The 144,179-nt window shown below is 41.7% G+C and overlaps 1 protein-coding gene across 2 annotated transcripts; it reads left to right on the top strand.

Moving 5' to 3' along the window:
* The first annotated feature begins 27,700 nt into the window (after nt 1–27,700).
* LOC126353892 (GATOR complex protein WDR24) lies at nt 27,701–134,368 on the top strand. 2 transcript variants are annotated; one of them, XM_050003107.1, is made up of 14 exons: nt 27,701–28,201; nt 28,575–28,813; nt 31,904–31,987; nt 50,378–50,477; nt 50,572–50,688; nt 55,820–56,042; nt 71,654–71,867; nt 78,318–78,566; nt 87,471–87,625; nt 89,214–89,400; nt 101,818–102,038; nt 108,382–108,596; nt 112,012–112,251; nt 132,309–134,368. In XM_050003107.1, exons 3-14 carry the CDS (start codon nt 31,952–31,954, stop codon nt 132,653–132,655), a joined length of 2,304 nt encoding a protein of 767 aa, XP_049859064.1. In that variant the 5' UTR covers nt 27,701–28,201; nt 28,575–28,813; nt 31,904–31,951; the 3' UTR covers nt 132,656–134,368. The 2 variants fall into 2 exon arrangements, with proteins under 2 accessions (XP_049859064.1, XP_049859063.1); XM_050003106.1 differs by lacking the exon at nt 27,701–28,201 and adding an exon at nt 28,370–28,487.
* Nucleotides 134,369–144,179: the final 9,811 nt, after the last annotated feature.

Below are 144,179 nucleotides of genomic sequence, written 5' to 3'. Positions count from 1 at the left end.
AAGTGTTGGTAAGACATTTGTTATCAACATTACTCAGCATTATTACCACATGTTTCTGTAGAGTATTTTTTACCCTACTTGCAATTCCCCAGAAGGTTGTACCACAGTATAGAACTAAGTGAAAATATGCTAGCAATTCTGTCTGCAAGTCAACACAGTGAGAGAGATTTCTTAGTGCAAAGCAGGCAGAACTGGGCTGTTTGGTTAATTTGTCCACATGCTGGTGCCACTTCAGTTTATTTTCCATCTGGATGCTCATGCCCATGAACTTCACACACAGAGCCTCATTCAATGCATGATCATTCATCTCCTATTTCTGGTACCTTCAATTCATTTTTACATATTTGCCACTACATAACATGAATTATTGTAAGATAAAGCTTTAAACAGTTGGCTGTGAACAAGCTGTAATCCTGTTCCATTATTATCCTGGCTGTGTCTGCTATGGGTGTATTTGGGCCCTTTATCAATACATCAGCAAACATCACACTTTTGGAATAGTCATCCAATGTCCCAGATAAATAATTTATACAGGCCGAAAGACGAGAGGGGAAAGTATGAACCTTGAAGCACACAATATTTAATGTTTCCCCACTTAAAATATAATCTTATTCCTGTCCTATTATTTGCTAATGTGGCCCTTTGTTTTTTTCTGTTTAGATATGACTCCATCCATGCAAGGGGAAGATCTTTAATGTCATGCTATTTTAGTTTTCCAAGTTTCATGATGTACACAACTAAAGGCCATGGCAAGGTCATAGAAACTTGACTCATCAACCATTTACAGAGGTAACTGAAGGCTGATACTATCAGGTCAGAACAACATTTAGTACTTTGACTGCCATATCACCATAACCAGAATAATTTCTACTTTTTAGTGGCATAATAATACAGTGTATTTTTCTGCAAGCCAAGATGTGGGTAGAAATGGTATCACTGTACCGATTCATAAGAACTTTTACAACATCATCCATGACATCACTTCACATGGATTTCTCCTATGCATAGGGTTAGAAATCAGACTGATTTCATTTGGGGGAGGCAATGCTGGCATACTTCAGTCCTGGGCACAAGACTTATCCTGGTTGTTTTGTTTTAGGGCACAAAAATAACTAGGGTCATATGCACCCATGTCAAAACTATAGAACACAAAGACAGAGAGGAGTTAAAAAATGGCTACTTGTCAATCCTAATTGATGTAAGAAAAGACAGCTAAATACAGGGACATGGAGAAAGGTCTATAAAATAAGAAACAGAGTTCCAGAACTAAAATTTAAATTGCCTTCACCATATTGCTACAGTGCATAAAAACTAAAACATGGTTGACAGCCCAAGCATTATTTGCTAAAATAGCTGATAACTCAGACAGCAAAACAAAGCAGAAACATAAATGGTTAAAAAATGGGCATTCCATCAGGAAATGGTCGACAGTTAAAACTTGGGCACAATGTGTACAAAGTGGTGGAAGAGTGCCACTTAACTAATGATGATGGCTAAAAAGGCAGTGCCCAATATGCAATCTAGTTAAAATGACTTCCTCACAGCGGGAGGGCTGAGAGGAAGTTGACCAAGCCACTAGGAGAGGCTTAATAACTTGTAGATTATTTCCATAAAGAGAGGACCAGTGGCAATGCCAAAGTGAGACCACCTCCTGACAGACGGCAACACAGATCATCGGAGGGAATGTAAGAAGTAGGAGGCTGAGGTACGAGGGCTGCAGCCTTGGCAGAAGCGTCAGCAGCCTCATTTCCTGTCAGGCTGACATGACCAGGATCCCACATAAACAGCACAGTGGCTCCATCATGAGTAAGCAAGTGACAGTTTTCCTGGACCCTTTGCACTAAAGGATGGGCAGTGTACACTGCATAGAGAATTTGAAGGCCGCTGAGAGTGTTTGAGCAGATGACACAATTGAAAAGCCTGTGTACCCAGATGTACTCTGTGGCCTGATACAGGGTGAAGAGCCCTGCTGTAAATACTGAGCAGTGTGATGGAAGCCGATACTGAAAAATGTCGGCGCTAATGATGAAGGTTCACCTGACATAACAGTCTGTCTGAGAGCCATCAGCGCACACAAAGAGTACAGTAATGAAGTTTCATGGTGAAGGTCATGAAACTGAAGCCGATAGAGCAAGGCTGGAGTGGTGTCCTTAGGAAGTGAATGAAGGCCAAGATGAACGTGGGCCCCGGTATGAAGCTAAGGTGACGAAGGGTTCACACCCACCGGAAAAGTTGCAGGCAGCGAGAATTTAAGTAGCCGGAGCAAGAGCCAAATGCGAACACTGGGAGGTAATAGAGAAGAGGGATGCATGCCATACTGGCGATCGAATGTGTCATTGAAGAAGGAGGCATAGTAAGTGTGGCCATGCACGGCAGACAAACACCATGCATACCTGCTGAGGAGAAAGTCACGGTGGTAGGACTGCAGCGGTTCAGCAGCTTCCACATACAGACTCTCGACCGGGCTAGTGTAAAAGGCACCAGATGCCATGATGGCGGATAGTATTGAGATGGCATAAGAAGGAAGAACGTGCAGATGCATAAACAAAGCACCCATAGTCTAGTTTCGAGTGGACAATGGACCGAAAAAAACAGAGAAGGGTGGTACAATCTGGATCCTAGGAAGTACCACTGTGGACAGGTAGAACATTGAGGGACCATACACAGCGGGCTGCCAGGTAAGACAAGTGGGAGGATGGAGAGAGTTTCCTATCAAGCGTGAGCCCAAGGAACTTCATAGTTTCAATGAACAGAAGAGCAACAGGCCCAAGATGTAAAGATGGTGGGAGAAACCAATTACGCCGTCAAAAATTCATACAAACGTTTTTGTCAGTGGAAAAACGAAAGTCATTGTCAATGCTCCTTGAGAAAAGATGATCAAGACATCACTGAAGACACCACTCAATAAGACAGGTCTGTGGAGAACTGCAATAAATGGCAAAATCGTCAACAAAATGGGAGACAGAGATGCCTGACGGGAGGAAGGCCATTTTAGGGTAAATTGTTGATAGCAAAGAGGATGACACTCAGGATGTAACCCTGAGGGAGACTGTTTTCCTGGATAAAGGTGTCCGACAAGGCAGAACCCACATGGTATGTTAAAAATTCTTGAAGGTAAGGGGGCAGGCGGCCACGTAAGCCCCACATGTAGAGAGTACGGAGGATACCAGTCCTCCAACCAATGTACGCTTTCACCGAATTGAAAAACACAGCCACAGTCAGGGGTGTCTGCAGAAAACCATTCATCACATGGGTGGATAAAGTGATGAGATGGTCAACTGTGAAACGGCTTGCTCAAAATCCACACTGTGCAGTGGTTAGTAAATTGTGAGACTCAAGCCACCATACCAGCCGGACATGAATCATACATTCCATCATCTTGCAAATCAAAGCTTGTGAGAGAGATTGGGTGGTAGCTACAAGGAAGGTGTTTGACCTTACTAGGCTTAGGTATGGCTATGACAGAGGCTTGATGCCAGCATTTGAGAAATGTGCCCTCTGCCCAGATGCAGTTATACATATTAAGCAGAAAGTGCTCGCCCTCAAGAGAAAGGTACTGCAACATCTGAATGTGAACAGTGTCTGGCCCTGGAGCGGAGGATCAGGATGATGATCTAGCTCGCTCATAGTAAAGGCGGCATTGTAGCACTCACAATTCTGAGAAGAGAAGGATATCGCCTGAGGTTCCTCCAACCGTTTCTGATGGAGGAAGGCAATGTGATGGTGGGAAGAGCTCGAAATTTTCGCCAAATGGCGGCCCAAGGTGTTTGAGACAGCATTAGGGTCAACAACGACACTGTCTGCTACTGTTAGGCCAGAAATTGGGGAATGGATCTTGGTCCCTGAGAACTGTTTGAGGTTGGCCCACATGATGGAAGAGGGAGTGGAACTGTTAAAAGAACTAGTGAATGAAATCCAGCTGGCTTTTTTTCTATCCCAAATAATGTGACAACATTGTGCATGCAGCTGTTTATAATGCATGCTTTTCGCCATTGTAGGAAGACAGTTAAAAACACGGAGAGCATTTCCCCTTTTACAAAATGCGTCAAGGCATACCTCAGTCTGTCAAGGAACTGAGACACAGCATGGTAAAGAGGAAGTGTGAGGAATGGAATGTTCTGCAGTGGTAAGGATAACATTTGTAAGACAGTCCACCTGGTCATTGCAACAGAGGAAATCGTGTTTGTTTGGGTGCGCATGTAGGTGACGTAGGTGTCAGCAAATGAAAAGCACACGAGAAATGGCCACTTGAGTAGGTGTCAGAAAGAATGTGGCACTTGAGACAATGGGCAAGCTGGACAGTGCAGAAGGATAGGTCCAAATGGGAATAAGTGTGAGAGGAGTCGGAAAAGAGTGTAAGTGCTCCTGTGTTAAAGCAGAAGAGGTTAAGTTGATTAAGAAGGTCAGCCAAGTGGGCACCTCTCTGGCAGGTTCTGGGAGAACCCCGAAGGGGATGGTGTGCATTAAAGTCACCTAGCAGCAGAAATGGGTGAGACAGCTGCCCAACAAGCTGGACGAAGATTGCCCTGGTGATATTGAATGATGGAAGGATATAAATGGTACAAAGGGAAAACGTCAGGTGAGGAAGGTTGGTTGGTTGGTTGATTGGTTGGTTGGTTGGTTGGTTTAAAGGCGGGAGAAGGGACCAAACTACGAGGTCATCAGATCCTTGTTCCTAATAAAACAATGCCATGAGTGTGAGAACAAAACGGATGGAACATATAGCACAAAGTGGAAAGAAAGGAAAAGCCACAAGAATGAAGGGAAGGCAACGAACACTAAAAGGAACAAATGAGGACAAGAAAACAAGAGAGAGACGCTAGAAACAGAAGAGAGTAAAACATGAAAGCAGATTACAGTGTCTGGCCAACCGCGAGAATAAAAAGGGAAAGCCAGTCACTCTGCAACATATTAAAACCTTCACCCTAAAAGCACTAGGGTGGAGGACACAGAGGGACAAAGGACATGCGCTACAACCTACATAGAAGTATAAAACCCACTCTCATAGAAATAATGTAAAACTAAAGCTGCTGTGGTGGCATTGTCACCCAACACTGAAGGCAGGGTGCTGGGAAAGTTAAAAGTCTGCTTCAGAGCGGCTAAAAGTAGGCAGTCCAGCAAGAGGTGGACGACTGTCATTTGGGAGGCACAGAAACACTGAGGTGGGTCCTCACGACGAAGTACGTAACCATACATTAGCCATGTATGGCCAATGCAGAGCTGACAGAGGGCAACTGATTCCCAGTGAGAGGCCTGCATGGAAGACTTCCACACATTCATAGTTTCCTTAATGACACGCAGTTTGTTGTGTGTGCTGTATGCCATTCCGTTTCCCAAAGTCGGAAAACCCTGCGGTGTAAGACAGAACGCAGGTCAGCTTTGGCGATGCCTATCTCCATAAGAGGTCTCTGCATCGTCTGTTTGGCCAGCCCATCAGCAAGTTTGTTGCCGGGGTTTCCAACATGTCCTGGTGTCCACACAAACACCACAGAATGGCGGGACTGTTCCAGGACTCCTGAATGGACGCTATCAGAGGGTAGCAAGGGTAGCACTGGTCGATAGCTTGTAGGCCGCTCAATGAATCAGTACACAGGAGAAATGACTCACCAGAGCATGAGCGGGTGTACTCAAGAGCACGAGATCTGGCCGCCAGCTGCAGTGGAAACACTGCAGCCAACTGGTAAGGAGTGCTGCTCCATATGTCCTCCATGAACATATACAAAGCCACCGTGACTATCAGCCATTGAGCCATCGGTATAAACCTCTTCAGAGCCAAGAACACGTCAAGAAAAGAGAGGAAGTGACAGCGGAGAGTGGCGGGGTTAACGGAGTCCTTAGTGCCATGCAAAAGGTCCCGATGAAGCTGCGGCTGAAGCGTACACCATGGAGGTGAACAGACCGCAAGTAGAGGCGGTAAAGGGAAGGACTCCAGTTCGGAGAGAAGGGATCACATGCATACCGCAATTGTTAGCCCCGATCTGGGCCGCCAATGCAGGAGATGGACTGCCGTGGGTGGGAAAAGGAGACAGTAATTCGGATGCTCAGGGGAACTACACTCCTGGAAATTGAAATAAGAACACCTTGAATTCATTGTCCCAGGAAGGGGAAACTTTATTGACACATTCCTGGGGTCAGATACATCACATGATCACACTGACAAAACCACAGGCACATAGACACAGGCAACAGAGCATGCACAATGTCGGCACTAGTACAGTGTACATCCACATTTCACAGCAATGCAGACTGCTATTCTCCCATGGAGACGATCGTAGAGATGCTGGATGTAGTCCTGTGGAATGGCTTGCCATGCCATTTCCACCTGGTGCCTCAGTTGGACCAGCGTTCGTGCTGGACGTGCAGACCGCGTGAGACGACGCTTCATCCAGTCCCAAACATGCTCAATGGGGGACAGATCCGGAGATCTTGCTGGCCAGGGTAGTTGACTTACACCTTCTAGAGCACGTTGGGTGGCACGGGATACATGCGGACGTGCATTGTCCTGTTGGAACAGCAAGTTCCCTTGCCGGTCTAGGAATGGTAGAACGATGGGTTCGATGACGGTTTGGATGTACCGTGCACTATTCAGTGTCCCCTCAACGATCACCAGAGGTGTACGGCCAGTGTAGGAGATCGCTCCCCACACCATGATGCCGGATGTTGGCCCTGTGTGCCTCGGTCATATGCAGTCCTGATTGTGGCACTCACCTGCACGGCGCCAAACACACATACGACCATCATTGGCACCAAGGCAGAAGCGACTCTCATCGCTGAAGACGACACGTCTCCATTCGTCCCTCCATTCACGCCTGTCGCGACACCACTGGAGGCGGGCTGCACGATGTTGGGGCGTGAGCGGAAGACGGCCTAACGGTGTGCGGGACCGTAGCCCAGCTTCATGGAGACGGTTGCGAATGGTCCTCGCCGATACCCCAGGAGCAACAGTGTCCCTAATTTGCTGGGAAGTGGCGGTGCGGTCCTCTACGGCACTGGGTAGGATCCTACGGTCTTGGCGTGCATCCGTGCGTCACTGCGGTCTGGTCCCAGGTCGACGGGCACGTGCACCTTCCGCCGACCACTATACGCCCTCGCTCAAAGTCCGTCAACTGCACATACAATTCATGTCCATGCTGTCGCAGCATGCTACCAGCGTTAAAGACTGCGATGGAGCTCCGTATGCCACGGCAAAGTGGCTGACTCTGATGGCGGCGGTGCACAAATGCTGCGCAGCTAGCGCCATTCGACGGCCAACACTGCGGTTCCTGGTGTGTCCGCTGTGCCGTGCGTGTGATCATTGCATGTACAGCCCTCTCGCAGTGTCCGGAGCAAGTATGGTGGGTCTGACACACCGGTGTCAATGTGTTCTTTTTTCCATTTCCAGGAGTGTATGAATGTATGCTGCGTAACTGGCGAGCAGGTGCACACGTTTGATCTGCAATGGAGGACACCAGCCTCCACCAGTACGCTGGTCACGGGACTCGTCCTAAAAGCTCCTGTTGCTAATCAGACCCCACAGTGGTGCACAGGGTCGAGTAAATGCAATGTTCAAGGTGCTGCCGAACCATAAACCACACTCCCATGGCCAGTTCGGAATTGGACAAGGGCTCTGTAGAAATGCAGCAGCGTACAGCGATCTCCACCCCAACTGGTGTTGCTCGAGTATTTGGAGAGTATTGAGGTGCTCCCAGCACTTCTGCTTAAACTGACAAAAATGAAGAAGCCAAGTCAATCGAGTGTCGAAAACCAGTCTTAGGAATTGATATGTCTTCACTGCAGTGAATGGAATTAAGGTAAAGTGCGGGTTCCGGAAGAAGAGCATGACACACGACTTTGCAGCTGGAAACTGGATGCCATGGGCTAGAGCCCATGACTGCGCCTTGTGGATGGCTACCTGGAGGTGCCGTTCAGCAACAACAGTATTGGAGCAGCAATACGAAATGCAGAAGTCGTCTGCATACAGAGAAGGTGAGATGGACGGCTGGACAGCCGCTGCTAGACCGTTAATGCCCACTACAAATAGAGAGACACTCAATACAGAGCCCTACGGGACTCCATTCTCCTGGATATGGATGGAACTATGAAAGTCACCAACTTTGACATGGAAAGCATGGAGCGACAGGAAGTTTTGGATAAAAATCGGGAGTGGTCCACAGAGACCGCACTCATACAATGTGCCAAGGATATGATGTTGCCGATTCGTGTCATATGCTTTATGTAAGTCAAAAAAGACGGCAATCAGGTGTTGACGTCTGGAGAAGGCTGTTCGGATTGCAGACTCGAGGGACATAAGATTGTTAGTGGTACAGCGACACTGGCAGAAGCCACCCTGACATGGAGCTAGCAAGTCACGTGACTCCAGGACACAGCCCAACCGCTGACATACCATACATTCCAGCAGCTTACAAAGAATGTTGGTGAGCCTGATGGGCCGATAGCTATCCACATCTGGGTTTGAGCACCGGAATGATGGTGCTCTCCCGCCATTGTGATGGAAAGATGCCATAGGACCAGAGTCGGTTGAAGATGACGAGAACATGTCGCTTGTAGTCAGATGAGAGATGTTTAATCATCTGGCTGTGGATGCGATCAGGCCCAGGAGCTGTGTCAGGGCAATGTGCAAGGGCACTGAGGAGCTCCCACTCTGTAAATGGGGCATTATAGGATTCACTGCAGCGTGTAGTGAATGAGAGGACGTTCCATTCCAGTCGCCGTTTGAATGTGGAAAGGCTAGGGGGTAATTCTCCAACACAGAGGCTCGAGCAAAGTGCTCGGCAATCACGTTTGCGTTGGTACATAACTCAACATTTATGGTCACACCGGGGACAGCTGTTTGGGCCTGGTACCCGAAAAGATGTTTGATCTTTGCCCAGACTTGGGAAGGTGATGTGTGGCACCCAATGGTGGAGACGTATCTTTCCCAACACTCCTTCTTCCATTGTTTGATAAGGTAACAAACACGGGCACAAAGCCGTTTCAAGGATATGAGGTGCTCTAGGGAAGGGTGCCGCTTATGCCGCTGTAGAGCTCGCTGACGCTCCTTAATTGCTACAGTGATTTCTGGCGACCACGAAGGGACTGCCTCACGCCTTGGGCACCCTAAAGAGCGAGGGATGACGTTTCCTGCCGCAGAAACAATTGTGTCATTCACCTGCTCAACCATCACATGGATGTTACTGTATGGGGGACATTCAGCAGTGACAGCAGAGGTGAAATTCCCCCAGTCCGCCTTGTTCAAAGCCCATCTGGGCAAACGTCCATGTGCCTGACACTGGGGCAATGACAGGAAGATGGGGAAGGGGTCACTACCACTCAGGTTGTCATGCGCTCCCCAGTGGATAGATGGGAGAAGTCTTGGGCTGCAGATTGAAAACTCAATGGCCGAGTAACTACCATGAGCCACACTGAAATGTGTGGTGACCCCAGTGTTTAAGAGGCAGAGGTAGAATTTCGACAATAAAGTTTCGACATAGCTGCCTCTTCTCCCAGAAGTAGGAAAGGTTTAGGGGGTTGATCAATCAATGCAGCTAATACATTCAGGGGTACTGCTTCATCTGGGGGAAGATAAACATTGCAGACAGTTATTTCCTACATCGTCCTTTTTCTGACAGCTACAGCATCAAGAGGGGTTTCAAGGGGCACATGTTCACTACAGATCGAGTTTAGGACATACACGCAAACTCCGCCTGACACTCGATTATAGCCGCTACAGTTCCTGTAATATCCCTTACAGCTGCAGAGGGCGGGGGTCCTCATTGATGGGAACCAGGTTTCCTGGAGGGCAATGCAGATAGCAGGTGTAAAGCTTAACAGTTGCCGTAGCTCAGCCAGGCGGTGGAAAAAACCGCCGCAATTCCACTGGAGGATGACATCGTAAGACTGGGAAGGCATGGCACATTCAACGAGGAAGTTTACGCATCAGAGTCACCTGTTGCCACAGTTTTATTGCCTGAGCAGTTTATATCCATTGTGTCTGAGGGTCTGGCAAGATCTAGGTCTTCAGCAGACGCCAAAATCTCCACCCTATCCTCAGCCCTAGAGCTTGTAGGTAGTGGTGGTGTGGGTGCCACTGCACTTTCCTTGGTCTTAGGGGTTTTCTTTTTGGATTTCTCTCGCTGCTCCTTGGGTTTCCCTGGCTGGGAGGACTTCACTGGCTCAGTCTCCAGGACTGAGGATGAGCATGAAGCCCTATGACCAGCTGCTTTTGGGCTTTTTAGCCACTGGTGGGTGTTGTCTTTCCCACTAGAAGAAACCTGGGAAGGGAGTGACCCAAGGGACCCCTTCCTAGCGAGAGAAGCCAAAGAAGACTTACACTTCTTTGGCTTAGAAGTGGGGATGGACGTCCCCGATGGTTGGGGGGGGGGGGGGGGGTGTTGGTCCTGAAGTAGTTGGTGCAGGAGCAACAGAGAGGGAAATGCCTCCCACCATCAAGGGGGCAGGTGTAGTCTTCCACTCTGAGAGGTGACCTGCATTAGCGGAGCTGACGGTGCCAGAACTGTTGTAGTGGTGGTGTAAGACGATGTCATAGGCACAGGATGCAGGTGTTCAAATTTTCTCTTAGCCTCAGTGTAGGTCAGTCGGTCCAGGGTCTTGTACTCCATGATTTTCCTTTCTTTCTTGAGAAACCTGCAGTCAGGCAAGCAAGTCGAGTGGTGCTCTCTCATGTTGACACAGATGAGAGGTGGGGCACATGGAGAATTGAGATATGATGGGCGGCTGCAATCTCAGATGTGACGCTAGAAGTACAGTGGGAAGACATATGGCTGAACTTCCAGCACTTCAAGCACTGCATCGGGGGAGGGATATAGGGCCTTACATCACACCGGTAGACCATCACCTTGACCTTCTTGGGCAATGTATCACCCTCAAAGGCCAAGATGAACGCACCAGTGGCAACCTGATTATCCTTCGGACCCTGGTGGATATGCCAGATGAAATGCACACTTCACTGCTCTAAATTAGCATGCAACTCATCGTCGGACTGTAAAAGAAGGTCTCTGTGAAATATGATACCATGGACCATAGTTAAGCTCTTATGGGGCGTGATGGTTTTGGAAACATCCCCCAGCTTGTCACAAGCGAGTAACTACCATGACTGGGCAGAGGATGCTGCTTTGATCAAGACTGACCCACATCTCATTTTGGACAAACCCTCCACCTCCTCGAACTTGTTTTCTAAATGCTCCACAAAAAACTGAGGCTTTATCATCATGAAAGATTCCCCATCAGCTCTTGAACATTCAAGGTATGGGGTGAACAAGATCCGCTGCCATCCTTAGCCTGATGTTCCTCCCATGGTGTGTCCAGGGAGGGGAATGATTTGGGTTCGTACTTCTGTACGTTGAATTGAGCTCGTGATCACTTAGAGATTGACGGTGTTTCACCACCAGCAAGAGATGATGGACTACACTTCATCACATGTCATCCGCCTTGATGCCACCCACTCCAACTGGGAGCCCTCCCCATGGGCGCCACCCAGCCACAGCAAAGACCACCTGGCTGGATAACCATTGCCGGGAGTCCCAATGTCCCAGGGGGATGGGCATCTACCCCTTGGCATACACAGAGAGCTAATGGTGAAGGTATCAGCAGAGCAATCCCTGTGTGGTCAGGGGGCTACAACCAACAGGGTACATGGTGGCCCCACCACAACAGACTGGCTGTTGTGTTGGATATCAGGTGCAAACGAGTTCTTGGTCACTGTCGATGCAGAAATCAACACTGCAAAGTGCATGGTGGAAAACGCACCCAGGAAGGTGTCCTCACCCAAGAGATGGAGAATGTGCAGGACTGAAATGTGACAAAGCGAAAGTGGGCTAAAGATCTCAATGCATGATGGACACCATGCACCTTGTAAGGCACTCTTCCCCACTTGGCTCGCTCTTTGGCAAAATTTTGAAGAATGGAGGTCAAACCCTACAAGGGCCATCACATAAAGGCCAAAACATGTGAAACCTCTTTCAGACACCTCGTATGACAGGCAGGAATACCTCGGGCCTATTCTAACCCCCCGGACCCGGGGGGGAGGTGAGGAAGGAAAAGGTGAACTGTAACAGCTTGAAGATGGGTAGTCAGAGAGATGGATTGACTATGAACGTCATCCTGTATGAGCAGCATGACTCCCCCATGAAATGGAATGCCAACCTCAGGGGAAAGCTCAAAATGGACTGGGAAACCATGCAAAAGCTCAACGTGGGCATGACAGCACAATTTTGTTTCCTGAAGGCAGATTACAAGGAAACAATGCAATTCTCAAACCAGCTGTAATTCCTCTTTGTTGGATCAAAGGCCATGAACTTTCCATTGGTGGAGAGTCATAATGAGGAAAAAATGAAGGGGCATCAACTCGGTGGCTGCTGAGTGACAGCCTGCGAATACTTGCTGCTACAGGGCACAGAGGCAGGAGGATCTGCTCCAAGAGGTCCACAGAGGCATCAACTTATTTGTGTTGTTGGTCTGCAAAGTCCAATGTAGAAAAACGGTTGGTGGTGTGCGCTAGCAACACAGAGGCCAGCCGGGTGAAGATATCATGTGGTGACTCTGTCAAAGAGGATCTTCAAGAAAGCAAAGGAGAAGTCTTTGCTGGACTTCTTTGAGCCTTTCCTGTTAGCACAGGAAGGCTTAGGCATTGGTTGGCTGGAGGGACGGAGGAAGTCTTCATGGGAGTACTCCTTCTGTCCTTTCTGGCCTGCCAGTTGTGTAGCTGGTGACTTTGCCCCTTGAGGCGAGAGTTTGATGGCTTGTTGCACAGCTGGATGATGGGATGGCAATGCTACCTTGACACTGGGAGATTTCACAAACTCAGAGCTGAATTTGAGGTCACATATCTATGTGGCCATATCCTTCATGGAGCGAGACATAGGTAGAACAGTACTATAAGTGCCAGACAGTAGAACGGAGGGTTTGCGAATAACCAATTACTTATGAGAGACCATGTAAGGAACTTTTTCTTTTACTGGCTCTCCAGGACAGCCTACTCATTAAGATACACAGTACAACCTCGAGAGGAGGCGGCATGGTCGCCATTGCAGTTGGGACAGTGGGGAGAAGACATTCAAGTGTGGTTGAAATGATGACACTGGTAGCAGTGCATCAGCATCGGACTGTATGGTCGGACTGTGATAACTTCATAGTCTTCTTTATGGGAGCACCACTCTATCAAAGGTGAGAAAAAGGGTGCGTGTGGACACTCAGGAGGAATCTACCACTTTTTCATCACCCAATGGATGGCAATGACACCTTGATCAGAGAGGTATGTTTGGATTTCGGCCTTGGTCAGACTGCCAAGAAGCCTAGTGTAAGTCACACCATCAGAAGAATTCAGAATTCTATGGGCCTCGACATGTACAGGAAAGCTGTGGAGAAATGGAGTGGCAAGCAGTTGTGCTTGAAATCAGAGGTAGTCTCAAAAAGCAAAGTGCCATTCTGTAAATGAGAGCAGGATTTCACAGGGCCTGCAATTGCATCAACACCTTTATGAATCATAAATGGATTTACCATTGTGGAGGACCGACCATCTTCAGCACATGAAACCATCAGGAACCACTGTGCAGTTGGAAGGGTCTTTGAATCATTAGCATAATTACATTTATGTTTCATAGACACTATTTGTGAAGATGATTGGCTCATTGTGAGAAAATCCCCCATGATTGCCAGCATCTCCGATGGTTTGCTTCTTTGAACTGGGGTCCCCTTTCACAAGGGGGTGCACCCACCTTAGGTCACACCTCTCGAACACCTGACAGAGGGACCAACCGGCAATTTGGGAAGGTAACAGCTCAGGCAATCACCTCTCCCTGGGTCTCGCCTGTACCAGGTGGTACATGTGAACTCTACCTGTCAACCTAGGACTGAGAGTTAAGCTTTACCCAGTCACCTGTTACACATTAGATGTGTGGACCAGGCTTAAGGAACTCACAAGAAGTAAGAACAAAAAGAGGAACCTCAAATGCTGAAGCAGAGGAAGGATAGGGAAAGGTAAACAAAGAAAGGAAAAGGGAACGAAAAACAGTGGTGAGACTGTTCTTATGTCAGCGACAGACAATGTGGAACATTCCCAATAACACCCCAGACATGTTCCCTAAGGAAGGGGAAAAAGAATAACAGAAGGATACACATGCAGCATGGGAGGGAAAAGATGCTGCAAAGGCTGAGGCCCCATGACAGCCAAGCACGAACCCGCCAAAGAGTGGTGAGCCCCCTGGGGAGACCTATCCTGATACAGACTGTGGCAGTGACCATATTATGCTCTCAATGAAATGCAAATAAAACTGAAATTGATGACGAAATGGAGAATGAGACAGTTTATATTATAGACAAAAATAACCACAAAGAGCTTAGAGAAAGAATAAGACCCAAACTCCAGAAATCAACAGAGGAAGGAGTACACCCTCCACCCCCCTCTCCTCCTACACAGGATAAAACGAAGGACATAATTCATCTCTTACTGAACAGGTTATTAAGATCTCTGGAGCAAAGGATAGAGTTTGAACACTTACCCTACTACTGACTGAAGAGAGGATCGCACTGAAGGCATACAAACCACTCAAGATAAAGAGTCCAACTTTGCCACAAAATACAGCAAAACTAACAAACTGACAAAATACGGTATCTTGCCAGTATTTGTGATGAAAGAGACCAGCATCAAAGGCTAAATGAAATGCATGATTCTATGACTGTAGTCACCATGAGCTGTGCTGCACACAAATTTATTGTCTGAGTGGAAGAACTGAATCAAAGTCACCATGTTTATTATAGTTAAAGTAAATACAGTTCTAACCCTACTAAAAAGTATCACTGTGAAGCACCTAAGTCCAGAACTGACCATTTGGTCACAGTTTCATAAATGAAGTACTTTGCTCTATCAAGAGTCTAACTGCATTAGAGGGACGCTGGCTCGCAGGACATCATCCAGACAGAAGAGACTCACAGACCATTGCAGAGCTCTTGGTGACTCCCATATATAACTCAGAAACAATTCACTGTGTACTCAAAGAAAACTCACTTTGTGGTTGGGCCATCCACCCCCACATATACCCAATGAGCAGCTGTCTTGCTATAGTTCAGTGCATGTGACTGACATTGTAAAGTAATGCAGCAATGCTAGTTCCTTCTAGCAAAGTTGACACCATCCATGAGCTTGACAGGACATGCACTATGTGATCAAAAGTATATGGAGCCTCCCAGAAACATATGTTTTTCATGTTAGGTGCATTTTTCTGCCACCTACTGCCACGTACTCCATATCAGCAACTTCACTGCAGGTACTATGACAATTAGGTGGGAGGTGAGAAAACTTGAATTTCGTGGTTGAGCAACTACTCATAAGCCAAACATCATGACGCTAAATGCCAAATGATGCCTCACTTGGTGTAAGGAGTGTAAACATTGGACAATTGAACAGTGGCAAAAGTTGTGTGGAGTGATGAGTCACAGTACACAATGTGGCTATCTGATGGCAGGGCGTGGGTATGGTGAATGTCTGCTGAACGTCATCTGCCAGATTGTGTAGTGTAAACAGTAAAATTCAGATGTGATAGTGTTATGGTGTGGTCATGTTTTTCATAGAGGGGTCTTGCATCCCTTGTTGTTTTGTGTGGCACTATCATAGCACAGACCTACATCAATGTTTTAAGCACCTTCTTGCTTCTCACTGTTGAAGAGCAATTCGGGGATGGCGATGCATCTTTCAACATGATTGACTACCTGTTCATAATGCACAGCGGTGGAGTGATTACATGACAACAACAGTCCTGTAATGGACTGGCCTACACAGAGTCCTGACCTGAATCCGATAGAACACCTTTGGGATGTTTTGGAATGCCGACTTCGTGCCAGGCCTCACTGACCAACATTGATACCTCCCCTCAGTACAGCACTCTGTGAAGAATGGGCTGTCATTCCCCAAGAAACCTTCCAGCACCTGATTGAACATATGCCTGTGAGAGTGGAAGCTATCACCAAGGCTAAGTGTGGGCCCACACCATATTGAATTCCAGCTTACTGATGGAGGGTGCCACGAACTTGTTAGTCATTTTCAGCCAGGTATCCAGACACTTTTGATGACATAGTGTATGTTGTGGGTACACCGCTTTTGTCTGCTGAGCAGGCAACCCAGTAGACATGGCTGTACATGGGAGGTCACCAGTGCTCCTGGGATACAGCAGCGGCATGCCCCCCTCCTCCCCTCCCCAGTGTCCCCTTCCCCAAGGGTGAGATGGTGGAGTCATTCTGATGTCATGGAGATCACTCCTGGAAAGCATGTTGGCAGAATGATTTGCCTCAGAGGCTGATGATGTCAACCTCCATTGGAATGGTGTTAACAGCCTCAGTCATGTCTCCATCCATGGAAATGCAATACTGGCCTGCAGGAGACTGACTGTGGGTGCTGTGGCTGGCCAAACATGAGACCCAGATGGAGTTATCCCAAAAATGAGAGTGTGGTAGCATTTCCTTCATTTGACACAAATCCCTATCATGGACATAACTGATTTAAGTGCTTCCTGGCATGGGCCTTATCTGCCATTTGAATCTCAAATGTATGGGGAGTGACCTAATAACTTGGTGAGTCATGCCAATGCCAACAGTATCTTGCTTGTCGAAATATGGAGGCAAACATCTGGTCATGCTGCTTGATTTTGTGTGCCCACAAGACATCTGCTAGGGGAAAATGATCAATGGGTTTGACAACAGTCTGAAGGGTGCTCTGAAATTGCTGGGTATTGTCTATATCGATGCATGCTGTGATATGAGGCTGAAAACACAGTTAATGTATCATATCAGAAGTAATGACTAAGAATCTTGATCATTTCTGTCTTGATAGCCCTCATGAACCTCTACACCAGACCATTGGATTCTGGGTGAAATGGTACTCACTGAATATTTGTAATGCCACTTTTCTCACAATATGTCTGAAGTTCTTGAGAGGTGAAGTGGTTACAGTTTTCAGTAATCAGTGTGTTAGGTAAACTTTATATAGCAAAAATTCTGCATAATGGCTAAATCATCTTTGATGAGGTAATCAACTGCATTCTGGAGACATACAAAAAGTTACTAAAAGCATCCATCACACTGAGCCACTCAGCCCCCAGAACTGTTCCCACAAAATCAAGGTGAACCACTGTCCAAGGATGAGCATGTTATACCCATAGAATTTACTTCTCAGATAGTGCTTGTTGTTGACATTCACAGAGCATACAGTTTGTGAGGTTGAATTCAATAACTTTATCAATCTTTTTCCAAAAAATATATCTAAAAACAAAGATGATGTGACTTAGCAAACAAAAGCGCTGGCAGGTTGATAGACACACAAACAAACACAAACATACACACAAAATTCAAGCTTTCACAACCAATGGTTGCTTCATCAGAGAAGGAAACCATGCAGGATGTCAACATCATGGAAGGCAGTGACAGTGGCCACATGGAAGATGCCGATCTCAGTAACTCAGCTCCAAGCTACGCAGATGCTGTGAGAAGTTGCGACAACAGCAATCTGATTACCATGCTCACAAGAATGTCCGACTGAATGATGTGCATGCTCAAACAGATGACACAGCAGATGGCTGCTGTGATGACGATTGCTGCCAACATAGTCAAGCTGCCAGCTGCTCCGCAGTAGGCGGCTTCTCTCTGCCACTCTCTTCAACGACACACGTGAGCAGCTTGATAGTTGAGCCCACCTACCACCATCAGTGAAGCTGAAAAGACTGACATATGTAAAATTTGTATCCTGTACTTCATTTGAACTATACATAGGTCATTTGACCCATATAGGTCAGCTGAAGAATAAGATACTAACACTAGTGAAGATAAAAAAAATTATGTATGTAACATTGGCACCCTGAACTACACAACGAAAAAAAATTAATTTCAGTTTTTTTTTTATTTTTTTTTTTATTGAAGTAACTGGTACATATCCCCTGCATTCCTCAAAGTAGCATCCTTGTGCTTTGATACAATCCATATAACGCAATTCCCACAGCAAGTATGCCATCTGGAACTCGCTTTCCATGATCCTCTTTAGAGACACCGTCACAGCTTTTTGGAAGTCTTCTACAGATAACAAATCTGGACTGTAGGGAGGCTGAAGCAATGTGGAAACCCCGTGCTTTGCCAGGTGTTCCAACACCTGCAGTGTCCAATGGCACTGCGCGTTGTCATCATGCAGCTTCCAACAAGTGGTGATGTCTGGCCACACTCAGAGGACGCATTTGTGCAACCTTTCAAGCAGTTCCACGTAAAATTTAGCATTCACAGTTTGTCTGGGGGGGGGGGGGGGGCATTAACTCCCTGTGAACCATACTGCAGCAGTCAAAACAGGAGCTGAGCATGGTTTTGACACCTGACTTGCTCATTTTGGCATTTTTCGGATGAACTGAATTGGGGGTTTGCAACTCAGTGCTCTGGCATTTGGTCACCAGATCATACTCAAAACACCACAAGTCGTCACTGGTAGTGATATTGTGAAGAAAATTAGGGTTTTCTTGGACACAGTTCAGAATTTCCTGGGAAATTTTTACACGAGTCAGCTTTTGTTCGTCACTAAGGATTTTTGGCACAAACTTGGCACACACCTTTCGCATGGCCATATCCTTGGTAAAAAATTTTTGGGTGGTACCGTATGAACTTCCCAACACATCAAGTATCAGGCAAATGTTTAAGCACTGATATAATGAGGTGCAAAGTGCACAAGTTCAAGCTACTATTTTCACTGTGTCACTGTGGCATTCGGGTTCTCATCACCCAGTTGTTGTTTCAGACAACTTAACCCATTCCAAGGAAACTGTGATTGCATACATTAGCAAGGTACTGTCTACTATACCTGAAAATGTGAAGGTAGTCAGATGGGCCTGCTGCACAATTTAAAAACAAATATATTATTGCTGCCATACCTCAACTTCAATTTTCCACAATGTGGAAATCGCCTGGAAGTTTTTTGCTATATCCCATGGTAAAGGAGCTGTAAATGGAATTGGTGCAGTTGCGAAACATCAAGTGTGGAATGCAGTAAAGAGGTGAAAATTCTTAGCAGCTAATCCATCAACTTTTGCTCGAGCACCTGCAAGTACCACAATTATGCAAATTTTCATATCTCTCCTGATGAAATTGAAGGAATCAATCTGAAACCCAATTTGGCTCAAATATTTTCTTTGGCACTGTCAATACCAAACATAAAAAGCATTCACTGCTTTCACTACCAGGAAGGAGTACTACAAACATACCTGCTGTCTCCAAAGAATTTCCCTGCTGCAGATCTTCATACTGAAGAGACTATAAAAAGTGTAACAATTGGAGACATACAAAGTAGAGTATAATGATAAATTCTATGCTGGAGAGATATGTGTAATTTTTGGAAACTTATATAATCAGTGCAATGGAGCATGCTGGTCACTACTGGTTATGGCCTCCAAAATGAGATGAAATACTGTATAAACAGGGTAATATTATAAAGAAAATTAATCCACTTGATGTCAATGCAAGAGGGTATTATCAATTCTCTGAATTTTAAATGAGTTTGTAAACAGTTCATTTTCCCAAATGACATGCTCCTGTAATTTTTCATAGTGTTTATAAAAAATGAAATGTTAATGTTCAGTTTATCTTGTTTGGTAAATAATGTCATATTTTTATTTCTCTGCTTGCAGGAAAAATTTTTCCTAACAATAAGTAGCAAGTAACATGAGCCACGGAACATTAAGTCACATACACTTTTTTTCCATTATATTACAATATTTTATATAGTATAAATATTTTTAGAAATCTGTAACTGTGTCATTTGAATGCCAACCTAATTTGCATTTTATGTGATAAAAACCAGATACATACTCCTAATAGTTTGAGGACACTTCTGACCTAAATTGTACATTAGCAATAGGATGTCCTAAATTTGTAACACAAGTCACAATATAAATTACTTTCTTGTACTTTAATTTTGATGTTACTCACCGCTTAAATATTAATTCAAGATCTTTGCCTGAATAACACAATGTCTGATGATGACTTACGAAAGATAACACAGGTTTGTAGATTGATAAAAAGTCAACATAATTAACCACTGACTTTAAAATGTAATGTGAATCACCATGGAACCTCCCTATGGGAATTTTAGTCTTTTATTTTTATGTTATACTGCATTTGTCTATTTTGATATATTTCTTTGTCATATTATATTGTTATGCGTTAAGCATGACTTCGTCAGCTGCAGTATGGAATACAAATTTTGCAGTCGTTGCTCTTTTTCTCTAACCTAGTACTACAAGGATTACTCCAAAAGAAATGCACACTATTTTTTTTTAAATCCATCTTTTATTCTACATGTCTGAAAGTTTTACAGTGTGTAGATACATCCTTTAGGAACAATATTTTCATTTCTCCACTTAATTTCCATCCCTCTCAATTGCCATACGCCATCTTGGAACCAGCACCTGTTTACCTCCATGGTAAAATTCTGGACCAACCTGTTGGAGCCACTGTTTGGCAGCACACACAAGGGAGTCATCATCTTCAAACCTTGTTCCACGAAGAGAGTCTTTCTGTTTCCCAAAGAGATGATAGTCACACGGAGTCAGGTCAGGACTGTAAGGCAGGTGTTTCAGTGTTGTCCATCAGAGTTTTGTGATCACTTCCATGTTTTTTTGACTGACATGTGGCCATGGATTGTCGTGCAGCAGCAAAACATCCTGCTTTTGTTGATGTGGTTGAACACGGCACAGCTGAGATTTAAGTTCCTTCAGTATTGTCGCATATGGATCAGAATTTATGGTGTTTCCACTTGGCATGATGTGTACAAGCAAGAGTTCTTTGGAATCGAAAAGCACCGTAAACATAACTTTTCCAGCAGAAGGTGTGGTTTTGAATTTTTTTTTCTTGGGTGAATTTGCATGATGCCACTCCATTGATTGCCTCTTCGTCTCTGGTGAAAAATGATGGAGCCATGTTTCGTCAGCTGTCACAATTCTTCCAAGAAATTCATCTCCACCATTCTTGTACTGTTCCAAACATTCACTGTATACCATTTTTCTTGTTCCTTCGTGAGCCACTCCCAACATCCTGGGAACCCACATGGCACAAACCTTTTTTAATGCCAACACTTCCTTCCCCTATCCCAACGTAGCATGATAATTCGTTCACTGTGATGCGTCTGTCAGCAGTCACCAATTTGTTAACCCCCTGCAAATTGCCTGGAGTTTGTGCAGTACGAGGCCTACCACTGCGACAATCCTCAATTTTGCCGTGCTCACTTTCATCATGTAACCTGCTTGCCCACCGACTAACTGTACTGCAATTGACAGCAGCATCTCCATACACCTTTTTCAACCTCTCGTTGATGTTTCCTACTGTCTCATTTTCACAGCACAGGAATTCTATGACAGCACGTTGTTTCTGATGAATGTCAAGTGTAGCAGTCATCTTGAAGACATGCTGCGACGGTGCCACTCACGGGAACAAGTTGAACTAAGTTTGAAAACAAGTGGGAAGGATGTATCTGCACACTGCAAAACTTTCACACATGCAGAATGAAAACTGTATTTTTACAAAAATAGTGTGCATTTCTTTTGGAGTGACTCTCGTAGTATCGGATCTATACAAGGACTACTGAAGGTGAAAAGGCCGACATACATAACATTTGTATCCCATACTTCAGATGGCGTGTACTGGTGCTAGATAGACGAAAAACACGACATATGTCACACTGATGTCATTTATCTGCATAAGTCAACTGAACAGGATACAAATGTTAGGTACGTCACTATTTCTCACCTTTGCTAGCACTAGTATCATATTCTTCAGTTGACAAATATTATAGTTCAACTGAAGTACAGGATGCACATGTTATATATGTCATTATTTCCCATTTGCTAGTACCCTATGCTTCAGTAGACTTATATAGTTCAACTATAGAATGGGATACAAATTTTACTGTTGTCAGATTTTTTGTCAAATGAAGTGTATGCTGAAAATTTTGTGTGTGTCATTTCTTTCCACTTTCACGTAGTTGAACTGAGGTTCAGACTGCCAATGTCACGTATGTCAATTTCTTCGTTTTCGTATGCAATAGTATCCTATTCTTCATTTGACCTATATAGGTCAACTGAAGTACGGGATACAAATTTTTGCCTTCGCTAGTCATACTATCTACGTAAGAACAGAATGCTAGTAGTGGTGGAGGTGAAAGAAACAACACCTGCAAAATTTGTATCCCGTACTGCAAGACCTGGATACTAATGCCAACGAAAATGAAGAATTCGATGTACATGAAATTTGTATCCCATACTGCAGCTAAGCTGTACAGATCGACAGAGGTTTTTTTTTTTTTGGTATCTATACATAGGTAGCCTGGTAGCAGCATCCTACACTGCTCTTCAGCCTTCGAGTCAACAATGAGAAAAAAGTGAAGAAGATACATAATAGATATATTGACGGGCAAAAAACAGTAGACACAGAAATACAAAACATGGAACCATTCACACTCAATGAAAATTACACTGAAACATGTTGGCACAGCGCACAAACACTGATGATTCGATGGCACAGGTGAACGGTGGAGTGTGACGGTGAACACTAACCACAAACACAAAGGCACACACACGAGAAAATGGATGGCAATGATCTCCGGCGCGTGAATGTCCACGTAACGTGTGCGAGTCTTGGGACCTGCCAAGAGGGAAAAGGGGAGGGGGAGAGGGGAGAGCAAAGATGCCAAGGCAGAGGGATGGGAGGATGAATGGGGGTGGGGGAAGCCCAGGGGAGGAGCGGGAAGAAAGGGAGGAGGGAGGGAAGGGGGAGAGAAGGGAGTGAGGGTGCACAAAGGAAAAAACAGAGGAAGAGGGAGGGAGGATCAAAGTTGGTAGGAGGGGTTGATGGAGGGGAGGAGGGCATCATCAGGAAGGGGGAGCTGGCGGAAGCCACCTTGGCAGAGGGTATGGAGAGTGGAGAGATGGACAGCAGATGGGATGTGGAAATTACAGGCACAGCAGCGGACGGGGGCAGGAGAGGATGGAAGAGACCAGCAGGTGAGGAGGATCGAGTTCACGGGAGGTGTAGAGGATCCATATCTGTTCGAGGAAAAGGAGGAGGTGGGGGAAGGGAATTAGGTCATACAGGGTCCACTTGGGGGAGGGGAGACGGATGCGATAGGTGAGGCAAAGAGCATGGCATTCTAGGATCTGAAGGGATTTGTAAAAGATAGGGGGAGCGGAGATCCAGGCAGGGTGGGCGTATCAAAGGATAAGGTGAATGAGGGATTTATAGGTATGGAGGATGGTGGAGGGGTCCAGACCCCAAGTACGGCTGGAAAGAAGCTTGAGGAGACAGAGTCTGGAGGTGGGGCGGGGGGGGGGGGTCCAGGAGAGGCGACAGTCCACGATGACACCAAGGTACTTAACGGTGGGGGTGAGGGCGATAAGGACGGCCATAGATGGTGATGTAGAAATCGAAGAGACGGAAGGAAGGGGTGGTTTTGCCTACAATGATCACCTGGGTTTTTGAAGGATTGACCTTAAGCAACCACTGGTTTCACCAAGCGGTGAACCGGTCAAGATGGGATTGGAGAAGGTGTTGGGAGCGCTGCAGGGTGGGGGCAAGGGCAAGGAAGGCGGTGTCATCGGCGTACTGGAGCAGAAGAGGGGAGAGGACAGAACCCTGGGGCACACTGGCAGAGGGGAAAAAGGTGTAGGAATCCGTGTAGTGGATGGTGACGTAGGAAGAATGTTGGAAAAGAAAGGAGCCGATCAGACGGATGTAGTTAATAGGAAGGACGAAGGTTTGGAGTTTGAAGACGAGACTGGAATGCCACACGCGGTCATAGGCTCTTTCAAGGTCAAGGGAGAAGAAGATAGTGGAATGACGGGAACTAAGCTGTTCAGAGAGGAGATGAGTGAGGTGAAGGAGAAGGTCAGCGGATGAGAAGGATGGCCAAAAGCCACACTGGGTAACGGGAAAGCGGCGGTGCTGGTGGAGATGCTGGTGGATGCGTCGGGTGAGGATGGATTCCAGGACCTTAATGAAGACCAAGGTAAGGCTGAGGGGGACGGTAGGAGGAGACAGCGCATGGTGGTTTACCGGGTTTAAGGAACATCAGGATACAGAAGGTTTTCCACAGGTCAGGGTAGTAGCCGGTGGACAGGACTACATCTATCGTAGAGCCTGGCCAGGGTGGAGAGGAAAGAGGCAGGAGCTTCACGAAGGTGGCGATAGGTGACACGATCGTGACCAGAAGCGGTGTTGCATTTTGTGCGGAGTGTAGCGATGAGATTTTGTGTAGTGATTGGGGCATTGAGTTCTGTGTTGTCCAGGTACTGGAAACCAGGTGCAAGGTAGGAGGCAAAGTGATTGGCCTTACTAGTGTTGTCAGGGAAGGGTTGGTTGTCATGACGGAGAGGATAGTAGGGGGAGGGTTTAGATCTGGTAAGGCGGCGGAAGGCTGACCAGTACTTGGACGAGTTGATAGGAAGGGTAGTGTTTAAACGGGTGCATGTCTGTCACCAGTCCCGGCGTTTCTTAGCCACGAGCAAATTACGGATGTGTCTCTGGAGTTGCCGCTGGCATCTATAGTGTGTCCGGGTCACGTGTGCGGAGGAATGCATGGTAGAGATGGCGGGATTCACGGAGTAGGAGGATGGACTGTGGGGGTAAGGTAGAACGGTGGGGGTGGATGGCAACAGAAGGGACCTGGACCTCCACGGCCTCAGACAAGGTCTGCTGGAGGAAAGAGGCAGCATTGGTAATATCATCAGGGTGGTGGTAGGTGAAGGGGTGGCCATCGACCTGGGTGGTAGGGGATCCCAGTAGGCATTCCAGATGGCACGGGAATAATCATGGATGTACTTTGGGGGAGGGTCATGATGGGGGTCGGGGCGGGGGCGACGAATGTCTGAGACGATGGAAGGGGGGTGATGGTCACTGCTAGTGGTGTCCAGGACATCCACTGTTATGCGACCAAGGAAGTTAGGGGAGGAGAGGACGACATCAGGAGTGGAGTTGGATTCGGGGCGGGTGTGCTGGGGAATGGGGACGAGGTCGCCTTGAAGGGAGGAGAGGAACCAATGCCACCACTATAACTGGGTGGCAGAACGACTATGGATGTTGAGGTCGGTGACGATCATGTAGGAGGAGAAGGTACTATCAATGTGGGAGAGGAAGTAAAAAGGAATAAAGGCATTATGGCGGACATAGATGGTGATGCAGGTGATGGTAAGGCCAGGGAAGAAGAGACTAAGGATCAGGTGTTCTGTGGGGTCAGGAAGGAGAGGTTGGAGCCGAACTGGGATCTGGCGGTGGTGACCAATGGCAACTCCACCACACACTATTGGGAAGGGATTGTCGGAGCGGTGAAGGAGGTAGGCCGAGGTGTGAACAGTGTGGTGGGGCTGAAGAAAGGTTTCATTGAGGAGGAAGGCATCCACGCGTTGGGTGGTGAGGGTGTGCATGAAGAGGTTCTTGTTGGCGGGAAGGGAACGGATGTTGTTGAACAGGATACGGTGCTGTCGCACCATGACAGGGATTTAGATGAGGGTGCCAAGATGGGAGAAGGTAAAATGGGATTGGTTGTGGGAGTAGGTGGCATACATTTCAAGGTGGAAGATGGAACGGACGGCAAAAGATATCTGCTGGAGGGTGTGAGGGCGCTGGAAAGGGTGGACATTCGGTAGAACAATGGTGAATAACCTGATGATGTCCTCAGCGGTGGAGGGCTGGGGGGGGGGGGGGGACCAAGGGAATTGCCAGGAGGGGTGGGGGCATCCAGAGAGCGCACAGGGACGGTGAGTTCAGGAGTGGTCGCAGGGGGTCGGGCTTTACATTTTTGGGAGTAGGTGGGATGCAGGAGATTGCAGTTATTATAGGAGGGAGGGGACTGAAGGTTAGGGCACTGCCAGAGGAAGTGCACTTGCTTACAGTGCGGGCAGGTGGGGGCCTTGCAGCACTCAGCTGTTGTGTGTGCGTTGTAGTGCAGACACCTCTGGCAGTGGAGGGATTGAGGAGGGGTACGGGAGGGGTCAATCTTGTATCTCTGGTGGAAGAGGAGGGTACCCTCCTTCAGGAGGCGGTCAGTGGAGGGGGCGTCCTCTGAGAAAACCCGCATAAGGCGGGTGGGCCAACAGAGTTAAAAATGCGGCGGACCGCCCGCATCTCCAGTGAGGGATGCGCCTTGAGCTCTGCCAACACCTCCTCCGCCATGATCGTCGGACTGAGCCGAGTGATCATGGCAGTGAGGGTCGGTGGGCAATGAGGGGGTTGGGGTTGGTGGGTAGGAGACGGGTAAGGAGAGGGGTGATGGAGGCGTTGGGGCCAAACCGGGTGATGGGGATGCAGGAGAGGATGTAGTATGGAGGGTGGGGCTGGGGGAGGAGATGAGAACTGAGTCCCGTCTGGAAGTGAGGAGGGAGATGGGGGCTTCAGGGAAGTGTTTGCGGAGGAGGAGGGAGAGGTTCCAGGCCTCGAGGAGGGAAGGATCGGGATGAGAGAGGAGGTATTTGTAGGAAGAGGGGGAGGGAGAGGAGGAGGAGGCGGAGGGAGAAGGGCCAGGTGGGGAGACATCCATAGCATCCTGGGGGGGTGGAAAGGAGGACAGGGCGGGGCCTTTTTGGGAGTGCAGGAGGTGGTGGTGCCACTAGGGCGTGTAAGGGCGGCGGAATGGTGAGTGGTGACATGAGGGATGAGAGCTACAGGGAGGTGGCGGGAAGTGGCAGGTCCCGGCATGGACGCAGTAGTCGGCGCCAGAGATGGCAATAGTGAAGGTGACGCCGATGACGGTGATGGCGAAGGTAATGGGGAGAGCTGGGCATGGGTAGTGGCCCGTTGGGCCACCACCCTAGCTGGAGCTGCAGTGACAGGCTGGGGGAGTGGGGGGAAACGATGAGGGGTAGAGGAGTGGGAGGTAGAAGCTGGGGAGGGGGCGACAAAGAGCGAGGGCGAAGGGAGAGTTAGAAGAGGAGGGATGGAAAGAGGAGGAGGGGCGTCTGGGCACACCATGCAATGGTGGTGGTGGCGGCGGGGGGCGAAGTATAAATTATGGCAGTGATGGTAGTAGTGGCAGTGGTGGTGGGGGCTGACATGACGACAGATAGGAACTAAGACAGTACAGGACGAGAACGAGAGAGGTAAAACTGGGGACGGACGAATACGTACGTAGACGGACTAAGACGAGGACCAAAGTCCCACGCTGCTGGCGCTGGCGACTGCTGGCAGCAACGCCGCAGCTGCTGCTGCAGTGGACGGGGCCGGGGCTGCCGCCGCCGCTGCTGCTGGCTGGACCGCTGCTGAAACAAGCTATATCCTCAATATAACGTTCGAAATATTACTGGACGAGTGAACGTGGACGTGATATGTGCCTACCATCTGTTTTCTCTCTTGCATTCCTTTGTTTATGAACACTCGTCTTTGCTGTTAAATCTGCCTAATAAATCATCTTCGGCAAATTTTTACGTCATTGGTCAAAGCCAACGACTTGTCGCCCAAACGATTTAAATTAATACTAGCGACAAAAATCGTACAGAATGTCTAGCCCTCTCTTTCAAAAACACATGCAATTATTTAAATTTACGATGATAACGCCTCGCCACAGAAGATAACCGATTTGTTATCTATGGCTCGAAAATAAAGTCAGTAATATTTATGAGTAAACTATGACGTCACTAGCCAAAGCCGAGGGGTTGTATCCCATTTTCAGTTGACACATTGTCGGTGCGCAGCAACAGTGGTGACTTACCTGCTACTGACAATCGTTGTACCGTCGATGATATATGTATATATCTGCCAAGAACCCTACGATGGGTCCAGACTGCCCCAGACATTATTGACCCACAGCTTGTACTGACACTTTTCTCTCCGTCTGCCCTAAACCGTTACCCTTTCAAAGCTTTTGTGACATCCCAGATGGGATCAAATTAATGAGTGATCGCATGCAAACGTATGGACATTATCGTAGACCTGCAGCCTGCACTTTCCTTATAGAAATACTAATCCTTTCGCAGAGGTAACAACAGATGTTTTCAGATTGTCATTATGAAAGTGCCGGCGTGAAGGAGTTCATTTCTTCTCCCATCAGCAGTTATGCCTGTTGACAATGTCCAAGGGGTAACTGGTCGAAAACTCGTTGTCTTTTTGACCACTTGACGCGGTCGGAAAGATGAGAATATTTTATTTCATTCCAGCATAGGATTTCCAGTGTGCTCTGTGGTTTATGATACGCGTTTAACAATATGTAAGTACACAATGTCGATTAACTCTGCTATTCTACAATAAAAGAGTGTTGCGGAAGAGTGGAACGAATTATAGACCTTTCTAATTTTTTTATTATTTTGATAGCCAAATTCGATTTTCTGTAAGTCGCGGCGAAGTTTCATTTCTGACTTAGGGAAACTCGACAGTTGTTTGTTGTTTTCGTCGTGAATTATAGTATTTTTCCTTCAGATAGCGCTGCTGTTTGTTTTGATTTGGAAGCGTTCCAGGCTGCAGGGAATAGTATAAACATTACCATGAACGGCGGTGTACTGATGCAAATATTAACGAGTGGTATTGTCATGTAACGTGTTGATGGGCTGACGATTTACTAAATAAAAAAAATTGCATTACAGATGTTTAAAGGTGGTGTTATGATCATATTTACATCTCGAATGAAACACAAAAGTTATGTGACAGAATGCGGGATAAATCGAAACCGAAAACATACGTAAGAAAGAATGAATAGAGAGTCTCAGCTTATTACCGGGCACCGAAGCTGCTGTGTGACTGCCTGAACAAATGTGTAAGACTTTCTTGATGCCCAAGCAGTACTTTTATCGTAGATGTGCCGAATTATAAGCCTACGTTAATGGTGAGTATAATAATAATAATTTTTCCGTATTGTCGTTAAGAGAATATCAGTTTTCACGCTTCGAAAGATCTGATTTTAATATCTGTAATAACTTATGTTGGTGTGATTACTTTGCCTATAACATAGAAGTAGTGTATTATTGCATGACAGTATTTCATCTTTACTGTACGCACCGAAAAATAGTGGAATTGCCCACTATAGAGGTCAAGTGGCACATTAATTCATCGAGTGTAAACACATTAATTTCCGTTTGTGCTGCAAGACAGAATGAGTACTATCACATACTTCGTGTTGCCTATGCGGTATAGTACATCTACATCTATACTCTGCAAATCATTGTGAGGTACATGGAAGAGGGTATGTCCCATTGTACCAGTTGTTAGGGTTTGTTCCTATTCCATTCATGTATGGAATGTGGGAATCATTATAGTTGAAGTTTTCTGTGCATGTTGTAATTATTCTCCTCACGGTCCGTATGTGAGCGATAGGGGATTGTAGTATATTCTTAAAGTCAGCATTTAAAGTTGGTTCATGAAAATTTGCAAAGAGACTGTCTAGAGATAGTTTATGTCTATCTTCAAGAGTCTTCAGTTCAGTTCCTTCAGTATCTTTGAGAGAGACTTCCATGCATTAAACAACCTGTGACCATTTGTGCTGCCCTTCTCTGTACGCATTCCATATCCCCTGGTTGTCCTATTTGGTATCGGTTCCATACACTTGAGAAATACTCTAGGATGGGTCACATGAGTGATTTGTAAGCAATTGCCTATTTAGACTGATTGCACTTCCCCAGTATTTTACCAATAAACTGAAGTCTACCACCTGCTTTACCAATGATTGAGCCTGTGTGATCTTTCCCTTTCATATCCCTACAGATTGTTACACCCAGATATTTGAATGCGTTAGCAAATTCCAACAGTAAATGTCTTCAAATATGGGATCCATGTCTACTTCTAACACTGAGTGGTATAATGTACTTATTAAAACACTGAAAAGGTTTGTGTGGTATGTTCTTATTTAATTCTCACTGTATCATTCTGTTTTAGGTTAAATTGGTTTCTCCAAACCGGTTCCTAACTGTCAACATATATACTCAAACAATGATACTGCAGATTTTTCCCTTCATGCTTTATGAGTCCTGGAATGTCTCTAGTGATGTCACTGTTGAGATTAGAATAGATTATGTACACTGTTCATTCATTTACCCAGAGCAAGAGGATCTCCATAGATGTTGCTAATGTTAGTAAAACAAAAATACTATTCGTCTTGTGGTTCAGGGTCTCTTTTTGTCTGTATTTACTTTCAAATACATAGTTATGGAAATATGGTTTTGTGAGCAAACAAATTCTTTGTCTGTAGCACTGATACATAATTTTCTGAAGTTTTGCTATTGTCAGTGGGCTCATTTATTTCTCAGTATCACATACTGATACTTGTGTGACTGTCTTTCATTCACATAAATGTCATTAAGTGATACTAATGAAAGAAAGGAACCCCCTGACAGTGGAGAAACTTTAACGAAACATGTTTGCCCAAGGCAGAATCATAGTTCTGTAATTATTGATTGCTTATTATTCTTTCCACAGCTGTCAGCAGAAAAGTATTAACAGATGTTCAGTAAGACCATTTAAGTTTTTGTCTGTGTTTTTATTGCGTTATTATTATCAGTCATATTGTAAAGTTTCAAATGCTTATATGGGTGTCACTGCTCATTTTGGCATGCCACTTACATGGAAAGTACACCAGACTATTAGAAAAAGTTTAAACCAATTACAAACATTGAACTATTACCCACTAGTATCAGAGGTTTGCATTTCCTAAGACATTTTTCTGGGATTAGCAAAGATTGCAGTACCATCCGCCGGCTTTGATTCATCATATCATTAAGATGGCGGACACTCTTATTTCAAGCTTACACGATATGTTGAGAATAATGTGACACTTTATACACATGGGCAAAAATAAAATGAAACACATTTGATTGCAGAAGTAACATGAAACTAACAGCACGGAATGTAGAGGGCTTGTGGATGAGGACGTATAACAGTCTTAATAGTGAAGACATACCAAACACATCCCTCAACCAAATAGAAGCCAACATAACTCAAACCTGAAAAAATCTTGTATCTGAAATACTTAAGTATATAGCAGAAACAGAATAAACGATACCATGAAACTGCACACAGCGCAACAAATCTGGTATTGAATACTTCCCAATTCAACATAATTACCTACAAATAACTATGCAACCCAAAAATCATATCCCCACCCCATCACCAATGAACACAAGCATGTGCATCCCAGTCATGGTCAGTATGTCACTCTCCTTTGTAGCATGCAGCGACCTACTCGTGAACTTCATTATCATGTCCATGACTAAAAAAAAATGAAATATAAAATTAAATCTCCAACCATAATATACTACGCTCATAATTTCACATCACATCAAATCTATTGCACATACTTGCCAACATGACAATAACTCACTAACAAACCACCACAGATCAAACACTTCAAATATTATTCTTACAAACAGCAATAAAAAGTCAATTGAGTCACTAATAACACTCGCAAACGATTTAGAAACATAATCGTCCCACAGTAGAGAGTGCTATCACATATTCCAACACACCCTGTGCAAATGCAATCAGCTACAAATATGCAGCACCCTCTCTCTCTCTCTCTCTCTCTCTCTCTCTCTCTCTCTCTCTCTCTCTCTCTCTCTCTCTCTCTCTGTGATAATGCAACCCTATAAGCTTGCACAGCGCACTTCTAAATGAACTTATATCACATTACTAACAATGCACGTATATTACATGCTGTCTAATGTCAAGTGTATGTTGATCACAAAATACAAAATATAATCTTTACTTTTAATTCCTAAAACTGAGTGATATTTGCTGTAAGAATAGTTATGGTGTGCATTGTTTTTCTCCCACTTGTAAACATGTGTTTGTCACTGAAATATTGCATAGCATTATTGATACTCATAGATAATTGTCTTCAATTACTGCCACTGTGTTCTGCTATCTTAAGACATTAATATAAAAAAGTATGTTATATTTATTTCATGTGAGTTTTCCAATTTAGGAAATGTGTGGCTTTCATTAACTGAATGATCAAAACAGAAAAAGGAACATGATGGAAAAACACGAGACAGGTGGACCAGACATGGTGAGTAGCTATTGAAATAGCTGATTTTTGAGTAATGATGAAAATAATTATGGCAATAAATTTATGATAAATTTTTATTTTCATAAAAGTTGTGGCTGATGTGCAATGCCACCTCTCTATCCATCTCTTCTACATGTAACTGAGGAACTCTGTAAAGAATATTTAAAAGATAAAATAGTTAGAGGAGATGTTGATCCATTGGGGGTGGGGACCATTTGCTCAGGATGATGATTTATGTTACTAGGCTTACATAGATGTGAAATATTATTTTAATTTTTTATCCACTTATGTCATACAAGTTTTTGACTTATTCTTGTGTGTCCTTATTGAGTTTTCTTTTTTATCTTTGTTCAAAAAAATATCTGGATGTGATTGGAACTTCTTAACACTAAGACTTTCTTGAAAACTAGTCTCGTTTATTCATGAGTTGGTAGTGTTAAGCAATCTTACTGGACCAAAATCCTGAACAAATATAACCATCTCAAAATATTTCTTTTTTTTAAACTAAGTACGGTTTTCATGGAATAATAAACATTAGTGGGGTGCCTTTGAATCTCTGAGATGAGTCGGCTAGAGTGCTAGACATTCCATGGCAGGTACGCACTGTGCAGATTTGAGAGACATGCTGCCACATTACATGGCCACACGTGTCTCTTTTGTTTTTTTTGTTTTTTAAACTCTGCAGCACAAATTAACACAAAAAATGAAGCATTTAATCTTTTTCATAACAACAAATAAGAAAAATTGTTTTTAAAATTGGCTTACTTAACACACTTTAATTTACTAATGCCATAATGGAATTATTTTCTGGGACAATTTCATACATAAACACAGAAGTTCTCTTCGGGCAGAAAAGGGCTTTGAGCATATCATCTGGTGTCCATGCTTTAACATAATGTAGTCAATTATTTTGTAACAAATGTAGGCATACTAACAATGGCTTCACAATACGTATACTCCCATATGAAATATGTTGTGAAGAATCAGGCGTAATTTGGAAATAATAGTAACATACATGAAAATAACACTACAAATAAAAATAGCCTCCACTTGCACAACTTAACCATACTCTTGAACAAAAGACAGGAAAGTAAGCAACCATAAAAACATGTGACTATCTCTCTAATGATTAAATCTGCTGGCAGGTAATGAAAGTTTTAAAAACAATTTTATATCAAGAAAAACACCTAGTTACATAAAAAGCAGAATGTAGCATATTGTCAGTGAGAAATTATAAACCTATTGGCACATTCCATGGCATAGTGCGTTGCAAACATAATCTATGGGATATGCCCAAAACTAAACCAAACTAACTCACAGTGCATTATGGATCCATGAGGGATAAATGAAAACAGGTCTGCTCTACATTATGTTTTCCATGAACTGCTGATGGAACAAATAAATGTTGGTGTGTTGGCTTGGGATAATGGCTGGAAATGAGGTGACTGCAAAGAGTTGAAGATGGACGTGAAATTTTATTCAAAAAGGCTATAATCCTCATTCAGTTCATTTCTTCTTTGGTCTGTTTTATAAACCAAAGAAAAAGTTCAAATATGCTTCAAAATGCTGACAGGGATTGTGAGAGTGCTTACAGAGTGTGGTTGTAAAATTCGCAGTTGAAAGAAAAGTGAGTGCGATGGTGAAGAGTGATGTCTATATCTTCATTTCTGAGAATTGGCGACTCATTGTGGTTCTTTTCTGTCAGTATGAGCTCTGCTTTCAGTGTCTTCTTCCACTGGTTCTTTAATGTCCCCATATCCTCCAGTAAACCATATTATTCCTACATCTGTTGTTGGGATTCGGCATTGCTATGTGGCCAGTCCTGTGCCATTACAACAACGTAATTCTCTCGAGGATGCCTATTACCAGTGTTGTTCTTCTGATGGCAATGCTCTTGGTCTTGTTTCTTAGGTTGATACCCTGCTTCTGCTTGTGAAAGTTTATGTTGGTCTGACCACACACTAAGCTCGAAGTATATTTTTGTAACACGTGTCACGAGTGGTCAGAACATATAGTGGTAGAACAGCTGATTTGTAAAGCCAAAATCATAATGTTCTTTTTAATGTTTTGTAGTATGAATGAATCCTTCAATTGTAATTGAAAAGGTTGTTTTGTATGCCACTGATTTCAGTGGCACAGTGCACTGTCTTCAGATCTCTCTGTTATAAACCTGATAATCTTATGGATATATGGTTTTTAATACCAAAAACAGGAGGGAAGGAATTATTCTTTGTGGGCATCGATCTGATTGTGCCCCTATGAAGACGTACACTCCTGGAAATTAAAATAAGAACACCGTGAATTCATTGTCCCAGGAAGGGGAAACTTTATTGACACATTCCTGGGGTCAGATACATCACATGATCACACTGACAGAACCACAGGCACATAGACACAGGCAGCAGAGCATGCACAATGTCGGCACTAGTACAGTGTATATCCACTTTTCGCAGCAATGCAGGCTGCTATTCTCCCATGGAGACGATCGTAGAGATGCTGGATGTAGTCCTGTGGAACGGCTTGCCATGCTATTTCCACCTGGCGCCTCAGTTGGACCAGCGTTCATGCTGGACGTGCAGACCACGTGAGATGACGCTTCACCCAGTCCCAAACATGCTCAATGGGGGACAGATCCGGAGATCTTGCTGGCCAGGGTAGTTGACTTACACCTTCTAGAGCATGTTGGGTGGTACGGGATACATGCGGACATGCATTGTAGGAGTGGTAGAACGATGGGTTCGATGACGGTTTGGATGTACCGTGCACTATTCAGTGTCCCCTCGGCGATCACCAGAGGTGTACGGCCAGTGTAGGAGATCGCTCCCCACACCATGATGCCGGGTGTTGGCCCTGTGTGCCTCGGTCGTATGCAGTCCTGATTGTGGCGCTCACCTGCACGGCGCCAAACAAGCATACGACCATCATTGGCACCAAGGCAGAAGCGACTCTCATCGCTGAAGACGACACGTCTCCATTCGTCCCTCCATTCACGCCTGTCGCGACACCACTGGAGGCGCGCTGCACGATGTTGGGGCGTCAGCGGAAGATGGCCTAACGGTGTGCGGGACCGTAGCCCAGCTTCATGGAGACGGTTGCGAATGGTCCTCGCCGATACCCCAGGAGCAACAGTGTCCCTAATTTGCTGGGAAGTGGCGGTGCGGTCCCCTACGACACTGCGTAGGATCCTACGGTCTTGGCGTGCATCCGTGCGTCGCTGCGGTCCGGTCCCAGGTCGACGGGCACGTGCACCTTCCGCCGACCACTGGCAACAACATCGATGTACTGTGGAGACCTCACGCCCCACGTGTTGAGCAATTCGGTGGTACGTCCACCCGGCCTCCCGCATGCCTACTATATGCCCTCGCTCAAAGTCCGTCAACTGCAGATACGGTTCACGTCCACGCTGTCGCGGCATGCTACCAGTGTTAAAGACTGTGATGGAGCTCCGTATGCCATGGCAAACTGGCTGACACTAACGGCGGCGGTGCAGAAATGCTGCGCAGCTAGCGCCATTCGACGGCCAACACCGCGGTTCCTGGTGTGTCTGCTGTGCCGTGCGTGTGATCATTGCTTGTACAGCCCTCTCGCAGTGTCCGGAGCAAGTATGGTGGGTCTGACACACCAGTGTCAATGTGTTCTTTTTTCCATTTCCAGGAGTAGATTCTTCCTTTGAGCCAAAATCATTAATATTTCAACATACATAGTAAAAAAATGCTGTATATGTCAATAAGAGAAACACCTGTACGCAGCTAAAGCAGAAAATGAAGAAAGGGCCAGCCAAATAACATGAGTAATTTGTATAGTTTTGTCACTGTAACTGAGATTCATATTTCAATCGAAATTATAAACAACATTTCAACATAAAAAATGCAAGACACGCACATGCTTCCTGACAAGAAAAAAGTGAAACTCACAGAAGGGGAGGAGAAACTAAAATTAAACTTCAAGAGTTGAGAAAGGTATGTGATGTTATTTCATTGATTACAAAATCAGTTCAAATTTCTTAAGAACTTGGTAGAGTGAGCACAATTAACAGTATGTTCTTGTACCACCTCCAGCTCCGTGCGTGCACTGATTGGTTGGGAAAGGTGCCATGAAGCTGTTGTATCCTCTCTTGAGGTAAAGTGGCCCACAACTAGTAACCCATCATTGATGTGCTGGCACTGGTGATGTAATTGATGTCCGAGCTGGTCTGGAACAGACCAGGGAATCTTGTTCGCCACCGAAGTATCACAGACAGCTTAAAGACGTGTGTGTCGTGTGTATGAGCATTTTCTTGCTGAAAAATGGCACCAAGAGATAACACATGAGGATGTAGGATATCTTTGACCTTCCATTTTGCCATCAGAGTTCCCTCAGTCACTACTAGCAGTGACTGGAAGTCTTACCGAGTAGCTCCATGTTGCTGCCATACTTGCCAGTGATGGTCGTCTGGAACACTGCAGCGGTCCATGCTTCCCGGTCACAGAAGCACTCCAAACACAGCTGTTTGTTTTGTGATGTAAATGTTAGTCCACACATGGGACAATAATTTGTAATCCAGCTGCTGCGAGTTTCTGAGCAATGATGCAAATGACATAAAATGTGTCTGTTATTTGTTGTTGGATGGCAGGTACGATATGAAGGAGTTATAATGGCTTCATGCTCACTATTGTGATCTTTCCTTATAGTGGTCAGAGGTGACAGACTGGAACCTTGATAGTGAATATTCCTGCACTCACATTCCCATTCAATCAAACATCAGGCCACTTTCACGTCCTAATGCTCCATAAATCTGTATATTGCACAATTGACCAGAGACCCACACTGAAGCCCTCTTTCAATTCTGTGCTGCTGATAATATGGTCTCACAAGTACGGGATATCTCTCTGTTCATCACAGTGATCACTCAAAATTCATGCCCCTTTTATAGCTTGCCTGGTGTTGTAGCAACACCAAATATGAACAACACTAGTGCACTCTGGTGACAATTCTAGCTGTCACAGAGAATTTGCAACTCTAACCATGTACATGCCCATTATATTGATGGTGTGTATGTGTATGAAGTTATGTAGAACTCTAACCATGTCATCAAGCAGAATGTGAAGGAAAGGCTGTCAACAAAATGCTGTTAACTAGTATGTTAGTTAGTGGCATAAAGACATATCTAATCAATGGCTGTGAATGAGCATTGCTACCTGATTTCGTAGACTTTCCCGGCGTAATAACTGCTGATATTCTTCACGGGTTTGCAGCCGGATCATTTCGTCCTCCAGACACAATATTTCGGCGGACCAGCTGGCCGCCATCCTCAGGTGAGTTAATGCTGGTGCACTGCCTCGCCGGAACTGAGTTCCAGCCACAACGACGGAAACCTTTATACACCACAAACCGTTCACCGCGCATGCGCGAGAAGATAGCGCCTCCTGGCGGTAAGAAGACACGCAGCGCGCCGGTGGAGAAAGACGGCGGAAACGATAAATCGCATCAGGAAGGATCCAAAGATCGAAAAGAAGAACGTTTTTGTTTAATGTCCGACAACATCGGATTCCATATTTTGCTTAGAGGAAAACCTCTATCCCTGTTAATAATATTGCTTGCTAATCTGATTTCAATAGATTCTTTAAGAATACATTCCCAATAGCGAGAAGCAGGAGAGATCAATTGTGTCCTGTCGTACATCATTCTGTGTCCCTCGTTAAGGCAATGTTCCGCCACTGCAGATTTCTCGGGCTGGAGCAACCGAGTGTGCCGATGATGTTCCACACACCGGTCCTTAATCGTTCGAATAGTCTGACCAATGTACTTCTTTCCACAGTGACACGGGATTTCATATACACCGGGTTTCCTCAAACCCAAATTATCCTTAACTGAGCCGAGAAGGGCTCTAGTCTTGGCCACCGGCGTAAAAACACTTTTAATATCATATCTCCTTAGAATTCTTGAAATTTTAGATGATATACTTCCCGCAAAGGGTAAATAAGCAACAGCTACAAAAGTATCCTCTATAGGCTCGCGTGACGGACCAAACTGAAGAGCACGGCATATTTGTTGTTCCGTATATCCATTCTGTTTGAAAACAGTTTTTAAATGGTCAAGTTCTTCTTTCAAATGTTCCTCGTCAGAAATGGCATAAGCTCTTTTTACCAAAGTCCGCAAAACTCCACTACGTTGGTGTGGTGGATGACAGCTGGTCGCATGAAGATAACGGTCAGTATGAGTAGGTTTCCGATACACACTGTGTCCGAAAGTCCCATCGTCCTTTCTTTCAACCAAAACATCAAGAAATGGAAGTTTGCCATCACTTTCAATTTCCATGGTAAACTGAATGCTCGGATGTAGACAATTAAAGTGATCCAAAAAACGATTCAAGGCATCAATTCCATGCGGCCAAACCATAAAAATGTCATCAACATATCTGAAAAAACACTTAGGTTTAAGAAACGAAGTTTTGAGTGCCATGTCCTCAAAGTCTTCCATAAAAAGGTTAGCGACTATGGGGGAGAGGGGACTCCCCATAGCCACTCCGTCAGTTTGCTCAAAATATACATCATTAAAAAGGAAATACGTCGAAGTCAACACATGACGACATAACTTGGTGGTTTCTTCATCTAATTTCTCACTGATTAGTGACAGGAACTCTTCAAGAGGAACCCGAGTAAAAAGAGAAATAACATCAAAGCTGACAAGCAAGTCAGAAGGACCAGAGTATAATGATTTTAATCGTCGAATGAAGTCAGACGAATTAGATATGTGATGTTCACATTTTCCCACATATGGCCTGAGGACCGAAGCTAAATATTTGGCCAAATTATAGGTAGGGGCGCCCAAGTTGCTGACAATGGGACGCAGAGGAATACCACTCTTATGTATTTTGGGTAAACCATACAATCTCGGAGGAACCGCCGCACCAGGATGAAGTTTCTTGATGACATCACTAGGTAAAGAGCTCTTCTTTAAAAGTGAGAGAGTCTTTCGTTTTATACAATCCGTGGGATCATTTTTGATTTTCCGATAGGCCGATTCCTGTAGCAAAAGATCCATTTTGGCAACATAATCCTCACGTGCGAGAATAACCGTGGCATTGCCTTTATCAGCCGGAAGAATGATTAGATCCCGATTTTCTCTCAGAGACCGAATAGCAGCCCTTTCACAAGATGGAATATTATTCCTTGGAGGTGGAGTTCGACGAAGTTTATAGGCAACCTCCTGCCTGATCTCTTCTGCCCTGTCCTCAGGAAGGCGGGCCACAGCTTGTTCTACAGCACAAATAAAATCCGTAATAGGAGTCCTCTTGGGAGTAGGTGCGAAATTTAACCCTTTTTTCAAAACAGATAATGTAGCATCATCAAATTCCTGAGTCGTAAGATTAATAACCACCCGTTGACGGGTGTCGTCACCAGACATAATAGGAGAAACAGAGAGACGTTGGAACTTAGATGACTGTTTACCAGCAGCAATTTTCTGCACCGAGTCCGAAAAAGCCCATGAAGCGCTATCCACCCATTCCCACGATGTGGCAGACAGTCTCGAAGATATTTCCAGATGCAAATAAAATAAATCTTTGGATATAAAATCCAATCGTCGACGCGTAAAGCGAATACGTTCCCGTACCAATGCACGACTGGCCCGCTTCTTGATTTTGTTGGCCGCTTTTGTGTCAATATAATGATTAATTCTGGCGAATTTAGGGATAATACCCTCGTCCCGACATCTCAATAAAAACACAAGTGCACTCAGTAACTTCCCTTTCTTCTTGCGAAAATTATCCAACTTTCTAACAAGACTCACCATCTCCTCCCCGTAGAGGTTTTGGATGTGATTTCGTAGACTTTCCCGGCGTAATAACTGCTGATATTCTTCACGGGTTTGCAGCCGGATCATTTCGTCCTCCAGACACAATATTTCGGCGGACCAGCTGGCCGCCATCCTCAGGTGAGTTAATGCTGGTGCACTGCCTCGCCGGAACTGAGTTCCAGCCACAACGACGGAAACCTTTATACACCACAAACCGTTCACCGCGCATGCGCGAGAAGATAGCGCCTCCTGGCGGTAAGAAGACACGCAGCGCGCCGGTGGAGAAAGACGGCGGAAACGATAAATCGCATCAGGAAGGATCCAAAGATCGAAAAGAAGAACGTTTTTGTTTAATGTCCGACAACATCGGATTCCATATTTTGCTTAGAGGAAAACCTCTATCCCTGTTAATAATATTGCTTGCTAATCTGATTTCAATAGATTCTTTAAGAATACATTCCCAATAGCGAGAAGCAGGAGAGATCAATTGTGTCCTGTCGTACATCATTCTGTGTCCCTCGTTAAGGCAATGTCCCGCCACTGCAGATTTCTCGGGCTGGAGCAACCGAGTGTGCCGATGATGTTCCACACACCGGTCCTTAATCGTTCGAATAGTCTGACCAATGTACTTCTTTCCACAGTGACACGGGATTTCATATACACCGGGTTTCCTCAAACCCAAATTATCCTTAACTGAGCCGAGAAGGGCTCTAGTCTTGGCCACCGGCGTAAAAACACTTTTAATATCATATCTCCTTAGAATATTGACACAAAAGCGGCCAACAAAATCAAGAAGCGGGCCAGTCGTGCATTGGTACGGGAACGTATTCGCTTTACGCGTCGACGATTGGATTTTATATCCAAAGATTTATTTTATTTGCATCTGGAAATATCTTCGAGACTGTCTGCCACATCGTGGGAATGGGTGGATAGCGCTTCATGGGCTTTTTCGGACTCGGTGCAGAAAATTGCTGCTGGTAAACAGTCATCTAAGTTCCAACGTCTCTCTGTTTCTCCTATTATGTCTGGTGACGACACCCGTCAACGGGTGGTTATTAATCTTACGACTCAGGAATTTGATGATGCTACATTATCTGTTTTGAAAAAAGGGTTAAATTTCGCACCTACTCCCAAGAGGACTCCTATTACGGATTTTATTTGTGCTGTAGAACAAGCTGTGGCCCGCCTTCCTGAGGACAGGGCAGAAGAGATCAGGCAGGAGGTTGCCTATAAACTTCGTCGAACTCCACCTCCAAGGAATAATATTCCATCTTGTGAAAGGGCTGCTATTCGGTCTCTGAGAGAAAATCGGGATCTAATCATTCTTCCGGCTGATAAAGGCAATGCCACGGTTATTCTCGCACGTGAGGATTATGTTGCCAAAATGGATCTTTTGCTACAGGAATCGGCCTATCGGAAAATCAAAAATGATCCCACGGATTGTATAAAACGAAAGACTCTCTCACTTTTAAAGAAGAGCTCTTTACCTAGTGATGTCATCAAGAAACTTCATCCTGGTGCGGCGGTTCCTCCGAGATTGTATGGTTTACCCAAAATACATAAGAGTGGTATTCCTCTGCGTCCCATTGTCAGCAACTTGGGCGCCCCTACCTATAATTTGGCCAAATATTTAGCTTCGGTCCTCAGGCCATATGTGGGAAAATGTGAACATCACATATCTAATTCGTCTGACTTCATTCGACGATTAAAATCATTATACTCTGGTCCTTCTGACTTGCTTGTCAGCTTTGATGTTATTTCTCTTTTTACTCGGGTTCCTCTTGAAGAGTCCCTGTCACTAATCAGTGAGAAATTAGATGAAGAAACCACCAAGTTATGTCGTCATGTGTTGACTTCGACGTATTTCCTTTTTAATGATGTATATTTTGAGCAAACTGACGGAGTGGCTATGGGGAGTCCCCTCTCCCCCATAGTCGCTAACCTTTTTATGGAAGACTTTGAGGACATGGCACTCAAAACTTCGTTTCTTAAACCTAAGTGTTTTTTCAGATATGTTGATGACATTTTTATGGTTTGGCCGCATGGAATTGATGCCTTGAATCGTTTTTTGGATCACTTTAATTGTCTACATCCGAGCATTCAGTTTACCATGGAAATTGAAAGTGATGGCAAACTTCCATTTCTTGATGTTTTGGTTGAAAGAAAGGACGATGGGACTTTCGGACACAGTGTGTATCGGAAACCTACTCATACTGACCGTTATCTTCATGCGACCAGCTGTCATCCACCACACCAACGTAGTGGAGTTTTGCGGACTTTGGTAAAAAGAGCTTATGCCATTTCTGACGAGGAACATTTGAAAGAAGAACTTGACCATTTAAAAACTGTTTTCAAACAGAATGGATATACGGAACAACAAATATGCCGTGCTCTTCAGTTTGGTCCGTCACGCGAGCCTATAGAGGATACTTTTGTAGCTGTTGCTTATTTACCCTTTGCGGGAAGTATATCATCTAAAATTTCAAGAATTCTAAGGAGATATGATATTAAAAGTGTTTTTACGCCGGTGGCCAAGACTAGAGCCCTTCTCGGCTCAGTTAAGGATAATTTGGGTTTGAGGAAACCCGGTGTATATGAAATCCCGTGTCACTGTGGAAAGAAGTACATTGGTCAGACTATTCGAACGATTAAGGACCGGTGTGTGGAACATCATCGGCACACTCGGTTGCTCCAGCCCGAGAAATCTGCAGTGGCGGAACATTGCCTTAACGAGGGACACAGAATGATGTACGACAGGACACAATTGATCTCTCCTGCTTCTCGCTATTGGGAATGTATTCTTAAAGAATCTATTGAAATCAGATTAGCAAGCAATATTATTAACAGGGATAGAGGTTTTCCTCTAAGCAAAATATGGAATCCGATGTTGTCGGACATTAAACAAAAACGTTCTTCTTTTCGATCTTTGGATCCTTCCTGATGCGATTTATCGTTTCCGCCGTCTTTCTCCACCGGCGCGCTGCGTGTCTTCTTACCGCCAGGAGGCGCTATCTTCTCGCGCATGCGCGGTGAACGGTTTGTGGTGTATAAAGGTTTCCGTCGTTGTGGCTGGAACTCAGTTCCGGCGAGGCAGTGCACCAGCATTAACTCACCTGAGGATGGCGGCCAGCTGGTCCGCCAAAATATTGTGTCTGGAGGACGAAATGATCCGGCTGCAAACCCGTGAAGAATATCAGCAGTTATTACGCCGGGAAAGTCTACGAAATCACATCCAAAACCTCTACGGGGAGGAGATGGTGAGTCTTGTTAGAAAGTTGGATAATTTTCGCAAGAAGAAAGGGAAGTTACTGAGTGCACTTGTGTTTTTATTGAGATGTCGGGACGAGGGTATTATCCCTAAATTCGCCAGAATTAATCATTATATTGACACAAAAGCGGCCAACAAAATCAAGAAGCGGGCCAGTCGTGCATCGGTACGGGAACGTATTCGCTTTACGCGTCGACGATTGGATTTTATATCCAAAGATTTATTTTATTTGCATCTGGAAATATCTTCGAGACTGTCTGCCACATCGTGGGAATGGGTGGATAGCGCTTCATGGGCTTTTTCGGACTCGGTGCAGAAAATTGCTGCTGGTAAACAGTCATCTAAGTTCCAACGTCTCTCTGTTTCTCCTATTATGTCTGGTGACGACACCCGTCAACGGGTGGTTATTAATCTTACGACTCAGGAATTTGATGATGCTACATTATCTGTTTTGAAAAAAGGGTTAAATTTCGCACCTACTCCCAAGAGGACTCCTATTACGGATTTTATTTGTGCTGTAGAACAAGCTGTGGCCCGCCTTCCTGAGGACAGGGCAGAAGAGATCAGGCAGGAGGTTGCCTATAAACTTCGTCGAACTCCACCTCCAAGGAATAATATTCCATCTTGTGAAAGGGCTGCTATTCGGTCTCTGAGAGAAAATCGGGATCTAATCATTCTTCCGGCTGATAAAGGCAATGCCACGGTTATTCTCGCACGTGAGGATTATGTTGCCAAAATGGATCTTTTGCTACAGGAATCGGCCTATCGGAAAATCAAAAATGATCCCACGGATTGTATAAAACGAAAGACTCTCTCACTTTTAAAGAAGAGCTCTTTACCTAGTGATGTCATCAAGAAACTTCATCCTGGTGCGGCGGTTCCTCCGAGATTGTATGGTTTACCCAAAATACATAAGAGTGGTATTCCTCTGCGTCCCATTGTCAGCAACTTGGGCGCCCCTACCTATAATTTGGCCAAATATTTAGCTTCGGTCCTCAGGCCATATGTGGGAAAATGTGAACATCACATATCTAATTCGTCTGACTTCATTCGACGATTAAAATCATTATACTCTGGTCCTTCTGACTTGCTTGTCAGCTTTGATGTTATTTCTCTTTTTACTCGGGTTCCTCTTGAAGAGTCCCTGTCACTAATCAGTGAGAAATTAGATGAAGAAACCACCAAGTTATGTCGTCATGTGTTGACTTCGACGTATTTCCTTTTTAATGATGTATATTTTGAGCAAACTGACGGAGTGGCTATGGGGAGTCCCCTCTCCCCCATAGTCGCTAACCTTTTTATGGAAGACTTTGAGGACATGGCACTCAAAACTTCGTTTCTTAAACCTAAGTGTTTTTTCAGATATGTTGATGACATTTTTATGGTTTGGCCGCATGGAATTGATGCCTTGAATCGTTTTTTGGATCACTTTAATTGTCTACATCCGAGCATTCAGTTTACCATGGAAATTGAAAGTGATGGCAAACTTCCATTTCTTGATGTTTTGGTTGAAAGAAAGGACGATGGGACTTTCGGACACAGTGTGTATCGGAAACCTACTCATACTGACCGTTATCTTCATGCGACCAGCTGTCATCCACCACACCAACGTAGTGGAGTTTTGCGGACTTTGGTAAAAAGAGCTTATGCCATTTCTGACGAGGAACATTTGAAAGAAGAACTTGACCATTTAAAAACTGTTTTCAAACAGAATGGATATACGGAACAACAAATATGCCGTGCTCTTCAGTTTGGTCCGTCACGCGAGCCTATAGAGGATACTTTTGTAGCTGTTGCTTATTTACCCTTTGCGGGAAGTATATCATCTAAAATTTCAAGAATTCTAAGGAGATATGATATTAAAAGTGTTTTTACGCCGGTGGCCAAGACTAGAGCCCTTCTCGGCTCAGTTAAGGATAATTTGGGTTTGAGGAAACCCGGTGTATATGAAATCCCGTGTCACTGTGGAAAGAAGTACATTGGTCAGACTATTCGAACGATTAAGGACCGGTGTGTGGAACATCATCGGCACACTCGGTTGCTCCAGCCCGAGAAATCTGCAGTGGCGGAACATTGCCTTAACGAGGGACACAGAATGATGTACGACAGGACACAATTGATCTCTCCTGCTTCTCGCTATTGGGAATGTATTCTTAAAGAATCTATTGAAATCAGATTAGCAAGCAATATTATTAACAGGGATAGAGGTTTTCCTCTAAGCAAAATATGGAATCCGATGTTGTCGGACATTAAACAAAAACGTTCTTCTTTTCGATCTTTGGATCCTTCCTGATGCGATTTATCGTTTCCGCCGTCTTTCTCCACCGGCGCGCTGCGTGTCTTCTTACCGCCAGGAGGCGCTATCTTCTCGCGCATGCGCGGTGAACGGTTTGTGGTGTATAAAGGTTTCCGTCGTTGTGGCTGGAACTCAGTTCCGGCGAGGCAGTGCACCAGCATTAACTCACCTGAGGATGGCGTCCAGCTGGTCCGCCGAAATATTGTGTCTGGAGGACGAAATGATCCGGCTGCAAACCCGTGAAGAATATCAGCAGTTATTACGCCGGGAAAGTCTACGAAATCACATCCAAAACCTCTACGGGGAGGAGATGGTGAGTCTTGTTAGAAAGTTGGATAATTTTCGCAAGAAGAAAGGGAAGTTACTGAGTGCACTTGTGTTTTTATTGAGATGTCGGGACGAGGGTATTATCCCTAAATTCGCCAGAATTAATCATTATATTGACACAAAAGCGGCCAACAAAATCAAGAAGCGGGCCAGTCGTGCATTGGTACGGGAACGTATTCGCTTTACGCGTCGACGATTGGATTTTATATCCAAAGATTTATTTTATTTGCATCTGGAAATATCTTCGAGACTGTCTGCCACATCGTGGGAATGGGTGGATAGCGCTTCATGGGCTTTTTCGGACTCGGTGCAGAAAATTGCTGCTGGTAAACAGTCATCTAAGTTCCAACGTCTCTCTGTTTCTCCTATTATGTCTGGTGACGACACCCGTCAACGGGTGGTTATTAATCTTACGACTCAGGAATTTGATGATGCTACATTATCTGTTTTGAAAAAAGGGTTAAATTTCGCACCTACTCCCAAGAGGACTCCTATTACGGATTTTATTTGTGCTGTAGAACAAGCTGTGGCCCGCCTTCCTGAGGACAGGGCAGAAGAGATCAGGCAGGAGGTTGCCTATAAACTTCGTCGAACTCCACCTCCAAGGAATAATATTCCATCTTGTGAAAGGGCTGCTATTCGGTCTCTGAGAGAAAATCGGGATCTAATCATTCTTCCGGCTGATAAAGGCAATGCCACGGTTATTCTCGCACGTGAGGATTATGTTGCCAAAATGGATCTTTTGCTACAGGAATCGGCCTATCGGAAAATCAAAAATGATCCCACGGATTGTATAAAACGAAAGACTCTCTCACTTTTAAAGAAGAGCTCTTTACCTAGTGATGTCATCAAGAAACTTCATCCTGGTGCGGCGGTTCCTCCGAGATTGTATGGTTTACCCAAAATACATAAGAGTGGTATTCCTCTGCGTCCCATTGTCAGCAACTTGGGCGCCCCTACCTATAATTTGGCCAAATATTTAGCTTCGGTCCTCAGGCCATATGTGGGAAAATGTGAACATCACATATCTAATTTGTCTGACTTCATTCGACGATTAAAATCATTATACTCTGGTCCTTCTGACTTGCTTGTCAGCTTTGATGTTATTTCTCTTTTTACTCGGGTTCCTCTTGAAGAGTCCCTGTCACTAATCAGTGAGAAATTAGATGAAGAAACCACCAAGTTATGTCGTCATGTGTTGACTTCGACGTATTTCCTTTTTAATGATGTATATTTTGAGCAAACTGACGGAGTGGCTATGGGGAGTCCCCTCTCCCCCATAGTCGCTAACCTTTTTATGGAAGACTTTGAGGACATGGCACTCAAAACTTCGTTTCTTAAACCTAAGTGTTTTTTCAGATATGTTGATGACATTTTTATGGTTTGGCCGCATGGAATTGATGCCTTGAATCGTTTTTTGGATCACTTTAATTGTCTACATCCGAGCATTCAGTTTACCATGGAAATTGAAAGTGATGGCAAACTTCCATTTCTTGATGTTTTGGTTGAAAGAAAGGACGATGGGACTTTCGGACACAGTGTGTATCGGAAACCTACTCATACTGACCGTTATCTTCATGCGACCAGCTGTCATCCACCACACCAACGTAGTGGAGTTTTGCGGACTTTGGTAAAAAGAGCTTATGCCATTTCTGACGAGGAACATTTGAAAGAAGAACTTGACCATTTAAAAACTGTTTTCAAACAGAATGGATATACGGAACAACAAATATGCCGTGCTCTTCAGTTTGGTCCGTCACGCGAGCCTATAGAGGATACTTTTGTAGCTGTTGCTTATTTACCCTTTGCGGGAAGTATATCATCTAAAATTTCAAGAATTCTAAGGAGATATGATATTAAAAGTGTTTTTACGCCGGTGGCCAAGACTAGAGCGCCGGTGGCCAAGACTAGAGCCCTTCTCGGCTCAGTTAAGGATAATTTGGGTTTGAGGAAACCCGGTGTATATGAAATCCCGTGTCACTGTGGAAAGAAGTACATTGGTCAGACTATTCGAACGATTAAGGACCGGTGTGTGGAACATCATCGGCACACTCGGTTGCTCCAGCCCGAGAAATCTGCAGTGGCGGAACATTGCCTTAACGAGGGACACAGAATGATGTACGACAGGACACAATTGATCTCTCCTGCTTCTCGCTATTGGGAATGTATTCTTAAAGAATCTATTGAAATCAGATTAGCAAGCAATATTATTAACAGGGATAGAGGTTTTCCTCTAAGCAAAATATGGAATCCGATGTTGTCGGACATTAAACAAAAACGTTCTTCTTTTCGATCTTTGGATCCTTCCTGATGCGATTTATCGTTTCCGCCGTCTTTCTCCACCGGCGCGCTGCGTGTCTTCTTACCGCCAGGAGGCGCTATCTTCTCGCGCATGCGCGGTGAACGGTTTGTGGTGTATAAAGGTTTCCGTCGTTGTGGCTGGAACTCAGTTCCGGCGAGGCAGTGCACCAGCATTAACTCACCTGAGGATGGCGGCCAGCTGGTCCGCCGAAATATTGTGTCTGGAGGACGAAATGATCCGGCTGCAAACCCGTGAAGAATATCAGCATTGCTACCTGCTGTACATTGCGAATGACAGCAGCACAAGCACTGCCCTTTGTAAAACAAAGCATGTCTACCTCCTTTGCTCTTTGTGCGCACTGTAATCTATAAGTACTCATGTATATCATGACAATTTTTGATTTTAGTTTCATTGGAACGCCATTGTTGGTCAGGATGAACTGATGCTGTTTAAATGCTGTGCAGCTTGACAATGTCTTTGTGGATTTCTGCTGCTTAGTTGGCGCTCCCTATCTGAATTGTATGGCCAGTATTTGGAAACACACAGTTAGTTCTCAGTAGTGGATTTCTGACAGTTTTCCCCATATTCACACCAAAACCATCTGCTGTATAGATAACTCTCTTTAGGTGAAGAGCACAGTGTGAGGAAAATTAATGATTGTCTGTCAGATAAAGGTGCGTAAGTTTCATGTAGAAACAAAATCCTATTTTCGCTAGGTGATCAAATGGCCACTGAAGTTAAATATTTCAAATTCTTAGGACTAAAGATACAGGAAAATTCACTTGGAAGTATAAATATTGGAATATGTAACTGTCTAGTTGTAATGTTAAGAGGTTGGTAGGATATGAAGAAGACTGAAAATGTTTCTAACCTTCTGAATGGCATTGCACTGATGCAGTAGTTCCTCTATCCATGTATGGAAACATGCAAACTTTTTACTTTATGTACTTTTACTATATTACATCCAATGGTGTCAAGCTCTCATGTTTTAGGACAACTCATTGAATTCACAGATAATATTCTTACTTCAGAAAAGAGCATACAGAATGATCTGTAGTGTCAGTTTGCAGACTTGAGCTGACAATTGTTCATGTATCGCGGAACTTTAACTGTGCCATTTTTGTACATATATTCCCTCATGAGATTCCTTCTTATTAACAGATACTCATTGAAAAAGAACTGGCAGTTCACAGTTTAATCATTGTATAGAAAGGTAAAAAAGTGATAATTTTGAAAGCTTGTGGCATACTCCTTTTATTCTGTGAAAAAGTTTCTTGCAGTAGTTTAGAGCCTTGTACTATAACAAATTATTTACTAAATATACTATTGTAAATATTTTTGAATTTTTATGGTTTTCTTATTCTGTTTTCAAATTTTCTTATCAGCTTTCTGTGAATTAATGGCCAAGTAACTGTGGCTTACATTGTTCCATAGAACCTAATGAAATACGTCAAGTAGTTCTTATTTCTCACTAGTTTTAAATAGACATAATGTCATAAACAAATCCAGGGTGGTTCTGGCACTAGCCATCTCCTGTTTCAGTCCATGTATTTGTATACATCTTCCACAGATAAGGAAAAAAAACTTTGGAGATACCATATCCCCCTAACAAATATTTTTGGCCACCATGATCCTTTTGGTTATGAGGGGTTTATCTACTCTTATCATTATCACTGTTTGTTTATAAAAATGATCCAAGAACCTCTCCAATTTCTGATTGGCTCACATTGTGACTGTAGCAAACCCTTTTAAGTCATTCAATAAATGCCGATTGTATTTTGATGTTACATTCTATGGTCTTTTGAAAGTGGGCTTTAATGGACTGGAATGGTCAAAAGTTGAAAAACCTTTGCAAAATACTGCTTATTCTAAGGGGTTGTAGAAGTCTAATTGTTCAGTGAGTCAGTTGCTTATAAATGAAGTTATAAGTTTGTGCATATGTGCTAGAAGCTTACAGATCTTCTCTGTCACCCTTCTTGAGCAATATTACCTTTTGCTACACATATTTACTGGTCCCTCCACTACAGTGTAGAAACTTTGTGGTTATTAACTAAGGTCACTTTAATAATTCTTACTACTGATAATGACAGCACTGTAAAGTATAGAAAATACAGTTTTCCACATCTAAATCAAGAAAACTAACTCATAAAAACACCTTTTTAATACGCATTCCAAGTGTTAGTTACTGAGTAAGTGGCACATTGATAAGGCATTTGCTTCATTGGTTTGTGTGAGTAACATTTAATTTTTTACAATACCATCAGGGGGGCAGGGGGAGGGGGGGGATGCTCTAACTGAGTACATTTCTAGTGTCATAACATTTCTGTTGAGTGAACTTTCAATTATCACTGCTATTCCGACACCAGAGAAACTAATTCTTTAGTTTCCCCTTGTATTAAAATATGCTTATCCTTTTTACAGAAGATGTCGTCTCGTACGATGTTTATCAGTCAGGAGGCACCTGCAAATGCCCTTGCGCTCAATAAAGACAATACTCAAGTTGTAATTGCTGGGAGAAATGGTATGTGCTTTTATCTAATGTATGTTTTTTATGCTACTCATATTGGAGCATAAGGTAAAGATAATTATTTACTCTTTCTTCTTTTTAATTTCAGTTTTCAAGATATTCACCATAAAGGAAGAAGAATTTGAAGAGACATGCAATTTAAGAGTTGGCAAGAATCTTAACCTAAATTTCTCTTGTAATGATGTTGCATGGAATGCAGCTGAAGGTAAACTTTTAATTCCAGTTCTGCTCTCCTTGCCCCCCCCCCCCCCCCTCTCACACACACACAGTGAGAGAGAGAATAGAATAGAATAAGAAATCAGCCCTGTTCACCAATATGAACCTGTTTGAGATAACAAATAAAACATGCAGCATACCATATTATGCATATATGTCTTATCAGTGTTGATGAAACATTGCTATATGGACCACCCTCTGTTTAAAAGAACTCTCATTATTGTATTTTAGGCTGCTGCTGTTTAAATGTATGTTTGCTACACAGAAAGAAAAATATTTTTTACATTACAAAATTGTTGAGTCTTTTATTGCCGCTTGTTGACATATCGCCTATTGACTTCTTGGGTTCTTTGTTATCAGTTGATTAATGATTTTTCTGACATCTCATCAGTATGAGTGACTTGCATTATCTAACGTTCATCCTTTGTTGCTGGTGCTAGACTGGAGTCGAGCTCATAGCCACAGATTAATTGTACGTCTTGGCGATGTCTGAGGGTTTTTCTGTGGTCATTATGGCTGTGCTGCTCTGATTCCTACCTGCAGCGGTCATTAGCTGCAGCACAAGAATCCAGGATCTCTTTATCTTGAGGGTTTGTTATTTCTTGTTTATGCTATTGTCGTGTCTGTGGATTTCTATTGCTTTCCTGAACAAGAGGATGCATTAGTTCTTCTCCAAAGTGAGAACCTCTGTGTCTGTGATTTTTATTGCATAGTCCATCTCGTGCAGCATGTGCTCCAACAAAGACAATATCTCCACATGTCCCAACTGCAATGCCATTTATCTTCAGTGGTCTTGGTATTGGTGAATTGCCCATTCTTCCCAACATAGACATAGACTAAGCTGGCAGGAACTGGCCATGGGAGAGCACATGCTGTGTGAGACTGATCATGTAATAAAATTCTCCAACACATAGATTCTTGTTGTTGCTGTACCATGACACCTAGGAATTTAGGGGCACAGTGTTCCAATTATGATTCCAAGGTCTGCTGTTGATGGCACAGCCAACCTGCAAAGTGATAACACTTTACATCAGTGTGTATGGAGATGTTTGTAACTGTGGAACATACCTTCACCACCGGACAGCCACCGGGACATTAATTTTATGCTTCAGTCGAGTCACTGTGCAGGTTCAAGACAGTGATCGTAATCAGATGGCCATTGTGCTACTAGGCCCTCCAGCATTCGCTGGAGAGCTGTCATTATCATCAGTCTGGTGTTTGGGACACTGCACCATGCTACACCACCTCCGTGCTGCTGCCTAGCACTGCAGATGAATCCAGTCAGTACCAGCCGAATGATAGGTGCCTTGACTACTAGCCACTGTCTCAGCACCCAGTGCATCAGCTCCACCAGGCAACCAGTGTTGCTCAGTGGCACGTGTCGTCTTCAGGTGCATGTCCCATCACTACACCGACGCGAAGACAGTGTGGATCGACGCCAGACTGCACCCGCCGTGATAGTGTGTGCATTTGTATCTGATAAGCTGGATAAATCACAAAGACTTTCCTTGAGTGCAGTCACTCGTGCTGTTGCTGTCTTCACCTCCAATGCTGTTGCTGTCTTCACCTCCAATGGATTTCTGTATTCCCAATGCGCATGTTGAACCAACAACATCAAGGTGGGAGAGCAGAATGCCATCCTGAAAACAAGAAGAATGTCTCCACCACCCACCATAAATGTCAACTCACCTTGTGCCTCTACAAGTTGTGTCAGAAACAGAATTGGAAGAGGTACCTACTATTATCGTCAAGGGTGTCAAGATTTAGTAGTACCATGTGTGTTCTGTAACTGCTCATGGATTTCTCGTGTTTATTGTTCATGAGGTTGTGTCCACTCTCTTCCTACTGTCTAAATGATTTATCATAGTTATGCCAGAAATAGATTTGGTTGTAGTACCATGGAAGAGTCCAAGTGATGAATCTATCAAATGAGTTGTTTGCTCATAGTGTAAACTGCCAGCTCATGTGGCTCCATGACAGAGTGGCATGAGATAGTGTGTTGGGTTGCTGGCCTTCTTGAAAGGGAGCACTACAGCAAGCAATGTAGGGAAAGTGTATGGTGAAGATGCAACAGGGAGACTTGGATGAGCATAAATAACAGATGAGTAATTTATCAAAAGTATTTTTTCATGTGAGTTCTGTCTTTAAGAGCATGGAGCTATTCTATTGGATAATTATATCTGAGTATCTGTCCCAGCTAGCCTTCATCGGCACAACACCTAGCTAAATTTGTGGACTGAATTTCTCCAAAGAGGGGAGGTATGTTGCAGTACAGACAGAGTACTATCATGCTAAGGAAATTCAGGTGTATCCCAATTACCATTCTGAAGGCACATGGCTGATGACACAACCAAACCACAGGTGTCCCACAAATTACTTCAGTGTGTATCAAGACACTCACAAAGACTCGTCAATGCAGCATTGCATCAAGTGGTGGTGTATGCCTTCGCTGCCAGACAGCCAGTCGCTGGTGTGTTATTATGTGCTCTGATCGAGACAGCAGGCAAGTTTGAGCTGGAGATGTAACCGGACAGCTGCTGTGCTACTGAAGCCTCCAGAACCCACTGGGTAGCCATCATAACCAGCCTGCCACACATATACCAAGGTTCAAAGTTTGAGGTGCTCTGCTGCCCCGAATCCCCTGCTACTTGTATGCCGCGGTCTGGAATTCCGGGCACCTTGCCACCTTGGTGCCCTGGTGCTGCTCAACACTGCAGATGACACCAGCTAGCAGCAGCAGCAGCAGCAGAGCTGTTCCGGCCTTGGCTGTGAGCCATTGTCTCATCAAGATGCTGCCTCTCAGCATAGGTCATGTCATGCAATATGCATGTCATTAAAGTTTAGGATGCATACATCTCCACTCTGGGATACTTCCTATTTCAAATGCACGCGGATTATCTGGTACTTCCTACATTAGATGTATCCTACTTCTAGAAGCACAAAATTTTTGCTTATTTGTTCTTACACCCCTCACTAGAAACGTATCAGAGGATGGGTTGGAGGGAGAAATGGTCACCTTTTGGGGGAAAAAAAATCAATCCCCTAACCAGATATCAAGAAACTGTTTCAGTGTCCTCTCCCCTTCTCTCCCCCCCCCCCCCCTCCCCACCCTCCCACCGCCCTTGGGAGAAATCCATCCCCAGAAATTTTATCTCCCTAGAAAAACATTTTTAGCTATTACATGTATGCTATTCTGCCATATGATATTGATAGTGTTTACTGTTGGTAGTGAATGTTATGAATTTTGGACACAGGATCAGGGACTTCAGCCTCTCAATTTCAAGATGCAGGGATGCCAACGCCTTGCAAGTAGGGGAGATCACTGTACTGGGTACGTAGGGTTAACTCACAGAAAGTGCAATGACTTTGAAGCTGCCAAATAAGTTGAGAAGCTAGTTACCTTCTTTTACATCCCTAACTTTGCCCAAGATGTATTCATCTTTTTTGTGCTACAGTAGGGGCATTTTTCATTCTAGTTCCCAACTTTTACTCTATCATAACTTTGCCATTGGGCCAGCATAAATTGGCAACCAATGTAGGTTTTTGTTGACTCAGATGACAACTAAACTGGTATAGGTATTTATTATTGTCTTTCAAACCATGTTGCTTATAACATGACAACGGATAAAGCTTTCAAAACACAGTAGGAAAACCAATAATTACACAAATTTGTCTACCATCTTGCAAAATTTGAATTGATTTGCACACGTTTGAAACATGGAAGTGGTAATCGGAAGAAAAAAAAAAAAAAGTCACACACACACACACACACACACACACACACACACACACATATATATATATATATATATATTTGCACGTTATATTCGAACGAAGCTAGATTTTTGAAAGTGAGTCTTCAGTTTTTCTTATAAGAATTCACTTGTTATTTATTTGATTCACTTTAACCACTTTTGTGCATTCAATTCATGCAAGAATGTATTTTATGAGCTACATTGAAATCAACTTTAAAACCACCATATCTCCACAATGGCTGGAAATTATTGGACAAACAAAATTTCTTTTTGACTTCATCCAATTTAACTACCTTCATGCAGAGTTTTAACCGATTCATTCAAGTTTAAACTACAGAAGTGGCACACTTCAAAAACCTCCCAGAAAAATGTGGTTTACGCACATTTTTGCATGTAAAATCTGAATGTGCACATAAAAATTGTGGCATTAACTGAACATTAATTAATTGAAATCTTTTGCAGAAGGAATTAATTGATATGTACAATTTGCCTGGGCACCAGCCCTGGTTAATCATTCAAACTTTGCTCAATATACCGTAACTTAGCTGCACAGGCTGCTGGTCCGGGCTAAACCAAAAAAATTTTACCTCTTGTTCCTAGCTCAAATAGGAACCTAGCACCAAGACACCTAAAACTGCAATTCTATGCATGGCCTTTTCAGACATAATTGTTGTAGTGCTTACACACTGTAATGATATGTGTGAGCGTAGCAGTTTATTTGGGGGGGGGGGGGGGGGGAGAAAAGAAAAAGAAAAAAAAAGAAAATTACTATGTATTAATGTGACCAGTAAGTATATACATAAAATTTATACAGTATATAAAGGTAATATAAACTTAACGGGAGACAGAATGAGTGGCTAATATTAACCTTCTGAAGGCAAAATTGTAAGTACTGTTCATAGAAACTCTTAAAATAGAAAACACTTAAAGTAAATGTTTGAATCATCAGTACTAAAAATTTGATCTCTTGAAGGTAAATGATGGCCAGCCATTTTGTTTTCATGTAATTTTATTAGTTTTCTCAATTGAATTTTGCATCTGACACAATAAATGTAATTTAAATGTACATAGATGTCAGCATCTCCAGTGCTTGAACACACATCATGAAGGCTGTTGGTAAAATCAAAATGTTACAATTGTCTCAATACGTCAGCCCACAAATCATACATTCATTAAATAACTCTGCCCAATGATATACCTCATAATATTATGTGAAATAATTTTTAGTGGTTATTCTTTAATGGTATGTTTAACTTTGTAAGCCATAAGCCTAACATAGAAAGTTAAGAAATAACCATATGTATAGAAATAACAGCAACATTTATAATGGCAGCATTAGTATAAAAGTGTATGACTTGTTCACAGACCATATTTTAGCAACTGCTGCAACAAATGGGGCAGTAGTTGTATGGAATTTGAACCGTCCTTCAAGATCAAAACAAGACCATGTGTTTATTGATCACAAACGTACAGTAAACAAAGTTAGTTTCCATCCGGCTGAGTCAACCTGGCTTATATCTGGGTCACAAGATGGAACAATGAAGTGTTTTGATCTGAGAACACGAGAAACTGCCAGAACATACCACAGGTGTGTAACTGATTCATTCATAATCATATTCATTCATATTATGATTACAAGTTTGCAACAGCACCACTGCTCTAGAAAACTGGCCCCCAACAGCACCCAGTAAACAATTTCTAGCATAATATAATGACACTCTTATCGAAGGTGTAGATAGATTACTACTCAGCATACAGAGGAGACATTGAGTTGTAGACAGGCACAGCAAAAACAGACTGATATACTTTTAAGCTTTCAGCCACAATACCTTTTTTTGAAGCAGAAAACACACACATGCGCACAGACACACACACACACACACACACACACACACACACACACACACACACACACACACACACACACACACACAGAGCCGGCCAGTGTGGCCACGCAGTTCTAGGCGCGTCAGTCTGGAACCGCGAGACCGCTACGGTCGCAAGTTCGAATCCTGCCTCGGGCGGGTGTGTGATGTCCTTAGGTTAGGTATGTTTAAGTAGTTCTAAGTTCTAGGGGACTGATGACCTCAGTGTTAAGTCCAATAGTGCTCAGAGCCATTTGAGCCCCCCCCCACACACACACACGAATTTGACACAAACCATACATGCTCTTCAAGTATGTGAAGAGAAATAGTAACAAGAGGCCAAATTTGTAGAACAGTGTGTATGAGATTGCAGTTCGTGGTGTAACTTGGTACATTTGGCCATGGCTATTCCAGATGTGTATGTCCTATGTCATTAAATGGATGATTTTTCTTGTTGTTTTGATTTATTCTGTGTGGAATTTATCCAGTTAAAAATATAACACACATAATTATCTCTTCCATTTCATGAGAAGTAATAATTATATGCAAATCCTGAGCTAGGTGATACAGTGATTAAAACACTGTACTTATATAAATAGGGACTAGCTGCAAATGTCCTTACAACAATCTTAATTTAGTTTCTCACCTTCCCCCGTCCCCTGCTATAAACCACATCAGGTGAAGGCTGGGATGCGTCAGAGACTGATCCTTTCCCAGCTGACAAAGTTTTCTTCTTAGTATTCATCTTGGTAGAACCAATACAAAGAAACATAACCACTGTTTCAGTTAACATTTGTTCTTGAATTCTGTGTGCTGTAACATACTTCTTGAAGATGCACGAGTACAGCTAGTAAATGGACACGCAATTCTACATTTCATCATCAGAGTGCATTTGGTGTGCCCATTTTCATGACATCTTACTAAAATCAAAATATACAATAAGGCCATCGAGTGCTTGTTCAGTACAGGATCTTCATTCAGCAGTCACCCAACACAAAAGTATGGATGCTATTGACAATTTCTTTATGTATGATCTCCAGAGCACATTAGACCCACAGTATTGACAAAACAAATTGTGTGAAGAAGCAGATGTACCATAGTACATTCGTATTTTTTCCACCTTTTCGTGTGTTAGAACTTGTGAAGTTGAGCTCCCAGAAAATTGACAGAAATTGTGACACTTTCAAATCATTACTCACAGATTGAATAATTCCTGTGTTGCAGTGGCTGCAAGCACTGCATTAGATTTATTTCTGTAGACACCACATACGCCACCATTACACATTAGCTTAAAAAATACAACCACTGCTTATGGTGATGTTTCTTGGAGAATATTAAAACTTGCGCTAACGTGATAGGGCTGGATCTTAAGCTGTCTTTGTAATAAGTCAATGACTTGGGGCCTATTTTGTGAAAGTTTCAAATGTGCATCTACATTTGTACTCTGCAAACCACTATAAAGTGCGTGGTAGACAGTACATCCCATTGTACTACTTATTAGTGTTTCTTCCTGTTCCATTTGCATAATGTGCATGGGAGAATGATTGTTTATCGCCTCCTTGCTTGCTGTAATTAATCTAATCTTATGCTCTCTATCCTCATGGGAGCAATATATAGGGGGCTGCAGTAGTAGGAACCATCTACAAAACTGGAGGTGAGCAAACCATTTCTTAAAATGTATTTTAGAAAGTGGCCTTTGATAGATTACTGACTCATTTACCTGAGCAAAACTGTTAACTGCCTCTCAATTTGGCTTTTGTGAAGAATTCTCCACCCACAAAGAAATACAAGGTGAAGTTCTAGCAGACCTGAGCAAGAAAAATTATCCTGTTTCACAGATAGGCACAACAAAAAGACTGTCAAATAAGTAAAATTTGGCCATGAGCGTGCGCGTGCCCATGTGCATGCTTACACACACGCGCGGGCACACACACACACACACACACACACACACACACACACACACACACAAAAACCATTCTCTGGCTGCCGAAGCCAGAGTCTGGCCTTGATAACCAGAGACTGTGGTCGTGTGTGTGAGTTGCATTTGTGAGTGTGAATGAATGAGTGTGCGTGTGGCATGAAAATAAGTTCAGAACAGGGCAACATATTATGTGGGGTGCCACAAGGATCAGTGCTGGTTCTTTCTAACCTATATAAATAATTTTTCTATGACTGTAAAGGGCAGGTCAAAGACTGTAATGTTTGCTGATGTTACAACCATACTAGTCAAGGTCCAAACCCAACCCTAGCAGACACTGTTCGGATGATAGCAGGAGATGCATACAAGTTGTTCACTTAAGTCATACTCTCACAAAGACACTTTTAGCACCAGAAGACATTAGTGATCATACTCTTAATGAAAAACACTGCGTAAAATTCCTGTGTGCAGCTGGATAACAAGTTAAAATGTAACCAACACATGGGTAAACTAATAAAGAAGCTCAGTAGATGATTTACATCATAGAACAATTTCCAGTTGTGCTGACATAGAGACAGGGGTGTTGGCTTATTTTTAGTCTGACCAGATTTCAAAGAGAAAATGCCAAGACACATGTGTTTATACTTTATCCGTAAGTTCATTACTACACTTACATGTACCTTTCTTGTCAGTTATCGCGATTTTCAAATTTATAATAGGTCTATGATCATGCAGCAACTGAAAAACCCATAGCAAGAATTTATCTTCGATTTGTGAATTGGAAATGAACATGTAGGTAATTATAAATAAATAAAATTCTTTTCTTTTAGAAATGAGAGAAACTGACATATACTTTTTTATTGTAATAACCTGCTGTTTTTAGTCACTTACTAGCTATTTAGGTACAATTTGTTCATCCTAAAAACTATGTAATGTTACTAATCAATAATCAGATAAAAATTATACATTTCCCATTAAAATTTAAGTTTTCATTTGACCATAGACTGGTAGGGTACGTCAAACAATATTCAGTAAGCACTGCTAACATATGCTGCATAGCTCACATTCTTCACAAAAATTATCTTCCATATGGCTGCAGTACCAATAGGAGAAATGGTTTCAGCACTGCTCATGCATACCTCCTTTGGTTTTGGTTTTGCTTGTCTTGAGGGCCACAAAATGGAATCTGTCAAGTCAGAGGCAAGGATAGGTGATACCTGCTTTTCTTTTCGATATATATGTTAGTCTTTTTTTTTTTTTTTGGGCATAAGATCAGTTAAACCAAATGCAGTAGTGATCTATTTGGGGGTATTGTGAAAATATATATTTGTATAATGCTCTACTTTTAGGAAACCTTGTTTTTCATAAATATTTAATTAAATGAGAAATATTATTGCACGTATTTTGTTTCTTGATTGAAAACTGGGACAACTATGTGTCCTGGATGATATGTGAAAACCAGGACTGTCCCAGCAAAACTGGGATGTCTGGTCAGCCTACTTATTTTGCATATTTTCACTAACTGTTCTGTTATGGAATTATCTTCTGGGGCAGTACACCTAAAGTGTATAAAGTGTTTGTTAAGTAAAAGTGAGCAGTAAGAATATTACGTAAAGTGAACAATCATATATCTAGCAGAAGCCTTTTTAAGGATTTTGGAATTCCCATATTTACTTTCCCTTTCTTTTAATCCTTAATTTTGTTGTTGTTGCTGATACTAAAAATTAGTTTCAACTGAACTGTGATTTACATAGGGACAATGCAAGCCACAAAAATAATTTCCATGCAGACTTTCTCTCTTTGAACAATGTTCAGAATGGAGTTATGTACTCTGGTAGTAAAATACTCAACAAGCTGCTGTCTAACATAAAACAAGAAATAGGGAATTCCTACCAATTCAAAAGCCAGTTAAAACCAAACCTCATTAGCCACTCTTTCTAAATATTACCTGAACATCAAGATTCAAGTTCTGTTGACGAGCTGACATCTAGCTGTGAAAATATAATGTAAATCGATAGATAAAAAATATGCTCACCAAACAAAGGCAGGAGAAAACACGCATAAAGTTTATATATGTTTGACATTGCATCAGGTGTGGGGTGATGGAGGAGGCTGTTATCTGAACGTTATATTATTCTTGAAGGATCAAATTTGCCAAGATCATTAGTAGTCTTTTTTATTACAATTACCAGTTTTGACAAATCTACGCTGACTTTTTTTCTATCAGGACTTTTAGTACAGCTCTGTGTTGACGAATAATCTGAATTACATTTATTGTAAACTTACTGTAAAAAATGACATTGAACTACAGTTATTAGAAGTTTACATGTAAAGGATGACAATGTATATTTCATTGCAAATTTTAATTTAAAAAAAAAAATGGCACTGTATGTTTTCAAAACATAGTGAATCTGTGAATTAAAATTTTATGTAAATTGCCCTAAAATAATTTTAATGAGACAGTGTGGCACATGTATAATAATTTATCAGTTATCAGACACAAATATGTATATAACTGTGTACTTACATTAAAAACAAAGATTCCAAGACTTACCATGCAGGAAAGCACGGGTAGACAGGCACAATAAAATAACACACAAACACATACACAAAATTACGAGCTTTCGCAACTGGCGGTTGCTTCGTCAGGAAAGAGGGAAGGAGAAGGAAAGATGAAAGGATGTGGGTTTTAAGGGAGAGGGTAAGGAGTCATTCCAATCCCGGGAGCGGAAAACTGACCTTAGGGGAAAAAAGGACAGATGTACACTCGCACACACACACACACACACACACACACACACACACACACACACATATCCATCCGCACATACACAGACACAAGCAGACATATCATATGTCTGCTTGTGTCTGTAAATGGATGGATGGATGTGTGTGTGTGTGTGTGTGTGTGTGTGTGTGTGTGTGTGTGTGTGTGTGCGCGCGCGCGCGCGCTTATTTCTGAAAATGTTATATTAGCTATGTCACTATTGTGGTGCAAGTGATTATTGTGTGCTGGGACATCAGTACAACATTTTTATGTTTAATCATGTGGTATTTCATTTGTGTCATACTGGTGTCCCACGTCACTTTTTATTACAGTTTGGCGCATCACTATGTGACTTTCAGTGTTGTAAAATGTTTGTATGCCTAATACAACATTCTAAAGTTGCAGTGATGTACACAGTTATTATGTGAAATCATATGTTTTTGAGCCATCTTCACTGGGGATGTTTGTTTGTGTAATTTTCAGACCCAATGATGACAGTATAGATCTGTTGAAACTGGTAATTGTAATAAAAAGAATTACTAGTGCTCTTGGCAAACTTGGTTTTTCAACAGTAATACATATAAAGGTATTCAAGTTTTCAAGCTTTTGGATCCAGTGGCTCTTTCTTCCAGCAAAAAAATTTTAAGGAGAAGGAAGGGTGCTGAAAGAAAAGGACTGCTGAGGTATAGGAAATGTTATAGGAGGTTATAGAAGTCACCGAGAACAGTAGATAAGGGGGTACATACTGGAGGGATGAGAAGGAAAGGCAGATTGCAGGGGAAGCCACCACACAAGATTTGAAAGCCTGAGAGCTTATAGGTGGAAGATAGGGTCAAGAGCAAGACAGGGATCAACGTCAAAACACCATGTGAGAGTTAATGAAAGTGGAAAGCTAAGTGCATTGTTTGTGATAGAGGTGTGTATGGGGGGGGGGGGGGAGGTAGGGGGCAGTTCCTTGGAATCTCCCAATTAAATTTCAGATGGTGCTCTCCATGGAAAGTGGCATGTAGTATTATGCCACTTTCCTTGATGTTGACGTCATCCTCACCGAGGGTTAGCTACACACTTCTGTTCACATCAAACATACCAACAAACATCAGTACTTACATTTTCAAACAATGGAACCTCTAGGTAAGAATATCAACACTTTAGGAAAAGACACATTGCCGCTTACCATAAAGAAGACATGTTAAGTGGCAGACAGGCACAATTAAAAGACACTTACATAAAGCTTTCGGCCACAGCCTTCATCAGCAAAAGAAAAATACACACAATTCAAACACACCTCATGCACACGACTGCCAACTCCTGCCTCACAGGCCGAAATGCCAGGATGCCATACCGGCCCAAGATGCTGGAGTTGGTGGTCATGAGTACTTACATTTTGACAGTTGCCATCATTTCCATGTCAAACAGCCATAGCATTCAAGGCAAACGTATTTGTTTCGATGCAGGCTCTTTACAGCATTACACCAACATTCTCACCTCAGCCTTCACAGGATGTAATTACCCTAGTTCAAAAGCGCAATTCCCAGGCCAATTCCAAAACTGGTACTGCCAATCCTTCCAAAAAACAACTGAGGAATGCACATCTTGTCACTCAGTATTATCCTGGTCTTTACTGTATTAATCAACTACTTCGATAAGGCTATGAATTTCTAAAATCATGCGCTGAAATGAAGTGCATTGTGTCCAACGTTTTGTCCGACACACTTAGCATAGATTTTCGTCTATCTCCCAGTCTCCACAATATTCTTGCCAAATCCTATGCTGCTCCTGTATTCATATCCCTACCCTATGGTTCCTACCCCTGTGACCATCCCCATTTTAAGACTTTCCCTATGCACCCTCCTACCACCTCCTATTCCAGCCCTATAAATGTCAAAACATACACCATCAAAGAGAAAGCTGCCTTGACACGACATGTCACATACCAGCTATTATGGAAACATTGCTTAGCCTTTTATGTTGGCATGACTACCAACTAGTTATCAGTTAGGATGAGTGGACATGGGCAGACGGTGTATACTGGCAACATATAATATCCTGCTGGAGAGCCCGCTCTACAGTGTGACAGTCGTGACCACAGTGCCTGTTTCACCATATGTCCCATGTGGATTCTTCTCGCAGATAGCAGTTTCTTACATCTCCACAGGTGGGAACCGGCTTTACAACATGTCTATGGTTCTCACCACCCACCTGGCCTTAATTTACATTGGTTTCTTCTGTCTCAGCATTTCTTCTCAGTAACTACTCCTTTCTCCACTTCCTCTTAGTCTGCTATATCCTTCATTTTTTGACCTTTCTATTTTGCCCCACACTCCACCTCTACCACATACAGTGCAATTAGCTTTCTGCTCTTATTTATTCATGCACAATGTTTTGTCAGTAATCTCTGTCTAGATTATGACCCTGTCTTCCATCTTTAATCTCTCATATTTTCAAATGTTGTGTGGTGCAGTCCTCAACAATCTTGTCTTTCCTTCTCATGCCATTCGGTAAGCCTCCCTGATGCGAGGTTTTGAGCAACTTTTCTGAACTCTCGACATTTCCTGAACCTGACCTGCCTTTTTTTTTTTTTTTGCAGATTTTAATACCTTTGCATGTGTTTTCACCTGCTGCCACTTGGTAGCTTGATTTTTTATCTATACAATTACATTATATTTTCAATAATTGATTACTTTTAATGATGTTTCTTACCAAGGAGATCAAATAGACTATTCTTCAGTCACATGCAAGGACAATGTCTAGCACCATGTATGAAACAAAACATTTTAGTATGATCAAATGTCAAAACGCTCACTTGTTTCTCTTAGTGGTAAGTGCTGTATCTGTCAGCCAGAGTGATAGTGGCTTGGATGACAAGGTTTTTCAGACTATACCACTGATGATGCACTGCTCCATTGACTTACACAGAGAGTGACACTCCAAACAGTGGGCTTGCCCCTTGTCTCCACATCAACTGACATGCTGCAACCAATGCTCTATGGGGTGGCATAAGTAGGCACTCCTTTGCACAGGTAGCCTCAAGTGTTTGCTTGATTTATGTTACTATGCTACATTCCAGCCACTTCCCCAGTGATAACTCTTGGCTATTCCATGGATTTGCTACAGTTTAATGTGTTGGCTGGGTTCTCACTTGCTGTTTACCAACAAATAAACTTGCACTTGGTTATGTGCATCAGACTTGTGTTTTTTATAAACAACTCGCAGCTCTTGAGGTACAGGACAAGCAATGGATGGCCATACTACTGTAATACTGTAATAATAATAATACTGTGTGGTCAGCTACATCCTCAAAGACACCTATGGTTCTATTGTTCCTGTCACTGCAGGATAGCACTAATGACTAGTAAACATACTTGCATCAATGACATTATTATTTCAACACTTTCAATACTGTTCTTCAAAAACTGTTCCTTTTGTCTTGGTCATCACAGGAAGATGATCATGATAGATTGTTGTTATCCAAGATCTGGATGTACTTTCAGAGTACTATAGTTACAAAATGCATACAATGTTTTCCAGATTAGATGTCTACCACTGTCAAAAATTGCAATCTGAATTGTACCATGACTGGGTATCAGATCTTAAAGGATTGAGTCTCTGTCGTCATTGCAATTATTAGTGTGTATATTAACAATGCAAACAATCGTGCTGTTTCCATAACTGGGGACTGCGTGACACACTTGCCAAAGATGTTAATACCCAGGTATATACAGTCTTCAGATCCATGAAGTTCTCAGAATTGTGCAAAATTTCAAATTCTCACAAATGACTGAAAAGTTGCCTGATCAGAAGGGATAAACAATCACCTCAGTTGACAGGGAAGTAGGCTATGGTTGGATAGAAATAATAAACAACAGAGATCATGGAATCATGCATTCATGTTTTTGAGGTTCGGAATCTTCCTCCAGTTATCCTAATCACAGTTCAGAATCGCTTACTGCCCAAATCTGCACTGACTTTATGTCCAGAGTGTTTTGTGCACCACCCACTCCATCAGCATCAAAAGTAGTACAAAATTTTCTTTTGTTGTGAGAAACATGGTCATGTTAGCAGTGTTTGTAATTCTCGTGTTCTTGTAAGAACACAAAGCTGCATAGTAGTGATTCAGTGCATAAAACTGGAACTTTAATAAACCCAAAAATGGGGAGTCCAAAAAAAAACTTTTTAATAGATCAACTAATCTTTGATAAAGCAGTATTAACTCAGGTGGACACAGGGGCTTCTACATTGGTTGTTAATTGGAATATTTATGTAGGTGTTGGATCAACTCCATTACAACCACTTGACAAAAAATTTACAACGTAAAGTGATAAAAGCAGCAATTCAAATTGAAGAAGCATCAGATAATCGTGTAGCTAGACAGATTTCCCTTTTAGTCATTAGTTGATTGAATACAGATAATATTTTTAGTCTAGGTGCTTCCAGTTAGTAACAAGAAAATTAAGATTCCATTCCAAGCAGTTATGAATTATATACAAAGATCTCAGACCTCTTTTCTCCTGGGATAGGCTGCATAAAATACATACAAACCCAGATTCATGTAAGGCAACCCTCAGTTTCCCATTTTCTCTGAGCTCGACCCATATCCCACACCTATCACAACAAACCTACAGTGAACATGACCACTTACAGAAACAAAATGTCGTTATGCCCATCTCATCTAGTTTCTGGTTATCTCTGGTAGTATGTCAGGAATCAAACAGCTCCCTTAGACTGTGTGGGGACATCAAGGCAGTAAATTATCAAATTTTTGCAGAAATATTTCCAATCCCTCATCATGAAGAGTTTCTAAACAGAAACAAGATGAATGCCACACCAAGGTCAACCTAACTGATGTCTATTTACAACTTCCATTGCATTCAGACCTGCAACAGATATTTCAGTTTTGAACACACCATTTGGATGATATTATTATCAAAGGCTTCCATTTGAAGTTTCCAATGTCCCCACTATCTTTCAGCACTGTCCAGAACAGTTGTTCCATAATGTTCCTATGTGTTGCAATTATCTTGCTGACATAATTGCCATGGATGCTAATACATATAAGCACCTGCACAACTTTTTTATGGTATTCACTAATTTGCGGAATGTAGTTCTGAAATGCTATCTAATGAAATATTACTTTAAAACAACAATCTAGGTTTCATAATTGTCAAAAAGAGTAAATTTCCTACTTGACAGCATGTGCAAGCCTTTGACAATGTGACATGTCCAAAGGTGTATGGTGATCAAGAGTGTGACAAAGCATTTCACATCCTCAGACACGCATCAGAGTCTGTGCCTTGTCTATATCCATACCCTGCAGGGAAATCACTGATAATAGCAACTAATGTATCTCGATACAGCATTGGGGCAGTCTTGTCACATCGTGAATGAGATGGTTCTGAGCACTTCATTGCATTCATCATGTGATGGACTACAAACTTTTATTGGCATTCTTTGGGCCTTGATATTCTTTACTGTCTTTTATATTGGCCGAAACCCCCGACGGGTAATGATGTGCACTTGGTATTCAGTAGAAGGTTGGGAAGACTTATCCAAATAGCACTTGATACCCGTGTCCCACAGTGCCTAATACAGAGGCAAAAGGTTGTGAAAATGGTCTTTACTGGTGGGACCAGCTATGACAATGTCGTCAAGGTAGTAGGTACAACAAGGGATTAAGTATGTGCACTGCTCCAAGTAATGTTCAAAGAAAGGCCAGAGCGCTGACGACTCCAAAAACCAAGTGGCTGTACTGGTAGAGAACTATATGGCATATTGATGACAAGAATTGGATGAAACTCTTCATCAGGTGGTAGCTGTAAATATGCTTCTTACAAATCCAGTTTTGAAAAATAATGTCCCCTCTCCAGTTTTTTTACGTGTTCTTCCGGGCAGGAAATGGTATATGTATTGGGCACAGACAGCGAATTGATTTTCACCTTGAAATTACTGCAAAGGTGGAGCTTACCGTTGGTTTTTTAATAATCACTAATGAAGTAACTCATTGACTGGATGATATGGGTTCCATGGCACCTAAAGCTACCTGCCTAACTAGTTCTTCTTTTACTTGATCACAAAGTGCCAGTGGCATAGGCTTGGTATAAAAGATATGAGGTCACGCTGTGAATTTCAGGGTGATACGTGATGTGTAATCTGTGGCGTTGCAAATAAAGGATGGAATATTCATTGCACAAATCATCCAATTCGTAGTTGGGAATGAGGTCAGACATTAAATGTCTCAAATTGGCAACTGTGAATCCAGACTCCGTGAAAGCATTCAAGCGAAACAAATTTTTCTTAAACGCACTGCCCACTACGAGGAGCATCAGTGAGCCCACCACTGCCGTGTATGCCATTTCTGCAATAAGCTATCAAATAATAGGACTTTGTTGTCAGTAGACAGTGGAGGGGAATCAAGGTGCAAGGAAGTGTTAGAGTTAAGAAGTGATGCTGCCGTGCTCGTATGCACTTGCAGTCGAAGGGGGCACGCTGTCGATATGCACATTGTTGAACATTTTGTTAGAAGCAGTTGCAAGATTGTCATACGCATGGTCAACAATGTCAATGCCTGTAGCTTGAGAGTTCAAAGTCACAGCTGGAGCTGACCTGTAGCTACACTCAAGTACTACGTGTCCTTTTTTTTTTCACAGTGATGGCAAGTAGCTCAACACTGAGGGCAGGCCAGCTGGTCATATTGAATGAAACAAGCTGGACTGGAAGGCAAGGGCTTGTGGCTGAGCATGTTGCATTGCCACAAAGTTAGTCTCCAAAAGGGGTGCTGGAATGTGTGTGCCTTCTGTCATCTAAGACCAGGGATATAACCGATGGGCTGCAGCCCAGGAAATTTGAAAAGCTTGTGCTGCCTTAACTGCTTCTTTTATCTTCTTAACTACTTGAACTGCAATTCCCTGTCAGCAGATGTCTTTATCAGAGGCGGATCTAATAATAACATCCCAAACTATTGTGTCCACATAAGATTCCTCCCAAAGAAAACAGGTGCTGACAGATGTGAAAATAACCGAACTATCAGTTTAATAGGCCACGGCTGCAAAATACTAACGCGAATTCTTTACAGACGAATGGAAAAACTGGTAGATGCAGACCTCGGGGAGGATCAGTTTGGATTCCGTCGAAATGTTGGAACACGTGAGGCAATACTGACCTTACGACTTATCTTAGAAGAAAGATTAAGAAAAGGCAAACCTACGTTTCTAGCATTTGTAGACTTAGAGAAAGCTTTTGACAATGTTGACTGGAATACTCTCTTTCAAATTCTAAAGGTGGCAGGGGTAAAATACAGGGAGCGAAAGGCTATTTATAATTTGTACAGAAACCAGATGGCAGTAATAAGAGTCGAGGGGCATGAAAGGGAAGCAGTGGTTGGGAAAGGAGTGAGACAGGGTTGTAGCCTCTCCCCGATGTTATTCAATCTGTATATTGAGCAAGCAGTAAAGGAAACAAAAGAAAAATTTGGAGTAGGTATTAAAATTCATGGAGACGAAGTAAAAACTTTGAGGTTCGCCGATGACATTGTAATTCTATCAGAGACGGCAAAGGACTTGGAAGAGCAGTTGAACGGAATGGACAGTGTCTTGAAAGGAGGATATAAGATGAACATTAACAAAAGCAAAACGAGGATAATGGAATGTAGTCAAATTAAATCGGGTGATGCTGAGGGAATTAGATTAGGAAATGAGACACTTAAAGTAGTAAAGGAGTTTTGCTATTTAGGAAGTAAAATAACTGATGATGGTCGAAGTAGAGAGGATATAAAATGTAGACTGGCAATGGCAAGGAAAGCGTTTCTGAAGAAGAGAAATTTGTTAACATCGAATATAGATTTATGTATCAGGAAGTCGTTTCTGAAAGTATTTGTTTGGAGTGTAGCCATGTATGGAAGTGAAACATGGACAATAACTAGTTTGGACAAGAAGAGAATAGAAACTTTCGAAATGTGGTGCTACAGAAGAATACTGAAGATAAGGTGGATAGATCACGTAACTAATGAGGAGGTATTGAATAGGATTGGGGAGAAGAGAAGTTTGTGGCACAACTTGACTAGAAGAAGGGATCGGTTGGTAGGACATGTTTTGAGGCATCAAGGGATCACAAATTTAGCATTGGAGGGCAGCGTGGAGGGTAAAAATCGTAGAGGGAGACCGAGAGATGAGTACACTAAGCAGATTCAGAAGGATGTAGGTTGCAGTAGGTACTGGGAGATGAAGCAGCTTGCACAGGATAGAGTAACATGGAGAGCTGCATCAAACCAGTCTCAGGACTGAAGACAACAACAACAAGATTCCTTAGATTGTGCAGTAACAAAATGACACTTTTGACTTAAACCTTGAAACTCCACAGCCCTTCTGCTAAGATTTATGGGATTGTTTCCTGCATTGGCAAAACACCACTCTCTTGGAAATCATATGGGTAATCTTGAAGTCAAAAAATGAAACATTTCCTTGAATGACAGAGATGTAGGATCCTGAAGGAGGCTAACTTTCCTAACAAGTGGTACATGTGGAGAAATATCAACGACAGAAAGAGAGCTTTGAGGGAGTCGGTGTACATTACCTTGAAGGCTGTGAAATGTTGCTGTAGGTGTTCCTCATAGGATTCTCAGTCTTCTTAGTAGGTGCGGGGAAAGGTGGCAGAAAGAGTGGGAAATTTTGAGGCTATATTAACAGGCCTGTCAGCACTCTTTCAAACATTGCCATGTGTTCCTATTGCTGCATTTCCAACCAGCTCTGGCTCTCCAGCAGCTGCCGTGAACTCTGAAGAAAAACCTCCAAGACATGCCTGTCGACATTGCAACTTCGTTAAAAAACACACGTGAATAGTGATCCCATTCACTGCCATTTGTGTAGCTACCCACACAAATAAGTACACATAGAATAAATCACTTTAATGACAAGGGTGATCATTAGTTCCATCCAAGGTCTGTGTACATAGTTAGGTTGAGTCCCAACAATTAACAAACGTCTTAGGAGCGGAGTCAAGTGAGCATATGAATGAACCGTAACAGAAACAAGCAGAGAGCCCTCTGATCCAGGATTTTAGTACACAGGTTACTAGTCAGATTCACAAGGTGGCACTGCACACGCTGTCCTTGGTGTGATACTGATGTCGCTGTTTGATCATGCCATCGCTTGGTGGCTGGACCCATGCCTCCAGGTGCTGGCAAGTAGAATCGTAATGAGATGAGTGAGTGCCCCACTTCTTGTTATGTTTATGGCCAGTAAGGTTCTGGTGTGATACATGTGGTAACATAAGCTTACCAGAGAATTAACCATAGCCAAGTCTGTCACTTCTATCCGACACCATCTCCTGCTAGCTGATGGCTCCATGCTGCACTCTAATGTCTCTGTTTTTACTGAACAGGTCTACAGTCACCATTCCACAACACTCGCCAAGAGAAACAGAAAAATGCCTAAGCAGAATTTTGCACTTCAACCGGGAATGCACTTCCGATTCTCTCCTTGTTCTGTACTGCATTAAATAACTTCGTGGATCATGAAGAATCACATAATCCTGACTTCAGAAATATGCAAATGAACCAGCTGACTCCCCCATTTCTCAGGCTCCAAACTTTGTCACAAAATTATATAACATGTAGGTTGTCCAGCCAATCGACACAATTGCGGAATGTAGACATTCTCATTGACCATATCCTGCTATTACTTACAGTGCTCCTGTAAGGTGCTGCCTTCTGGCAGGACCTTAAGAACTTTCTCTGCAGTGGACGATGGAAAACACCAGCCATTATGAGGAAATTACTCTCCTTGCAAGCTATTTAGGCTCTTGCCACAACCCAATTAGGAGGAGTGAGGAAAGACCAGCCTATCACCTCAAGGCTCAAGAAAGGCTCATTCCCCAACCAGAAACTGGCTAAGGTGACTACAATAGGGCTAGCATATATGGTTGGCCAGGAAGTGGTATATTACAGTATGAAATAAATAAAGAACTGTATATTTTGAAATCAGCTGTAGTAGCCAATATATGCGCTACAAATGATAGTCTGAATTCTTGCAATAAAAGAAATAAAAAGGAGGAAGCAAGACAGAAGAACGTAGACAGTCAGTTCGAAAACAACAGGAAAATGAAATATACTGCTGTGTAAATATTCAGATAAAGTTGTACATTATTTTAAAAAATCTATCATGAGGATAGGATTCCAGACTAATAACATATTAAGACTGTGCTTATGATGTGGATTTAGTCATAGTTATAACAAGTTTCTGAGCTTATATGTGTACAAGATTAATTCTGATGATTGTGCAAGTATTATGTAGGCTAGATTGAAAGAAAACGTACTCACAAAAGAGATTTCATTTGGGGTGCATGTCTCACTCAAACACAAGCATGTAAGCTACCATACCGTTTCTTATTTGTGCTATCAGTTATTCAATACTTTACAGTTTTTTGTTGAATCTCTCCTGTTTCTGATTGGTTTTCTATGTCCCCGTATTTTCACTGCTCTTTATTTTCTAGTTTCACTTCTTGTATTTTGTTGTGTTTTATATGAACTTATGTGACATTTGCAAAAGGTAAACATAAGTTGAATTAATTGCCACTGAATAGTGAGGCAGTCATTGTGTACAAAGATAAATATGTTGTTAATAAATTTTTTAATATTTGCTCTTGTTTATGTGCAGCAATACTGAAAGTGTAAGGGATGTGCAATTCAGCCCACACATTCACCACATGTTTGCTGCTGTGTCTGAGAATGGCAATGTGCAGCTCTGGGATATCAGACGTCCTGACCGTTGCTGCCATCAGTTTACAGCACATAGTGGTCCTGTCTTTGCTTGTGATTGGCATCCAGAAGTGACATGGCTAGCTACTGCGAGCAGAGATAAAACTATAAAGGTATGAATCAGTACTATACATTTGTGATTATAACAAAATAGCAATGTATGATCATCCTCAATCATTGTGAAGATGTTAGCAGGTGACAATTCATCTCTCAGAGAAAGTAGTGAATATCAGTTAGGCATACAAAACATAGCCTTGCTGGTCATTCTTTAAATGCAGATAAGTATAATCAAACATATGTATTCAACACTGTTGCTGCAGAGTGTGTGTGTGTGTGTGTGTGTGTGTGTGTGTGTGTGTGTGTGTGTGTGTGTGTGTGTTTTGAAACTCATTCATATTAAGATGAAAAATGTAAAAGACTAACAAGCAATCGTCTTCACTTTGCTATGTCTGGCCACCATTTATGATGTTGATTTAGTGGTCTGCCCTCTGTTAATAATTATATTCCAGTCAAGATTTTCTACTGTTGCAATCTACTACAATTTATTGCTTTGTCTGTATGAAAAGAAATTTTATTTCTCTTTGAGTGATTTTAGCTTTCAGTTCAGACATTTCTACAAATTAGAAATGCCTTTCTTGGTCTTGCAGTGCTGTTGTGCACAAAAAATTATTTTCTGTTAAAAATTTCGCCATCTCATGAAATAAAGTAGTTCATATTTAGTATATTAAACTGTTGGGTCAATATATTTAGCATGCTTGACAACAGTATCATGAAAAAGAAAGATTGTTAGCCACTATATAGGGGAGCTGGTGAGTGGTAGGCAGGCACAACTTAAAGACTGTGGTGCCTTTCTGCAACTCAGCATCTCCTCTGTATGGCAAGTAGCATTCTATCCTTTTCATGATATTGCCGTTTTTCTATCCTGGATTTTTTGTTGTTTTATTGGCATGCTTGCTTTATTTGTACACATAACATATTAAAAGATCATTAATGATGCATGTATTGATTATAATCAAACTGTAATTTGGTGTTATATTATGGACTCTTACTGCAGTTCTTGATCATGACTGCCTTTCATCCAAACCTATAACATTGTCACAGAAGAGGCTGAGTAGCACAGTCACCATGGTGTAGTGGTTATGATACTAGACTTGCTTGGAAGGTCATGAGTTCAAAACTCACCTGAACTGTAAAATTTTAATTTCTACATTTGGTTCGAGTACAGTCTGTAAGTATCCACAAATGTCAAGAATCATTGTACTGGAATGTTCTGTAACTGTATATATATACCGTACATGTTCCTGCTGGAGGCAGTTCGTTCCCCGCCCTTGTATGTGCAACTGTTGAATAAACGTTCATTAAGTGAAGTTAATGTTCATCATTCATCTAATTACACCTTCTTCTGTGTGACATTATTCTGGTGGAGACACTGGGTATTGAAATTTGTGATAGTGCACATTTTCAACGGCACAGTGGCTCCCATCAGGCCATGACAGAGCTTCTGTTTATGTGACGAGAAACCAGAGTTTGAGTCATATGCAACAGATCGCAATCTGTCAGAGACAGAAGAAGAAGAGGACGTTATGATGACAGCAGCTGTGTGCCACCAAATTGAGACGTCCTTCCAGGTTATCTGGTGACAATGGCCAAGATCCAAACAAGTGGCTGAAGGTTTAGGGGCGTATAGCCAAATTTAACTAATGGGATGACTCCGTGTGTTTGGCTAACGTATTTTTCTGCTTGGAGGGCACTGACAAGCAATGGAATGAGAACAACGAGGAGAAGTTCACAAGCTGGGAAGTATTCCAGGTGGAACTGCACAAGTATTTCGGCAACACACATTGACAATAGTGCAAGGCTGAAGATAAATTAAAGTGCAGGGCACAGCGTCCAGGAGAAACTACGGCATCCTACATTCAAGATGTCTTGGAGCTGTGTAAAATAGTGGATCCTAGAATGAAGGAGAAAGATAAGGTTGCACATCTCTTGAAGGGTGTTGCTGAGGGCAAGTATCAAACCCTACTCCTGAATGAGGTTTCTACAGCAGACAACTTCATAAAATGGTGCCAGTATATCAAGACAATGCATCAAAAAATAATTGCATTCAAGAAGTTTGAACATCTTCCAAACATTGTATCGATGTCTGTGATGGAGGAAGGAACTGATTTCTCAAGTGTTCTTCGTCAGATAGTGAGAGAGTAAGTTCAGAAAGCACTTGGATTGCACAACGAGCAAAAAACCAAGACACTACAAGAGGTCATAAGGGAGGAAGTGGAACAGACATTGAACCCAATCTCTCATCCTTCATTTCCCTTTAAATAGTAAAAAAGTTTAGACCCAGGTGAAGTCACGTTCCTACAATGCTGCATGAGGAACCCGTTTGGGCACCAAGGAAGACTGACATCTGGAGGACCCAGGATAACCAACCAGTATGTTTCCACTGTGGACAACCAGGACATGTAGTGCACTGTTGTCAAGAAAGGCAGCAGATATTTCATGATGCCCATGCCTGAAGACAGCAGACTGATCTTAGTCGACGCCGACTCTGGGATGAGGAAGATGAACGAGAAGGTGTGGGTGCGGGACGACGTAGGTCACCATCGCTGCAAGCCAGCTGCTGGAGAGGATGTTCCGCAACATGCCGATCAAGGTCCCCATCGCCGTTTAGAAGCTCCAGCTGATCACCTAGCTGCTGCAACCTGGAAAACTAAAGGGTGCAACCTTCCTTGGAGGTGAGGCCACCAAAGAAAAAAATCCTGTGCCATCGATCACTACAAAAATGACAGGAAACTATGTCGATATCCTTATGAATGGCTGACCAGCCCAAGCTCTTGTGGGCTGTGGAGGATCATATTCAGTCATTTTGGAGAAGTATTGTCTCCAGTTGCAGAAAACCATATTCGTCAACAACAAAACATCTCTGCTGAAGGTGGTTAATGGGAAATATGTAAAACCTACAGGAAGATGTGTCATTCGTGTGGGTATAAGTGGCCATACACAGCCCTTATATTACAACGTCTTACAAGAATGTAGTCATGACGTCATTCTTGGATGGGACTTTAGGAAAGCTTCTCAGGCAATTATAGATTGTGGTTGCTCGAAGATTATGCTAGACAAGATGATATACTGTGGACAGGAAGATGCGCATCCGAGTGTGTGGAGAATATGTGTGCTGAATCAAGTGATCATTCCTGCAGTCAGTGCTAGAAAGGTAACTGTCATGGGTCATGCATGCAGTGCATCAACCCTTGGATCTTGTAGTGGCATGTAAGAGAAGCATACCACTGAAGAATAACTTGATCATCCCCACCTCTGGCATCTCGTTTAAGAATGAATTCAGTAAATTGTCGATAGTTAACTGTTGCCGAGAACCACAGATCCTTCCAAGACACAGGTGCATAGCAAATGCTGATCCGTTAATTGCCGAACAGCTGAGCATCATAGAAACCTCCCATGCTGAGTCTGTTGGCGAAATTTGCGCTACCACTATGAGACAAGATCTTCTAGCTTGACTATCACCAGATCTCTCTAAGGAACCACAGAAGAAGCTACTTGCCAATCTTCAAGAGTTCTCTGAATGCTTCATAATGTGCATCAGCAACGTAACATCAAATAATTCGCGACGAGCTAGAGAAAATGATGAAGAATGACATCATCCAGCATTCGTAGAGCCCATGGTCATCACCAGTGGTTCTCGTCATGAAGAAGGATGGCAGTTGACGCTTTTGTGTTGATTACAGGAAGCTTAACTAAAAAGGACTTTTACCCCTTTCCAGGAATTGACAATACACTAGACTGTCTGAAGGGAGCTAAGTTTTTCTCAACCATGGATATGTACTCGCGATACTGGCAAATTGAAGTAGATGAGGTTGATTGTGAGAGAACTGCATTCACCACCCATGAGGGCCTGTATGAGCTTAAGGTAATGCCGTTTGTCATTTTGAAAGGATGATGGATAATCTTCCAAGTCACCTGAAGTGGACGGTGTGTCTTTGTTATTTAGATGGCATTATAGTGTTATCAGAGACATTTGATGAACACGTAAAAAGACTGAGGGCCATTCTTAAGTGTCTCTAACAAGGCGGACTGAACTTAATCCAAGAAAGTGTCTCTTTGGAGCAAAAGAAATAAAATACCAAACGAAGGTGTGTGGCCAGACCCAGAAAAGATGAGATCTATAATGGAATTTCCTATTCTTAAAAGTATTAGAGATGTAAGAAGCTTCCTTGGATTATGTTCTTATTACCGTCTTTTTATCAAAGGCTTTTGTATCAAAGCCAGACCACTCAAAGAGTTGTTAAAAGTTAATGTTAAATTTATCTGGGATGGTGCTCAACAAGATTCTTTCGATGTTCTATGAAAAGCTCTTACGACTGACCCTGTACTTGGTTTCTATGATGAGAGAGCACCTACAGAACTACACACAGATGCCAGTGGGTATGGGATCAGTGCTGTTCTGGTGCAAATTTCGGATGGAGAAGAGACACGTACAAAAGCCAAGAGGAACTACTCAACTACAGAAAGAGAATGTCTTACTATGATCTGGGCCACGTGCAGATTTCAACAGTATCTCTATGGAAAGCCATTCACTTTGTTGGTTGACAGGTCGTAAAGGATCCGACAGGATGACTCGCCAGGTGGGCACTACATCTTCAAGAGTATGACATTACCATAGTGTACAAGAGTAGAAGAAAATACCAAGATGCCGACTGTCTCTCAAGAAACCCTGTGCAAGACCATCAAGACTTCGATGAAGGTAGTGCCTGTCTCGCTGCACTCCAGGATCTCTCTGCTGAGAAGAAGGACGACGCCAAGATATCTCAAATTATGCTTGCCTTAAATCGGTCAGAGGATGTGAAAGGACAATTTAAGATTACTTTGCAAGAAATAGTTTGATCCATTTGGAAAGAGGTGGCTACCAGTGATTCCTAAACACATGTACTTAGATGTTCTACAGGATTTCCATGACACACCTGAGGCCGGACATTTAGGATTTATTAAGACGTACGATAGGATGCATAAGAGATTTTTCTGGCCAGGTTTATTTAGGAGTGTCTGTCACTATGTGTCGCACTGTCCTCATAAACCACTTGGCCAACTCGTACCAGTTCCAACACCCAAAACAGCTTTCCAGCTTGTTGGGATTGACCTCCTCGGACAATTTCCAACGTCTGCTAGTGGCAATAGATGGATTATTGTTTGCACTGATTATCTGACATGCTATGCCATTACAAAAGCAGTGAAAACAGACGAAGCATTTGAGGTAGCCAAATTCATTGTGGAAGACATTGTATTTAAAACACGGTGCATTGTATTAAAACACAGTGCCCCAAGGTTGTTAGTTACGGATCGAGGGGAAGTTTTTCAATCGAATCTCATGACAGAGATAAACCGTTAGTGCAACATTACTCATCACATGACAACTGCCTACCGTCCGCAAACTAACATGCTTACTGAACTCCTTAATAAGACCTTGATCGACATGCTATCAATGTTCGTCAGTGTTCAGCAGAGCAACTGGGATGAGGTGCTACCTTTCATGACATTTGCCTACAACACCACCAAACAAGACACCACAGGATTTATGCCATTTTTCGTGGTACATGGGTGTGAGGTGATTATGGTGATGGACACTGTGTTTCCAGTACATTGTAATGGCGTGGACGATGACTACAACAGTCAGGTGTTAGCCAGAGCTGAGGAACCTCAGCAGTTAGATCGACTCCACACGCTGCAGGCTCAAGAAAATGATCACTGAAGGTATGACACGAGCCACCGTTCTGTTGTGTAACAGCCTGGTAGGTCTGGATCTTCACTCCTGTTTGGAAGGTTGGTCTCTCTGAGAAGCTCCTCAGGCACTACTTTGGACCTTATAAGGTCATAAAACAGTTGTCTGATGTTACTTATGAAGTTGAAGATTTTGACCCCAACACAAGACAACAAAAGATCAGAGATACGGTCCATGTCCTTCGAATGAAGTCCTATAAGGATCCTGCAACCCAGGGTAAATTTGAAACTACAGCGACAGGCAACAAGCGGAAAGGCGATGAAGAGCGTAGCAGCAAAGGAAGTTCTAAGATGCTCACCGCCAGGGTGAGAATCGATCATCAGGAGTCTGAGTATGCAGGACCGATGACTCGTTCCCGGACTAGGAGGACCTAACACTGAGACCCTGCTCTCTAAAGGAGGGAGCAATGTCGCAGAAGAAGCTGAGTAGCACAGTCACTGTGGTGTAGTGGTTATGATACTAGACTGTTGCATGGAGGGTCGTGAGTCCAAACCTCACCTGAACTGTAAAATTTTAATTTCTGTATTTGGTTCGAGTACAGTCTAGAAGTATCCACAAATGTCAAGAATCATTGTACTGGAATGTTTTGTAACTGTATATGTACCTTAAGTGTTCTTGCCAGAGGCAGTTCACTCCACACTCTTGGGTGTGAAAGTGCTGAATAAACCTTTGTTAAGTGAAGTTAGTGTTTGTCTTCTTCTACGTGACAATATGATCAGCATTCCAACAATTACCATGTTTCATTCTTTTTTTTCCTTTTGGTCTCTTCTTTTAGGTCTGGAATCTGAATGCCAAACCAACACTTGAGTACACAGTTCCTACAATAGCATCTGTGGGTCATATAAAGTGGCGCCCACAGCGAAAATTTCACATTGCCAGTTGTGCACTTGTTGTTGATTGTAGCATAAATGTTTGGGATGTTCGTAGGCCTTACATACCTTATGCTGCATTCAATGAACATAAAGATGTTGCAACAGATGTTGCATGGTGCGGTAATCCACACACATTTGTCTCCACCAGCAGGGTAAGTTTTATTGTAAGATTTTTAAAAAAAAATGTTCTCTTCAGGTGCACAAAGTAGTGGCATAAAATGACTAAACATAACCCTCAGTTTTCAATGCAGGTGATTTTTTTCTTATAGAATCCAAATACCAAAGTTGCTAACTGTGTTGACTACTGTTTTATGGACAGACCTCTTAATGGGTAATTTCCTCCAGTACAGGATGAGGTGTTCACGCCACATGTTTTGCTCACACTCTGCAGGTTTTAATCTCTAAATTGAAATTAAAATATATTAAAAATAGATGTAATACATTAAAGAAGCAGTCATTTTATTTTCACATAATTACTGACTGTTTTCTGTGGAAATAGTTTGAAAACATAGTGCTCACATCTTCCTTTTTCCCTGTAGCCACATATATGCAACACTGAGGTGGATGTAGTACAAATGGAATTTTAAAGTTGTGTCGCATGTCCAGCGTCCAGAATTGTGTGGTTAGGTAGAGACTTTTAATATGTTTCAGTGCAGATAGACTGGCTACTACCAGTTTGAAGTATTGTATCCCTCTATGTGATTGCAAATGAGAAAGGTTAAATGAGATTTTAGTGGAAGGCTTATTTCTTTAAATGAATTTTTAATGGTATAATCAGGCAGCGGAAAGACCATGATGGAATAACAACATAATGGAAGTTGGGGGAAGAGGCACTTAGTTAAAGAAAGGCACGATTCTTTTTCATTGTGCCTGTCTGCAACTCAACATCTCTGTATGTGTAGAGTAGCAATATTCTTTCGATGTTGTTGTTTTTAATGGTATAGTCAGATTTGTCTGAAACTGTTTTAGCAAATGCACTGATGACTATGCTATTGAATGCCCCAAATGCAGACATTGTTGTTGTAGTAGCCGGTTTCCCTTTCTTTGCATCATTGTTTTTTAAGTATGTCATTTAATATTAATGATGATGTAAATAAAACAGAAAGAAACCTCCACATGGGAAAAATATATTAAAAACAAAGATTCCAAGACTTACCAAGCGGGAAAGCGCCGGCAGACAGGCACATGAACAAAACACACAAACACACACACAGAATTACGAGCTTTCGCAACTGGCAGTTGCTTCGTCAGGAAGGAAGGAAGGAGAGGGAAAAATGAAAGGATGTGGGTTTTAAGGGAGAGGGTAAGGAGTCATTCCAATCCCGGGAGCGGAAAGACTTCCCTTAGGGGAAAAAAAGGACAGATGTACACTCGCACACACACACACACACACACACACACACACACACACACACACACACACACACATATCCATCCGCACATACACAGACACAAGCAGACATATATGTCTGCTTGTGTCTGTGTATGTGCGGATGGATATGTGTGTGTGTGTGTGTGTGCGAGTGTACATCTGTCCTTTTTTTCCCCTAAGGGAAGTCTTTCCGCTCCCGGGATTGGAATGACTCCTTACCATCTCCCTTAAAACCCACATCCTTTCATTTTTCCCTCTCCTTCCTTCCTTCCTGACGAAGCAACTGCCAGTTGCGAAAGCTCGTAATTCTGTGTGTGTGTGTTTGTGTGTTTTGTTCATGTGCCTGTCTGCCGGCGCTTTCCCGCTTGGTAAGTCTTGGAATCTTTGTTTTTAATATCATTTAATATTAAAATTTTTAGCAGAGTATGAGTGTTGGTTAAAATAGCAGAGTACTATTTTTACATATAGTTTTGTTTAAAAGAAGTATGTTTTTCTCCTGATAAGCAACTTGTTGATCCCTTCACCAAAAAATGGAGGGGCACTCCAACAGCTACAGGTCAGCCTCTGCATCATTGCCGAATTTTTATCCCAATTCCTCCTTCAGGGGTTCAAAGAAGTTAAAGTCCCATTGTTTTCATTCTGTCAAGAACTATATTTCAATCTTCCACAGTGAAAAAATTTTGGAAAACTCAGTTCAGTATTTCAACCTCCCAGCTTCCATTTCAATATCAGAATGGTTGTTGAGTGACTGAAAAGGAGAGTTCCCCAGCAAAGGGATCGACTTTTTGAAAATATCTATACTTAAGATCCCAGGTATCAAACACTGCAGCCATTCACCATGGTGGGCCCGTTCTTTGCAAGTAATTGACAAAAATAATTTTTGGAATTTAGCGTGATGCTCAATAGCATTAAAAAAGTTCACTTGCATACATTGCTTGCATGGTATGGTATATAGGATAATAGCTTCACGAGCAGGGGATTGTGAATTTGAATCTTGTCAGGTGCAATAAATTCTTTATTTTTAAATCTTCTTCAGAATGAGTTTGATCATCATTTTTATTTCATTAATGATTTAAATGTAAATTTTTACTTCCATTCCTGTGTTGTATAATTTTAATCATAATAGAAGTTTCTTCATTTGCTCTTATTTTCCTTCCAATCATTCTTTTTCCACATGAAATCTTTGTCAATGTGTTTTTAAATAATTTTATGTATTTCAGTTTAATTTCTTTTGCTTCGTCACCATGTTTTTTCGTCCACATTATTGTGTTCATTATATCTATTTCTGGTTTTGTGTGAATTTCATTTTGCTTATAAACCCTTCTTTCATGGATATCTTCATCTGCGTTATTTCATCCATAGTGCAATAGGATTTCACATTTGTCGCTGAAACTAGTTTGGGGAATAAATAAGTAAATAAATAACCAAAGTGTTTTGCACCAAGGCGGACTCACAATTCCTGTATTGTGTACCCGTATATTCTATTTAGGTTGTTCTTTAAATGTTTGTATTACGAGTACCACGCAAAAAAATCACACATCTGCCAATGAGAAATACATTTCTCCTACCATTGTACAGTCAGTATAAATAGATTATTTTATCTATTGTCTTTTAACTGTTGTTGTTGTCTTCAGTCCTGAGACTGGTTTGATGCAGCTCTCCATGGTACTCTATCCTGTGCAAGCTTCTTCATCTCCCAGTACCTACTGCAACCTACGTCCTTCTGAATCTGCTTAGTGTATTCATCTCTTGGTCTCCCTCTACGATTTTTACCCTCCACGCTGCCCTCCAATACGAAATTGGTGATCCCTTGATGCCTCAGAACATGTCCTACCAACCGATCCCCGGTCAAGTTGTGCCACAAATTTCTCTTCTCCCCAATCCTATTCAATACTTCCTCATTAGTTACGAGATCTACCCACCTAATCTTCAACATTCTTCTGTAGCGCCACATTTTGAAAGCTTCTATTCTCTTCTTGTCCAAACTATTTATCGTCCATGTTTCACTTCCATACATGGCTACACTCCATACAAATACTTTCAGAAATGACTTCCTAACACTTAAACCTATACTCAATGTTAACAAATTTATCTTCTTCATAAATGCTTTCCATACCATTGTCAGTCTACATTTTATATCCTCTCTACTTCGACCATCATCAGTTATTTTGCTCCCCAATTAGCAAAACTCCTTTACTACTTTAAGTGTCTCATTTCTTAATCTGATTCACGCAGCATCACCAGACTTAATTCGACTACAGTCCAATATCTTCGTTTTGCTTTTGTTGATGTTCATCATATATACTCCTTTCAAGACACTGTCCATTCCCTTCAACTGCTCTTCCAAGTCCTTTGCTGTCTCTAACAGAATTACAATGTCATCGGTGAACCTCAAAGTTTTTATTTCTTCTCCATGGATTTTAATACCTACTCCGAATTTTTCTTTTGATGCCTTTACTGCTTGCTCAATATACAGATTGAATAACATCGGGGAGAGGCTGCAACCCTGTCTTACTCCCTTCCCAACAACTGCTTCCCTTTCATGCCCCTCGACTCTTATAACTGCCATCTGGTTTCTGTACAAATTGTAAATAGCCTTTTGCTCCCTGTATTTTACCCCTGCCACCTACAGAATTTGAAAAAGAATATTCCAGTCAACATTGTCAAAAGCTTTCTCTAAGTCTACAAATGCTAGAAATGTAGGTTTGCCTTTCCTTAATTTTTCTTTTAAGATAAGTCGTAAGGTCAGTATTGCCTCACGTGTTCTAGTATTTCCATGGAATCCAAACTGATCTTCCCCGAGGTCGGCTTCTACTAGTTTTTCCATTTGTCTGTAAAGAATTCGTGTTAGTATTTTGCAGCTGTGGCTTATTAAACTGATTGTTCGGTAATTTTCACATCTGTCAACACCTGTTTTCTTTGGGATTGGAATTATTATATTCTTCTTGAAGTCTGAGGGTATTTCGCCTGTTTCATACATCTTGCTCAGCAGATGGTAGAGTTTGGTCAGGACTGGCTCTCCCAAGGCCGTCAGTAGTTCCAATGGAATGTTGTCTACTCCGGGGGCCTTGTTTCGACTCAGGTCTTTCAGTGCTCTGTCAAACTCTTCACGCAGTATCGTATCTCCCATTTCATCTTCATCTACATCCTCTTCCATTTCCATAATATTGTCCTCAAGTACATTGCCCTTGTATAGACCCACTATATACTCCTTCCACCATTCTGCTTTCCCTTCTTTGCTTAGAACTTGGTTTCCGTATCAGCTCTTGATAATCATACAAGTGGTTCTCTTTTCTCCAAAGGTCTCTTTAATTTTCCTGTGGGCAGTATCTATCTTACCCCTAGTGAGATAAGCCTCTACATCCTTACATTTGTCCTCTAGCCATCCCTGCTTAGCCATTTTGCACTTCCTCACAATTTGTATTCCTTTTTGCCTGCTTCATTTACTGCATTTTTATATTTTCTCCTTTCTTCAATTAAATTCAATATTTCTTCTGTTACCCAAGGATTTCTACTAGCCCTCGTCTTTTTACCTACTTGATCCTCTGCTGCCTTCACTACTTCATCCCTCAAAGCTACCCATTCTTCTTCTACTGTATTTCTTTCCCCCATCCCTGTCAATTGCTCCCTTAAGCTGTCCCTGAAACTCTGTACAACCTCTGGTTCTTTCAGTTTATCCAGGTCCCATCTCCTTAAATTCCCACCTTTTTGCAGTTTCTTCAGTTTTAATCTACAGTTCATAACCAATAGATTGTGGTCAGAGTCCACATCTGTCCCTGGAAATGTCTTACAATTTAAAACCTGGTTCCTAAATCTCTGTCTTACCATTATATAATCTATCTGATATCTTTTAGTATCTCCAGGGTTCTTCCATGTATGCAACCTCCTTTCAAGATTCTGAAACCAAGTGTTAGCTATGATTAAGTTTTGCTCTGTGCATAATTCTACCAGGCGGCTTCCTCTTTCATTTCTTAGCCCCAATCCATATTCACCTACTACGTTTCCTTCTCTCCCTTTTCCTACACTCGAATTCCAGTCACCCATGACTATTAAATTTTCGTCTCCCATCACTATCTGAATAATTTCTTTTATTTCATCATACATTTCTTCAATTTCTTCATCATCCGCAGAGCTAGTTGGCATATAAACTTATACTACTGTAGTAGGTGTTAGTAGATGTGGGCTTCGTATCTATCTTGGCCACAATAATGCGTTCACTATGCTGTTTGTAGTAGCTTACCCGCATTCCTATATTCCTATTCATTATTAAACCTACTCCTGCATTACCCCTATTTGATTTTGTGTTATAACCCTGTAGTCACCTGACCAGAAGTCTTGTTCCTCCTGCCACCGAACTTCACTAATTCCCACTATATCTAACTTTAACCTATCCATTTCCCTTTTTAAATTTTCTAACCTACCTGCCCGATTAAGGGATCTGACATTCTACGCTCCGATCTGTAGAACGCCAGTTTTCTTTCTCCTGATAACGGCATCCTCTTGAGTAGTCCCCGCCCGGAGACCCGAATGGGGGACTATTTTACATCCGGAATATTTTACCCAAGAGGACGCAATCATCATTTAATCATACAGTAAAGCTGCATGCCCTCGGGAAAAATTACGGCCGTAGTTTCCTTTTGCTTTCAGCCGTTCGCAGTACCAGCACAGCAAGGCCATTTTGGTTATTGTTACAAGGCCAGATCAGTCAATCATCCAGACTGTTGCCCTTGCAACTACTGAAAAGGCTGCTGCCCCTCTTCAGGAACCACATGTTTGTCTGGCCTCTCAACAGATACCCCTCCGTTGTGGTTGTACCTACGGTACGGCTATCTGTATCGCTGAGGCACGCAAGCCTCCCCACCAACGACAACGTCCATGGTTCATGGGGGGGGGGGGGGGTCTTTTAACTGATAGATTGTAATTTCCAAGTAACTGTATATTATAATAGATAAATATAGTTGAGGTTATATTCACAAAAATCTGTTTGGGAAAAGAATGATATGAACAAAAAATGAAACAAGTGAAAAAGTGCATCAGGTGATTAACATGATGTGACAAAGGAATAGAAATAAAAAATTACATTTAATCCAATAAATTTGATTACAATAATATTGATCAAAGTCATTTCAATAAAGATTTAAGAATAAAAAATTTACTGCACCTGATGATATTCAAACCCACAACCTCCTGCATGTGAAGTTATTAGCCTATCCACTACACCACGCAACCTGGTTATGTAATACAACTTTTTTAACATTATTCAGCGTCACGCAAAATTCAGAATTTTTTTTTCCTTCAGTTACTCAAAAATGTGGGCCCACCAGGATGAATGGCTGCAAGATGTGATATCTGGGATCTTAACGTACATCACTGATATTTGGTTTTAAAAAGTCGATCCCACCACTAGGACCTCTCCCTATGAACAGATAATTTCAATCTGCTTACTGGCTTCATGTGTAATCGAAACTTCTTACAATTTTTAGTCAGTTTAGCTGGCAAAATTTTCATTGAATGCCTTTCCCATTGCTCTACTTATGCCCATTTTATTTTTGTTCAGCTTTCATTTGTCGACTAGGTTTCATCTTCACTTAAATCTGCAATGAAGCGTGCTTTGTTTTCGTGGCAATTTTGTAATGTGACTATTGAATCATGATGGGTCTTTTCCACCCATTACTGCCTTGCTCTGCACATTCTGATCTGAGTTTTATTGTACAATTATTTCAAGTATTATTGATTTTTGCTCTACATTTTGTTCTCTTAGCTGAATATTCAATGCTGACAACTCAGATACTCAATAGATTGTTTCCAGTCATTCTTGCTAAGAATAAATACCTTCCTACCTTTCTTCACATTCCTTGTAATGCATCTAGTCGTAGATGGTGCAAGAGCTTTATGATCAAGGACATCCCTCTCTATATTTGCCCTCATTATTTTTTTGATGGAAGACATTTAACTTATTTTCTTTAATATCTATGGCTTTGTCCACATTGCAGTTTTTGCTAGAAGCTGTTTCAACTGTTATTACTGTGTGTTAACTGAAAGTCGGGCAGTCAAGTCCACAGAGTATAACGCATACATATTTGTTGCAATTAAGATCTTTAAAAATACACAAGATGATTTAATTTTTTTTTTTTTTTTTTTTTTTTTTACGGTTAACACACTGTACATTTATTCTGCAGCTCTGTCCTTCAGATGAATTTACCCTAATAACGGCATAGGCAACACAAAAATTACTAGGATAAGGTGAATACTGCTTTGATCAAACTGGATGCATCTGGCAATTTGTTGTGTAACTACTCTTGCACCAGAAGCATTCAGACACAAGCCATGCCATTCATCATGTGACCCAAGTGAGAGGTGATGGACTAGTCACACCCATGTATAAATGTCTTTTCCCCTGAGTGATTTACCAAGCTCTCCACTCACTGTAAAGAGTGCTTCATCGAGGATTTATCATACCGCTCAAAGTGTGACTCAATCTTGTCGCTAATGTGAAGAGCATTCTTAGCAATGTACCTGATGTCATAAGGTTATGGTTTAAACTGTTACTTACTTACAACCTCTACTATTATTAAATGATTTTTTTTAAGAACCATTCCCAAAGGCCTAAATCAGGAGTGGAATCACTGAGTGGTGCTCTTGGCTTGAGAACACCCGTTACCTGGTAGTCATTTCCCAAAGAGTTCCATACCAGTTCTGATAGTCCCCCATCCTTGACTACAACGCAGCAGTAAGACTTTGGTCTTCTTAAAACTTTTATTCTTTCACTTAACTCGCACCTTATACCCAGTAATTCCAGACTGCTTCTGGATTTCTTGGGTTGTCTGAAAGCTTTTGACCTCAGTCTCCAAATCAGTGAAAGTATTGGAGACTGCTAGACTGAAGCTGTCAACATCTTATGGAACTTTCAACTTATTTGGAATGCTTGACTGTAAACCAGTCTTCTAATGTAGCCATAACATTACTATTGCAGACTATAGTTCGCAGAAGTGCTAACTCCCATTGTGATAGTACCAAATCAGCTTCAAGTTTGAAAATAATTTTCTCTTTATCAGGTTTTATGTAGTGGTAGTTTCAGTTATTAATGCATCTCCAGAGGTGACGAGCATCATTACTTATAGATTGTATTACAACATCCCACATAAAAGTAACACTGAAATTCCTCGCACTGACACAATTCTTGAAAACTATGCAGAAATTTGCACACTTTTCCATTGTGACAGTCCGTATGTTTGATTAAAAACTTCGTTCAGGGAAAGGTAACAACTGCAGTATTGCTAAATCTGACTTTTTGATCAGACTGCTTGAAAATAAGAATTGTGTGACAATAACTGTACTACATAATTTAAATGTAGATTTTAAGCACAAGTACAGTCTCCAACTGTACATTTACCTAGTAATGTTGTCAACTAACGTACTTTCCTTTTAATTGCACTTTTATGCTTCATTTAATGCTCAGTGTATGTCTTTTATCTAGTTGTGTAGATGCAAGATTTGACTTTGGGTTCTGTTGTAGATTTTGCATCTTCTTTGTAACTTGTGCTTGCTGTGACATCTGAAATCTTTTTTTATATTGCTTCCTAAATACAGTATTAGTTGTATCTTTTACTTGTTGTTTAAAACTCCTTTTTTCATTGTATTTGTAACTAAAATAAAATCATTATAATATACTTCCTTTGCACAGGATTGCACATTGTACCACCATATATTTCAAGATGCTACACGACCTGCAAATAGAGCTAATCCTCAGTGTATAGCTTTCAACAAATGCGGAGATGTTTCATATGCTTGCAAAGTGAATGTTAATCAAAACTATGGTGGGAAGCAAGGTGGTGTAAGGTAAATCACCAGTGCCCACAATGCATTGGCAAGTCTAAATAAAATGTTGTTATTTTTTGTTATTCTGTCCATCTTCTCCCTTTTTACCTCTTCTTGTTTTCATTCATTGTCCCTGTATACGACATATGGCTAAAGTTTCCTCCAAATTTTTATCCAAACCATATAGTTATCTGTGACTGAATTTGTGAGTGCAACGGGTTGTCATATTATTCATTCTCTGTTTCTTTAGTAAAATAGGTAAATTACTATGAAACTTTACAGCATTTCACAGTCATCCTTAGGGATACATATTAATTTATTTCATTAGTTTACTTGACAGAAGTTCTTACATCACTTGTGGTGATTAGCTCATATTGTGAAATTTTCCTGTATTATGTAATGAGCAATTAAATGGAAACAAGACAGATGAAATAAAAGTAAATGAACTGTTAATTATTTCAAAGGTAATTGCCATAACTGTTAAAATCATTACCGCATTATGAGACAAGACAGTCAGTGCCTTTGTGGAAACATGTTTGTGATTGCCTGCAAAGCCACAATTGTGTTGAGGCATGCACCTCTTCATCTGAATGAAATTGACGACATTAATTGTCTATCTTCAGTGCTCAAAAATATGGAAATTGCATGGGCGGAGATTGGGATTGTATGGAGGGTGTGTAAGGGCTTTACAGCAAAATTTGTGCAGCATAGTCGAAAACACAGGCACGTTAACTCTGGAAAAGACATTTGCCTGGTAGGGCCCACTGCTCGTAGATGTTCTGGAACATGGCATCGCAATTAAAGCACTGCAGTACATAGACACTTTGTAAAAATTTGAACGTGCCATCAAGTCCAAATGCCCTGCGATATTGACGGGTGGCAACATTCTGTTGCAGTGTAATGCCAGCCCACATGTTATCAAGGTTGTTTCAACTATGCTGCACAAGTTTTTCTGGAAAGCCCTTATATGTCCTCCGCACAGTCCCAATCCTTCCCCATGTGATTTCCATATTTTTGGAGCCCTGAAGAAGCCATTTGTGTCCACCTGTTTGCTTCGGACGAATCAGAGTACAATCATGATTCTGTAGGCAACTCGTAGTTTTTTCCCATATGTCTTTTTGATTAAATAAATAAAGAAAGAGCACTTAATATGGAGTATAGTGTGTGAATGTTGGTCACTATCTTCTGTTACAATTATCTATTCCTTTTGGCTCATTGAATAGAAATAGATAATTAATGTTGCATACATATTTACATTTTAGTGCAAAAAATGTTAGTATTCATTCTCTGTGAATTTTCATGTGATGCTCATTGCTCAGTTTTATGTAATTTTTTGAAAACCCTTCAGTTTGATCTTGTGTGGTTATATATGATGAGTGAGCTATAGGAGTTGGTTGGAGAACTATGACTATGACATAAGCATTTGCAGCTTAAGATATACATTTGAGGTGAGAAACTGTACATTGGAATTGGTTTTCCTTAGCTCTAGAAATTAAGATGAGAAGACATAATCCTAAGTTTTAGTGTAGTGTACATTCTTCAGATTTGCATGTTTTAAGTGGTTTTATTATTGTTTTCATGTTTCTGGCAATGTTACCACTATTTTCAGGAAAGTTGTGCCACATAGTGAACAATTTTACCAAGCTTCGAGCAATATGTTCATGTTTAATAACAGTTCCATCCGTGAAACACACTGGTTTTGTGAGTCAGCTCGTCGATACATTCTTACAGGACGTACCCTAGTGGAAATGTGCGAACATAATGCTGCTGTAGCAAAAAGTCTAGGTAGAACTAATGTAAGTTGTTTTGAAATATGATATATTTAACTGAATAATGTTTTTTTTTTTTTTTTTTTCATATTTGCTCAGATACTTGCCAGTATCCGACTTAGTGTGTCAAGTGAGATAGCATATTGGTTAAGACACTGGTGTCTCATTCATGGGAAACAGGTTTCAGATTTTTGTTTTTTGTAGTTTCACTAAATGACTAAACACAAATGTGAGCTGGTTCTTTCAAAAAGACAATGCCTAATTTCCTTCCTCATTCTCTAATATCCTCACCACCTGTGAGACATTGAGCTTATTCCCTCCCATTTGTTATAATTTCATCTTCCCTTCTATATGGAGCTGATTGTATTTCTTCATTTGCTATTTCAGTTAAGATATAATATGTTAAGTTTAGATCAGGGTCACTCCACTGAAAACAGAAATGCGATTTGTTATAGAAAATCGCCATGAAGAAGTTACATTGATGGCAGTAATGATGATCTCTTAATTCAGTATTATGCTGAGCTTTTATAAACTTCACTCTTTATAGTTGTTTTAAAACTTGATTCTTGTCTATAGCTTACATGCCCTTACAGCAGCTTGTTTCCTTTGCTCTGAGGTCAGTACAACACTCCTGTATCTATTTGTACCATAAAGTACCAGTACTTCTCCGTTGAATGCTTATTAATTCCCTTTTCCTTACAAGTCTTACAGTCTGTTATAGTGGTCCTATGGATTATAGTGAGCAGTTAGATATCTTGTTCAGTAGCAATTAGGTTAACATTGATTTTGTACTGCACAATATTAATAGTAACCTCAAATGCATAGCCATAATTTTTTCTACAGTAAAATGGAGTCAACTTTCATTTGTTTGTATTCACTGCATTCATAACTTCTTTTTTAATTATGTATCTCTGTGTTCAGTTAAACTGCAATTAAATTTCAGTATTTAATTTTTATCAGTATAAAAGGATTTCCAATGCTGATTTCTGTTAAAGTGAATTCGATAGATATTTTATTCCATTATTTATGTGTAACTAATTGTGATCTGTTATTTCTCACCATTGTTTTACACATTTACGATTTATTCACATTAGAAATGTCTCTTATTGTAGGCCTTCACTACAATGAATATTGTGGCCTCATTCCGATTACCATATAGTAACATACTATCCACATGTTTTGTGCCTTGTAAACACCATGTAAACATATTTCAGAACCTTTTTTTTATGATAACTTTTGCCCATGCCCCTTCCCACACACACACACACACACACACACACACACACACACACACACACACACAACCTCACATTTGTTCTGCAATGAGAATTTTCTTTCACTGTAGCACGAACTAAAATTTTGTCAAGCTGATAATAAATTAATGATATGGATATAATAGAGGGAAACATTCCACGTGGGAAAAATATATCTGAAAACAAAGATGATGTGACTTACCAAACGAAAGCGCTGGCAGGTTGATAGACACACAAACATACACACAAAATTCAAGCTTTCGCAACCAACGGTTGCTTCATAAGGAAAGATGGAAGGACGAAAGGATGTGGGTTTTAAGGGAGAGGGTAAGGAGTCATTCCAATCCCGGGAGCGGAAAGACTTACCTTAGGGAGAAAAAGGAGGTATACACTCGCACACACACCCATATCCATCCGTACATACACAGACAAAAGGAGACATTTGTAAAGGCAAAGAGTTTGGGCAGAGATGTCAGTCGAGGCGGAAGTACAGAAGCAAAGAAGTTGTTGAAAGACAGGTGAGGTATGAGCGGTGGCAACTTGAAATTAGAAATTAGTGGCGGTTGAGGCCTGGCAGATAACAAGAAGAGAGGATATACTGAAGGGCAAGTTCCCATCTCCGGAATTCAGTTGAGTTGGTGTTGGTGGGAAGTATCCAGATAACCCGGACAGTGTAACACTGTGCCAAGATGTGCTGGCCGTGCACCAAGGCATGTTTAGCCGCAGGGTGATCCTCATTATCAACAAACACTGTCTGCCTGTGTCCATTCATGCGAATGGACAGTTTGTTGCTGGTCATTCCCACATAGAAAGCTTCACAGTGTAGGCAGGTCAGTTGGTAAATCACGTGGGTGCTTTCACATGTGGCTCTGCCTTTGATCATGTACACCTTCTGGGTTACAGGACTGGAGAAGGTGGTGGTGGGAGGGTGCATGCGACATGTTTTACACCAGGGGCGTTTACAAGGGTAGGAGCCAGAAGGTAGGGAAGGTGGTTTGGGGATTTCATAGGGATGAACTAAGAGGTTACGAAGGTTAGGTAGACGGCGGAAAGACACTCTTGGTGGAGTGGGGAGGATTTCATGAAGTCTTAAGACTTCCTCAAATCCTGCCCTGAAATGAGATCCATCCTTCATTCTTTCTTGCTTACCAGAGGGTTAATTACCACTTTCAGACTATTTCTCTACCTCAAATGGCACTTGATAAAAATGAACTCTTAAATATTTCCAGGAAAACTTCAGTTTCTCTTATTTTATTACAGGGTGTATATGACACAGGGCAACCGGGAGATTCGGAAAAAACCTGGGAATTTTTTCATCAGGGAGAAAACCAGGAAAAAACCATGAAATGTTTAGAATTCTAGGTATTTTTTTATTGTTTTAGTTTTCAGTTAAATTTTTGTAATTTTGACTGATAAGAATCGATACCCTAACAAAGGATGTTACTGTATCCCGCTGCTGCATAATAATATTGCAGCAATAAGACATGAACGAGAAGAAAAAACGAAAATAAATTGCAAACAAAATGCACCTTGTACAACAACAAAACACAAGCATCTTCCAAGAGCAAAATGTGTCAAAGACTTCAGTAAGACAATGCAATTCTTTATAACAACAAATTGCCTCCGATGAACATGACGTCACAGCTCGTTACATTAGATTCATTTTGAGCAGTTACAAGCAGGCTCATGGGCGTGCACAGTCGAGTCGCGTATGAGTAGTACCTTCTCCCACTTCTGGCTACAGAAATGTGGCTTTGGCTGTGTAAGCAGTAGCAGCAAGCAGACAGATGCCATCCAGAAAAATCTTACTGGCGTGCCCAAGCTGCCAGTTTCACGCATGTGCAGCAGGCCAAGATCTTGGGGGCAGGGAGGGGTAACTGGGGTGTCTGACCCTGGCAGCAATTTCGGGAGGGGACGGGGTTCCGAATTCATATTCTTGAGGAAAAAAAACCTGTTTCACAAAGCGCCTAGCATCCAGCGCACGTTGGACTATCAATTATTCATATGATTTTAAACGCACCTCTGTTGGTTTTTGAACAGATTTGAACACATTATAAGTTGATTTCTGAATGAATCATAAGTTGATTTTTGAATGTGTGCGTAGTGAACATGATGTCTCTGCCAGAGGAATCCTCGTCGCATCTAGAAATAAACTTTCCTGCAGACAAAAGGGGACTGGTGTATATGAGCTTTTTCAGTAATAGAGAACGACATTTCAATTTTTCATGTAGCAAAACATTTCATGAACTTTAATGAGGTAGCAGATTATTTTGCAGAAAGGAAAGCACACCATGTAAAGCTGTAGCAAGAATAAAAACGATTAGAAACAAAAAAACGCTAGGACCTAAAGATTGAAGAAGTGCGTACTGTCTTGCTTGTCTCGTCATTACTGGTTTCATGTATCCTATATTTAATTTTATGTCATACAAAACAGCAAGTTTTAGCTAATAGGCAATAAAGAGCGCATATTTTCTGAAGAGTTCTTGTTCTCCCAGTTACAAATAATCCTATCCAGTATTAAGTGCAAGTTTTTTGTAAGAGGGCCAGGATGTCAAACCGGCCGACTAGGAGTGGGAGAGGCACCATAGGACATTTCAATTTCCACTGTGCTGAATATAGTTTGATAGCATCCATTACAAAATATACACATTTTGGTTCCTCAGAGTGAAATATAGTGACGTGTGAAGAAGCGTGGCACTACTCTTTGTCACACTTAGGACCAAATAACATGCCTTACATTTCCTCGAACATATATGTTTCATGTGTCAGACTTTTCAGAAAGATGTGCACTACAAAATGAACATATTTTTGAGTAGTTTATTTTTTAAAATTTTTGACATTCTATCTCAAACTCTTGAGGGAGGTGGGGGAGGGGGCGGGGCCACAATCTAGTATTGCCCTGGTTCAGAAATGCCATAGATCTGGGGCTGATTCACAGAACAGTCTGAGTTACAGTGAGGAGGTGGGTAGTCTCCAAGTAATCCGTGTTTTTGCTTTTTCCTCTTCGTTTTCTGCTTTCACATCAAATAAAAACAAAATGGATTTTTGTGTGATCAGGAGCTGACAAGTGAATTAAAATACATTCACATTATTAGGGAAGGCTAAAATATGTTATTAGTTTCAGGTTTTATTTTATTTCCACTTTTATGACAGTCAAACATTAATCAGCTTGCAGAACAACGATGTTTTTGTCGGTTTGCTAAAGAAATTTGGCTTTCATTAATCTTTTCCGCTGATGCAGTCAATTTATTTGAAACACAGTGTTTAATTCCACACTATTGGCTAGTTTTAACTGTTCACTGCATTTCAAGTGCCTGTTTTAATCTTCTAGCACATATGGCATTACGCCATGATAAAGAACCAAACATGAGATAATACAGTACAGATACTCCAAGAAAATTTACATCCCGAAAACCACACTGAAAAGCTTAATATCAGGTCGAGGCCTACTTCATTATGAATCGGGACACGTGAATGTGCACTTTAAGCCGAATTATGCATTTTAGCATGGTTCACAAAATTCCGATGCTCTTGGAGTATCCTCTAATGTCTTTTCTTTTATGAGATAATGTAAGATCTTTTAATGTTTTTCATCAATGAACATACTAGCTTCCTAAGTCATCGTAGCTGCACAAGTGCAGTAACATCTATTATCTGGTGCTCTCTGATAACTACTGAAATGAACCTATTTCTAACAGGTCGCGGGAAAATATTGCAATTGGTTGTTTGAAAAGTGTTACATTCAAAGTAAATTTCATTTTACGCAAGATGAACTATTTACGAGAATGTACGATTAATTTCTTAAATCACAGAGCATTTGACTCTCATTTAAAAATCAACTCTTTGATGATGAGTCATTTAGAAGAATTTCGAACTCAGAAGATCATACATTTGTGTCGGTATTACAAATGTTACTGACACATTTGTGTGGTACATCTTAAAGCGTAACACATGCAAAAAGTATCAACATTATATGTGAAAGCTTAGCTTCTCTTGCAGCTTATTAATCTTCAAGAACAATATTATATGTGAAAACTTTGCTTTTCTTGTAGCAACACTATGTATCCTAATTTAAACCATTAATTTTTCTTGTATGTGTGTTCGCTCTACTTAACAGTGATGTTGATATTGGCTGATTACATCACGTGTTCTATGCTCTGAATATCAGCTGTCATCGGCTGGTGAGATCACGTGACATAAGCTATGACTGGCTTACAAAAGTGCATCGCAACCTTGATTTCAATGCTTCGGAGGGTAATGTGAAGTGTTTGGTGGAATTCAAATTTTTACTTTTGTAATATGAAAATATGCAGCATACATGTTGCTGCACATCAAAGATATTTCCAAAAGATGTTCCCCCACCCCACCTTGAGTTTTGTTTTCTGGAGTGCCGGTAAATTCTACACCGGTGTATAAAACCTTAACCATTCAAAGGATTGATGCATTTTACAGTTCCGAGGGATTGTATATTGTTGCTTAACAAGGAAAAAGTGTATTTTCACCCAGGAGGAAGTGTATTTTTATCTGGGAAATCTGGGAATTTTTTTTCTTGTCCGTGTATACACCCTGTATTATGATGATCATTTTTTTCTTATGTGACTGAGAGTTCAAAAGAAAATTCACATTTGGAAGAGAAAGTTCATGGTTGGAATTTTGTGAACATACCTCACCGCAGTAAGATATGCCTTTCTTTCAGTGATTGCCACTCCAACTCACATTCACATCCGTGGTACTCTCTTCCCTTTGTCACGATAATACAAAACAAGCTGCCCTTCTTTGTACATCTGCTGTGAACCCTATCTGGCAAAATCCCACACAGTGCAGAAATACTTCAAAGGAAGATGGATAAGCCTAATGTAGGCAGTTCCTTTACTAGATTTGTTGAATCTTGTAAACATTTTGATAGTAAAACAGTCTTTTGTTCACCTACTCCATCTCCTCTTCCCTTCTCTGTCTTTCCACTTTCTCCTTCCCCATCTCTCTGCCCATCTCCTCTTCTCTCCTTTCGCTTTCAATCCCTTTCTCCCTCCTTTCTCTTTCCATCTCCTCCTACCTCATCTCTCTGCCTACTTCTCCCTCCCCCATTTCTCTGTTCACCTGTTACTCTCCCCCTCTCTCTGCCTCCCTTGTCTCAGTCTGTCTCCTCCCATCCCTCTTTCTGTCTCCTCATTCCATCCCTCTCTCCATTCATCTCCTCCTTCCCTCCTTTCTCTGTCCATTTCCTTCACCCCCTTCTCTCTATCCATCTCCTCCACCCCTTATCTCATCCCATCTCCTCCCTCTCCCCCTCCCCTTCACCCTATCAGATCCATTTCACCCTCACCTCTGTCTCTGTGCAACCATCGCCATCTGTCCATACAACACACAACAAGCCTGTCCTGCAGGAAATCTGATTGGATGAACATATATCACAGTTAGGAAGGACTTTTTATTAACCGCCAACCTTACCCTGTGGGAAATAAGTATTCTTACCCCCACAGTGTTTTTATTCCAGGCAGTAAGTGATATGTGTACCCAGTTCAATTGAATTGCTCCAGCAGGTGAACACATATGTACATACATACATACATGCTTTTTTTATGGTATATAGTGGTACAGATATGCTGTGGCCTCTCAATTGCCCTTAGTACTGTTTCTTTGAATTTTAAGCCCCATCTGGTCTACACTTACTTAGTTTGTAAGGAGTGGAGATTGTCACATAGGAAGGCATCAAACCAATTTTTATCTGTTTTCTTAAATAGATTTATTTTGCATTTATTTTTGTGGGGTTTGGATGTTTTGATATTCAGTCTCGTGGTTGGTCACTAATCCCCAAATCCATTATGATATACCCTCTTTGCTAAAAGATTATTTGTTGCTAAGAGATCAAGTGTGTTATGGCAACCATTTGCACTTTGGGTAACCTCCTGGACTATATTTTTTTCCAACATATTGAGGGCAAATTGAAGTCCTCATCAACTGTAGCAATATGAGCGAGTACCTATTCAAAATAAGACTCAAATTTTTCTTGACCACATCAGCAACTATATCATCAGAGTTGGGAGATCAGTAGACAGAGGCAATTCTTAATCCATTCCATTTATCAAGTGTAACTCCTATCCTTACTGTCTCACAGCAACTATCCACCTCAGTTTCACTATAAAATAAAACTACTTCTAGCAGCAACACACATATCACCACTAACTGAATTGAGTCCATTTTTTTTAACACAGTTATGTCACTGGTAAAAACTTTGACTGACCTGATCTCCAGGCTTAGCGAGCTTTCAGTACCTGTAATGATTTGAGCTTCATTGTTTTATATTATTGCTCAAAACTCTTGATTCTTTCCCAACATACCTACAATAATTTACAGCTACAATACCAGTGGTCCCTAAGTCTATCCATGCCATATGTTTGACTTGCACTTGTACTTTCTCTGAGACCCTTTAACCTAACAAACCATCCAGTCCACTCCAGAAAGCCCACATTACCTATAGAGTCACCTCCTGTGTGTAATTGACTCCTGACCTATTAAGTGGATCTCAATTCCTCTCCATGGCAAGTCAAGGAATTTGCAACTTAAATGGTCACAGAACTGTCAGAGCCTCCGATTCAGACCCTCCTCTTGGTTCTGTAGCAAAGATTCACAATTCATCCTGTCAATGATTCTATACATGATGAGCTCTGCCTTCATCTCACAAGCATGACTGGCTCTTTTACCACTTCGGATAGCCATCTCAAACCAGAGAGAATCTCTTCAAACCCAAAGTGACACACATCTTTAGTACTGATGTGAGCCACCACCTGCAGTTGGATGCATCCTGTGCTCTTCATGTCACCTGTAAGAACCTATTCCATATCTGGAGTGATTGCCCCCTCATCCCCAAATATGCAAAAGTGCAATCAATTGTAGCTGGCCCAGGATCTTTATCAGCCACAGAAAGTGCCTGAAAACTGTTTGTCAGACAGACTGGATAGGTTTGCTGATTGGTCCCCTGGAAAGTCTTTTGCTGCCTGCCACACCTTGAAATGACCTTCCACTCAACCATGGACGAGGGGGTAACATATCTCAATGTAAACAGTAACCATGCCAACCACAGTAGTAGACGAACCAGGGGTACGTGTAACATGTGATGTCCAGCCCCCCCCCCCCCCCCCCCCCCCCACACACACACACAAAAACTTGCTCATTGTGCCCATTGGCAACAACCTCAGCTGTGTCACTGAAGTCAGCACTGCCTGGAGATGCAAATGAAGAATCATCAGCTTGACTCCCATCTGAACATGGCATTCACAGACACTCTCCATGCTAAAGATGGTGGGAAATTACACTACAGAAACATGTGAGAAATTTATGATAAACTACAGAAACATACAAACAAATCTAAACAACAAACTTACATGTACTAAAAAGCTCATAAAGAGAACTTGTGAACAATTTAGTGTCCCACTGCTGCTTGTACAGAGGTTAGTGCCTGACTGAGATCTACAACAGCCACTGACTGTTCAGAAAAAAAAAAAAAAAGATAATGGTGATATAGATGATGCAAATCTACAATACAGAAATACTAAAATGCTAAACTGTCTCTCATAAATATACAAACTTGCAAGAAATTTTATGATTAAACTACAAACAAAAACAAAATGAAGCTAAAATTAGCATAAGGAGAGCCATGCATGAAGCATTCATCTGGTTTGAAAGTAAAATTCTATCCACCAACTTGACAGAAAATTGTAAGAAGTTTTGGCCTTACGTTAAAGGAGCAAACGGATCGAACCCATCTGTGCCAATGCTCTGTGACCATAATGATACTGCAATGGAGGATGACAAAGAGAAGGGTGAAATACTAAACACGTCACACATATTTAGAAACTATTTACTGAAATATAACTAGTGACATTTCTTGAGAAAATGAATTGAAAGTTCTCCTGTTTAAAATTCAGTGTGTGAATATAATATAAAATTTTTAATTTAAATTATAATAATTTTGTTTCACATGTTCTTATAGTGACTGGAGCTTGTAAAACCATATTTGATCATTCATGTGTGGATTAAGGTCTGTTTCTCTTATGCTGGTCTGCATATGAAGTAAATGTCCTTTCTTCTAGTGTGGAAGTATGAACTTCATTACACTTGCCTGCTTCCCTTGAGTTTTATACAAAAGATTGTATCAATTAACATAAATACAATATATATATATATATATATATATATATATATATATATATATATATATATATATATATATATAAAACAGAAAGAAACTTCCACATGGGAAAAATATATTAAAAACAAAGATTCCAAGACTTACCAAGCGGGAAAGCGCCGGCAGACAGGCACATGAACAAAACACACAAACACACACACAGAATTACGAGCTTTCGCAACTGGCAGTTGCTTCGTCAGGAAAGAGGGAAGGAGAGGGAAAAATGAAAGGATGTGGGTTTTAAGGGAGAGGGTAAGGAGTCATTCCAATCCCGGGAGCGGAAAGACTTCCCTTAGGGGAAAAAAAGGACAGGTCTACACTCGCACACACACGCACATATCCATCCGCACATACACAGACACAAGCAGACATATTTAAAGGCAAAGAGTTAAGGGCAGAGATGTCAGTCGAGGCGGAAGTACAGAGGCAAAGAAGTTGTTGAAAGACAGGTGAGGTATGAGCGGCGGCAACTTGAAATTAGCGGAGGTTGAGGCCTGGCGGATATCGAGAAGAGAGGATATACTGAAGGGCGAGTTCCCATCTCCGGAGTTCGGATAGGTTGGTGTTGGTGGGAAGTATCCAGATAACTCGGACGGTGTAACACTGTGCCAAGATGTGCTGGCCGTGCATCAAGGCATGTTTAGCCACAGGGTGATCCTCATTACCAACAAACACTGTCTGCCTGTGTCCATTCATGCGAATGGACAGTTTGTTGCTGGTCATTCCCACATAGAAAGCATCACAGTGAGATATTTATGTTGTACAAATGCTGAGTGGCAGGACTGTCTATATAAGGGCCGGCCAAATGCTGCACACTGTGCAAAAGTGTGGAAGCAGGGCACAGGTGTGCACATCTCAGCCAGCGAGCAAAGCAGAACAGCGACATCTGTGAGTAGCCCATATACCAAATGAGCAGCAACAGTTCCACTGCCTTGTTTACGCAGTACCGGGAGGACCGAAGCACACCCAGTCTTGCTTCCCTCTGGAGACTGTAGCCTTACATGAGCATACTGAGAAATGGCAAGTATGCAATAAAGCAAAGAATGAGAGATCTGAGTTCTCAGTCATGTAAATATGACTGGGAGCTGCAACTCTTCTTTACAGCAGTACCTGAAAACTCAGTGTTTGCTGTGCCACTTAATAATAGGCTGTCAGCACAAGTTTACAATTGAAAGACACTATAACTCATTTCGTAAAGACGAGTGTAGTGTACTGAACAGTGAGGAATGGCAAGCCAAATTCAGCATGCTTAAGAAAATGGATGAGGCACATCAACAGGTTTTTAATGTGTGTCATACTAATTTATACGTCTTGAACTCTTCGTTTCTTGTGCTTTCTTCTGTTTTACTGTACAATCTTCCAGAATGACAATTTGTGTGGCAAGCAAGTTTCAAAATTGCATAAGAGTAGCATAATCCGGGAAACCGTTTTCCGAAGGGGATTTTCTAAAAAATTCTCTCACTGATGATGCAGAACTTTTGTGTCCCACGAATGTTAGCAGGTTTCAAGAAATCAACCTTTCTCATCACCAATGATAAACATGTTTTGGATTAATTTCTTTTTCAAATTTAAAACTGTTATTTACTAACTGTGCCTCACCCTGCTCCATGTTACACGAGTGAACATTGTTGCCTGAAAAATCTGATATTAAACCAGTTGTTCAAGTTATACATACATGCTTAAAAATTATCCTGTAATTACTGAGAGACATGTTTGATACCCTAACCATGAAGGATATTTAGGTACCTAGTGTGGACTTTAATTACTGAGAGACATGTTTGATACCCTTAGCATGAAGAATATTTAGGTACCTAGTGTGGGCATAAACCAATACCGCATATTTATGCACCGTATGTTTTTATGTTTTGTTTTAGAACTTTTACGTTTGTTGATAGGCAATGGAATAACACAATACCTTCCCATGATTGCATTCTCACTGTAAAAAGAGCACAAGAGTGCCCAGGTACGCAGCGGCATCTGTGCTTAGAGACATACACTAAATCAGCAGTAATGGTTCGGTTTCCCTGTTTACACGTCTAGTAAATGTACACACTGCAACCAGGCAGATGTACATGTGCAGAATTCATGGCTGGCCCTCCTCTATATCCTAATCCATGCATTATCATAACTGAATATTTCTGCAATATTAATATTCTACTGAGATGTATATTTGCAGCACTCAAGATGTGGGTAAATCATGCTTTAATACGCCATATGTAATGTTTTGCTCAAGATTACTTTTCATAGCTGAGTGACCAGCTGTAGGCTATGACTAATTGTGCCACATATAAAGTTAATTTAGTTTATTCGTTGAAGGTTTTGTCTTAATAGAATGAATTCAATGTAGACAGCTTCCACTGCTGTGATATTACATATTGTGACCACTTCCATCTGGTGTGGGTTGACTATTTTAAATGTTAGGAACTGTGATTTCGTTGTATTATTGCTCAACCCCTGATGAAAAAAATAAGAAGTTAATAATTTAGGTTTAAAGTGAACCTCTTACCAATAGCAGAAGAATTGAGGCATCAAAAGGCATACAAAGAAGAATGAAAACTTCCCTAGATTTCAGAATAAATCTTTTGATGAGCTACAGTACAAACACACCCCTCACATCACCAATTAAAACTGTTTACTATTTTTTCCATAAAACAAGGGAGAGGTGTCAGTATAGCTCACTATGTGTGAGTTGGGGCTGCAAAGAGGTGGGGGGAGGTGTTTGTGTAATATTACTGTTGTATGAGAAAAGCGCCAAAAGTTGAACGGCCGGGAACATGCTGTGTTACTGTATAGCGTTCTATTTTTAACAAGAATTCTGTGTAGTGTTCGTGATTCATTAAGTAATCGGGCAGTAGCTGCATGGATAAGCTCTTGATATTATATGCTTTCAGTTTCTTAAGCAGCAGTTCATGGTTAATAGTTTAGCACTTTTGAAATATTTGAAAATATGTCTGTTGTCTGAGTACTAGACAGATGTTTATTCACTGTTATTTCTGTAAACAGGTCAGTGTTGTGTGGAATCTGGTAAAAACTCTATATGCAAGTTCCGATCAACTGCAGGCACCATTAACAGTTGGGTGTAATGTTTCACGTGATGAGTCAGTCTTGAGTGTCGACATGGTAGATGGAGATCAGCGTACTGAAACACCAACAGTTGTAACAGTGCCACAAGCCAGTGGTGATGATGAAACTGAGACTGATGAAACTCCTGACCTGCCAAGGAGGTAGATGTTCACTTTTTTAAAGTACATGTAACGTACAGCATTACTGCAGTTTGTAAATGTGCTCTCCATGCTACTGAAAATTATATCTTGAGGATGTGTACCTAAGTAATTGACATGTTAAATACAAATTTGTTTCCAAACCAATTTTTCACTCTGTGGTGGAGTGTGTTCTGACTTGAAACTTCCTGTCACATTAAAACTGCGCTGGACCAGGACTCGAACCTGGAAAATTTGCCTCTGCTTTTGCAGAGGTCTCAGGTTCAATCTGGCACACAGTTATTTAATTTGCCAGGAAGTTTCTATTTTGCTTCTATTTAATTGTTTGTTTTCTATTAATTATGTGCATGAGAACTCACTTTAATGTGGAAGATTTTAACTTAATGACAAATAGTAATAATTTTACAACTATGCATGTTGTTGTTGTTGTCTTCAGTCCTGAGACTGTTTTGATGCAGCTCTCCATGCTACTCCATCCTGTGCAAGCTGCTTCATCTCCCAGTACCTACTGCAACCTACATCCTTCTGAATCTGCTTAGTGTATTCATCTCTTGGTCTCCCTCTACAATTTTTACCCTCCACGCTGCCCTCTAATGCTAAATTTGTGATCCCTTGATGCCTCAAAACATGTCCTACCAACCGATCCCTTCTTCTAGTCAAGTTGTGCCACAAACTTCTCTTCTCCCCAATCCTATTCAATACCTCCTCATTAGTTATGTGATCTACCCCCCTAATCTTCAGCTTTCTTCTGTAGCACCACATTTCGAAAGCTTCTATTCTCTTCTTGTGCAAACTAGTTATCATCCATGTTTCACTTCCATACATGGATGCACTCCATACAAATACTTTCAGAAATGATTTCCTGACACTTAAACCTATATTCGATGTTAACAAATTTCTCTTCTTGAGAAACGCTTTCCTTGCCATTGCCAGTCTACATTTTATATCCTCTCTACTTCGACCATCATCAGTTATTATACTTCCTAAATAGCAAAACTCCTTTACTACTTTAAGTGTCTCATTTCCTAATCTAATTCCCTCAGCATCACCCGATTTAATTTGACTACATTCCATTATCCTCGTTTTGCTTTTGTTGATGTTCATCTTATATCCTCCTTTCAAGACACTGTCCATTCCCTTCAACTGCTCTTCCAAGTCCTTTGCCGTCTCTGACAGAATTACAATGTCTTCGGCGAACCTCAAAGTTTTTACTTCTTCTCCATGAATTTTTATACCTACTCCGAATTTTTCTTTTGTTTCCTTTACTGCTTGCTCAATATACAGATTGAATAACATCGGGGAGAGGCTACAACCCTGTCTCACTCCTTTCCCAACCACTGCTTCCCTTTCATGCCCCTCGACTCTTATGACTGCCATCTGGTTTCTGTACAAATTGTAAATAGCCTTTCGCTCCCTGTATTTTACCCCTGCCACCTTCAGAATTTGAAAGAGAGTATTCCAATCAACATTGTCAAAAGCTTTCTCTAAGTCTACAAATGCTAGAAACGTAGGTTTGCCTTTTCTTAATCTTTCTTCTACGATAAGTCGTAAGGTCAGTATTGCCTCACGTGTTCCAACATTCCTACGGAATCCAAACTGATCCTCCCCGAGGTCCGCATCTACCAGTTTTTCCATTTGTCTGTAAAGAATTCGTGTTAGTATTTTGCAGCTGTGGCTTATTAAACTGATAGTTCGGTAATTTTCACATCTGTCAGCACCTGCTTTCTTTGGGATTGGAATTATTATATTCTTCTTGAAGTCTGAGGGTATTTCACCTGTCTCATACATCTTGCTCACCAGCTGGTAGAGTTTTGTCATGACTGGCTCTCCCAAGGCCGTCAGTAGTTCTAATGGAATGTTGTCTACTCCGGGGGCCTTGTTTCGACTCAGGTCTTTCAGTGCTCTGTCAATCTCTTCACGCAGTATCTTACCTCCCATTTCGTCTTCATCTACATCCTCTTCCATTTCCATAATATTGTCCTCAAGTACATCGCCCTTGTATAAACCTTCTATATACTCTTTCCACCTTTTTGCCTTCCCTTCTTTGCTTAGAACTGGGTTGCCATCTGAGCTCTTGATATTCATACACGTGGTTCTCTTCTCTCCAAAGGTCTCTTTAATTTTCCTGTAGGCTGTATCTATCATACCCCTAGTGAGATAAGCTGCTACATCCTTACATTTGTCCTCTAGCCATCCCTGCTTAGCCATTTTGCACTCCCTGTCGATCTCATTTTTGAGACGTTTTTATTCCTTTTTGCCTGCTTCATTTACTGCATTTTTATATTTTCTCCTTTCATCAATTAAATTCAATATTTCTTCTGTTACCCAAGGATTTCTAGCAGCCCTCGTCTTTTTACCTACTTGATCCTCTGCTGCCTTCACTACTTCATCCCTCAGAGCTACCCATTCTTCTTCAACTGTGTTTCTTTCCCCCATTGCTGCCAATTGTTCCCTTATGCTCTCCTTGTAACTCTGTACAACCTCTGGTTCTTTCAGCTTATCCAGATCCCATGTCCTTAAATTCCCACCTTTTTGCAGTTTCTTCAGTTTTAACCTACAGGTCATAACCAATAGATTGTGGTCAGAGTCCACATCTGCCCCTGGAAATGTCCTACAATTTAAAACCTGATTCCTAAATCTCTGTCTTACCATTGTATAATCTATCTGATACCTTTTAGTATCTCCAGGATTCTTCCATGTATACAACCTTCTTTTATGATTCTTGAACCAAGTGTTAGCTATGATTAAGTTATGCTCTGTGCAAAATTCTACTAGGCGGCTTCCTCTTTCATTTCTTAGCCCCAATCCATAATCACCTACTATGTTTCCTTCTCTCCCTTGTCCTACTGACGAATTCCAGTCACCCATGACTAGTAAATTTTCGTCTCCCTTCACTACCTGAATAATTTCTTTTATCTCATCATACATTTCATCAATTTCTTCATCATCTGCAGAGCTAGTTGGCATATAAACTTGTACTACTGTAGTAGGCATGGGCTTTGTGTCTATCTTGGCCACAATAATTCGTTCACTATGCTGTTTGTAGTAGCTTACCCGCAATCCTATTTTCCTATTCATTATTAAACCTACTCCTGCATTACCCCTATTTGATTTTGTATTTATAATCCTGTATTCACCTGACCAAAAGTCTTGTTCCTCCTGCCACCGAACTTCACTAATTCCCACTATATCTAACTTTAACCTATCCATTTCCCTTTTTAAATTTTCTAACCTACCTGCCCGATTAAGGGATCTGACATTCCACGCTCCGATCCGTAGAATGCCAGTTTTCTTTCTCCTGATAACGGCGTCCTCCTGAGTAGTCCCCGCCCGGAGATCCGAATGGGGGACTATTTTACCTCCGGACTATTTTACCCAAGAGGACGTCATCATCATTTAATCATACAGTAAAGCTGCATGTCCTCGGGATAAATTACTGTAGTTTCCCCTTGCTTTCAACCATTCGCAGTACCAGCACAGCAAGGCCGTTTTGGTTAATGTTGCAACTATGCATATGGGTGTGTAACGGCAGTTTACAGCTGTAGCATGAGTGCATATTGCTGTAATAATAATAATAATAATAATAATAATGTTTTATGGCTACATGAACTGGCGTAAGTATTTCAGCTTGGTGCCACTTCAATGGCTTGAGTAACTCATGAGTTACACAAGCCAGTGAAGAGTGGGCAGCAATTTGTGTATTCAATGTGGCAAGGCCTTATTTTCCACATACATATGTGGTGACAGAACCTCTAATTGAAGCTAATTCAAACATAGAAAGAACACTACGTACCAAAGAGCAATAGACTACTACAAATGAACGGAGATCTCAGAGATGATGTTATCCATAATAGGGTCATCTGATAAGAGGAAGGAAGTTAGTGGTGGCACAAGAGGATAGGATGAGGAGCAAATTAATGCATAGATGAGATTTGAAAAACTGAGTATTTGCTGTAACATAGAAGATATCAGTAAAGATGCTTGGACACACAATGCCGATGCAGATGACATGCAATATCTCATTGTTTAGAAAAGTGTGTGTGTGTGTGTATGTGTGTGTGTGTAGTGCAACCATATCTTTCATCATTTGTATGTGTAATTTCACTTCCAGCTTAGTAATGTAATTGCAGCAAAGAGGTGACCACAGTTAGGAGAAACATTTTGTGGAAGCCCCAAACCACTGTCCCATACTGAATACTGCCTATTTTTTGTGTGTAACAACATTTACGTCATGTTATATCAAAACTGCAACTGTAGAAGCTGCATTTAAGTTTTTTGTTCAACTGAGTTGTGTTGTTAAAGCCCATAACTATGATGATGTATGTTTCTAAAAACAAAGATGATGTGACTTACCAAACAAAAGCGCAGGCAGGTCGATAGACACACAAACAAACACAAACATACACACAAAATTCAAGCTTTCGCAACAAACCGTTGCTTCATCAGGAAAGAGGGAAGGAGACGGAAAGATGAAAGGTTTTCTTCAGTTTTAACCTACAGGTCATAACCAATAGATTGTGGTCAGAGTCCACATCTGCCCCTGGAAATGTCTTACAACTTAAAACCTGGTTCCTAAATCTCTGTCTTACCATTATATAATCTATCTGATACCTTTTAGTATCTCCAGGGTTCTTCCACGTATACAACCTTCTTTCATGATTCTTAAACCAAGTGTTAGCTATGATTAAGTTGTGCTCTGTGCAAAATTCTACTAGGCGGCTTCCTCTTTCATTTCTTAGCCCCAATCCATATTCACCTACTATGTTTCCTTCTCTCCCTTTTCCTACACTCGAATTCCAGTCACCCATTACTATTAAATTTTCGTCTCCCTTCACTATCTGAATGATTTCTTTTATTTCATCGTACATTTCTTCAATTTCTTCATCATCTGCAGAGCTAGGTGGCATATAAACTTGTACTACTGTAGTAGGTGTTAGTAGATGTGGGCTTCGTATCTATCTTGGCCACAATAATGCGTTCACTATGCTGTTTGTAGTAGCTTACCCGCATTCCTATTTTCCTATTCATTATTAAACCTACTCCTGCATTACCCCTATTTGATTTTGTGTTTATAACCCTGTAGTCACCTGACCAGAAGTCTTGTTCCTCCTGCCACCGAACTTCACTAATTCCCACTATATCTAACTTTAACCTATCCATTTCCCTTTTTAAATTTTCTAACCTACCTGCCCGATTAAGGGATCTGACATTCCACGCTCCGATCCGTAGAACGCCAGTTTTCTTTCTCCTGATAACGACATCCTCCTGAGTAGTCCCCGCCCGGAGATCCGAATGGGGGACTGTTTTACCTCCGGAATATTTTACCCAAGAGGATGCCATCATCATTTAATCATACAGTAAAGCTGCATGTCCTCAGGAAAAATTACGGCTGTAGTTTCCCCTTGCTTTCAGCCGTTCGCAGTAACAGCACAGCAAGGCCGTTTTGGTTAATGTTGCAAGGCCAGATCAGTCAATCATCCAGACTGTTGCCCCTGCAACTACTGAAAAGGCTGCTGCCCCTTTTCAGGAACCACACGTTTGTCTGGCCTCTCAACAGATACCCCTCCGTTGTGGTTGCACCTACGGTACGGCCATCTGTATCGCTGAGGCACGCAAGCCTCCCCACCAACGGCAAGGTCCATGGTTCATGGGGGAGGGGGGGGGGGGGGGGGACAAACTCTTGCAGAGTAGAAAATGAGCTAAAATTCAACAGAGGAACAGTGACTAGACCTGATGCAGTGCCTGTCAAATTCTATGTGGATAATAAGAGAGAACTTGCTATCCTGCTAGTAGCAGTTTATCATGGATTGCTGGAGCAACAAAGCATTTCAAGTGATTGGAATTAGGTAGGATATTAATTGAGTTATTTGACTAGTTTCGTATATCAGATGTGAGCAGACTGATATATTCATTGCCTTGGTCACAACACATTAGAGGTTTAAAGCACCACTCTGCGCCATTTTCAAGCTTCAGACGTATTGCCAAAGGCAAAACACTACCAAAAGATATGTTTACATAGGATGGTTACTTTTAGTTTCCAATTTGTTTATGTATACCAGTGTGTGAACAGTAGATTTGTTACATGAAACTGCCACTTCAACAACCAGGTTACGAAAGTACTAATGGAACATATTTAAAAATCAATTGAAAACTCTCCTCTCAGTATTCTTTATGTCTCACTATCACACAAACAAAATTAGCCTGTACTTTGTGGTGGCATTCTTTATATCCTAATTAGAAAAATCAGTGTAAAATAATAAGTATATGTTGTATCAAAAGTCTGTCTTTTGAGAAAGAGCTCTAGCAGTTGTGAGAAATATTTTTTTCTGTTGTCTTTGATTTACAGGGCTGCTTTCTCGGCTCTCACACCATCTCAAGGAGACTTTTTCTTTGGTGAGGGTGAGCTGGCATTATTAGATTTTGAACAGTTGACTAGCAATACCATGGTTGGGCAGCAAGATTGGACACTACCAAATGAAGCATTCCAGGTCCGGCATGAAATTCAAGATCGCTCACCTCCACCGGAACAATTTCCTAATCACTCTCCAACAGAAAATTTAGGTATGGAACATTTTTGTTCTAAAATATGCAAAATTGTAATTTTATTAAGATAATCACCAACAATTTTGTAATACAAGGTATGTCCACAAAGTAAGGTCCGTTTGATTATATACAACAAACGTGTACAGATACAGAAAAAAATATTTATTGGACAAAAATCTATAACTGTTAAACCACTTTTTTACATAGCTTCCGAAATTTTGTAGGCGCTTGTCATAGCGCGGCACAAGTTTTTGTATGCCTTCTTCATAGAAGGTTGCCGCCTGTGTATTCAACCATGTGGTAACATGTTCTTTCAGCTCATCATCATCATCATTGAAGTGTTGGCCACAAAGGACAGATTTTAGGTGTAAGTAGAGATGAAAGTCACTAGGAGCGACGTCTGGGCTGTACGGAGGATGATCAAACACACCCCAGTGAAACTGCCATAAGAGTTGTTTGGTCACATTTGCTGTGTACGGTCTGGCATTATTGTGGAAAAAAACAACATCTTTTGACAGAAATCCTCGGCGCTTGTACTGTAGTTCAAGGTGCAATTTCTTAATGGTCTCGCAGTAACCATATGCATTGATTATTTGGCATCATGGTAAGAAATCAATCATAAAAATTCCTTTTCTGTCCCAAAAAATGGTGCACTGGCTTTTTGAGGTGTCAAGATTTGCTTGGGCTTAACCTTCATTGGAGATGAAGTGTGCCTCCATTCCATTAATTACTGTTTTGTTTCATGTCGTACGATACCCAAGTTTCATCCCCCATGTCTATCCGAGACATGAAACAATTGCTTTCTTCATTGTAACGTGTCAAAAACTGAAGTGCACTGCCCATCTGTTGTTTATTGTGTTGTTTAGTAAGAATTTTGGGTACCCAACGTGAACAAATGTTTCAAAATTTCAGTGTTTCAGTAACAATTTCATGAATTAGTGATTGTGCGATTTGCAGAACTTCCATAGCAAGGGCACCAAGTGTCAACTTCTGGTTGTGCTTAATCTTCCCTTCAGTTTTGTAAACCAGTTCATTAATAACCACAGACGGGCATCCACTTCGTTTTTCATTGTGCACTTGATCACATCCTTCATTGAACAGTCTGATCGTCTTCTAATCATTGAATCACTACTAGCATTTCGTCCATAAACCTCACAGGTCTGCCGATAAATTTCCTTTGGTTTAACTTTCTTTGCATTTAGAAAACGAATCACAGATCTGATTTCAGACACGGCGGCATTTTCAATTATGGCTGACATTATGAAGAAGCACTACAAAGCACACGTCGGCAGCAGCAATTTGAAAATGGCATACATGTCTTCTCCTTGAGTCAGAGTAACTACTGTGCATGCTCGGAACTGCGATCATAGCGCTGCCGCAGATAGAAATAGAAATGGAACTTACTTGCATATGACGCTTGTATACCAAGAAAATTGTTACATTGCTGTTAAGCAATATGCTGTAAGCTACAATGAGATAAAAATAAAACTGGATTTCACGGTGCATAGTATTCTGTGAAGTCACATAACTGGGTAAACTAAGGCAGATCTTGAAACTTCGTGGTAGATTCAAACTGTGTGCCAGACCGAGACTTGAATTTGGGAGCTTTGCCTTTCACAGGCAAGTGCTCTACCAACTGAGCTACCCAAGTACGACTCGCGCCCCATCCTCACAATTTTACTTCCGCCAATACCTCGTCTTCTATCTTCCAAACTTCACACAAGTTCTCGTGCAAAACTTGCAGGACTAGCACTACTGGAAGAAAGGATATTGCAGAGACATGGCTTAACCTCAGTCTAGGGGATGTTTCAAGAATGAAATTTTCACCCTGTAGCAGAGTGTGCAGTGATTTGAAACTTCATGGCAGATTAAAACTGTGTGCTGACTGAGACTCGAACTTGGGTCCTTTGCCTTTCGCGGGCAAGTGCTCTACCAACTGAGCTACCCAAGCATGACTCGTGCCCTATCCTCATAATTTTACTTCCACCATTACCTCGTCTCCTACCTTCCAAACTTCACAGAAAGTGAACTTTCTTCCAGTAGTGCTACTCCTTTTGCAGGACACCTTCTGTGAAGTTTGGAAGGTAGGAGATGAGGTACTGGTGGAAGTAAAATTGTGAGGACAGGGCAAGAGTTGGGCCTGGGTAGCTCAGATGGTTGAGCACTTGCCCGCGAAAGGCAAAGGTCCTGAGTTCGAGTCTCGGTTCAGTACACAGTTTTAATCTTCCATAAGTTTCAAATCAGCGCACACTCCACTGCAGAGTGAAAATTTCATTCTAATGCAGATCTCATCTGCCAAAATGTCCCAATACTACTTCACATTTGTTGTTTAGATTACATTGTCATGAAATACCAAAAACACTTTTTTAGATCAGTTTTCATTTGGCCATGCTCTATTAATAGAACCTTATGCCTTGGACATGATAGGTTTCTGAAAACTTACTAAGCTATAGATAAGAGTTTATCATGAGAGATGAAGCAATTGAAGTTCCATGTACTCTTCATTATAAACCAGACTTCACTGTCTATTGATCTGTACTTGTAGATGGACCCATACACAAGGAAATTATGAGCCAGGTTCAGGAGTGTTTACGTGTCATAGAACAGTGTGGGACCTATAGAAAATGCATCTGTAATACAAAAGCTTCTTCAGTTGCAGTTAGCAGATACTCATTTTCACCTATTGATGGGGCGCCCAGGTAATGAGAGGACAAAACTGAAAGCAGGATTCAAGCTGTAGATGTGATATTAATCAAAAGCATGTATAGAAACATCACATGTAATAGAATATTACATATAATTTCAAATATAAAAGCAGATGGGATACTGGGCTACATTTAAAAATACTATTGTTTTTTGCTTCCAGCTTCTGCTATCTCTCTCCATCTGTTAGAAATTCCAAGTTATTTCTTCATTGTAATGTTGAATGTGTTACCTCCTTATATTCTCTTGAACCAGCAAAAGGTATTTATATACGGTGTAATACACACTCAGATATATGTGTATGAAATTAATATGTTGCTTTTGATTTTAATTATATTATTTATATATTAGTATCTGTTTTGCTGTAACATGCCACTTTCTGTATCTTCAGGCTAAATACTAATATACACCATTTTTGCCTGTGATCATTTTTCTTGCCATGCAGAAAACTAGTTTTTGCATTTGACATTTATTTAAACTTAAAAGTTCCATACCAGTTTTAAAAGCACCTAAATAGAATATTGAACTACGTGCATCTCTGGAATTAGTGACTTCATCTGTTTGATGTTTTTGCTTGAATAGATGAGAACTACTAAAATTTAAAACTTGCTTTCTTAGAATTTGTAAAATTGAATCAAGTTATATTTGCTATTTATTGCGTGTCATGCTGAAATGTAACTACAGCAACACACTGTTGTTTATACAATACCAATTGTTTTTGTTACCTCAGATGGTGTCCTTGGACCTCTGCTACCAGAAGAATCATCTGGACACCCTGTTCTGAGTGTCCCCAATGTGCCTCGGCCACAGCCATTGGATCCATCAGCCATTGTTGTGGATGCACTTCGACATCATGCTGAGCTGGGTGATGTCCAGACAGCAGTCTGCGTCCTAGCTGTCTTAGGTGACAGAATTCGTCGTCAGTTGTCCAGCATGTTGACAACAGTTGAGCAAGAAACTTGGCTTCTAGGTATCACTGCAACCTAAATTATTGCCACACCATATCAGTATTTCACATATCATGGCATGTCTTATTGTAGTATAATTGAATGTGATGTAGTAGATCAGCAGAGTGTGGTCTATAAGTTTGAAATCAATTTAAAGAAGAAAAAGTAGAAACACTGTAACACTTAGTAATCAAATGATCGTGTTTGAAATGATTTACACATATAACTCTATGAAAACTGACCTGAGATGAATAAAGTTTACATATTACAGGAAGAAAGTACAAATTATATGTTTCTTTTATTGAAGTTGCCAAGGAAGCTCTTGGCAAGAAAGAATTAAATAAATGCAAGAGAGGATTGAAAATTTGAAATGAAAAATCTAGGATAAGTAATAAAAGATAGACATACAGCCTCATTAATATCTCCAAACAAGGGACAAATGATGCTTGTACAGTACATAAGCAGAAATGGAACTGTATCAAAAATAGTGTGTAATATGCACATGATAAGTTTTGGGGGACAACTTCGTTAGTGCCGTAGAGGATGATGTGTACAGTTGATTAATAACAGCATATACAAGGGTCATTCTGAAAGTAAAGAACATTTGTTTTTACAGATATTTTAATTCAAGATGATGAAAGAAAATTTATTTTACTACTTATTTTGTTATCTTAGGTATTTTTCTATATAGTCGCCAATCAATTTTAAATATTTGTTGTAGCACTCAATAACCTTCCTTTGCCTTCTGCAGACACATTTGTCACCAAATTGTTGAACCAGTCATTAACGTCCTCGTTCATTTCCTTAACATTTCAGTAGTACTTTCTGCCAAAAAAAGTCTTTCAGTTTGGGATATAGTTGATAATTACTCAAAGAAAAATTTGTATTATAAGGCAGATGTTCAAAAACTCCTCACTCAAATTGCTGAAGAAAATCCTTCAACAGAATGTTGGGAAGCCATATTATGAAGAAACATAATGCCCTTGGGAAACAAGCCATGCTGTTTGTTTTGAATGGCAGGGCATAATCGGTTGAAGGTCTTGACAGTAGGCAACTGAATTCATAGTCGCACTTCTTGGCAGAAAGTTGATGAGCAGGATACATTTTCAGTCCCAAATCAATGTGGCTGTAACCTTTAGTGTGTTCATAATTTGTGTGCCTTTTTTGGGGACCATGAATGATGCCATTTCATTGACTAGTGTTTTGTTGCTAGAGTTTTATGTGAAAGTGAGGTCTTGTTACCAGTAACAATGCAGTTCAAAAATGCCTGTCCATCTTTGTTGTACTAAGTAAGAAAAGTCAATACAACTCCCATTTGTTGTTTTTGTGTTCATCTATTAGAAGTTCAGAAACCCATCTGGCTCACCCTTTTCTGTAGGTCCCCATGCGGGTCTGGGGCCCACAGTATTCCTGCCTGTCGTAAGAAGTGACTAAATGGAGTCTCTCATGTTTTGGTTTTTATATGATGATTCCCTCTCAGGTTTGACCTCCATCTTTAAAACTTCTTCCATAGAGCGAGCCAATTGGGAAAGGGCACCTTACATGGTGCACTGTGTCCATTGTGCATTGAGACCTGTAGCCAGCTTTCTCGTCATCTCATTGCAGTCCCGCCCGTTCTCCATCTCTTAGGCATGAAACATTCCTGGGTGTGATTTCCGCCATGCACTCTGCAGTGTTGCTTTCTGTGGAGACGATGACCATGGACTTATTTGTACCTAATATCCAGCACAGTAGCCAGTCGGTTGTGGTGGGGCACCACAGACCCTGTTGGTTGTAGCCCCCTGACAACAAAGGGATTGCTCTGTTGATGCCTGTGCCGTTAACTCCCCACATATGCCAAGGAGTAGATGCCTATCTCCATGGGGCATTGGGACTCATGGCAATGGCCATACTGCCAGGTGGCCCTTGCTGAAGCTCGGTTGGGCCAATGGGGAGGACCCTTTGTCAGAGTGGGTGGCATCAGGGCGGATGACCTGTAATGAAGCGTGGTACATCATCTCTCGCTGGTGGGCCTCCACCAGCAGTCTCTAAGCAATTGAGGTCTAACCTCAACGGCAGGAAATACGATCCAAGATCATTCCCTTCCCTGGCCCCTCCATGGGAGGAACGCATGGCTAAAAATGGCAGTGAAGGTTATTTACTCTGGTACCTCATCTGTACGCGGGGTGAGGGCAAATCATTTATGTCAACGAAACCTCAGTTTTTTTGTGGAGCATTTACAGGAAAAGTTTGGGGAGGTGGAGGACTTGTCCAAGATGCACTTTGGGTCAGTTTTGATCAAATCAGCATCCTCTGCCCAGCCACGAAGGTTACTCGCTTGTGACAAGTTTGGGGATGTTTCAGTTACCATCACGCCCCTTAAGAGTACACATGGTGCAGGGTATTATATTCCACAGGGATCTTCTTTTGCAGTCTGACGATGAACTGCGTGCCAACCTAGAATGACGAGATGTTCACTTCATCCGGCCTTCATCTTGGTCTTCAAGGGTGATGCCTTTCCCGAAAAGGTGAAGGTGATGGTTTACCACTGTGATGTGAAGCCACATATCCCTCCCCAGATGCGGTGTTTTAAATGCTGGAAGTTTGACCATATGTCATCCCGATGTACTTCCGGCGTCACATGTCAAGATTGGGGACGTCCTTCGCATCCCAGTACTCTGTGTGCCCCACCTCCCGTCTGTGTTAACTGTGGAGAACACCATTCCCCTTGCTCCCCAGACTGTAGGATTTTACAGAAAGAACAAAAGATAATGGAATATAAGACCAGAGAAGCGTAAGCCTTCTTCGGTTCCTCTCTTCAGGAAGGGGTCCTTTGGGTCCCTCCATTCCCAGGTTCTGACCAGTTGAAAAGTGGACACCCGGCCAGTGGCTAAAGCAACCACAGGTCGCTGGTCGTAGGGTTTCATAGCCCTCGTCCATTTCTGAGACTGACCCAGTGAAGTGCTCCCAACCCAGTGGAACTGCAGCAGTGTTTTGCACCATCTTGCTGAGATCCAACTACTTCTCAGCCTTCACCCTCTTCCTCTGCATTGCTCTTCAGGAAATTTGGTTTCAAGCAATGCGAACCCCCCCTCCCCCGTCCTCCGTGGCTATCAGGGTTATTATAAGAACCGGGCAGCTTGTGAGAGGGTATCTGGTGGTGTCTGCATCTACGTACGTCCTTCACTCTCTTTACAGCGAGTGTGTCCCTCTTCAAACACCTTTAGAGACTGTCGCTGTTCAGGTGTGGATGACTCAGGCTGTTAATGTCTGCAGTCTGGCTGTGGTGATAGCATAATTGCTGCCACATTTTCTGTTACTGGATGACTTCAATGCCCATAACCCTCTGTGGGGTGGATCAGTGGCAACAGGCTGAGGCATCATCGTTGAGCAAGTTTTGGCACAGTTTGACCTTTCTCTTTTAAATAATGGTGCCTTCACACATTTCAGTGTGGCGCATGGCACGTACTCAGCCATCGACCTTTTGATCTGCAGCCCTAACCTATTACCATCTGTCCAGTGGAGTGTGCATGATGACTTGTGTGGTAGTGACCACCTTCCGATCTTTCTGTCACTGCCACAGCATCACTCTTCTGAGCACCCCTGCAGATGGGCTATGAATAAGGCTGACTGGGGCTTGTTCACCTCCATTGCCACTATTGAGCTTCTTTCCAATGACGCCATTGATGTGGTGATTCACTTGGTCACCACTGGCATCATTACTGCCGCAAATCTGCCATTCCCTGTTCTTCTGGATCCCCTCGGCGAATGACTGTGCCTTGGTGGTCGCCTGAGATCGTTGAAGCGGTTAAAGATCGCAGGCGGGCCCCCCAGTGTCACAAGGGGCATCACTCATTGGAACACCTCATCACCTTTAAACAGCTCCGTGTGCGAGCCCAGTGCCTCATTTGCCGACGCAAGCAGGAGTGCTGTGTAAGGTATGTCTCCACCATTAGTCTCCATACCTCTCCATCACAGGTTTTGCCCAAGATAAGGCAGCTCTATGGCTATTGGACCCCGTCAGCGTACCTGCACTTTCACTGAATGGAGCAGTCTGTACTGACTGCAACACAATTGCAGACCACTTAGCGGAGCATTTTGCACAGAGTTCCACTTCTGCAAATTACCCACTCGCCTTCCACTCCTTGAAAGAGTGGTTGGAACGTCGGAGCCCTTCATTTCGCACTCGCCATCCTGAGTCATACAATGCTCCGTTCAGTGAGTGGGAGTTCCAAAGTGCCCTAGCTGCTTGCCCTGATACGGTTACCAGGCCAGATCGCATCCATTGTCAGATGCTTAAACACCTCTCGGTATACTGCCAGAGACCCCTCCTAGACCTTTTCAACTGTATCTGGGTTGAGGGTGAGTTCCTGTCGCAATGGCAGGAAAGCATCATAATTTCTGTGTTGAAACCTGGCAGGAACCCGCTGGAGGTGAACAGCTACCCATTAGTCACACCAACATTCTTTGCAAGTTGCTCGAACGCTTGGTGAGCCCGAGGTTGAGTTGGCTACTTGAGTCTTGGGGCCTTCTGGCTCCATCTCAGGGTGGGTTTTGTCAGGGCCGCTCTGCCACTGATAATCTGGTCTGCTCGGAGTCTGCCATCCGTACGGCCTTTGCCCGACATCAGCATCTGCTTACCATCTTTTTTGACATGCAGAAGGCGTACGATGCAATGTGGCGACATCACATCCTCTCCATGCTTCATGGGTGGGGTCTTCGGGGCCCACTCCCGATGTTCATATAAAATTTTCTGTCGCTTCGTACCTTCCACGTGCAAGTTGCGACCTCCCATAGTTCCTCCCGAGTTCAGGAGAATGGGATCTCACAAGGATCTGTATTGAGTGTCTGCCTCTTTTTAGTTGCAATTAATGGGCTCACTGCAGCGGTGGGAACATCTGTCTCAGGTTCCTTGTATGCTGATCACTTCTGCGTATACTATATATAGCTCCACAGGCATTACAGCTGCTGAACAGCAGCTGCAGGGCACTATCTGCAAGGTGCAGTCTTGGGCTGTAGCACAAGGCTTCCAGTTTTTGGCTGCCAAGACATGCGTTATGCATTTCTGCTGGCGTCGCACTGTTCACCCTGAGTGATGGCTTTATCTTGACGATGAACCTCTTACTGTGGTGGAGACACATTGGTTTTTGGGACTGGTTTTTGATACCCAGTTGACTTGGCTCCCTCATGTTCAGCAGCTTAAACACACGTGCTGGTGGCATCTTAATGCTCTTCATTGCTTGAGTCACACCACCTGGGGTGCCGATTGGTCTACCCTTCTAGGACAGTACCAGGCATTAATTCAGTCCCGCCTAGATTATGGGAGCCTGGCTTGTGGTTCGGCATCCCCTTCCGTATTGCGGTTGCTTGACCCCATCCTGCACAGCGAGATCTGAATTGCCACTGGAGCTTTCCTCACAAGCCCTGTCAACGGCATACTTTTCACGGGCATCCCAATTACTGTCTCCTGTTCCCTCACTCGGTCGTCCATCTTCCGGAACAGCAGCCTCGGTCAGGGTGTATGATTACGGTTCGCATCAGGACTCTTTTCTCTGGGCTTCAGGTTTTCCCTCTTCCACCTCTTTTCCAGGCCCATCTGCATATACCCTCTGGTGTGTGCCCCGCCCATGCCTTCGGCTCGATTTGGCTCAGGGTCCTTAGGACTCAGTCCGTCCTGAGGCTCTTCGCCGCCACTTTCTTTCAATCCTTGCCGCATTTCAGGGCTCTAACGTGGTCATACCGACAGTTCAATGGTTGCTGGTCGAGTCGGTTATGCTCTTATTTTAGGGGATCATTATGAACAATGCTCATTGCCGGCTGGCTGCAGTGTCTTCACCGCAAAGCTGGTCGCCATCTCCCGCGCCCTAGATCATATCCGCTCCTGCTCAGGTGAGTCCTTCGTTATCTTTAGTAACTCCCTGAGCGGTTTACGAGCTATCGAACAGTGTTTTCCACACTTTTGTCTGGTGATTGTGATAGTGATCTGAGAGTCCATCCATACCCTTGCCCATTGTGGCACTCCAGTGTTTTTCTGTGGGCCCCAGGTCATGTCAGCATCCCGGGTAATGAACATGTTGACACACTGGCGAAACAGGCTGTCGATGCACAGGCCTTAGCGATTGGCCTTTCAGAGTGTGATCTCCAGTCAGTTTTGCGGCAGAAGGTACTTGGTGCCTGGGGTGATGAAAAATGCACCCTGTCTTCACCCAACAAACTTCTAGTCATCATGGAGACTACAGGTGTGTGGTGCTCCTCCTTGCGAGCCTCCCGCAAGGACTCTGTTGTTCTGTGTCGGCTTACACATTGGCCACACCTGGCTGATGCACGATCATATCTTGCATCGTGAGGACACATCTCTTTGTCGCTGTGGGTCAGTGTTGACAGTGGTCCACATCTTGTTGACTTGTCCATTCTTAACTATGCTCAGGCAGATGTTTGCACTGCTGATATGCTCCCTGCACTTTTAGCAGATGACGTCGCCATCGTAGATTTAGTTTTGAGTTTTGTTCGTGCAGGGGGCTTTTATGGCTCAATCTAAGGGTTCGTGTCCTTTTTTATGTTGAGTCTGGCCTTTGGCCTCCGGTTTTAGATTGTGGTTTTTAGTGTGTTTCTTGGTGGTTGGCTTTTCATTTTTTGTTTTCATGCTCAGCCAACTGCGGTCACACTCTGTGAGCTTTTAATTTCTTTTGTCTGGTCTTTGTGCCTTTCTGGTTCTGTGTCATCCCTTGTCATCTCATTGCTTGTTCTATTTTTTGAAGGATTTTATGGATGTGGAACAAGGGATGATGGCCTTTGTAGTCTGGTCCCTTCAACCCCCACAAACCAAGGAACCAACCTTTTCTGTAGCCCAAGTTGCCACTAACAATTTGGCAAAGAAATGATGGTGAAATTTCAGGAAAACATAAGTTCAGTTCATCAGTAATAAAACATCTATTTTATTCCTCGGCATTCACAACTGAAGGTTGCCCTGATCATTCTTCATCAAGAATATTTGTCTGCAATTAAACATGAAGCATCATGTTCGGACTGAACCTCCATTCAGCACATTTCCATAAACTTCATTTATCTGCCTCTAAACGATGTACTGACTTGTTCCATGACCAAATAGCTTTCCCCAGCATAGTCCCACAGAACTAGATCAAAATATTTTGATAGTGTGAACTTTTTGCTTTCAGAAACCATATCGACCTATGAACCCAGGTTTTCCACAAGTACGGGAAGTCAGGGAATATTAGGGAATTTCAAAAATATCAGGGAAATATCAGGAAACTTTGGAAAAAATGGAAAAATCTAGTTTTTATCTCAGTAGATGAAATGGTTTGCTTACTGAGATGTCATGCATCATCGCTGGTTGGGCGCAGTGGAGTATGTGAGACGCTTCCCTACTCCTTATTCTTATTGCTTCTTCCCTTTCTGCCACTCCCCTCAGCCTTCAGTGCTGCCACTACTTCCTGCTTCCGACAAGAGGCAGGAGGCGTGAGGAGAGGTTTGTTTGGATCTGATTCTCAGCGACTGTTGATGTAGTGGCCAGAGACAGTAGTCACATACTCATGATTTGTGTCTGAACATTTGTGTGAATGTTTATGTGCTCTCGTGTTCTAACAAAGGCTATGGCCAAAAATTTAGTTGAGGGAGTGTGATTTTTTTTCTACTTGCCTGTCTGTGAATCTGCGATCATCTTCACGGTGATCTGTTACCTATCATCATTAATATCGATTTTCAGAGTATTCATGCAAGTCATCTGTTGCATGAATTGATCACTGTGGTCTCATTTCATTAACATGGTGTCTGTGAGATGTAAACAGCTGGCCACACCAGTGGACTTCCATAACGGGCCAAAACCGCAGGCCATTTCTGTGGGTGTGTCTATTGGACTAGACCTGTCAGTCTGAAGCCCATCATTTCCCACTAACGTGCATGCCCTGCCTGTTGGATCTAGTCTCAACGATCTACCTGCAGGCCAGGTCTATTTGTGTGTGGGTAATGTGGCAGATTTTCGTGGTTTAACCATGGACTGAGGACTGTGGCACTCCTTGGCAGGCCAGAGGCCACAGGCTATGGATTTCAGGAATTACGACTGTCCCACTGCAAGAAAATTGTAGAGTGCAGCATTTTCTAGACATTTTATTTATTCTAGTACATTTTGGCACTTTGAAAGTAGTTTATGTATTAGAAAGCATGGTTGATAAGAGGAAGAAAATAGTGGCAGTCACTGGCAGTTTGTATACTATGTACTTACATATTTTGTGAAATAAAAACCACAAAATACCTGTAAAATAATAGACCTGACAATAACAAACATAGTAGAAGCAATATTTTATTGGCAATCACCTATAGTGTTGGTTTATACAATACTTCCCTGCCTTATACACTTCTTTCAAGAGGCATACTTTTTTCTCAAATTATTTCTGAAATCCGTGAAGATATTTTAAATCTGTCTTGCAATTCCAATGATATACGTATTTTTCTCATCAAATGTGTTTCATTTTATTGAAATAAAATAACACCTGTGGTCTTAATGAAACATATATAACATTTGACTTACTTTCTCCATCTAAAAAAAGTTCATTGCAAAATATGTTGACGTTAGTACTTAAGATTTTTACTCACATGTTTAGAAATACAGAAGTCTTGCATTTTTTGTCAATTTATGTCTTTACGTAACATTGAGATCTCAGAATTTGTCCAGGGGGCCACAGCTCTTTAGTGGGTACGTGAGTGGCTTGCATGGGTCCCTGAGCTATTGCAGCCTTTATTCTTTTCTGGGCTGCTTTTCCTTCCCCTTCCTCCTCCTTCCCTGTCCTCCTTCCTTTCCCTTTGACCCTTCCATTCCTTCTGTTGGTGTTCTTCTTTATGTTGGCCTGGCTATCCTCATGACTTTGCTTCGTCTTGTGGTTTTGGTTGGTTGCTTTTCCCCCCGTTTGGCTTTTCTTTTGTGGTCCCCGTCAGGCATTTGACCACCATCTCTAAATTTGAAGCCTGTAGTGTGAGCCATATGGGGAAGAACTCCCTCCCTGGCATCTGTGATGTGGATTTCTCCACCCCCTCCTCCTCCTCCTCCTCCTCCTTCTCCCTCTCCCTTTCTCCCCGTCCCCTCCCTCCCTGCCAAAGCCCTTTCACCTCCTTGCTAGGTCACCAGCTCGGTAGCCAGTCAATGTGGTGGGGCTGTTATGTACCCATCTGGCTGACCCACCTGATACCATAGGGATCACACTGCTGGTACCTGTGCTGTGAATGTCTCATGTAAGCCTAGGAGTGGTTGCCAATATTTTCAGGGCATCAGAATTCACAGCAGTGACTGTCCTGCCAGGTGGCCATCACTGTGGCTGGGAGGCGTGTACAAGGCGAGCCCCTGTTCAGAGTGAGTGGTACCAGGGCAGACATTTGGCACATGAAGTGTGCTGCTCTTCTGCAGCTGTGTCTCTTCCTTAACATAGTTCTGTCTCGGTCCCTGTTTGTGCCTTTCCAGCCTTATCCTCCTTGGATACACCCTGGAAGGAGGGCCAGATGTGCTGGCTTGGGGCGAGACCCTTTCCATGGTTCCTAGTCTGTACAAGGACCAACAGGGAGACTTTTGCCACCAGCAAACCCCTTTTATTTGTGGAACATACTGAGGACAAGTTCGGTGAAGCTGAATCATTAAGCAAGGTGAGCTCTGGCTCTCTCTTTATAATGACAATTTCTGCCAGTCAGACAGCCTCCCTCTGTGCTCCCCACAAGTCACTCAGTATGACACAGGATGTAATTTTCTGCAGAGACCTTCCCCTCGAGTTTGATGAGCTTATGGCTAAACTAAAACAACATGGCATTCATTTCGCCCAGCATGTCCAGAAAGGCCCTAAGGACCATCATTTAGACTCTGGCACTTTCATCATGGCATTTGAGGGTATACCCTGCCAGAGAAGGTCAAGGTAATGGTGTAAAGATGCGATATGAAACTGTACATTCCACCTCCCATGCATTGCTTCCATTGCCTCAAGTTCGGCCACATGTCCACGCAATGCAATGTCACTCCTATCTGTGGTGACTGTAGCCACCTTCTTCATGTGGGGAGCCTGTGCACCCCACTGCCTAACTGTGTAAACTGCTCTGGTCTCCATTCTCCCCACTCACCAGAGTGTCTCATGTTCATGAAGGAAAAAGAACTCAGGAAATAAAGACCCTTGACCATCTCAGCTACTTTGAAGCCCAGAAGAAATTTGACGGGCTTTACCCTGTAAATCTCTCCTCTACCTGTGCCTCAGTTACACCTTCCCTTCCTCACCGCTCCTCCTTACCACCATCCTGCCCCCCTTCCATTTCCTTACCCTCGGCAGCTCCCATCCCATTCCTTCCCCTCCTGGAATCGCTCCTCCTCCTCCTCCTCCTCCTCCTCGGCCAGGGAAAACTTTCTCTTCTCTGGCTCCTGCTAGGGATGGGGCTCCATGTCCAAACACTCCTCCCCGGCATTTTCAAGACAGGAAGCTTGCACACTCGGGCAGGAGGAGAGACCCGAGCTCCGAGGGCCCCAAAGCCATTCACACTCTGTCCAATCCTGACATCACTGCCACCTATTCCCTTACTGATAACACCTTCTCCCTCCTTCCGATGGAGAAGAAGAAGCAGCACAAGTCAAATGATGAGGTTTCCCCGACTACCCCTCCACTTCATCTCGAATCAGACCCAGTTTTTTTGGATGTCACCCCATCCTCATTGGCGAAGACTACCGACCACATGACTTGATCTCCCCTCGGCTTCTTTATGTCTCACCTGGACTCTCGCCACACGTTAATCCAGTGGAATTGCAACGGATATTATCGCCACTCCTACTCTTCATTCTATCATGCCCTTCAAGAAACTCACTTTCGTGATGACCACTCTCTAAAGTTTCATGTTATTGCGCATTCTGTCAGAACCGTGCTGGCCTCGGGATAGCTTCTAGTTCGCGCCGATATCATTAGTGGCTGGATCCCCCTTCATACTGACCTGGAAGCGATAGCAGTTAGATTGCAGATGACTGCAGCAATCACCGTTTGCAATGTCTACCTCCCTGCAGGTAGGCCTCTTCCTTATTTTGAACTGTCTAACTTAATGAAGCAACTCCCGCTCCCATATCTCCTCCTTGGAGACTTCAATGCACACCACCCTGTGGGGGAGTTGCCACTTTGTTGGGTAGGTGTCTTCTACTTGACCAGCTTACTACAGACTTTGATTTGTGTCTCCTCAGTGAGATTTTCCCTACCCACTTTACTTATGGAACCTTTACTGCTCACAGTCTCCTCCCCTGCTCCTTGGCTTGCCTACATTGGTCACTTCCTGATGATCCTTGTGACAGTGACCACTCTCCAATGATTCTGTCATTCCCCTGCCACTGCCAGCCAGGCAGGACCCCATGTTAAGCATTCTGCTGGGCCAGTTGACCTTTATATATGTCTGCCGTGCTCTTCGACATCTGTCTCAAACTGCATTGATGTGGTTGTGCAGGGTACTATTCTTCATGCTGCTGGCACTGCTGTCCGCCCATCTACAAGTCCCATAGCAATTGCTGTGCAGGACCACTGACAAGTGCTGCAACAATTTAAGCAACACTCTTCACAGACTAACCTCCTCACTTTTAAGCATCTCTGTTTCAAGGCTCAGTACCTAATAAGGTAAAGGTAATAAGTGGAGTAAAAAGGAATTCTGACAGCACATTGTTTCCTCCCTGGGGACATATGGCTCTTCATCACGAGTTTGGGCCAAGCTCTGTAGCCTTCTGGATCACCAGCGACAGTCAACTGTCCAGTACGACGGCATCGGCATCCTTTTCCTATACTGCCACCTGTCTCTGGCAGAAACACAAAGCTTAACAGAACACCCCCCCCCCCCCCCCCCCCCCCCGTTTCTGTTTCAACACTCACCAAGCTGAACACTATAATGAACCCTTTACTAATGAGAACTCTTGCAGGCTCTTACCTCTTCACATGACATGGCCCCAGGCCCAGATTCCATTCACAACAAGGTGATTCAACAATTTAACGTTACACAGAGACAATATATACTCAGGGTCTTCCACCACATTTGGCTCATGGGTGCCTCCCCTGCACAGTGGCGAGACAGTGTAGTTATGACCGTCCTTAAGCCTGCGAAGAACCTAATGTCTCTTGACAGCTACTGCCCAGTTGGCTTGATGAATGTACTTTGTAAACTGCTTGAGAGCATGGTTAGCTTCTGATTATGGCGGGTACTTGGATCTCGAGGCCTTTTTTCCCCATTCCAGTTTGACTTCTGGGAAGGACAATGTCCAACTGACCATTTACTCGGCTTTTACTAACTGTCAGCACCTTGTCACTGGCTTCTTTGACCTACATAAGGCATACGAAATGGCTTGGCGACATTGCATTTTAGTTACCCTCCATGACTGGGGCTTTCGTGGTCCCCTTCCAATTTCTATTCATAATTTTTTACCCCACCAACTCTTCCGGGTTCCAGTTGGCACTTCACTCAGCACCTCTCAGGTTCAAGAGAATGGTATCCCACAGGGTGTCACACTCTTCCTCATAGCCATCAATGGGTTTGTAACCTCTGTTGGCCCTCAGGTTAGACTGGCATTGTATGTCAACGATTTTTTGTGTCTGGTGTGGTTCCCACTCTGTAGCTCCAAGACGCCATCCAACAGATCTCTGTGTGGGCTGTCTCCCATGGCTTCCAATTTTGTCCCTCCAAAATGCAGTTATGCATTTTTGTCATCAATTCATAGTACACCCTGATCTAGAACTTTATTTAGGTGACCAGCTTCTAGATGTTACAGCGTAGTCTCGTTTCTTGGGCTTTTTTAAAAATAATTATTATTATGAAAAACTGATGTGGCTAATCTATATTCGCTACCTGAAGATTACATTCATGCTGAAGCTTAATGCTCTCTGACTCCTGGCCCACACATCTTGGGATGCAGACCATGCTACACTTGTCCATCTTCACAGTGCTCTGGTCTTGTCCGGACTAGATTATGAAAGTCAGGTTAATGGCTCAAGTGGCTCCTTCCACTCTGAAAATACTTGATCCTGTTCACCACCTGGCTATTGGTGCCCTTCACACTAGTCCCATTGACATTCTCCTCACAGAAGCGAGGATTCCCCCTCTACAAATATGATGAAGCCAACTCCTGGTTTCTTACAAATTGCCATTCCCAGATTCCTTGACCATCCCATTGTCTGTCCTCTTTGCAAGTGAGGGACAGCTCCCTCTTGATCACTGCCTATGGGTTGGATATGCTTTCATGTCTCCTACTGGCTTAAAACACCATTTATTGCTGGAAACATGTAGTAAGTTCACAGTAGAGCTGCTATCCATTACCAAGGCCCTCTATTTTGTTACTCAGGCCTCCCTCCACAGTTTTTAATATTTACTGACACATTTAGCAGCCTGCTGCTGTTGGTATCTCAGGGAATGAACGGGCTGACTGTTTGGCTAGATAAGCTGATAGTCACACTCCATTCCATTTTGTGACCCCAGCTGTGGATATGCAGATCTATGTCAAATCTCTCTCTGCCTGAAACTGGAATGACACCTGGATCACTACTGCCTTCAGTAATAAAACCCGCACAATCAAGTAGACTGCTGTGCTTTGGTGCTAATCCTCCTGCTCCTCTCGGAAGGAGTCCACTACTGCACTTTGGTACTCTTTCCACTTTTCTCGGAAGGAGTCCGCTGCTTTATGCTGTCTATGCATTGGTTATACCAAGTTCACCCATTGTGTCCTCCTGTGTAATGAACCACTGCCACAATATGGTTGTGGAAACAGACTGACAATATCTCACATATTGATAGAATGTCCCCTTCATATTAAGTATTGTCTTCCTTAATTTTAATATTAGCAGACAATTCATGGATGATTGAATATTCCTCAGTTTCCTCTGTGAAAGTGGTTATTTCCAGATATAAGGTTTTGATTCACTCCTAGAACAGAGGCAGTGTGGTTGTGGTTTTGGCTCTCTTCGTGTTTTCTCAATCTGGGACCCAGTGACCACTCCTCCATGGAAAGCTCACACTTTTTTTCTGTTTTTAGATTTGGTCTAACCTTTTATTGTCTTTTACTGTGTGTATTTTAACTTCCTTGTTTTATAGTTTGACTCCCCTGACTGGATCCATCCACGTTTAGCTGACCCTCTTTCTTCTGTGAGTAACTTTGAAATTGCTGGACTAATGATATCACCATTTGGCTCCATAAACCCTCTCAGTCAATCAATCAGTCTCAAAATTTGTCAGGGGAAAATGCTAAAATTTGTCTGGAAATGAGGGAAATATCAGGGTATTTTGCTTAGGGAAACTTGTAGCAACCCTGGAACCTTACACCTGGTGGCATCATTAATTTTGTCACACATTTTAAAACCACAAAAACGACCGTTTGTTCTTGTTTTTAACTTAATACTGGTACCAACAGTTAGGAAAGTCTTAGAGGCTGCTGTAGGTTGGGGTAGAATTGTGGGGCTTGACAGGTTGAAACATTCTTTACATTTAGAATAACCCTCATAATGTAATGATCCTAGCTAAGAAGAAAGGGAAATAGTCTGAAATTAATATCATGGCCCACTTGGGTTTACATTATAGGCAGTTATAGTTTAATGACAAAATCCCAAAGGAAAACGAACTAGAATCAGAAGAAAAAAGTGTTGATAAGACAACAATTACAAAATTATAAAAGTGTGAAAAACCAAAATACAAGTGTCTTGGATGGAATAAATTCATATACTGAAATATGCCAGTAAATCTGTAAACTAAGATTGTTGCACCTACTTCATATATGTGGGCAGCAGTGCAACATTCCTGATTCCTGGAGAAAAAATCTGGTGAAATCTATACTTGAGAAGGTCATGTAAGTGTGACAATGAACTATAGAGAGGCAAGTCTATTAAATGCCACATACATATGGAAACATAATCAATAAAAGATTACATTCTATATCAGAAACTTTGTTAGATGAACAGTTTGTGTTTAGAAAGGATCAGTCATGGATAATAGCATATTTTCTGTGAAAATACTTGATATCCTTGAACACAGGATGGAGTGGGAAATCAAGACTTCGAAGGGCAGGCCTACAATTGTCATTATTTCTCACAATTCATATTTATTTTTAATAAACATAATACTTTTAACAAAATGCATGAGCAATACATGCCAATTTAAATGTGCTCTGGAATTCACCACTTAAGATTAACTTATTATTAAAATCTGATATGAAATGTCTTGCATGCTTGGATATGCAAATAATTAGCATTCTTTGTGCAAACCACACAAGGTAGGTAGGGGTAATTCCATCTACATTCTGTGTATGAGGAACGATTACACAGTGGATTTTTCCTTCGGAAGTTACTTTTGAATGTTGTGTGTTACTGAAATCGTATTATGCATCATGTAAGAAGGAGAAACATCTATCAGTATATATCACAATTCAACAGTGACAGAAGTGTGACCTATCGGGACCACAGTTAATCATTCCACAATATTGCTGCTCACATTGGTCAGGATGCCATGTTTGTCCACACAGACAGTGCCACAACACTTGGACCTTATTTATTTATTTACATAGTTTACACCCACGTTGTAGCACTAAGATCAAACATAATACAAAAGAGTCTACGATGATTAAGTTTAGGTCATAGTAGTTAGCAATTTCTTCATTCACTGTGATCTGGCTACGCGTTTTTCTGCAGATAAGATGTACTTCTTCCGTTCTGATGATTTGGATGTCAGCCGTATGTATTTGTCCTTAAGTAGCTGTCTCTTCTCTGCATTGAATTTGGTGTGTGGTGATGTTAAATTCATCCAGATCACTTTGTACTTCTTTAAACCAGATGTTTTTGGTTTTACTGTTCCAGAAGTAGTCAAAAAGTTACTTCAGGATTCTAGTATTTGGTAGGCGAGATATGTGGCCGAAAAATGCAATCCTTCTTTTCCGCATTGTATCAATAATGGATTCACGTTCTTTATACTGGTACACTACTGAATTGGGCAAAAGTCTCCACTGCCCATTAACTTGATGTTTTTTACTGATAATTGTTTGGAGTATTCTATCAGTTTTCTTCAATATGTCAGTTGTTGCTTGAGTATTTAGTTTGAATAGTGTTTCACTTGCGTATGTTGCCTCCGGTTTAACAACGGAGGAGTAATGCCGAAATGTAGCATTTATTGGGAGAGATCGTTTTTTGTAAGTTGGCCATGTGGTCCTCTGCGCTCACTATAGTTTTAATGTTCTACTATCTATTGATGCTCTTTCATTAGCATTCCAGTTAATAATCTCACCAAGATATTTAAACTTATTTACTACTTTAATTTTTTGATTATTATGGAGTAAGATACGGGATGTGTCAACTGTGAAGCTGGGCATCATTTCTGTTTTCTCAAATGAAATTTGCAATCCACCCTTTGCCGCTAATCATTCTAGTTGTTCTGTCTGGACCTTTGCCTCATCAATATTGTTTGCTAACAGCGCCGAATCATGTGCAAATGCAAGGCAGTTAAGTTGAATCTTTCTTCCAATATTAACGGATGGTGGGCATATCTTGTTCCATTCACGCATGATTTTCTCCAGCACACAATTGAACAATAATGGAGACAATCCGTTGCCTTTTCGAAGGGCAGTATGAATCTCTAGCTTTGGTATTTTGAAGGGTGACTGCAACAAGATTGACAAGTTTCTGATGTAAACCAAATTCTTTAAGAATTGACAGTAGAGCTTCACGGTCAATACTATCGTAGGCTTTTTTAAAATCGACAAAGGTGATCATTAGCTTCTTGTTCCTGACTGATGTTTCATTATCCATTTTAGATTCCTAGGAATGACTGTAGATGAAAGGCTTCCTTGGAAGCACTGCGTTCAAGATCTTGTGCAAAAGCTGAATGCTGCTGCTATCTTTACTATAAGAAAGAAATTGGCTGTCTCTGATGCTGAAACACAAAGGCTTGTTTACTTTTCTGACTTCCACTCTTTTACCTCATGTGATGTTGTTTTTAATGACAACTCTCTGCACTCAGCAAAAATATTCTTAGTTCAGAAAAAGGCAGTGAGACTGATTCCTGGTGTCGCTTCATGCCCTTTATGTAAAATATTGTTCCAGCCTCGAGTTCCAATCTACCATCCTTGTATGTATATTACGCTGTGGGATTTGTTGTTGATATTATTGAGTAATTCAGAACAAGCTACAAATTAAGTGACACTAGACGAAAAAACAATATTCACATGGATAACACTTTCTGTAGTGAAGGGAGACGAAAATTTAATAGTAATGGGTGACTGGAATTCGAGTGTAGGAAAAGGGAGAGAAGGAAACATAGTAGGTGAATATGGATTGGGGCTAAGAAATGAAAGAGGAAGCCGCCTAGTAGAATTTTGTACAGAGCACAACTTAGTCATAGGTAACACTTGGTTTAAGAATCATGAAAGAAGGTTGTATACGTGGAAGAACCCTGGAGATACTAAAAGGTATCAGATAGATTATATAATGGTAAGACAGAGATTTAGAAACCAGGTTTTAAATTGTAAGACATTTCCAGGGGCAGATGTGGACTCTGACCACAATCTATTGGTTATGACCTGTAGATTAAAACTGAAGAAACTGCAAAAATGTGGGAAATTAAGGAGATGGGACCTGGATAAACTGAAAGAACCAGAGGTTGTACAGAGTTTCAGGGAGAGCACAAGGGAACAATTGACAGGAATAGGGGAAAGAAATACAGTAGAAGAAGAATGGGTAGCTCTGAGGGATGAAGTAGTGAAGGCAGCAGAGGATAAAGTAGGTAAAAAGACGAGGGCTGCTAGAAATCCTTGGGTAACAGAAGAAATATTGAATTTAATTGATGAAAGGAGAAAATATAAAAATGCAGTAAATGAAGCAGGCAAAAAGGAATACAAACGTCTCAAAAATGAGATCGAGAGGAAGTGCAAAATGGCTAAACAGGGATGGCTAGAGGATAAATGTAAGGATGTAGAGGCTTATCTCACTAGGGGTAAGATAGATACTGCCTACAGGAAAATTAAAGAGACCTTTGGAGAGAAGAGAACCACGTGTATGAATATCAAGAGCTCAGATGGCAACCCAGTTCTAAGCAAAGAAGGGAAGGCAGAAAGGTGGAAGGAGTATATAGAAGGTTTATACAAGGGTGATGTACTTGAGGACAATATTATGGAAATGGAAGAGGATGTAGATGAAGACGAAATGGGTGATACGATATTGCGTGAAGAGTTTGACAGAGCACTGAAAGACCTGAGTCGGAACAAGGCCCCCGGAGTAGACAACATTCCATTAGAACTACTGATGGCCTTGGGAGAGCCAGTCATGACAAAACTCTACCAGCTGGTGAGCAAGATGTATGAGACAGGCCAAATACCCTCAGACTTCAAGAAGAATATAATAATTCCAATCCCAAAGAAAGCAGCTGCTGACAGATGTGAAAATTACCGAACTATCAGTTTAATAAGTCACAGCTGCAAAATACTAACGCGAATTCTTTACAGACGAATGGAAAAACTGATAGATGCGGACCTCGGGGAGGATCAGTTTGGATTCCGTCGAAATGTTGGAACAAGTGAGGCAATACTGACCTTACGACTTATCTTAGAAGAAAGATTAAGAAAAGGCAAACCTACGTTTCTAGCATTTGTAGACTTAGAGAAAGCTTTTGACAATGTTGACTGGAATACTCTTTTTCAAATTCTAAAGGTGGCAGGGGTAAAATACAGGGAGCGAAAGGCTATTTACAATTTGTACAGAAACCAGATGGCAGTAATAAGAGTCGAGGGGCATGAAAGGGAAGCAGTGGTTGGGAAAGGAGTGAGACAGGGTTGTAGCCTCTCCCCGATGTTATTCAATCTGTATATTGAGCAAGCAGTAAAGGAAACAAAAGAAAAATTTGGAGTAGGTATTAAAATTCATGGAGACGAAGTAAAAACTTTGAGGTTCGCCGATGACATTGTAATTCTGTCAGAGACGGCAAAGGACTTGGAAGAGCAGTTGAACGGAATGGACAGTGTCTTGAAAGGAGGATATAAGATGAACATTAACAAAAGCAAAACGAGGATAATGGAATGTAGTCAAATTAAATCGGGTGATGCTGAGGGAATTAGATTAGAAAATGAGACACTTAAAGTAGTAAAGGAGTTTTGCTATTTGGGGAGCAAAATAACTGATGATGGCCGAAGTAGAGAGGATATAAAATGTAGACTGGCAATGGCAAGGGAAGCGTTTCTGAAGAAGAGAAATTTGTTAACATCGAATATAGATTTAAGTGTCAGGAAGTCATATCTGAAAATATTTGTTTGGAGTGTAGCCATGTATGGCAGTGAAACATGGACGATAACTAGTTTGGACAAGAAGAGAATAGAAGCTTTCGAAATGTGGTGCTACAGAAGAATACTGAAGATAAGGTGGATAGATCACGTAACTAATGAGGAGGTATTGAATAGGATTGGGGAGAAGAGAAGTTTGTGGCACAACTTGACTAGAAGAAGGGATCGGTTGGTAGGACATGTTTTGAGGCATCAAGGGATCACAAATTTAGCATTGGAGGGCAGTGTGGAGGGTAAAAATCGTAGAGGGAGACCGAGAGATGAGTACACTAAGCAGATTCAGAAGGATGTAGGTTGCAGTAGGTACTGGGAGATGAAGAAGCTTGCACAGGATAGAGTAGCATGGAGAGCTGCATCAAACCAGTCTCAGGACTGAAGACCACAACAACAACAACACTTTCTTAAGCATTGTACAGAAAGGCTTATGTTATTCAGCAAGTTTCATTATCATCAGGCTTCCAGCAGAACTGAAAAAACTGAGTGATAAATCCCAAGTACTCAAATCCAAGTCAAAAGGTTCCCCTGGGGCACATCCCTTCAATCCTGTACCGGAGTCCCTTGCAGTAGTTGAGAACTTTTCTCTGTAATGTGTTATTTAGCAATATATGCTCTCACAATTTTTTTGTGTTTTATTAATTCTTTTGTGTATAAATTTTCTAATGAGCATTCTATAAACTAACTATTGACACATTCAGTGACCAGGTAGCTGTTGCTGGCATGGTACTACACAACATACATATAACTATGAAAAATTTGAAATAATTTGAATCCGGTTGATACATGCCACTCACTTTCTAGGTTACCTGGACTCTTTATCACGGAGGCGACAGTGGATAGCATCAGCACATTTGACTCAACTGTCTTGGATCTCAGCAGTTTCACGTGCAAGTCAGCGTTCAACAACTGTCTATTCTAGTTGCTCGACTTGTCGTAAACCTCTACAACGTGCGGGCTGGCTTTGTGACCGTTGTGGACGGCGACCTGCAGCATGTGCAGTCTGCCATAGAACAGTCCGTGGATTGTATGCATGGTGCCAAGGCTGTGCACACGGTGGTCACATCATGCCTTGTTTGCAACAGTGGTGGGAAAATGATGATCGTCGTGAATGCCCTGCTGGTTGTGGGCATATTTGTCAGTATAACTGAATATTAAATGTTGTAAGTAAATTAAGCACTAAAGAGTTTTTGTGTTAATTTTTTTGTATAGTGGTAAACAACAAATGAACTTGTTGACAAGTCTGCAGCACATTAATGTTATAATTAAATTTAACTTGAATTACTGCATCCAACAAGCTCTTTTACTATTCATGCTGTGTGTGCATAGTGCCTTAGCCCCCTTTCCAAGAAAACACACACACACACACACACACACACACACACACACACACACAGAGAGAGAGAGAGAGAGAGAGAGAGAGAGGGGGGGGGGGGGTGAGTTAGTGAGTGTTTAATCTGTGATTTTGTTTGCAGAAGTTATAACGATAAATTTTGTCGTTATTAAGCTATTACTTTAGAGGGTCCTGCAGGCAGAGATCATTATCAGACAAACTGAAATCATGACAATTTATACAGGTATTAGCCAGTAGAAGGCTAGTATCCTTCCTAACTTTTAACCACATAGAAGTTTTGTTGACTAAAATAATATTAAGTTTGCTTTCCTTGTTGTGTGGCTGTTTTAAGTTGCATTCAAGGTGCTGAACTGAATTTGTAAAATTATTGTTGAAAATTGTAATGATTATTATTTATTGTAAGTATCCTACTACAACACCTATGAGCTGTGATGTTGTAGTTGTAGGATGAAAATTATCTGTTTATATATTCTTTAGCCATCATTTTTGATGCATAGAAATTAAGTGTTAGAGATAATATACAGGATGATTATGTGATGATGATACAAGCTTTCACTGATGTTGGAGACGGGTAAAAGTATAAATTTAAGTTAAGGGACCCTGATCAGGGAACAACCGAGACAAAAGTTATAAGTGAGAATTGTTCTCAGAGCTGTGACAGTGCAATACATGTACCAGTACCTTTGCTAATATTGTGGGGCAGACAACTTTCAGAGGTGATAGTATGGACTGAAACAAGAAAACAATGTCTAGCAAACATGGGCTCTAAAATGCACACCTTAAGAGCTATGAGCACTTGTTCATCTGTGATACTTTGTAACACATCTCTTCTACTACAAGCTCTTTGGTTCCTATGTTTTTTGGAAGTAAAAATCCAGTAAATATAGGCTCTAAAATGCATACTGTAAAAGGTATAGCCTCAGTAAAAGAATAACAATGATGGTAATACCTGGATTGAAAAATAATAAAATAAGGGAAAGGCAACTACTTAAGTATAGAGGACTGCTGTACAGCACAGAAAACAGCTGACACTAGCTTTTGAGCTCTTGCTCTTTTTCCAGTAAGAGTACAAACATTCACACACACAGCCACCAAAACACACACGCTCAGCGTAACAGCAAGACTGCTACCCTGAGTATGTACGAACAGTTATACACTTACCCTCTCCATCTTCCTTGAAAGTTTGTAACATCGTCACTGAACTGCCTCCTATGCTTGATAACGTCTTCATTGTTTCACAATGTTTTTATGCACTCATTTGGGTAGAGCAGCATTTAACAAAGTTTTATGGAAGTTTTATTTGTTCTCATCTGATTTTTAATTCTTTACATCAAATAAAGACTCGGCTTCACCACTTCATTTTATCAAAATCACTTTGCAAACTTGTTCATAACATAATGAATGCTGTCAAAACTTGTGTGATAATGAGATAATAAATATTACTGGCATATGTTGCCCCATCCTTCTAGTTGTATAATATGTATGCAATAAAAATGATGACATCTAAGTAGTGCTGTTGGTTGCTCTTTGCTTTCTGCAAGGTGTCCCACATAAAATCGATGCACCTCATGGCTTAGAGTCAAGTAACAATGAACAACTAAAACAGAATAGACAGTAGTAACATTAAAAAACATATAGTTACCTGTTTATAAGAAATGCTGGAAGTGGTGACCATGGGCATGTAGGTGACACTGACTTTGTGTGACGATACCACCGAGACACTGTCATTTTGTATGCATGACGATGATAATTTCTCTACTAATGTTCTTTTCAAGATCGTCTATTGTGTGAGGATTGTCAGCATACACTTTACTTTTTAATGGTTCCATGATTAAAAAACACGTGATGTTGAGTCCAGGGACCTTGGGGGCCAGAGGCTTCTTCTGCCAAGTCTGTCTTCAGGGAGCACATTGATGATGTGGACCATACTTTGGTTGGATGTGTGAGCAGTTGCTCCATCTTATTGGCATACAGCTTACAGCTTCTCTGCGTCTGTTGGTTGTGCATAGCAAGAATCAAAGATCTTTAGTTATCTGGCATTGCTTAAGGTACAATTGGAAAAGTATGGGTCCAGTAATTCGCATGCTGGACAATGCACACCAGTCACCAATCTCCTCTGAGTGGAGAGGTTTTTCATGAAGAATATGTGGGTTGTCCTGTGATTAGTATCTGCAGTTTGGGAGTTTACATAACCTGACAAATGAAGCCAGGCCTCATTCAACATGAAGTAAAGCAAGGAGTCAAAGTAACCATTAGCAAACTGATGTTAACAGACAGTTAAAATAATAAACTCTCTTTTTTCCTGATCCTCAAATTTCAATTCTTGCACCACAACCGTACAATACACTTTTAATTCCATATCTTTTAGTACACAATGGCATGTACGAGATATGCCATTCTGCTGCCATAACGTCTTCACCAACTTATGGGGAGTTCTCGTAATGTCCATGTGAATTCTGTCTGAAGTTTCAGGGGTCCTCGTTGTCGGTCACCTATTCCTGTGCACATTCTGTACATATCTTGCAGCCCTCCACTTTTTGTATGGATCTTGAATAGTGCTCGTCGTGGGGAATTTCCTAACAGGATACTTCACTTGAAACAATTCTTTATATTCCTTGATAGAGCCCGCCTTTATGTGACACTCCACAAATCAGTTCGCTGTCCTGATGCAAACTGCCATTGTAACAGCTCAACAATACAAGCTTCTCACAACAGGTGATTCACAAACACACAGCTGCACTCAACTTTCCAATTAAATACAGCCTGTATTCAGCCCATGTTCCCACCTGTCTGTAGCATACAACATACATATAGTGTCTCCATTCATGTCTTGTTTACCGAGCGAGGTGGCTCAGTGGTTAGCACACTGGACTCGCATTCGAGAGGACGGCGGTTCAATCCTGCCTCCGGCCATCCTGATTTAGGTTTTCCGTGATTTCCCTAAATTGTTTCAGGCAAATGCCGGGATGGTTCCTTTGAAAGGGCACAGCCGATTTCCTTCCCCATCCTTCCCTAACCTGAACTTGCCCTCTGTCTCTAATGACCTCGTTCTTGATGGGACGTTAAACAACACTAACCTAGCCATGTCTTGTTTGGATGAGATTATTGATCATGAAACAAAGAACAATACATAGATTAGTTTCACAGTAATCAAGTCCTTACAGTACGGTCACCATTAGAGCATACTGTGAACGAAAAAATGCAAATAATTAAATGAAAATTAAAAGTATTTTTAATGGGAATGTAAAATGTCTTTGGATAAATGGCACATATCTGTAATTTTAAATCTATTTCCTCTCGAACAATATCTAAATGATAGTATCTTCCCAGAGAAGTGTGCTTTCTTAACAGTTCTGCTTCAATGTGAGTACATGGTGCTATATGACATACCGTCAACGGGGTGATTTCGGACGGTTTTGTCGTTATTTTGATTGTAACTATTGTATATATTGTTAGATTAAATTGATTGTTATGGAAGTGGTAGGGTATATGTGTAACGAATAAAATATCCCAGAACCAGAAAGTGTATGTGTAGGTATGTTTATCTGAGGCAGTTAAATAAAGTGTCCGAAGTCACCCCATGGATTGGGATGATTTCGGACACGTGTTTTTTAAATCTCTGTCTGAAGTTACAGTATATAGATGGCGAATTCGGACAGTACTGTCTTTTTTTTAAATTCTACATGCCTTTAATTTGATTTTGGTGACATTTTAAGGTAGCCCTTTGTTACGAATAAGTGATATAGAATGATATAATGGATTTTATATATTAGAGTTAAGTTTTTATTTTGCAACAATTTAAATAAAATTTTTTTACAGTTCTTAACTGAAATATTAGAAACAGACAGAAACAAACAAAGTAATTTAACTAAAAGGTCAAAATAATTTTTCTCACTCATCATTCTAAATTAAGTTGCGAACACTTTAAATAAATGATTGTCTTCGAGTCTAAAGCATGGTGTGGGAAGTATTCTCGAAATTCGCAATTTTTTGTATTGTGCCTTCATTGGGGAAATTAGGAAACACAAATATGTTTTCACTGTTCTCGTGTGCACGCAAGAATTTCACACTTACTTCCGTAGCACCAACATTTGTGACCACTCCAACATACTACCTTGTTTGCTCCTTGTTTCTACATTTATATTTGTACTCTGCAACAAGAAAAGCCTCTTCTTTCAGCAGTAAAACTTCATTGGATGTTGTGTCATTTTCACTTTCACTGCTGCTAGAAGCAGTGTCACTTGTTTCAGCACTGTTTTCGTTTCCTTCAAAATCTCTGCCTGTGATTGATTTTCCAGGTTGAACGTCTAGTTTGTGGCGATCGGAGCTACCAAGCTTATTTGGAGGATAACGAATTTCTTTGAGCATTTCTTCAAAAGTGGAAGACCATGCGTCTGCGGTGCTTTGCTGGCTCTCCTCATTATCAGGCAATTTTCGTAAGACATGATCTGGATCAAAAGGGATTAGACCCATGGCGTGAAATCCACCCTTAATGTTTTCCTTGGAGTTTGCTGAAATCTTAGTCAGTGTCTGCTTCAGAAGAGATGGGAAGGCATCCTTGGAAATGGTCACAAAAGTGTGTTTCTTCCAGTCAGTTAATACAGCTCGCCACGCTGCTTTTATTGGCCTGAAGAAGCTTACATCGAGCGGTTGGAGGAGGTGCGTGCTACTGGGGGGAAGGAGAATGAATGAAATATTGTTCCGATCACTCTCTTCAATAACACGTAAAGACACATGACTGGATAAGTTGTCTCCAATCATGACTGTTGGCCCATTTTGCCTCTTCAGATAGGGCAAAGCGATGGTAAAGAACCAGTCTTCAAATACCAGCAGGTCAAACCATCCACTTTTGTTCCTATTGAAATGGGTTCCTTGTGGTCCAGATTAATCAAGGTAGCCTTTAACTTAATATCTAATACATTCTTGGCATTGTCCAAAATCACCCCACACAGTACACAGTTTTAGAAGAACTGTCGTTATTTTATAGCCTTGCACGGAAAATCGACAAACTTGTACAGAAATAGTCTCAATGCTGTTAGCTACTGAGCGCGTCAACAATTACGGTTACAATAACTTCCCACTCTGCACAACAATTGAAAGTTTCCTCTTTACGATAATGCATGGATTTTTAACACTGAGACTGTTCGTCAATTATTCACCTAGGGAAACAATTGACACAAGATAAAAGTTGTGGAAAGCGATAAATGCAATCTTGCGCTTAAAATAAGTGGCACACAGACGTTAAAATAAGTAACTCTTTGTTTCTATCCAGTGGCAAAGAGCAAAGAAGTCATACTGCCAGAATTCGCCCCGGTGTCCGAAATCACCCCATTTGACAGTACTTTAAAGGACATTACACAGAAATAAAACTTGAGTGATTACTTAAATAATGACAAAGGTAACTAAGACTAAGAAATTAGTGCACTGAAGTAGTGAATAATTCCTTTACATTAGTGTTATTATTTCTATTCAGAATAACAAGTTACATTAGCCTGTTCCACCTGTTCTGATAATATATTGGTACCTTCAGTACAATAATATTATTGAGTGAGGGAGTCAAGCAGCCGTGTCTTAATTGCATCTGGTTTTCTCAATGGCTGACAAGTACTCTAGAGGGACAAGAAAGAGAATGAAAGTCAACCAAAACATTTGGTGTATGAAATTCAACCATAGTGTCTCCCAGTAACAATTTACAGACTCTGCTAATAAGGAGACTGCTCGATGTAAATATTAACTGTATTTAATCAAAACGCAACATAGCCCCTGTGTAATACCTCTTTTATTTTTTCTCGCAATATCATACCTTTTTATTTTTTCTCATTATTAATTTCTATGAATGTTTCCTTTTCCTCATTAGTAATAATATTGCCACAGAAAATTGGCAAAGATAGGCTTTTGAAATTATCTACGTAACAAAAGAACAATGTCTGGACAATAATAATTTTTTTAACCACTTTTCTTTCAATCTTGGGTGAGAGTATTTGTTTTAAACCTCACACAAAAAGGACGTGTAATTTTTACTTGTGCGTCAACAATGTCATAGTAAATGCTGTGTGTGATAAAAATGCAAGAAAAATATATATTAAGAGTTATAAATGCAAGAATATTTTTATTTATTACGCCAATATTCATTCACGAGCATGACCTTTGCCTGCAATCATAAGAGCCAGTAATTTCTTCCATCATGTAAGACATTTAAAAATATATGTGTGTAATAATCAGACAATTGACTTTTTGTTAAGCACCAATTTTGCTGCAAAATATAGTTTGTGTGATTTCAGTTTTGGCATGTTGCATTGTATTTTCATTACACTGCAAGGAAGACTGTTCACAAAACCAATTTAGTTACAACAAGAATTCATGCTTTAATTCCAGTACTGCAAGTAGTAATTATCTCTCATTCCATAAATTTCATGCTGATTCATACTTTTTGTGTTAGCTGTTGGGCTGCCTCCCAGTACAGTTATTCCAACACCGACCAACAGATTAGATGAGATTCAGTTTTCGTTCCATAGACCCAAATGAGATGATCTTCGTAGGTGTAGAACATGTCAGAAAGTATAACATAAAACATTTGAATATAATACCTACTACCCTGATCATTTGTCAGGAGATGCAGTAAACTGGAACACCTAATATTTACATAATTAACATGCTGTCAGAATGAAACACTGTTATGCTCTATTAATAAATTTATCATACACAAAATACCTAATCTTGACTGTTGTGACCAAGTGTTGTCAAAACTGAAATCTAACCGATATTTTTACTTAAGATGGCTTAACAGTCTCTTTTATGATATTCATCCATGGAGTAAAAGGAGTTGCCTATCAAAAAGTCTTTCAAACTCTTTTTAAACCATGCTTTATCTGAAACCAAGTTTTTAATGACTGGTAACAATTTATTGAAAATGTGTGTTCCTGAATATTGGACCCCTTTTTGGACCAAGGTAAGTGATTTTAGGTCTTTATCTAGATTGTTCTTATTCCTAGTATTGATACTATGTATTGAGCTATTGGTTGCAAATAGAGATGAATACAAAGTTCCTTGAACAGGTTTCTAAGATGTTCTTGAATTTACACCACAAATGATCCTTATCACGTGTTTTTGCACCCTAAAAACTTTTGCTCTGCTTGATGAGTTGCCCTAGAATATGACCACATATGACATAATAGAATGAAAGTAAGCAAAGTATGCAAGTTTTTTAAAAAATATTTATATCTCCTACATCTGACATCATTCTCAAGGCAAATACAAACTTGTTTAGGCACAAAGCAATTCTGTAGTATGCCCTTCCCAACTGAATTTATTATTAAGTTGTAATCCCAGAACACTAGACTCGCATTAGGGAGGACAACGGTTCAATCCCACATCCGGCCATCCTGATTTAGGTTTTCCGTGATTTCCCTAAATCGCTCCAGGCAAATGCCGGGATGGTTCCTTTCAAAGGGCACGGCCAACTTCCTTCCCCGTCCTTCCCTAATCCGCTGAGACCGATGACCTCGCTGTCTGGTCTCCTTCCCCAAAACAACCCAACCCCAACCCAGTTGTAATCCCAGAAATTTAACACTGTCAACCTCTTCGATCTACATGTCTTCATATGTTATACTCATGGTGGAAGGAAATCTCTTACAGGTTTTGAACTGCATATAGTGGGTCTTCTCAAAGTTTAATGACAGTTAATTAGCTTTAAACCACTTATTAATGACAGTGAAAATTTGATTAGCAGCTGTTTATAAATCTGTACTTGACTTGCTACTTATTGCAATGTTGGAACTTAAATAGTGGTAACTGTTTATTCACAACCGATGTGAAAGAGTTACATGTTTGTACCTGTTACTGTCCTTCAAAGCAGTTACCAGTGTTGTGTAGAACCCTTTGTCAGTGATGTGGAAGGTGTGGTATACCGTTAGCAGAGCCTGTTCTGTTGTGGATGGTGGATGGTCCAGTACTTCCCAGCCCCATCAACCAAACAGAGCAGCCACAGCTTGCACTGTATGCACCCGCGTATTGTCATGCAAAATGATGGGTGGGTTGCACAGAAAGTGTCACCGTTTCTTTCGCAAAGCTGGTTGCAGGTGATGCTCCAAAAACGAACAATGATACTGTGCACTGACGGTCTGCCATGGAGGAACGCAATGCATTAGGATAACACCATCACAGTTGTACACGAGAATCACCATAACTTTAGACCGCTCCATTTGCACCATCTACAGAACAGGCTTTGCTAAAAGTATACTATGCCTTCTACATTGCTGGCAACAGGTTCTACACAATTCTGGTGGCTACTTTGAAGGACAGTAAGAGGTGCAAACATGTAACTCTTCTTTATCAGCTGTGAATAAATAGTTGCCACTATTTAAGTTCCAATCCTCGTATCATCTGCAAACAAAACAAACTCAGCATCTGGCAATGTAACAGATGAGAGGTCATTAATGTACACAAGAAAAAGGAATGGACCCAAGATGGAACCTTGAGGAACAGAACATGTAATTAATTCCCAGTCAGATGAGGACTGACTGCTTCCTGCATAGGTATTTTGCAACGACACCCTTTGTTTCCTGTTAGATAGATACGACTCAAACCATTTCGCAGCATTGCCAGTGACACCATAATATTCTAATTTACTTAAGAGAATGCTTTGGTTTACGGCATCAAAGGCTTTTGACAAGTCACAGAAAAATTCCAGTAGCCTCTAATTTATTATCTAATGAATTAAGTACATTCTCACTGTAAGTGTAAATAGCTTTCTCTATATCAGAACCCATAAGAAATCCAAACTGTGACTTAGACAATATATTATTTGCAGTCAGATGCTTAAGGAGACACTGGAACACAACCTTTTAAAATATTTTTTAGAAAGCCAGCAAAAGTGAAATTGCTTGATAGTTTGATGGTATCTCTTTATGCCCATTCTTGTAAAGAGGCTTAAATTCAGCATATTTTAGCCAGTCTGGAAATGTTCCGCTGATAAGAGATTGATTACGCAAATAACTTAAGATAGAACTCAACTCGTATGAGCACTCTTCGATTAACTTTGCTGATATTCCACTGGAATATTCATATTTTAAGGACACCCCTAAAGACTACCTAAATTACTTTAGTCATGTAGGGAGTTCTTCAAAATAAATATCTCATTTGATGCAAAGTTCATCAGATGTCACAGATTCCTACTGCCTTAGTTTAGTTAGTGAAGGTCACTCAAGACCAATCCACATTTGCCTTGAACTGTTGGGTGTATTTACATACATTTGACCTACAGGCAAATCTTCATTGTTGTACATCATATTCAATACGGTACTGTGACAATTGGTGTACTTAATTAATGTGCCTATCTGAATGGCTAGACAAGTATACAATTTAAATACCTAATACTTAATACTGTGGGGTATATTTTGCATGACAGGGCCTAAAGGCAAAAAGACAGCATTACAAATGATATGATTGAACAGTGTGAACTTAGCTGAATGTCTAAACATATACGAGTTCTAATGAGTAATAAAGCAAGCCTCTTACAAACATTGAAGTGTCACAGCAAAAAACAAATTCATCTTACACAATGTTTTTATGCGAAGCTGTTTGGAAGTTACAAACTTTTGATTATTATTATCATCATATGCACCAATTACAGTAATATACATTTAGCAAAACAAAGAAATATATGTAAAAATGAACATGTGAAATTATATACGGTACACAAGTTTTAAAATGGCTCAGATTACACTCGTATGTTGATGGACTTGATCCAGCGGAGTGCCTCATTGGATACTTGATGGAGCTTCTCAATGCCATCAGGGAAGCATCTGATTGGGCATTCATTCACTATGTGACTCATTGTTTGGGTGTCACACATACTGTCACTTGAAAAGCCCCACTTGTGCACGTTGTATTTGCACCTACCCTCTTTAGTCCAATAACTGTTTAACTGCACCCACATCTCCCTTTGTTGGTGGAAGCCTGGAACTGGAACTGTTGGATTCTCTACAAGTTCGTGGTTTTGGGTTCTTGTAGCTTGCCACTCACGTTTCCAATCTGCGTCCTGACCGAATCTTGTGGATAGCATTTGGACTCCCATTTCATATGCTGGCCTTCTAGATTTGAGGCATTTCCTGGGCAATGATAGCAAATCATCATGAAGAGGGATCTGGTTATTTTCAGAAACTTGCTGACAGAGGTTGTAAAGAGACCCAAACTGGTGCAGAGCTATTGAGGAAACAAAAAGCTGCTACCTTGTACCTCAGATGTCATACACATGAAAGACGGAAGTGATAAGTATATATGCCTGCAGAGCAAGCAAACGGAAATAATTACTGCAATGTCAAGACTGTTGATTTTTTAGGATAACAAAGTCCCTCAGTGTTCCTAATTTAGAAACTATCAATTTGTGTGATAATATTAACCTTGACAAGTATATGTCCTCTCATGATTGAACTAATGTATAATTTTTACATTATAATGTTGAGGGCTTGGGTAACAAAATCGATGTATTTGAGGCCTTAGTTACAGATCTAGCTCCACATGTAATCGTGGTTATAGAACATTAAAAAGCTAAACATAATATTCAATATTATAAGTTACAGGAGTATAATTTTACATCGTTTTTCTGTAGAACAGAATATAAAGGAGGGGGTGTTGCTACTTACGTAAGGAAACGTAACCTAGTAAGTTCTGTAGAAAAAGTATTATGGGTTCATGATTATTGTATTGAGAAAGATTTTGAAGCGATGATAATTAAGTTAATGATTTATCCGTCCCACTTATTGTGGTAGGTATATATCGAGCCCCTTCTGGTAATCTCGAGGTTTTCCTGGAAGCACTGGATAGTGTATTGGGGAAGCTAAGCAAGGGTGGCAATACAGTAAATATTATAATGTTAGGAGACTTTTATATAAACACACTGAGCGACAGCCAGGAATGCTAAGGTTTACAAGACTGCATACGATCCTATGATATTAAAGATCTACTTGGTCATGTGCCCACTAGAATAACTGAGTCAAGCAACAGTTCCATAGATCCAATGTTGTGTCGGCACAGACTGTAAACGGGCACATATCTGATCATATAGAACAATTATTAGTGATTGGTTGTCTTAATAAACTTAAACAAAACAAAAAATATGAGAATAGAAGATTATTTTCTGAATACATCACCTTGCTAAAGAATACTTTGGGTCAAGAATCTTGGGAATCAGTTTATAGAGAAAGGGGAGTTGACAGCAAATGGGAAGTATTTGTAAAAATTTTAACTAGATGTATAGATATTACTATCCCGGCAAAGAAGATCAATGTAAATAAAAATAAACCTCCGGTAGTCAAACATGT

Source organism: Schistocerca gregaria, chromosome 3 (genome assembly GCF_023897955.1).
Source record: "Schistocerca gregaria isolate iqSchGreg1 chromosome 3, iqSchGreg1.2, whole genome shotgun sequence".
Taxonomy (NCBI): Eukaryota; Metazoa; Arthropoda; class Insecta; order Orthoptera; family Acrididae; genus Schistocerca; species Schistocerca gregaria.
Note: the sequence above shows the minus strand (reverse complement) of the source record. Positions and strands in the feature narration are given on the sequence as shown.

What these genes read in the sequence shown, in the direction of transcription:
- LOC126353892 (XM_050003107.1), top strand. Translation starts at nt 31,952, where the DNA reads ATGATGGAAAAACACGAGACAGGTGGACCAGACATG. An exon ending in TGTAATTGCTGGGAGAAATG is followed by an intron (nt 50,478 to 50,571) that starts GTATGTGCTTTT and finishes TTTTAATTTCAG; the next exon opens with TTTTCAAGATATTCACCATA. An exon ending in AAAGTCTAGGTAGAACTAAT is followed by an intron (nt 89,401 to 101,817) that starts GTAAGTTGTTTT and finishes TTCTGTAAACAG; the next exon opens with GTCAGTGTTGTGTGGAATCT.